At 38.7% G+C, this 129,841-nt stretch overlaps 3 protein-coding genes and 3 long non-coding RNA genes across 6 annotated transcripts; 3 read left to right on the top strand and 3 right to left on the bottom strand.

Moving 5' to 3' along the window:
- Positions 1-43,868: 43,868 nt before the first annotated feature.
- Coel1 (profilin) lies at positions 43,869-71,978 on the bottom strand (the record flags this gene model as incomplete). Its single annotated transcript, NM_214595.1, is given in 3 exon segments — positions 43,869-44,872; positions 48,021-48,204; positions 71,682-71,978. Coding segments are annotated over 3 exon segments (429 nt in total).
- A 9,244-nt stretch (positions 71,979-81,222) lies between these two features.
- LOC115918350 lies at positions 81,223-82,392 on the bottom strand. The gene is made up of 3 exons (XM_030974813.1): positions 82,248-82,392; positions 81,886-82,069; positions 81,223-81,535 (listed from the first exon to the last, which is right to left on the bottom strand). Exons 1-3 carry the CDS (start codon positions 82,314-82,316, stop codon positions 81,459-81,461), a joined length of 330 nt encoding a protein of 109 aa, XP_030830673.1. The 5' UTR covers positions 82,317-82,392; the 3' UTR covers positions 81,223-81,458.
- A 140-nt stretch (positions 82,393-82,532) lies between these two features.
- LOC115920002 lies at positions 82,533-83,047 on the bottom strand. Its single transcript, XR_004062113.1, has 2 exons — positions 83,008-83,047; positions 82,533-82,832 (listed from the first exon to the last, which is right to left on the bottom strand). It is a non-coding gene; the product is annotated as an uncharacterized LOC115920002 (long non-coding RNA).
- On the top strand, positions 82,547-84,634 carry LOC753887. Its single transcript, XM_001177344.4, has 3 exons — positions 82,547-82,708; positions 83,090-83,204; positions 84,359-84,634. Exons 1-3 carry the CDS (start codon positions 82,675-82,677, stop codon positions 84,582-84,584), a joined length of 375 nt encoding a protein of 124 aa, XP_001177344.2. The 5' UTR covers positions 82,547-82,674; the 3' UTR covers positions 84,585-84,634.
- A 9,956-nt stretch (positions 84,635-94,590) lies between these two features.
- LOC115920020 lies at positions 94,591-96,489 on the top strand. The gene is made up of 3 exons (XR_004062126.1): positions 94,591-94,667; positions 95,599-95,742; positions 96,295-96,489. It is a non-coding gene; the product is annotated as an uncharacterized LOC115920020 (long non-coding RNA).
- Positions 96,490-98,774: 2,285 nt separating this feature from the next.
- LOC115920021 lies at positions 98,775-102,147 on the top strand. The gene is made up of 3 exons (XR_004062127.1): positions 98,775-99,049; positions 101,422-101,519; positions 101,948-102,147. It is a non-coding gene; the product is annotated as an uncharacterized LOC115920021 (long non-coding RNA).
- The last annotated feature ends 27,694 nt before the right edge of the window (positions 102,148-129,841 follow it).

The following is a 129,841-nucleotide window of genomic DNA, read 5'->3' as shown; positions in this document are numbered from 1 at the left end:
CAGATTAGCATCCAGCCGTCCGCCTTTATAGGACCCGTAGGTTGGGGGGGGGGGGGGGGGGGGAGTGCCACCGGAAGTCAAGGGGTTTGGGCACTTAATTACGCTCAGATGAGCATATTTTGATACCTTATTGTGGCACAGCATGGTAGGTCAGTGTGGGGTCAATGGAGGGTTCAAGTTCAAGTTCAAGTTCAAGTTCAAGTTCAAGTTCATTTATTCAAAACCACACAAAACATGATATAATCTTTTACATGAAAAAGAGACTGGTAATAGTACATCATTAAGTGAATGGTTTTAGGACCCCTGTAGAAGCTAAGCTTGTGAGCGGGGCCCTATAGTCAACAAAATACATACATTAACGATATGGCAAGGTGAATAAAAAGAATGTAATGTTTATACAAGGGATGGAAACAAACTAAGCTACAGAATATAGAACACAAAAAAATATTCACACACACGCGCGCACCAAACACACACACACACACACACACACACACAGTCCTTAGTGGTCTATAAGCATTTGAGAATGAGAAATTATTAAGATACAAAGTAGAATTATGTCAGTTTTCCAAGTAGGTACGTTTTAGATAACCTTCTAAACCTACAAAGAGTTGTACTATATTTTATATCATCAGGCAAACTGTTCCATTCTTTGATGCAAGAGATATGGAAAGAGGTCAGAGTGATATTTGTTCTTGCAAAAGGCTGATGAATAAGACCCCTTTGACGTGTATTATAATTATGAATTTGTGAGTTTTTACGGAATAAATCTTTTAACGTACATTCATGAGGCATAAACTGAAGTTTATACATAAACAATACGCAATTGATTGACACAAGTCCACTTAGTGGTAACATTCTTAATCGAAGGAACAATGGAGAACTTGGATGTCTATAATTAGAATTAGTAATAAGCCTTATTGCCTTCTTCTGCAATACTCTTAACTTATCAAGATATGACTTAAAAGTGTTTCCCCAAGCAACATTACAATATGTCAAATAAGGAAGAATAATACTATTATATAATGTTATCAGCACTCTTTCAGGTAAAATAAATTTCAATCTAAAAATGACACCTACACATCGAGACAACTTAGTGCATACAACATCTAAATGATTCTTCCAAGATAAATGTTCATCCATAGTTAACCCTAAGAACTGAACATTTTCACTAAGCGCAACATCATGGCCTCCAACATTAAGAAAAGTAATACCATCTGGAAGCTTTTTACCCTTTGAGCGAAAAATAACACATTTGGTCTTTTGAACATTCAATAATAACTTATTACAACAATACCATGCATACAGTTTCTGAATCTCTTGATTTGCAATTAGTAATAAATCTTCAGCCTTCTTATCAACCAGCAGCAAGCTGGTATCATCAGCAAACAGGGAGTATGAGAATAATGTTGACGAGTGTATTATATCATTTATATAAATTAAAAACAACAGGGGACCAAGAACAGAACCCTGAGGTACACCATATTTAATAGAAGCAAGTTGGGAACTACTACCATCCACCACAACAAATTGAGATCTGTCAAACAAATAGCTTTGGAACCAAGACAATGCTACACCACGTATTCCATAATGCTCTAGTTTTCTGAGGAGGATACCATGGTCAATGGTATCAAACGCCTTAGATAGATCTAAGAACATCCCCAGACAATACTTGTCTCCATCAATAGCTTTTATGATATTACTTAATAAATTAAACACACCCATTTGTGTGGAGAAGTGCTTACGAAAACCGCACTGCTGAGGAATCAAGATATTCTTTTTAGATAAAAACTCATTTAAGCGTTTATAAATTATTTTCTCAAGAATTTTAGAAAAGATTGGTAACAGTGCTATTGGCCTATAATTAATAACATTTTTACGGTCAGATTTTTATATACTGGTACCACTTTAGCTACCTTGAGTTTATCTGGAACAACTCCCTGAGATAAAGACATATTAAAGATTTTACATAAGGGATCAATAAAAAGGTGAATGCACTCCTTTATAATTCTAGGTGAAATATCATCAGAACCACTAGATTTGGATGGTTTCAAAGATGACACAATATCAATGATCTCAGAGTTTGAAGTTGGTTTTAGAAACATAGATGCATTATCTTCACACTGTTTCATATAATCACGAAAAGATTGTGGTACTTGAGGGATATCTGTACTGATTTTCATGGGTAGTCCAATAAAATATTTATTAAAACTTTCAGCCTTATCCTTGGCAGATGATAGGAGTACTCCATTAAAATCCATCTCTTGAGGAAGTGAATGCCTATTTGACCGACCTAACAATTCATTGATATGAGACCAAGTTTTTCTTATATCACCTTTAACACTGTGGAACAAATCATTGTAATAATTTTGCTTGGCTATACGAAGAGTATTAACCAAGACATTCTTATAATCAACATATTTCTTTTTATTCTCAGTTGTTGGTCTCTTGACATAACTACCATAAAGTTTATGTTTGTGGTTTATTGAGTTCAACAAAACATGAGTTACCCAAGGCTTTTTACATTTACTCTTTAATTTTACCTCAACTAATGGGAAACATAAATTATATAATTTTAGAAATATTTGTAGAAAATGTTCGTATAGATCATTGACGCCTTCCAGTGAAGGCAGAGCCTTCCAATCAACTTCAGTCAAGTGTTGCTTGAACCTAGAGATTGTTTTATCATTTATTTTCCGCTTCAAAACCCGCCCATCTCTCTTAACAGAACTTACTACAGAGACCTTTTTTATACAAAATATAGGCATATGATCTGAAATATCTGAACATATTACGCCTGAGCTAAACTCATTTTGAATGCAGTTTGTGAAAATAGTGTCAATCAATGTTGCACTGATTTCAGTTATACGGGTAGGTTTAGTGACAAGAGAAAATAATCCAAATGAATACATAAAATCGACAAAATCTTTAACACTATGATCATTATTATAATTCAATAAATTGATGTTGAAGTCACCCATTAAATATATCTCCTTGTTTTCTTTACTCAATATCTGTAGCTGAAGCTCTAAATTTTCAACAAAGGATGTACTATCAACGTTAGGAGCCCTATATACACATCCAACAAAAATCTTTTTACTGAAGCTTGTTATTTCAACAAAAACAATTTCATACCCTGAGTTTGACCCAGATAAATCTACACGTAATTTAAATTCCAAATTATCTTTAATGTACAAACATACCCCAACGCCGATCTTTTCTGGTCTACATATATGAACAAAAGAATAGCCAGGTATCTGAAACATATTTATATCAGTTGTAGTTTTAAACCAAGTTTCAGAGACACCTATTACAGAAAAACATGCTTTAAGCAAGACAACAATTGTAACAAATCATCATAATTCTTACATAAACTTCTGGCATTTACATGCAAAAGATCAAAATTTCCAAGTAGATTCTGTTGAAATGCACCGCAATCAACATATGCACAATCTCTTAGCATTATGTTCACATCTTCTTCAACAATAGTATCCATTATTAATTATTTAGAAAACCAATGGCACAACAAACTCTATACACATACAAGTCTTGAAAAAGACTACTCAAGATGGACCTATCAAACACGCACACAAACAGCACACATGCATACATAACAAAGCACACACAGACATTCACACACAAAAAGACACACACACACACAATACATGAATATGAGTAGATATAACAAATATAAAAACAAAGGTAGCGGTAAAGATACACATAGTGAAAGAATATAGAAAAGTAGGATGAATAAGAAAGAATAAAAGGATGGTGAGGAAAGAATATAGAAAAGTAGGATGAATAAGAAAGAATAAAAGGATGGTGCGGAGCCCCCTGGAGCTCAGGGGTTTTAGAACTTAAATTACCGTCAGATGAGCATCCAGGTGACTGCCTTTGCCTTTGGGCCCTAGGTGAATTGTAATTATTTTTAAATAATAGCAATATAAATAATGAAACTAATTTGTCATTATTTATGAACAATGAAGATGTGATTTGTAATTATTCATACATAATAGCATAAATAAGAAAACGTACTTTGTCCATTTATTTTATAGATAATGAGAATCGGTTAATAATTATTTACAAATGAAAATGAACATTTAATACTTGCATTATATAACAAATAATTTGTCTATACATATAAAAGTTTTACAAATGGCCGCCTCATAGGGATGGTGGGGGACAAACGATTTGCCCCTCGACTCTACTTGAAGTATTGGAGGCCTCTGCCAACACCCCGCCCCTACTGCGATTCTAATAGTGTTGATTTCATTGCTTCACTCCTAACCAAATGCTTCTTTTGTTCTCTTCCATCCGTGTCCAGTGATTGCATACTGTCTTTGGACAGATAATAGGCAAATACTACTTCCTCATTCCTAAGCCGACGATGAATTTGCATTAAATCGGGGCGTGGCGTCGGCCCCCACGTTAGATCTATAGACTGGATCATGGATTGTGTAAGAACTTCATGGTCATATTAAATGCTCATGGTACACTGTATTCGTGTACGTGCATGCCAGAGCCATATGACTCTGGTGCGTGCCGTTGTCTGCTGCCCTCAACCAAAAGGTCACGCACAATGCACAACATGTCCTTGTAAGCGCCGTTGCCGATCTGGGGAGCATATCTTTTGGTAAAGAATTTATGGATTAAAAAAAAAAGTATTACCTGTATTTTACCTAACAATAAACTCAAAATTAGGCATGGGTCTTGCCTTATAGTAGAGTTGTGATTGATTACAAATAATTCGCAAATTGCGATCAATAGCATTTCCTATCTTTCATTTACTTCCAATAGTAGACCTACAAAGTTGCTATTGATATCAATTGCAAATTATTTATAATCGATCGCAACTCTTTTTTTTGGGGGGGGGGGTATTTTGTTTGGGTTTTTTTTTTTTTTTTTTTTTTTTTTTTTTTTAATCGTTACATCTCTTGGGAGTTTTCTCTTTTTAGAAGTAGTACTGTATTTTTTAATTTTTTTTTTAATTTGACAAATTTTAATATTTCATGTAGGCCCTACGAGCATTTATTTTGAAAGATAAAAATGAACTGAAATGATATAAGTATTCTATTACTATTGTTTCTTTAAACGAAGAAGGATGTATCAAAGAGTTTTTCTTGTTTATCAATTGATGTTAATTAAGAATTGTATTGTATTCTGATTATTCTGAATGTGATGTAAAGTCAGTATGAAATTGTAAATTGCGGCATGATTTTGATGTACTACCTCTAGTATTGAGGAAATAAAACACCTTATAAATAAAATTTAAAAAAATAAAGACGTAGCCCAGCCATAGAATTTGAATGTCCACTGCAACAGAAAGAATAGACTTTTTTAGATTTAACATTCTGTATCATCGACAATGATCATAATACAGAAATATTTTATTGAGCCCTGTACCCAGTAGGCTATAGGCCTACTCTCTGACATAACTTGTTTATAGTAGTGATTCATTCTTCATATTATCTCTCCCTAGCTTTCTCTCTCTCCTTTGCTCCCTTTTCTTATTTTTAAAACTGCATAATTGAAATTATCATGCCCAGGACGTCTTCTGAATTGCGAGTTCTGGAGTGTTTTTTTTTTTAAAGGAAAAGTTAGAAAATGATAATAATAACAATAATGATTTAAAATATTAAAATATAAACAAAACTTGGGACACCAGTTTCTTCTCGATTCAGCTAAATTCAATGTGTGTTTCGTCTTAGCCTATCGGATTATACGTACGTCAGAAGAAGGAAAAGTGTAATGTTATGGAGGGGCCGTATTTACGTTCAGTAGGCTATTTCCTTATAGGGTGAATGCGGATAGTTGAAGCATACTGTTTCAGGGACTATTATCTCTTGACGGACTCTAGGTAGATAGCAACAACGTAATATCTCAGTAAATTACCTTTATGAAGATGATAACCAGGTTGAGATCATATTAGGACCTTTATTTTTTTATACAATTATTATTTCAATATTAATTGGGTTTAATCATGGACCTACTATACGTAGTAGGTCCATGGTTTAAATTAGTGGTGTATCTAGAGATTGTGGCGCTTTGGGCAAATATTTTAATTGTAACAACAAACATAGTGCTGAAGGAGGCAAACGAAAAAAAGTTGTGCTCTTACGTTTATTGTTTCGGAAATAATTATAACAACATGAATATGGATACATTGTTTTAAAACTTAATGATAACAAAATAATTGTTGCAATATGATAAAATTAAAGCCGTTTTGTAGTGGTCGAGACAGTTGTGCTAGTCGTGTAGTCCCGTCCGTACTGCATAACGTGACAGGGAGTAATATAATAATATTTAGCTTTGTATCTACTTGTAGAAAAGGCGCTATACAAATGTTCATTATTATTTATTTTATATAGCGCTTATCACAAAATGTCTCTAAGCGCTTTATAAATATATTATTACCGCTGTCATTGGATTCAATGCTTGCCCGCACACACTATGTGCACAATCTTCACTCCCAGGGGAGCATTCCAGCCAGGCGTTACTTGGCGCTTAAAAACTGTTTGACCAACAATGACAGTCGGATCCTAATTTAATCAAAATAACAAGCCATTTTCGTATGTCAGGAAATTTTGCTCCATTTTCTTCCGCTTGCCTCCGGCTGTAAACGTAAGCACTATGTAGTGCTCGTATTATCAGACGAGTCGTATAGCGGAAAGTAATTATCTTTCCAAAAGCATATTTCCCTTTGAAAGTGGCCCGTTAGTTTGCAGCTAGGCAGAAATCTTTTGTCTACGTATCTGCAAGAAAGATCCAGTCAAGCACATGCCTGACATATTTTCTTGGCGGCACCGAAGATAGTACAAAGGGAACGATCTGGATATGACTCCGTCTCTTAAAACTCCTTAGTTCTACTCAGTCGCTTGTTTGACCTCGTTTGACATGAGGTACATTAATGTTGCCAGGTAGGACAAACATTATGACTTGACCTTCCTATCAATGCAGTTTGCATTATGTCTATTAAAATACTACGGGAGTAAGAGGACATTATTTTGACATTTTGCTTTGTGGGGGGGGGGGGGGATGAGGTCACCTTTTTAAGGTCAGCCATTGGCATAATTTTTTTGTTGTTGATTTAATTTAAAAAATTAAAAAATAAATAAAAATACACACATTAAGCCCCCCCCCCCTCCCCCCCCCCCCCCCCCCCCCCCCCCCCCCCCCTGCGTACGCGCCTGATTGTTCTTATCAGGTGAATGAAATAATTTGTATTGAGGCACTTTACAAAGAAATTTAGTTAGGCCTACACTACGAAAATGGCCAATTTGACAATGATTTATTCAACAATATAGATCTAGATAATAGTTTACATTCTCAGATTTTATTGCATAACACTTTGCGAGTGTCTGTTTTACGTGACTGCTAAAGCATGTGTGTGCTTCCCCCCCCCCCCCCCCCCCCCCCCCCCCCCCCCCCCCCACTCCGTGATCAGACGGACCGCATGCGTGTTCCCAAATTGTCCGGTAAAGGGGTACTTTTCACGCACCAAAGTCCGGCTCGTAGTACACAAAAATCCGGCCCGTATTGACTTAGGGGGGTGTTTTCAAAAGGAGGGAACATGCATACGCGTACCCTAATCTTCTATGCTATCAACTAGGAGACCTGACTTACTCGACTGGGCATGATTGGGCACTAATCTGACATGAAATTGTAACATCATAAAGATCTATACAAGAACAAATTCACTTTTTATTTTCGTGAGCCGGAAGTAATCGTAAAAGTGTCAATTTACAGGTTTCAGGATTGTAAAATTGTACTTTTTTCAGAAATTAAAACTGCTTTTATACAATTTAATGTAAGCACATTTCTGGCACAATTAGGATTTTGAATTCATATTTTATCATCAGTTTCTGTTCGATTTTCTTCTCGTTAGTTCAAATACAAAGTGAATTGTTAACGATATTTCTTTTTGAAACAAAATCACTACTCAAGCTTTTTATTATATTGGCGGCTTCGAACCTCGGATATCAAAGGTAACAACCATAGGCGCCGGGAGGGGGGTCGCAGGGGGGGGGGGGCACTTGCCCCCCCCAACCAAAAAAATGGGGGGGGGGGGCAAAACGCACTTTTGCCTCCCCCCCCCCCAAAAAAAAAAAAAAAAAAAAAAAAAAAAAAAACTGACGCCCCCCTCCAAAAAAAAAAAAAAAGCAATAAAGGAGTAAAGATGGTTTGTATTTTTAACCCAAAAGAACATAACAATAATTAAAACCTGAATTAAATCACATATAAAATTCCATTCAAAGAAAATGAAAGATAACAGGAATTAAATTTCCTAAACATTCCGCATGTCACCTATATTCATCAATGGAGGTTTTTCTAATCGCGATACGCGCATATTGTGGAAATATTGTGAGAGGATGGGAAAGCGTGTGTGTTTTTTTTGTTATAGGGAGGAGAAGACATGAGCCCCGAACGCTGGCGTGCTGATGGCATGATGGCTGAAATGACATGATTTACCGGTATTTTTCTCCATTTTTTTTTTGTAAGTCATACCTTTTTATGCGTATGTTGGAAAATTGTAAATTCCCAAATATTCAGTCGGGCGAAAAATATGCTTATTTCACTATGAACATGACAGACAATGACAGCGGACAAAATACAGTTCCTCAGGTAGACAAAGGAACATCCCTTCACAGCTATTATGTAAAAATGTGTAGAACAGGTGAATATGCATGTGACACCTGTTCTACACATTTTTACGAATTTTCACCTTTTACGAATAAATGTATCTCAATGTTCAAAATTCAAATTGCATACATTGGTTGTTGCTAGGTAGGACATTCATCATGGCTTGCCCTACCTATCACACCTCATCTACGCAATTTGCCTTCCGATTATCAAAATACAATTATTTGTAACAGGTGAATGAAAAAATACGTATCGGGGCACTTAGTGTGAATTTGGTTACATTACGACAAAGGCCTATTGCTCCTATCGAACGAAACGGGAGGAGCTTTACCCATCTATTCCTTCATCTTATTAGCCGATAGTCACTATGAACATGACTGACAATGAAAGCGGACAAAATACAGTTCCTCAGGACTAGACAAAGGAACATCCCTACACTGCTATTATGTAAAAAGGTGAATATGCATGTGACACCTGTTCTACACATTTTTACATAATAGCAGTGAAGGGAAGTTCCTTTGTCTACCTGAGGAACTGTATATTTTGTCCGCTTTCTTTGTCAGTCGTGTTCAGGGGTGTCGATTTGTATCCGTGGTTGGGGGGGGGGGGGGGGGGTGATAGGTGCCAACATATTTTCGGAAATGGATCAAAGCAACCGAGAGGTAGAAGCATGTGACAGGTTGCACCCCTCCCTTCCAAGTTATTAACTTTGTAAAGTCCCCGCCCCCCCCCCCCCCCCCACTCGGAGAACGGACGGACCCCATGCGTGTTGCCAAAATGTCCTTTTCGTAACAAAAGAAAAAGGTCGACCCGTATTGACTTTACACACCGGACTTTTGCTGAAAAGGGGGGGGGGGGGTGCTGAAAAAGGCTCGTATACAAAAGAAAAAGGTCGAGACGTATTGACTTTACACACCGGACTTTTGCTGAAAGGGGGGGGGGTCGGTTGGAACCATAGAGATATATACTTATTAAGTATATATCTTATTAAGAGATATATACTTATATATACTTATTAAGTATATATCTCTATGGTTGGAACACGCATATGCATACCCTAAAATAATAACACTGAGTGGGGGGGGGGGGGGCGGGGTAAAGTCACCCTCAATAAAGATGACATTTCAGAGAATGTGGGACCCACATGGGCTTGCTACCTTGGTTATTATCCTCTCAAGCGCGTAGCCAGGATTTTATTTTAGGGGGGGCGGTAGCGACCACGCGAAGCGCGCTCCCTATAAAGGGTGCTGGGTGCAGGGAGGGGGAGTTTTCCTTTCAATTATTAGAGAAAGAAGACGATTCGTTGTACCGTTCACGACTCTTAATCCTTGTTTGAATCAAGTTTCCCTTCTCCGCGCGTAGCGCGGAAGCTCTGACGTTTCATTCAATTATTAAAGAAAGAAGACGATTCGTTGTACCATTCTCGACTCTTAATTCCTGTCTAAATTCAGTTCCTCCCCCTCCCGCGCGAAGCGCGGAAGCTTTGACGTTTCGTTAAATTATTAGAGAAAGAAGACGAGTCGTTGTAGCATTCTCGACTCTTAATCCTTGTTTGAATCAAGTTCCCCTTCCTCCGCGCGTAGCGCGGAAGTTCTGACGTTTCATTCAATTATTAAAGAAAGAAGACGATTCGTTGTACCATTCTCGACTCATAATTCCTGTCTGAATTCAGTTCCCCCTCCCAGCTTTGACGTTTCGTTAAATTATTAGAGAAAGAAGACGAATCGTTGTATCGTTCTCGACTCTTAATCCTTGTTTGAATCAAGTTCCCCTTTGTCCGCGCGTAGCGCGGAAGCTCTGACGTTTCATTCAATTATTAAAAAAGAAGACGATTCGTTGTACCATTCTCGACTCTTAATCCTTGTCTAAATTCAGATTCTTTTGACATTTCATTAAATTATTAAAGAAAGAAAGAAGACGATTCGTTGTACCATTCTCGACTCTTAATCCTTGTCTGAATTCAGTCTCCTCCCCCCTTCCAACGCGAAGCACGGAAGCTTTGACGTTTCATTAAATTATTAGAAAAACAAGACGATTCGTCGTACCGTTCTCGACTCTTAATACTTTTTCCTATGTCCTCTTCCTTTCTTCTTTCTCTCTCTCTCTCTCTCTCTCTCTTTGGTCGGTGTGACCGCGCCGTTTGTCCTACCAGTTTCGTTTGTCCGTCGGACATAAATATGCGGGTTTTCTGCTCGCACGGATCGTCCGAGGGACGATCCGTGCGGATTGCTATCCGCGCAGTCTGTCCCCCCATTGTTTTACGTGTATATTTGATAAAAGGAAGAAACTCGGCAAATCAATGTATTTAGACTCATTGTAAATCATGTGGTTGGCATTTTTTCTAGAAATTACATAACGATAACTCTCTACAATTTTTTAAAGCAAATGGGCCAGTCCTTTTGAAAGTAGAAGTGAATATTTTCTTTAAAACCTTTATTCTATAAAGGCATACTCGTGATATCGGCCCCACAATTACTGTTGAAATCGATTGTACGTGGCTTCGTACTTACGGTCAGATGAGCATATTTTAATACCATATTCATGACACTGGCAGATCACTAATTGGCGTATGCTCCGAGGGGCGGAGCCCCCGGAAGCGCAGGGGTTTTAGGCATTACAATTAAGGTCAGATTAGCATCCAGGGGCCAGCCTTAGGGCCCAAGATGGGGTCCAGGGGGCAGAGCCCCCGGAATTAGCTCAGGGGTATGGGCAATTAATTACGGTTACATGAGCATACTTCCTTTTCTATTTCTTTCTATTTAATTCTCTTTAATATACTTTTTCAAAAATGTTGGGGTGGGAGGGGGGGGGGGGGGGGGGCTTGAGCCCCCAAGCCCGCCGTTCCGCGGGACCTGACATGTCGGCCTCTAAATAGTACATAAGCACATTTCTTGCCTAACTGTAAATTGTGATATATGTCATTCTCCAACAAACGCATAAAAAGTATAATTTACTAAAAAGCGAGGAAAAATCCCGGAAAATTAGGCCATTTCAGCAAGATCTGTATATCCCTGGTATCATATTAGAAAAAAAAAAAAATCACTTTTAAAGTTTATATTGGGGGGGGGGGGGGGGGGGAGGTAGGAACTGGCTGAATACTTACACCTATGGTGTCGAGGGGCTCTTTCTTCATTTTTTTGTTCGGTAATAAATAAAGTTAGTGTGTGTGGGTGTCACTCAGGCGCGGATATACGGGGGACGATGGACCCGCCCCCCCCCCTCCTCTTTGAAAAATAAGAAAGGAAAGGAAAGAAAAAAGAAAGGAAAGGAAAAAGTAAAGAAAGAAGGGCTAAAAACACGAGTTAGAAGAAGACCCATCAGGGCACTCACTTATCCGTATCAGGAGGAAAAATACACGGGGGCTCGGGGTGAATTAGCCCCCGAAAGTCATAAAAGTAACCCCCGAAATGTTTAAAGTATTTTTTCTCTGATCCGTATATAGGACAAGGCCCTGGGGCAGCTAGCAATACTCCGATATTTGGGTCGTTTTCCGATCAGAACTAGCCCTAACTATCACAGTTAGAGAGAAGGGAAACCCTCCAAAAGCAAAAGAAATAGAATATAGATTGTTGGAAAATAGAAATGAAGAGAAAAAACTTTCAATGGAAAGAGACACACTTTCAATTCATTTAAGGAAATGGGAAGCTTTGGAAAGTTTAGAATAAATGTTTTCAGTTTTTTTTTCTCAATAATCTTCCTGACCCTCCTCTCTTCTCTCTTTTTTTTTTTTTTTTCTTTTCCCTCTACTTTTGTTTGTTTGTTCGTTTTATGTTAGTGTGTGTTTTGTATACTGTTGTACTTGTTGTGTGTTTAAATGTTGTGTGGGGTGGGGGGGGGGGGTAGTAGGTGTTTTGTAGCTTTTTCTCTTTTTATATATATATAATTTGTTTGTCTCCAAAGGAAAATGAAGAGGTGTAAATTTTGTATGTAAATGTAAAAGATCATTGGTAAATTTATAAAGACCTATGTTAAATTATTTTGTTATTTTGTATCCAATGTTATAAATGTACAATTTTGCTTTGAGGATTTTTTGTTTCAGAACCTAAGACAAAGTTACCCAATCCCTTTAAGTTTCAAAAAGTATACTTTATTGAACTGTAATTAGGCTTAGGAACCGGGGGGAGGGGGATTGGGGGCACAGCCCCCCCCCCAAAAAAAATATATATTTGGGGGGGGGGGGGGCTCAGAGATCATTGAGCCCCCCCCCCCAATATTTTTGGCGGGGCTTATAGATATCATTAATTGAGCCCCTCAATCTCTTGGTTGGGCTTAGATATCATTGAGTCCTTAGGGGCTAAGATACCATTGAGCCCCCAATATTTTAAGTGGGGCTCAGATATCATTGAGCCGCCCTCCTCCCCAATGATTATATTCTAGGCATGAAACTCATGTATACCTATAATCTACAGACGTACCATTCAAATATAAACATTTTATAAATATTTATTTAGGGAGGAGGGAGGGGGGCTCAGACATCGGATCTCGCATATCATTTATATATATTTGGTGGATCTCGGATATCATTTAAACCCCCAAATATTTTGGAGGGACTCTGATATCATTGAGCCCCCCCCCATATGTTGGTGGGGCTCAGATATCATAAGCCCCCCCCCCCCCTCAAGTGTTTTTGGTGGGGCTCGGATAACATCACGGAGCCCCCCGATATTTTTGAGGGGCCCGGCTATCATTGAGCCACCCCCAAAAAATATTTCGGCCGGGCTCGGTTGTCATGAGCCCCCTCCCCAATATTTTGTTCGTGCTGATGAGTTGAGGGAAGTGTATGCCGGAGATATTGACTTTGTAGCATTAACTCGGCAGCTAACAAGCCTCCAAGACGTGTGTGACGATGAGAGTAAACCTATCAAAAATATACATTAAAACAACCCGTGAGATTTTCAACAACAGTCCAATCTATAAGAGATCATTCTCAGAGGTGCACATCCTTCTTCTCATTTACCTTACAATCCCGGTTACAACGGCAACTTGCGAGAGAACATTCTCTGTCTTGAAACGGATCAAAACTTATCTGATAAGTACAATGACCCAAAGAAAGCTCAACCAAAGCTTAATATTACACATATATAAATCTCGTAAAGATAAACTGAACTTGAAAACTATTGCCCAAACTTTGTTTCCAGGAACACAAAAAGACAAAAATTCTTTGGCACATTTGTCTGAGGATACATGAAAAGAAGAAAGTCTGAAATTTTTCGCCGCGATGACATAGACGAGGAACAAAGAATTTATTTTCAGGTGCAAATTAAAGACAAAGAAGGATCTCAGAATTATATTTTTGGGTGGTGCCACATTTCAGTCTTTAAATATGTTCGATTATAGGCATGTGTGACAATAAAAGTTTTGTTTTTCACGTTCCTGGGGTATTATTTTTTCCAAAGATGTTAAATGTGTGTTTTGTCATACTTAGTACATGTAAAATAAACTAAATATCTTATAATTCAACGATTTCTTCAAGTAGGCCTACTTTTATTAATTTCTTCAACTGCTTAAAAGTAAGGCTACAAATGCTTTGTTATTGTAGAGCTGTAGTGTAAACAGGTTGATTAGTAATTCACATTTATAGATTGGTGCACATCATTATGCTTGATCACCCTCTCCTATCTGTTTGTTTTCATTCCTCTGTTAGTCATCCTTTATTTGCTACCTATGATATTTGAATATTCATTATTTCCTTTTATTATATAAATGATCATGTAAATCCTATTATATGCAAAATAAACCCTGGAGGTTTAAAGTTGTAAAGCCCATGGCAGTTCAACACACGCAATCATGAAATAAGGGTGTCTTCATCGAAGTGTCTCTGTAAGTTTAGAACCACGCCCTGTGCCTACCCGCTCAGGCCACTCTACATTCAGGGGCGTCGCTAAAGGTGGGGGGGGGGGTGTGGGGTTGAAGTCGATGGTATTTTTTTATGTCGGTCGGCCAGCAATTTTTTCCCTTAGAACGTTTTTGAAAATTCAGACAATGATTTAGAGTCGAATCAATGCATCGTCTTCTTTTTCTAATAGTTTAATGAAACGTCGAAGCTCCCGCGCTTCGCGCGAGAGGGGGAGAAACTGAATTCAGACAATAAGGATTAAGAGTCGAGAACGGTACAACAAATCGTCTTATTTTCATAATAATTTAATGGAACGTCTAAGCTACTGCGCTTCGCGCGGGATGCCTTTCACCCATCCCCTCCCCCACCTAGGGAGCGCTTTGCGCGCTCTTTAAGTGATTCGCTTGCTCAATACCGCCCCTCCCTAAAATAAGAGCCTAGCTACGCGCCTGCATTAAAATATATAGCTATGATGCTTACTAAGTTGACGAAATAATTTGTATATTTATGTCGTCGACGAAAATGACCATTAGCGCATAACAATTTAGCCTTTGGCCCCGGGTTTATAGGGTTAAATTTGTAGATATTGGAACATTTACTTTTGTCGGTAATTATTACTGGTGGCTTGTTTTGTCGGGAATCGTTGGCCTCTATACACCCCCCCCCCCCCCCCCCCACTGAAAAAGGACTAGCGCCGCCACTGACGACACATCAGGCCTATACTTGCGTTTTGTGAGAGGCTCATGTATCCGGGCCGCGCATATTTTTTTTACACAACTTACTGTTTAGCCATTTTCGGGAAAAAATTCCTAAAAGTGCTCTGGTGAAAGAGTCTAGGTCGTCAGCGCACTGTGTGCAAGCACGTACACCCAGGGAAGGGAAGATGACAGAAAGGGGAAAACAAGGATAGTGGAGAGGATATGGAGAAGGAAAAACAATGAAATACATAAGGAAAGAGAAGAGGATAAGTCAAAGGAAGAACATAGAAATACATAATTGAAGAGCTAAGAGGATCATAGATCTACACTTAGGAAAAACAGGGAAATACATAAAGAAGGAGAAAGGGAATCTATCATAACAAAGAAATAGATGCATGACGAAGGTAAAAAGGATAGATTGAAGGAGAAACAAAGAAATACATAAAACAAAAGAGAAGAGGTTAGAATAAAAGAGAACAAAAGAAATACACAACGAATGAGAACTGGGGGATAGATTGAAGAAAAAACAAAGAAAATTAACGAAGGAGAAAAAGGATAGATTGAAGATTAAAAAAAAAGATATACATGACAAAAGAGAAGAGGATAGATTGAAGGAGAACACAAAAATACATAATGAAAGAGCAGAGAGGATAGATATAACCCGAAACAAATAATGAGTATATATGTTGTACAATTCCAGCAATCCAACAAAACTGCTAAGGGTAATGCTAGACTCTATCTCTAGTCGTTTGTACAGCATATTTGACTGAAGTGGCTAAACAGTTGTGTAAAAAAAATATGCGCATCCGGGCCAGCTATTTATAGTTGAGTAAGTTTTGAAGAAAAAACAAAAACGAGTACTCGCTCTCCAATCGTATTGGTTATTGGGGAATTTCGAATGTCATCAAATATGTTTTTTTCCTTTTAACATAATAATTGTTTTGCGACTCAATTCAGGTCTGACTAAATATAAACTTTTTCGTAAGGCAACAGACAAGTAATTTATTATACCTGATTAACATTTGAAGATTTCCTACACTAGTGCCTGGCCGTGCGTGTTCCATATTTGAACACTAAGTTGCACCTGAAATTGCAACATGTTTATTATAAGCTCCAAACGCTTTTTTTCATACAAATACACCAACAAAAAATCCCCAAAGCTTGAATGCATACTATTTCACAAGATGTAATTAAACAATATGAATTATATTAATGATACACTTACATGTACATGCAAATGCATGATCATTTTTGCGCTTCTTGCTCCCAGCAAAATAGTTTCCTCCTACATTTTAATTCTGTTGCTGTTATGAGTTTATATTCATATTTTTGTTATCAAACAGGAATAAATAAATGAATATATAAATACATTTGTACAATGATAATTGTAAAATGATGATAAAAGAACCAATGAAAATCGCAACTGATCTTCCCTTATTCCTTTTCTTTTCTTCCTCTTTGTTTTCTGTCCCTTTCTCTCCTCTTTCCATTTCACTTCCCTTACTTCTCTCTCTCTCTCTCTCTCTCTCTCTCATTTAAGTTTGCTGAGGGTGGCAGCGGCCCTTCGCCCCCTCCCCCGATCCACGCGATTTTGGTGAGATTAATCGCAACTGATCTCTGCTTCTTTTCACCTTTTTCTTTTCTTCTTCCTCTTTTGTGTTCCATTTTAGCTCTCCTCTTTCCCTTTCCCTTCTTTCTCTCTTTTTTTTTGGCGGGGAGGGGGTGGGGTGGTCGGGGAGGGGGCAGAGACAAAGGCCTTTCTCCGCGATCCACATCTTGTTTGCAGAAAAATTGCAACTGATATTCCTTCTTTTCTTTTCCTCATTTGTTTCTTTCCCTTTCCTTCCTTCTCTCTTGTTTTGCACGTGGGGGGGGGGGGGGGCAACAGCATGGGCGGCAAGGCCCTTCCGGCCCCCAATCTCCTTCTTTTCGCCTTTTTCTTTTCTTCTTCCTTTTCTCTTCTTTCCCTTTCCCTTCTTTTCCTTCCTTCTCTCTCTCTCTTTGCTGAGGGGGGGGGGGGGGGAGGGGTACTAATCGGGACAAATTGCAAATGATCTCCTCTACCTTTCTTCTTCATCTTTTTCCCCCTTTCCCTTCCCTTACTTCTCTGTCTCTCTCTCTCTCTCTCTCTCACATTTAAGTTTGCTGAGGGAGGCAGGGGCCTTTCGCCCCCTCCCCCCGATCCACACGATTTTGGTAGGATTAATCGCAACTGATCTCTGCTTCTTTTCTCCCTTTTCTTTTCTTCTTCCTCTTTTGTGTTCCATTTTAGCTCTCCTCTTTCCCTTCCCTTCTTTCTCTCTTTTGTTGGCGGGGAGGTGGTGGGGTGGTCGGGGAGGGGGGCAGAGACAAAGGCCTTTCTCCGCGATCCACATCTTGTTTGCAGAAAAATTGCAACTAATATCCGTTCTTTTCTTTTCTTCTTTTGTTTCTTACCCTTTCCTTCCTTCTCTCTTGTTTTGCGGGGGGGGGGGGGGGGGTGTGAGGCAACAGCATGGGCAGCAAGGCCCTTCCGCCCCCCGATCTCCTTCTTTTCCCCTTTTCTTTTCTTTTTCCTTGCCTCTTCTCTCTTCTTTCCCTCTCCCTTCTTTCCCTTCTCTTCCTTTCTCTCTCTTTTAAGTTTGCTGTAGAAGGGGGGGGGGGGGGAAGGGCCATTTGCCCCCATCCCCAACTTGATGGCAGGAAAACTGCAACTGATATCCCCCTTCTTTTCTTTCTTTCCCTTTATCTCCTCTTTTCCCTTGTTTCTTTACCTTCTCTTCCTTCTCTCTTTCTTTTTGTTTGGGGGGGGGGGGGGGGGGGTCCAACAGCCTGGGAGGCAAAGCCTTTCGGCGGCCCCCCGATCTCCTTCTTTCCCCTTTTCTTTTCTTCTTCCTTTCCCTTTGTCTCTTCTTTCCCTTTCCCTTATTTTTCCTGCCTTTTTTTTTCTCTCTCTCTCTCTCTCTATCTCTCTTTTGCTGAGGGGAGGGGGAGGGGGTGGCGAAGGCCTTTCACCCCGATCTCCTTCTTTTCCCCCTTTTCTTTTCTTCTTCCTCTTCTTCCTTTCCCTTACTCTCCGCTTTACCTTCTCTCTCTCTCTCTGACTCTCTCTCTATCTCTCTCTCTCTCTCTTCATTTTTTTTGGCGGTTTGGGGTCAAGACCCTCTCGCCCCGCCCCCCTCCCCCATGGACCCGCGCCGGGAAGACCTGTAGTGTGGTCCCTAGCTAGCTGGCAAAGCTGAATATGGGTTATCCAGTCGTTTCATTCATTAAGTATAATTATATACTGTTAGGGATATTTTGGTGCAGATTCTTCTAAAAGCACAAAATTTGCCCCAGAGGTAGATTATACCATACTATTACGATTTCTGCCAGACGCCAAGAAGGGCGCTCTCTGGGACTGCCATATTGGGCAAATCCAAAATGGCCGCCATCTGAGTTAAAGGTCAAGCGTAGTTCCAAAAGGAAAAGCGCTTGTATGATTATAGTTTATATATAGGGTTTTGGGGGTCAGAGAATCTGATTTTGATGTTCTTTCATTGATTTGAGGTCTCCTTGGGGCTGCCTTACTGGTCATATTGGTCAAATCCAAAATGGCCGCCATCTGAGTTACAGGTCAAGTATAGTTATGAAAGGAAATGGGATAATTATGATAAAAGTTGATGAATTCATTGGGTTTCAGGGGTCGAATAATCTGATTATGATGTTCTTTTATCCATAAGCGAGTTCGTAATTGCACACTCCGCATGCGCCAAAATAGGGAACGAACTTTTACAAAGGTCACATGAATATAAAGAGAGCTAAGAGAGGAACTGTAATTTTTGTGTGTGCTGGCCTTTCCTTTGTGAATGATCACATCTGACACAATCATTCACCGAAAATCATTTCTGAATGTCGGAATTGGTTCTTTATAGTAAACTTTACTTGAAATCTGGTCATCGGTAAAGTATTATCGGCATTATCGTGATCCAAGTCCCCAGGGACTCGACCTTTATGTCTAGACGTTGCATAATGCAATTCGTATTGGTATTTTATTCCATCTCAGAGTGTTTATAGACGCTATTTTTAAGGATAATAAAGATAAAGCTGTCTGGGTTTTTAAAGATAATGCGTCAAAACAAATCGAACAAGTTGTTTATTTCTTTATTCATGGTTTGTTTCTACTGTTTATCTATTTTCATTGGTAACCATCGAAAACGAATTTAGTATGCATTTCACAGACAAAGTTTGCATAGGGGAACTATGCTTTCTGATGGATCCGTACAATATGGCACAGCTTTAGGGGCCTAAGAGAGCCCCCACCGGGGGTTCCAGGGCGGAGCCCCAGGATACTCTCGAGTTAATTTGACTTTAAAGAGCAAGTGTCTCTAAGATATAAAGAGAGATTAATACTTCAATGAAGTGAAAGGACTCTTGAAAATAAAAAAGCCCTTTCATTTCATTTTAGAAATAAACTCTAATCCATCCCTTGTTATTTAAATTTCACTGCTCCTACTTCGTGCTTTGTTCACACTCTCCCTGATCTATAAAGGGTGCTTTCTCTATTTGATCATCAACAGAAGCAAAATGCTAGGCCACGAACTTTTCGAAGCGTGACCAGATTCAAAGTATGCTTAAATGGGGCATTGATGTATATAGAAAAAACAGGATTAAGATCCCATGCAACGCTTCGAAATTTAAAAGAAGAATAAGAAAAATAAAGTTAAGATTTCACCTTTATGTCTAGACGTTGCAAAATGCAATTCGTTTTGGTATTATCTTCCATCTGAGAGTGATTATAGAAGTTATTTTTTAAGGACAATAAAGATAAAGCTGTCCGGGTTTTTAAAGATAATGCTTCAAAACAAATCGAACAAGCTGTTTATTTCTTTATTCATGATCTGTTTCTACTGTTTATCTATTTTCATAGCCAACCCTCGAAAACGAATTTATTATGCATTTCACAGACGAAGTTTGCATAGGAGAACTCTATATAAACAAATTATTTATTGGGCTTATTTTGCTTTCTAATGGATCCGTACAATATGGCACAGCTTTAGGGGCCTGGAAGAGCCCCTACCGGGGGTTCCAGGGTGGAGCCCCAGGATGCTCTCGAGTTTATTTGACTTTCAAGAGAAAGTGTCTCTTAGATATAAAGAGAGGTTATTTCTTCAATGAAGTGAAAGGACTCATGAAATAAAATAGCTCTTTCATTTTATTATAGAAATAAACTCTAATCCATCCCTTGATATTTAAATTGCACTGCTCCTGCTTCGTGCTTTGTTCACACTCTCCCTGATCTATAAAGAATGATTCAAAGTATGCTTAAATGGGGGCATTGATGTATGTAGAAAAAAAGGATTAAGATCCCATGTAACGCTTCGAAATGTAAAGAAGAATGAGAAAACTAAAGTTGAGATTCTACCTTTATGTCTAGACGTTGCTTAATGCATTTCGTATTGGTATTATCTCCCGTCTGACAGTGATTATAGACGTTATTTATATGGATAATAAAGATAAAGCTGTCCGGGTTTTTAAAGATAATGCTTCAAAACAAATCAAACAAGCTGATTATTTCTTTATTCATGATCTGTTTCTACTGTTTATCTATTTTCATTGCCAACCCTCGAAAACGAATTTATTATGCATTTCACAGACAAAGTTTGCATAGGAGAACTCTCTCTCTCTCTATTATATACAAATAATTTATTGGGCTTATTTTGCTTTCTAATGGATCCGTACAATATGGCACAGCTTTAGGGGCCTGGAAGAGCCCCTACCGGGGGTTCCAGGGCGGAGCCCCAGGATGCTCTCGAGTTTATTTGACTTTCAAGAGAAAGTGTCTCTAAGATATGAGGAGAGGTTATTTCTTAAATGAAGTGAAAGGACTCTTGAAAATAAAATAGCCCTTTCAGTTTCATTTCATTTTAGAAATAAACTCTAATCCATCCTTTGATATTTAAACTGCACTGCTCCTACTGTGTGCTTTTTTCACACTCTCCCTGATCTATAAAGGGTGTTTTCATTATTTGATCATCAACAGAAGCAAAATGCTAGGCCACGAACTTTTCGAAACGTGACCAGATTCAAAGTATGCTTAAATGGGGGCATTAATGTATGTAGAAAAAAACAGGATTACCATCCCATGCAACGCTACGAAATTTAAAAGAAGAATAAGAAAAATAAAGTTGAGATTCAACCTTTATGTCTAGACGTTGCATAATGCAATTCGTTTTGGTATTTTATTCCATCTCAGAGTGATTATAGAAGTTATTTTTTAAGGAAAATAAAGATAAGGCTGTCCGGGTTTTTAAAGATAATGCGTCAAAACAAATCGAACAAGCTGTTTATTTCTTTATTCATGGTCTGTTTCTACTGTTTATCTATTTTCATTGCCAACCCTCGAAAACGAATTTAGTATGCATTTCACAGAGGGAAGTTTGCATAGGAGAAATATATATATATACAAATTATTGGGCTTATTTTGCTTTCTAATGGATCCGTACAATATGGCACAGCTTTAGGGGCCTGGAAGAGCCCCTACCGGGGGTTCCAGGGCGGAGCCCCAGGATGCTATCGAGTTTATTTGACTTTCAAGAGAAAGTGTCTCTTAGATATAAAGAGAGGTTATTTCTTCAATGAAGTGAAAGGACTCATGAAATAAAATAGCTCTTTCATTTCATTATAGAAATAAACTCTAATCCATCCCTTGATATTTAAATTGCACTGCTCCTGCTTCGTGCTTTGTTCACACTCTCCCTGATCTATAAAGAGTGATTCAAAGTATGCTTAAATGGGGGCATTGATGTATGTAGAAAAAAAGGATTAAGATCCCATGTAACGCTTCGAAATGTAAAGAAGAATGAGAAAACTAAAGTTGTGATTCGACCTTTATGTCTAGACGTTGCTTAATGCATTTCGTATTGGTATTATCTCCCGTCTGACAGTGATTATAGACGTTTTATATGGATAATACAGATAAAGCTGTCCGGGTCTTTGAATATAATGCTTAAAAACAAATCGAACAAGCTGTTTATTTCTTTATTCATGGTCTGTTTCTACTGTTTATCTATTTTCCTTGCCAACCCTCGAAAACGAATTTATTATGCATTTCACAGAGGAAAGTTTGCATATTGATGAAACATAATATGGGCGCAGGCCAAGATTTAAACCCACTCAAGTGTGAATTTGGCGCATTTTCCCTCATCTTCTTCAACCAGGAAATGGACTTCATTGTAGCCTTAGGACAGGATGGTGAAATAAAATTGATAAAAGAACATTATAATCAGATTATCCGACCCCGGATACCCCATGAATTAATCAACTTTTATCATACTGGTCCTTTTCCTTTTGAAACTACGCTTGACCTTTAACTCGGATGGCGGCCATTTTTTATTCGGCCAATACATGACAATACATGACAATAACATGACAGCCCCAAGGAGACCTGCCATTGATACAAGCAACATCATAATCAGATTCTCTGACCCAGAAAACCCCCTTACTATATAATTTTTTTTTTAAAATCATTTTAGCTCTTTTCCTTTTGGAACTACTATTGATGTGTAACTATCAGATGGCGGCCATTTTGGATTTGACCAATATTACCAGTATGACCCGAGGAGATCTCAAATTGATGAAAGAATATCATAATCAGATTCTCTGACCCCGAAAACCCCATAAATATATAAACTTTTGTCATACTAGCCCATTTCCTTTCGTAACTACACTTGATGTGTAACTATCAGATGGCGGCCATTTTGGATTTGACCAATATGACCAGTATGGCAGACCCTAGGAGACCTCAAATCGATGAAAGAACATCAAAATCAGATTCTCTGACCCCCCCCCCCCCAAACCCCATAAATATATAAACTATTATCATACAACCGCTTTTCCTTTTGGAACTACGCTTGACCTTTAACTCAGATGGCGGCCATTTTGGATTTGCCCAATATGGCATACCCAGAGGGTGCCCTTCTTGGCGTCCGGAAGAAATCGTAAAATTATGGTATAAAACTACCTCTGGGCCAAATTTGTGCTTTTAGAAGAATCTGCACCAAACAACCCATATTTAGCCCTAACAGCCTCCATATCACTGGCGTACTGGTGGGGGGGGGGGGGGGGGGCGCCGGCCCCCCAAATAAAATTGAACTGTGACTTATTTTCACAAGTAATTAATGTTCGTGATATCACATGATTTTCAACAAAATGCTAGTTTCTCCATTATTTCTTGCAAACTGACCCATTCCCAAATAACCAGGAGGAGCATATGTTTTTGTTATAGTCACTAAGGGCCTTATAGTGGCCACTAACAGTAAAACTAATTCATTTCCAGAAGCTACAGTGCAAAGCACTGCAGGGAGATAACATGCTACCCACCACTCGGACTGAGCATGCACATATTTGCAAACGAGCGTTCCATACTTACATCATGTAACACTGCACATATACCGTTAAGGGGCCCAGTGGGGGGGAATTGAATTCAGACAAGATTAAGAGTAGAGAACGGTACAACGAATCGTCTTCTTTCTCTAATAATTTTATGAAATGGCAAAGCTTCCGCGCTTCGCGCGGGAGGGGGGTTGGGAACTAATTTCAGACTAGGATTAAGAGTCGAGAACGCGGTACAACGGATCGTCTTAATCTTTCTCTAATAAAAAATGAAACGCGATAATCTTTCAGACAAGGATTAAGACTAATAATTAAATGAAACGACAAAGCTTCCGCGCTTCGCGTGGGGGGGGGGGGGGGGGGACTGAATTAAGACAAAGACACAATAAAACGATTCGTCTTCTAATAATTTAATGTAACTTGAAAGCTTCCGCGTTTCACGGGGGATGGGCGAAAATGAATTCAGACAAGGATTAATAGTAATAATTTATTGAAATGTCAAAGCTTTGCGCGAAAGGGGGGGGGGGGGGGCGGAATTCAGACAAGGATTAAGAGTCGAGAACGGTTCAACGGTACAATGAATCGTACCCGCCCCCCCCCCCCCCCCCCCACTCCGAGAACGGACGGACCCCATGCGTGTTACCAAAATGTCCGGTAAAGGGTTACTTTTCGTGCCCGACAATTGTAAAAAAAGGGGTGTATTAACTTTTCACCCGGAGATTTCTTTAAAAAGGGGGTGTTTTTTTCTTTTTTTGCTCTCATCTCTTTAAACTCCTGAGAAATTATTCCGAATTTAGGGGGGTATACATTGAGCATTTTTCATGATTTAGTGGGGTCTCCAAGGCAGGAAAAGCCCGCGAAAGGGGGGTTCGGAAATGTTGGCAGTCCTCAGATAGGGGGTGCTTTCAAAAAGAGGGAACAAGCATATTATATGCGTACCCTAAATAACACTGAGTGGGGGGGGGGGGGGGGGGCGGGGAATCGTCTTCTTGCTCTATAAATTTAACGAAACTTAAAAGCTTCCGCGCTTCGCGCAGGGTAGGCGAAAGTGAATTCAGACAAGGGTTAAGAGTAATTTTATTGAAACGTCAAAGCTTTCACATTTCGCGCGGGCGGGGGAGGGGGAAATTGAATTCAGACAAGATTAAGAGTCGAGACCGGTACAATGAATCGTCTTCTTTCTCTAATAATAAACGTCATCGCTTCGCGCAGGATGAGCGAAAATGAATTCAGACAAGAATTAAGAGTTGGGACCGGTACAATGAATCGTCTTCTTTCTCTAATAACTAAATGAAACGTCATAGCTTCCGCGCTTTGCGCGGGAGGGGCGAAACAAGCTTTAAGAGTCGAGAACAGTACAACGGATCGTCTTCATTCTCAAATAATTTAATGAAGTGTCAAATCTTCCGCGCTTTGCGCGGGAGGTGAAAAACTGAAAAATAACTTAGTTCCTGGCCCCGGGTTTATAGGGCTAAATTTATAGACATTTGGACATAATCGGCGGCCTCTACACCCTCCCCCCCCCCTCCCCCCACTGAAAAAGATCTAGCGACGCACCTGATAACGACACAGTTTATATACTCGAGATCATTTTTGCAAGTACTACTGGTGAAGTACCGGACCACCGTCTTGTGCATTGTGTGGCATCAAAGCATTTTATACAACGTCTCACGACATGACAGATCACTTTTTCTCTAACTTCTAACCAATCAGAAGGCTTCTTTTTTCCATGAAGTGCCGGTGGACATTAATGCGCCAAATGTGGTTCTAAAATTGCAAAAGATTCTTGGAAGGGGTAGGAGAAAGCGATTTTACGTCATAATCTCCAGGAAGTGCCTGAAAATGCGTCTAATTTGGTTCTAAAGTTGCAAATGCTTGGTCGCTCCGCTCCCTCGCCGTTAAAGCCTCGTTCTGTCGCTTCATCGTTTTACATATTTCACCCCATGCCATTTTGTGCCCCCCCGGTAAGAAATTCCTGGATCCGCCACTGATGCTTATACCCCTTGAGCTTCGGGGGCTGCGCCCCTTGAACCCCGCCGGGGTTTTGCCCCTAGACCCCACTTTGAGAAACGTTCAGCGGGGCCTGCATGTTAGAGTGGGGTGATTCAGATTTTTTTTGTCAGCCCCCCAAACGTTTTTGCTCGTTACGCCACTGTTGACTATGTATTATGACTGTGTGGACTAGAGTACGGACATTCGGTGCGGCAGGCGGACTATTGGTGCGAGACCTCTTCCGCACGGATTGTCCGTCAGACATTTGAGGCGCGCACGGAATGTCCGACACGGACATTCTGCGCGGATAAAATCCGCACCGATCGTCCGCTCTCGTTCGATCTCTAATAGTCGGACGATCGGTGCGGGTTACATTCTACGCGGTCACACCGGCATTTTTTTTGGGGGGGGGGGGGGGCGACCGCCCCCGCCCAATGGCTATACGCCTGTATCCTCTCTGTCTCTCATTATCTCTCTCTCCCACTCTCTACTTCTTTTTTGCCCTTTTGCGCTTCACGCTTAACATTTTAGCTAGTTGCTTTTTAACGCTGCGGCTTTGCATTTGGCGCATTGCATTTCAATTATGCTGTTGATTGAATAAATTGAATAAATCCATCAATTCGTGATGAAACCGTATGAGCGAGAATTCAGTTTATTCTTGTCTCATATACGGTTGTCTCATTTACTTCGTTTTCTATGTATTATGAAAATGAGATAACAAAATGTGTATATTGATGGTCATCTTGCGAGTAATAACCATTAACTACTCTCATCGGGCTCTCATCATTAATTTTTCTCTTCATTTTCTTTTTTTGTGATGGTAAATTATTGGGGGGGGGGGGGGTGATTGTACAGGCCATCCCCCCACCTGAAATATTGGGGGGGGGGGGATATATCCCCCACCCCCCCCCCCCCCCCCGGGATCGACACCCATGGTCATGTTCATAGTGAGTACAATGAAATTTACACGTTTGACCTCATCACAATATCCTGCTGGTATGCATTCAATACTTTGTTTACCAGATCTGGCACGTGCTGTTGTACATTCTTCCGCAGTCTTCGTATAGGCGAATTATGTGGTACCAACTCATCGGAGATGTATTATGTACATATAAATTTGAATTTCATTTACTTCCTATTTTGTTCTCTCTCTCTCTCTATCTCTCTCCTTTTCCTCTCTCTCTCTCCCTCTGTCTTTTTTATTTTTAATCATTTTCTCTTTCTTTTCTCATTTTTCTTCTGTCGCTCTGATAATATGAGTTAAATTTCAGAAAATTATTCTCAATATGGCGCCTGGATGACGTCACGATGACCTGGTGAACTTGAAGATGTTGCAGACACATCTTATGACAATGACCTATGACTGTGCAAAATTGACTGTACCGATCTAAGAGTATACTCTGCACATGAACGTGCGGATAAATAAATACAAATAAACTAGAAATATCGTAATCTGTAGGCCTATTGCCGCGCAATGCTAACGTATTGTGACGGACACGATTCGCCACCTTGGCTTGACACGGAATATTTGTCAGGATGCCCCGTATCTGGCCAGGCGCTCTCCGTCCGTTTGGACAAAATATATGCCCGTAGCTTAATGGCTGGAGTTATTTACTGCTCACACGTATCTCAACAATCATTCGTCCATCGACTGCAATCGGTCACCTAAAAACGCCTTGAACACATCATCAATCAAGCAGTCAATCATGCTTCGTCAATACCCTGTCACTGATTCTCATCCATTCGTCTAACTACGGTTTCACTGCTCCAAGTAATCAAACCAATCATGAGTTGTATGTTGAAATTCTTTAATGCGATCCAATCAACATTCAGAGTAAACTCAGCACAAGTACAAGTGTAGACTAGATGTAACACTCATCTTAAGGTTGGGCCAGGCCAACTATCAGGCCAACTATCAGGCCAGCCTCGGTGAGGCTGGCCTGTATCGGATACAGTGCCATGGAAAGCCCTAAATGCACAACCCTACCCTTACAAATAATTTCCCTTTAAATAACCGTATAAAAGGACAATTATGTCCTCGTTAGTAAAACAACACTTCAACCCAACATTTCTGCTAATCCCATTAAATCTTCACATATAATCTTCAGTATAACCCCTTATTCCTGATTAGATAACTACTATACAAAATAATATCCCCAAAAGAAACATGATAATTGCACCAACATGATTGTTATATGTAATTTATGCTCATTTTCCTTCAGTTTGGTAATTGCTAAATCAACGATGCGCCATATTGCTATAGCGCATGTGCGTACAACAGAAAATGCTTAACCTTCGTCCAATACTAAAACCCTGATTTGTTACAGTATATACCCCCGGCAGTGGCAGCGATTTTGTGTCATCCTCATCCTTATGTTCGAAGGAGGGGCAAAGATCCCCTCTCCCCTCCCTGAAACAAAAGGATAAAGTAGAGATCGCCACTAGTGGCTCCGACTATAATTGTCAATTTTGTTAAGGCCGCCAAAGGTGGGGGGGGGGGGGGGGGGTAGGGGTCGGCCGACTTTTGTCAAGATTAGGAGCAGCATCACCAAAACATTATGTGTGTAGATTAGAGTATAATGCATCTCTGTAGAAAATTGAAAGAAATTGTCAAGAAATTCGGCAGATAGAGCGCACAAAAGACAACCACCACAATGATATTTGACCGGTTCTAGGACAATTACCCCCTGGGCAATCACCCCCCGGAAAGTTACCCCCCGGAAAACTACCCCCAAGGACAATTACCCCCCGGAGAATTACCCCCGGAGAATTACCCCCCGAGGACAATAACCCCCTAAGGACAATTACCCCCCGGAAAATTACCCCCCGGAGAATTACCCCCCGAGGACAATTACCCCCCAAGGACAATTACCCCCCGGAAAATTACCCCCCGGAGAATTACCCCCCATTCATTACGATTTATTTCAAATTTTTCCATTTCTGTTTCTATTTTTTTTCAGCTTTCATTTAAAATGAACTCCAATGATTATGTGAATTACCCTTTAAGTAAAATCATAGTTTTGTATACCAACGGAACTGATGCAGGAAATGATTACTAGATTATAGCTTGTTATATACAGTCATGTAGTAGGACCCAATGTTACGTTTCCCCATTAAGTGTGTATCTCCATTTAGATTATGAATTCTTCTAGCTGCATTTCCCTTTCAGAAGGGAATCAAGGAGGTTATATTACATTTCCATGTGTTTGCTGAGGGGAACTCGAAAACATTTTGGGCACAGAGCGTAAACGGGAGATTAAGTTATGCCGAGATTTTGTGCCCCCCCCCCAAAAAAAAAGAAGATAATATGTGTCTATCCCCCTCCCATGTCAGAGATGAAACCCTGGTGCCACTATTGGATATAGTTTGAAACATTGTTTGTATTCTGGTTATTGGTTGTTTTACAGTCATTTTGGGAGCCTGCTATTTGCAATTATTCCCCCATGTCGTTTATTCAATTCTGTCTCCTTCTGTATATTCAAAGGATTAGGATGACGTAATCATATTTTAAATCACAATTTTGACCATTTAAGCATGTGCAATATTTAAAATGGAATCTCATCGTTTCTCATCTGCATGTAAACTATACAATGTTTTTTCGAACTAATTTCATCAGGCTATATAAAGGCTACATTTTCCCTTAATTTTTCAAAGATATACATTGATATTTACAACGAGTAGCAGGGCTCCCACTTAGCCGAGTTGGAGCCTCGAGTTGTGGCGAGCTGCCGCGATCTTATGGCAAGCAGTTTTATCATTAAAACGTATGTCTTGATATCAAGAATTCAATTCTTGATATCACGAAATCGAATTCCTGATATCACTAAATCGAATTCTTGATATCAAGAATTACCATTGCTTTACAACATAAAATTATTTCTTGATAACAAGAATTGATTTATTGATATCAAATAATAATAAAACAGCTTGCCATAAGATCGCGCCAGCTCGCCACAACTCGAAGTTTCAACTCGGCTAAGACAGTGGGAGCCCTGCTTAAGGGCGCCGTCTAGAGTAGCTAGTTCACTTTGAGAGTTCGAATTTTGTCGGATGCGTAGCTTCTAATTAATAACCTTTGTGACCTCAAATCATAATTTATATCATGGTATAGCGTGCCACAACGGATGACTGAGCAGCACCACTTGTCGGCAAGCTGTAAAATTGGTATACCTGGCAAGATTTTTTTCTGCGAAATGTACTTGTGCACTGACAGCGGCTCTGAAGCCAGTGTAGGCCTACTATAACCAACCACTTTGGAAACGTTTCGTCGTTTGATGAGTGATATGAGAAAAAAAGCTTTATTTACATTAGTGAAAGTAAACCTTGATATTCTGTTAAATTTCTTCAGTTTTGGTTTGATCTTTAAACAGGAAAAAGCTGAATACACGACTTTGATAATGGTCATGATGCAAACAAAAGTTCAGACATGAATCATGGTTAATTCTAATGTCACACAGTATTACTCTGCGACTTAAAGGAAATTATATAGCAACATCTCAATGAACCTCATTATAAATTGGCCCTGAGCTTATTTCTACTTTTCTCATTTCTTCTGGTTTCCGGGCTTATTTCTTTTGTTTACAAAATCCAATTAATAAACTTCCTAACAAGAAGTAATTGTTTAAAATGGCTCTGTCATTTATTTTACAAACTTTGCCAACACATATTCATGGCACCATGTATTTTCTCTTTCCTATTTCCGTATTTGCTGTATATAGTATACTTGACACTTAGATATTTCATAATATAATACCAAGACCATGATGCTCAATAAAATCGAAGAATACCCGGAAACTTGTAAAATTTAGAGCAACACTTCCTTAAATGTCTCTGACATAGTATGATGGCAATGCCGTTTATAAATGAAACCATAGACGACGCTTGGGTGGATGGAAATGATTGATACTTCCTTGTTCTTGGTATTACTGTTAAAAATCCAAGCACTGCTAAAGATATGGACGTTTCCTCATGGTAAAGTGTTGAAGATTTAGACTGTTTCTCCTAATACAGTAGCATCTAATTAGAGGCGTGGCTAGGTCCAGGAATTGAGTGTGGCACCTTTGCTATGTGGATAAAGGGAGGCAACTCGTCATACCAGGGAGGTGTCAGTTAGTGGATGAAATAAGAGCATAAAGGGTGGGGTGGTGTAACATTTCTCGTTGTCGCCCCCTCTTCCCCTTTTTCTCTTTCTTCTTGTCAAGTTTACTTTATTTCTGTGTTTCTATTGTTTTTTCTTTATTCAAATCATTTAGGGGATACACGTGATATACTATACAAAGCTATGCCACTGTGCCTTTATCATGTTTATGAACGTGATAATGGAATAACTATCTCGGTTATTTATCAGAAATTTCATTGACATCAGTTGGTTAGTTTGCATTCATTATTCATGACAAATTGCATCTGGGTAAAGACATTAGCCTTTTACATGTTTCGCTTTCATCCTAAAGGTCACAATGTGCTATTAGGAACTTCTAGATGTGCACGTCGACACATTGAACTGCTAGGTCTGATGTCCTTTTAAGATATTGTGACTTCATTTTAAGGCACTGCCAGTGCCTGAAAATTACGTCACTATGTCGATTTGCAAATCTAAAAGTCCCTATTATCTCTTGTCGGATACACGTTAGAGGTCGTTTTGTGTGAAAACAAGAGCCCTTCCCAAAGGACAACAGAACAAGCTCTGTTATCATATTGGGATAGAATGAGTGTCACTTGAAATAAACATTAATTCCATTTCAAAGTTTTTCTTCCTTCTCCCCCTTTTTTCTTTCTCTTTTTTTTTCTTCTTTTGTTCTTAATATTTTGTTTGTTTTATTCCTCCTTTTATTTATTTGTCAGTTTAATTTTCTACATCTTCTGTTTTTTCTCACTGTTCTTCTTATTTTACTTTACCAGACGTTTACTGCCCGCTTGTTCTAATTTGATGATGTCTTTAAAAAACCTGGAAAACAAAATGTTTGATTCAGATCTCATCAGTGAGGTTGGCTATCACTCATTCTAAAACGGGAGACGGATATTCAAGAGCCGTTTCTTTCCTTCTTAATATGGATACAAAATATTTAGCGCACAAGGAGGAAGGATTTGAAATTAATTAAGAGCACGAGGATCGGGATGGGGTCGCCATCACCATTATACATTATCATATCATAATTAAAGTCTACATATCTATTAACACAAATGAGAAAGAGATATACATTGAACAAAATACAAAAAACTGGAAAGATAAATGATAATTAAAGAGAAGGTTGAGTTCTGGGGAGAGGTGAAAAATAATTTGTGAGCGTTATCATTGTATTATGTAAGTGTGGAAGAACATCAGATAAAACATCTTCCCTGAAAAATAGCATGGCTCTTCAAATGCCTTAATATTCTACTTAATATTCTAGATATGGCATGTAACATCATACAAATCAGGACGGATTTTGTTCGCCACGTGTTCGTTTAGTCCCATATATATCTTTCTGTGTACAGTGCTTGTAACTTTACCAAGACTGGGCCAAATTTCTTAGCATTTTGATGATTCCAGAACCTTGCATTACACATAAATACTTATATGCTACATGTAGAAATGATCAATTATCTTTTCTGATCGATTCCACAACGTTTCTTTCACAATACAATCGCTTGACCAGAACTCAACCTTCTCGTTAAGTGCTATGAATTTAACTTTACAAAAATCATATTATTTTGAGCACGAGTAGGGCATGTTTTAACAGAGTCATTTGAATTGCTTATTACAGAGTCTGAGACCAGTAAAACGGATATGTTATTGAAACGAGACTGACCTCTGTTTAGGAAGATAAATGTTACTAACATACGTTATGCGGGTAATCATCATGACTATATCAAACATTAAAATAAACAGTTTTACGAACTTATTCGAGGGGGGTGTTTACAGTATATCTCTCAAAAGTGAATGAGCATACAGCCGTTTGAAAAGGAATACACATGAACATTTCTGTTGGTTTTACTATTTTGATTTGTGAAATTACAGCTGCATACAGGAGTTACACTGATTTTGAGTTTTATATGTAGGAAGAATATTTAATATGTGAAGACAGTGTCATGTATTTGGAACATAAAGAGAACGTTAAATCTTAATATATACCGATAATGACTTTAATGTTCGAACAATTTTAACTTAATGAAGACCAGATACTCGCGTGCTAAAAATATATAATTGCATTCCACTTTCACTCTCAACTACATTGTACATGCTTCCGCATCGGAAAATAAAGAGGAGAGAGAGAGAGAGAGAGAGAAAGAAAGGGCAGCTATTCAGACCGGTCGTCATGAGTCTCTCTTCCCTATCAAGAACTCCCGCGCAGCAGAAATTTGATTTATGAACCGAAATTGGTTTAGTCTGAAATAACAGGCACGCAGTATTAGGTAGTCATATCTTATCACGTATTTCAAGGAGGGAGGTACTGTCGTCGAAAGGTGAAATACAGAAATTTATTGGAAGAAGAGTATCACTTGCGATTAAAAGACAGAAACGTTTTAACCGCCAAAGGAGGAGAGTTTGTAGACAATTTTTTTTAAAATTAATTGAATTTTACCCCGGTCCCCAACTTAAAAAATTCCCCTGTACGACCATGCATTATGGCTCAAGGCATGGGCACACAGAAGATTTTTTTACGTTGGGGACCGGGGGGGATTCAATGAATTATTGAAGAAAAAAAATTGCATTTCTTTGTGTTTTTTTTTATTTGTGGGAACTGCCCCCTACCCTAGCTCCCGCTGCGTATACAGTCATGGTTCAGTGGGAAAGCAATGGCCTATCAGGGAGGTGAGACTATGCCCTGGGCCTATTAAGTGTGAGGCCACAGGACCAAAACCGTGTCGATGTGCTATATTATTGCCTTTTTGTGGGGCATTAATCCTCATTACTGTCATTTATGACTTAAGGGCGTAGGTCCCCTAGTTGATAAGCATAGTAGCATACATGCTTTAGCAGTCACGCAAAACAAACACTGGCAAATTATTATTCAATAAAATCTGAGAATGTATACTATTATCTAGATCTATTAGGAATAAATAATTCCATAAATATTGAGGTTAAAAAGAAATATCCCAACTATAATAAGCGACAGTGTAAGTAAATATAAATCATAAATACATAAAATAATCCAATTCCCATCCTCAAAAGCGTCGAACTCTCTACGCGAGAGTAGAAAACAAAAGTGGGAAGGAGATAATTTGGTAGAGATGAGTGGATTAGATGGCCAGTTAGAGAAACAGAGAAATGGGGAGGGAGATCAAGAAAAGGAGAGAGAGAGAAAGAAAGGGAGAGCTAGGTAGAAAGGAAAATTGAAATATAAGATAATGATAAGAAGAACACAAATTATAATATAATATAAAGTAAATGGAGATGCAATGGAGTGGACATGAAGATAATGGGATAGTGAGGAGGGAGAGGCAGAGTGATGGAATGTTTGATAGGTCGATTGGAAATGCTTGGAATGAAGACAAGAGGCGGGTCTAGAGTCATATTCACTTTGCTGTGAGAGGGGCGGGTGTCGAGTGTGAACTTATCGTAGGTCTCTTCGTATATTGATCGGTCGTTGGATCTGTTCCGTGCATTTGGCACATCTTCTGAATAGATTCACCTCGTTGGCATATTGCTTCCACCCCGCTCTCTTTAGTCTCCTTCGTATAGCTACCAGGATTGCATCCTTCGTCTGATTTGAGTTAACATAGTGGCCAAGTGTAGCAGCCATAACCGCATAATGATGCATAATAGTAATAGATCTCCCTTGATAGTACTTTTACAGTAATCTAAGTTTCGACGGGTACTGATTCCTAATTAAACATGCCATTCTTGTCACAATAGTGTTCTCTTGCTTCATTGTTATTTTTCCTTACAGCCCATTTCTCTCCCACCCCCCCCCCCCCCCCTCTCTCTCTCTCTCATTCGCTCACTCGATCCATTACCTCTCTCATCCACATTTCTGTATTACTGCCTCCCTTGCAGACTGGCAGGAAACCAAGCCAATAAGAATTTAAATTCCTGCTCAGCCACATTACCGGGCTCCCATTTTGAGGGCATGGCAAACGTACGCACTGCACGGAGGGCCATGCGAAGCCGGGAAATGACAAGCAACAGTGGTAATGGTAATGGTTTTATTGAAAATTCCTTTGCAGCCAGATGGCTGAATGTCAGAATATTGTACATTGCGTAAAAACATAAATATTTATACAAACATAAATAAACTACAGTAAAATTATCCAGCAAATCGTATTAAGACATATCACACAGTGAATGACTTTTAAAAATAAATCGGTGTAAACCTATATACAAATTAATAAAATAAAATAATAACAGTTGCTTAAATATGGTGGCCCTGAAGGGACATCGCGAATAGACTAAATCGTGAAAAATATGCGATAAAATTCACGATATCGTCAATTTTATCGCATATTTTTCACGAAGAAATTCACGAAATTGACGATATCGTGAACTTTATCGTGAACTTTTCACGATGAAATTGACGATATCGTGAATTTTATCGTGAAAAGTTCACGATATAAAGTTCACGATATCGTCAATTTTATCGTGTACTCTATCGTGTACTCTATCGTGTACTCTATCGTGTACTCTCCTGACGGGCGCTTCGTAAACAAAACCAGCCCTAGCTGGGGGAGACAGAGAGAAGGAAAAAAGGGAAAGGGAAAGAGAAGATAAAAGGAAAGAAAGAATAATAAGAAGAAAAGAGGGAAACGGGGGGGGGCGAAGGGCTCTTGCCTCCTCCTCACTCCCCCCGCCACCCCGCCAAAAAATAAATAAGGAGAGAGAGAAGGGAAAGGGAAAAGGGAAAGAAAATATAAAAGGAAAGAAAGAAGAGGAAGAAGGAAAGAGGGAAACGGGGGAAGGGCGAAAGGCTCTTACCTCCCCCCCCCCCCCCCCCGCCAAAAAAATAAATAAGAGAGAGAGAGAGAGAGTGAGAGAAGGGAAAGGGAAAGAAAGAAGAGGAATAAGAGGGAAACAGGGGAAGGGCGAAGGGCTCTTGCCTCCTCCCCCCCCCCCCCCGCCAAAAATAAATAAGAGAGAGAAGGGAAAGGGAAAGAAAATATAAAAGGAAAGAAAGAAGAGGAATAAGAAGGAAAGAGGGAAACGGGGGAAGGGCGAAGGGCTCTTGCCTCCTCCCTCCCCACCCCCCCCCCCCCCCCGCCAAAAAAAATAAATAAGAGATAGAGAGAGAAGGGAAAGGGAAAGGGAAAGAGAAGATAAAAGGAAAGAAAGAAGAGGAAGAAGAAGAAGAAAAGAGGGAAACGGGGGCGAAGGACTCTTGCATCCCCCCGCCCAAAAAATAAATAAGAGAGAGAGAGAGAGAAGGGAAAGGGAAAGAGAATAAAAAAGGAAAGGAAGAAGAATAAGAAGAAAAGAGGGGCTCTTGCCTCCTCCCCCCCCCTCCCGCGCCAACAAATAAATAGGAGAGAGAGAGAGAGATAGAGAGAAGGGAAAGGGAAAGGGAAAGAAAATATAAAAGGAAAGAAAGAAGAAGAAGACGGAAAGAGGGAAACGGGGGAAGGGCGAAAGGCTCTTACCTCCCCCTCCCCCTCCCGCCATAAAGGGAAAGAGAAGGGAGAGGGAAAGAAAATATAAAAGGAAAGAAAGAAGAGGAAAAAGAATAAGAAAAGAGGGAAACAGGGGCGAAGGGCTCTCTCTCTCTTTTATTTATTTTTTGGCGGGGGGGGGGGCGGGGGGACGAGGCAAAAGCCCTTTGCCCCCGTTTCCCTCTTTTCTTCTTCTTCCTCTTCTTTCTTTCCTTTTATCTTCTCTTTCCCTTTCCCTTCTCTCTCTCTCTCTCTGATTTATTTTTTGGCGGGGGGGGGGGGGGCAAGAGTCCTTCGCCCTTCCCCCGTTTTCCTCTTTTCTTCTTCTTCCTCTTCTTTCTTTCCTTTTATCTTCTCTTTCCCTTTACTTTAATTTCCCTTCTCTCTCTCTCTCTGATTTATTTTTTGGCGGGGAGGGGGGGGGGGAGTGAGGAGGAGGCAAGAGCCCTTCGCCCCCCCCCCCGTTTCCCTCTTTTCTTCTTATTATTCTTTCTTTCCTTTTATCTTCTCTTTCCCTTTCCCTTTTTTCCTTCTCTCTGTCTCCCCCAGCTAGGGCTGGTTTTGTTTACGAAGCGCCCGTCAGGAGAGTACACGATAGAGTACACGATAGAGTACACGATAGAGTACACGATAAAATTGACGATATCGTGAACTTTATATCGTGAACTTTTCACGATAAAATTCACGATATCGTCAATTTCATCGTGAAAAGTTCACGATAAAGTTCACGATATCGTCAATTTCGTGAATTTCTTCGTGAAAAATATGCGATAAAATTGACGATATCGTGAATTTTATCGCATATTTTTCACGATTTAGTCTATTCGCGATGTCCCTTCAGGGCCACCATACTTAAATCTATTCCACAATCATCACAATACATAGGAGTTCCATTAACAGTATGAGAGAGAGAAAGACCGAGGGAGAGAGAAAGAGAGATAAAGCGAGAGATAATAAGATAATGCCGAGGATTAGAGTGTATAATTATCAGACATATCGAAATAAGGTAAAAATTACAAATTCGACAGAGAGAATACTGGTTGTAGATCCATTAATTACAAGGCAATATTTTTTAGGATGGTTTGTGTGCTCTATAGGCCACATTTTTCAAGGGATTTTGTTAAATTTGTTAAAGGTACTATGTCCCTTTTGCAGCCAACCTCAAATGCTGTAGAACTTTGAAAGAATTATGGATATGTCATGAATGTCCTATCTGTGAAATTTAAACGTTAGCAGTGTCCTCATATTTAAATTATGCAAGGAAACCCGTTTACTTGCTAGACTTCACTGTCAGACACTATTGAGTGACTGACTGGCTTTTTTTCTTCTTTGGTAATAACATACATGAAAAGAGTTGTAAAGGGTACATGAGCATATTTTGTCTACATCAATAACCCACTTCTTGTGATGGCCAAGATTAAACTGATTGAATCTTTGCGCAGCATAAAACGTATGACCATTCGGTACAATTGTCTGAAAATCAAGACTATTACTTTTGGGCTATATAGCCCTAAAGTCGATTTGACTACTAATTGTCGTTATTTTCCCACTTGAAGACATTTGCAAGCCCCACCTTTTTTAGGAAAGTTCTAAATTAGTATTATCTTTCAAATGCAGTTGGAATTTAACTTTTTCATTTTTTTGGCCTGCAAATGGGACATAGTACCTTTAACAAAGGTGTATCTTGGTATAATGTACATGCATATAGATTTTGGTGATGCTGCCTCCAGTGTTCCGTCTTTTTTAGGGTCAAAGGTCATATTTTGGTGGGTGTCTAGATTGCGCTCTGCATGTCTTTCATGCGCTCTAACTGCCACATTTCTTGACGGACTTCTTTCAATTGTTGTATGGAGGTGTGTCTTAGTACAATCTACACCTTTTTAGGGTTTGGTGATGCTGTAACTTGTGTTCCGTCTGTTAAAGGGTCAAAGGTCATATTTTGGTGGCTGTCTTTTGTGCGCTCTAACTGCCACATTTCTTGACAGATTTCTTCAAATTTTCTACAGAGATGCATTATACCCTAATCTAGTACACACATATTGTTTTGGTGATGCTGCTGCTCCTAGTCTTGACAATAGTCTGAGCCACTAGTGGCGATCTCTACGTCATCCTTTTGTTTCAGGAAGGGGAGAGAGGATCTTTGTCCCTCCTCCGAACATAAGGATGACACAAAATCGCTGCCACTGCCGGGGGATACATTCGCATTGCGCGGCAATACAGATTGCGATATTTATAGTTTGTAAATTAAAAGGTAGGTATGCAATCAAAATAATAAAAGACATGAAATACGGTAATTTTGAGGTTTTTCTTGTGAAAATCATGTGGTAAGTATGTGTTCACTCATTACAAAAGTTATCCATGGTAATTTTGATTTACTTTATTATATTATCATATTCAACGATCATTTATCAGGTTGTACAACCATCTTGGTAACAAATTCACATAAAATAAAATAATTCTACAGCTCCTCTACCTCATCACTATGGGGATAAGTTTACATGTTTGTAAACAAAGTGCATGATCACTACTGTGAATTTAGCAAGTCAATTAGGTAGGGAACCGGATTGTTAACAGATCGTTTGGTTTTACATTTTAACTGTTCTCTGTTATTATTTTGATTTGCGTAGGTTTCTAATGTTATTATAAGGAGGTATAAGGTAAGATACCTTCTCGTTTGAAATCAGTTTTTCGGCAAAATTTAAACACAGTTCCTTCCTTCTGTTAGCCAAAGAGAAGAGACTCATTAGATTCAGTGCTGTCTCATTATGACTGGTAATTAGGTCCCAACATTATTTTTCAGAGTTCTTTTCTGCACCCTTTCGAGTCGATCTACTTGTTAGGCCTCCGTTCTATACCGGCGACTGGAATACTCTACGAGGGGTCTGAGGAAACCGGTGTAGATGGTGCAGAGATCTTCGATTGGCAGTCTGTGGCCTAGCTTTCAGGATCCTAATAAGGGGTATTCTTCCATTGGCACGTGTTATCATGAAATCAACATGATCACTCCACTTCAAATCACAGCAGATATTGTCCTATTTAATTCTGAGAGGTGCCTCTTTTACTTTGACAAGTGCCTCTTTTCCTTTGTAAGAAGAGCCCCTTCCCCTCTTAATAACTACCCATATTTTAACTCGGATAAGCGCACCTTATACGTTTACATGTGCCCATTTTCCTTTCTAATAAGTGCCCCTTTTCCCAATGATAAGTGCCCCATTACAAAACAGCCCCTTCTCTGGTAAATGACCCTGTTCAGGTACGAGAAATTACTCATTTTCACCTCGGATTTTAAATGCCCCTTTAAAATCTGATCGGTGCAAATTTTCTAATGCACATTTTTCTTTATTACAAGTGCCCCTTTTTCATTCACACAAGTACCCCTTTTCATATCTGGTCATTGCCCCCTTTCAGGTGCGATAAGTGCCTCTTTTAACCTCTGATGATTTCCCTTTTAACAATGATACGTGCCCCTTTTCCTTTCTAATAAGGGACCTATCCCCTTTTCATAAATGCCCTCATCATGACACACTCCCTTTAACTCCGCCATCATGACATGGTCGAAACCAATTCATAGTCACATTATTGTCATGACACTTCTCCAATATGAACAGAGTTATAGCAGGTGTTAAATTCATGTACCGGTACCGTACTCACTCCCTTTGTTAGTCATGAAGCTTAGGAACTGGAAAGTTGATATGCAGCACGCATAGGTCAGTCATTAGACCTATGTTATTTACTCTTCTTTATAATTTCATATCATTTGTCGAATAACCACACTACTTCATGTGTCACTTGCATATTGTCCCTCTGTAAATCATTCAGTGAGGCAATGGCCCAAGCTGGGTTATCCATTCCAGCAATTAGCACCGTTTAAAAATAGAGTACCATGTCACCCCTGCAGCCTGGCACAGCTGCAGCTCCCGACCGAGACGAAATAACGGGAAGTGTCAAAACTCAATGGCCTGATTAATACAGAGGGGAAGAAGAGAGACATGAAGTAGTAAGAGAGAAAAAGATAGAGAGAAGAAGATAGAGGGAAAGTGAGAGAAGAAAATAAAGGGGTGGAGTTTATGGGCTAGTTACGTACAATATCAAGTGTACACAATTCATAATTCATATTTTACATTATTAGTTTGTATATTGTAAGACATTGTGGAGTACAGATTCTTGTTTTTTTTCTAAGTATCGATTCTAAAAGTAAATTCATTTTTTTTTTTTGGTTACGTTCTCTAAACTGATTTGTACCAAAATACTTTGTTTAGCTGTTTAAGGGGTTAGGCTCGACTAGCACATGTGCTATTATCTGGCCCCTTTTACGAACCAATAGTTTCTATTCCTGTATATGTAATTATTGTATATGTAATTACTGTATAAAATGTATGAAATGTATTGCTGTTGGTAATAAATCAAATCAATCAATGTACACCCAGTGGATTGTAGTTACACTCCCTTCGCTAGCCATCAAAGAATAGAATCGGGGAAGTCGATATGTAGCACGCAAGACGCTCAAAAAAATGTATGCATGTCCATACCTCTATGTCAATCATTAGACCTACCATGGTATTTACTTCTCTTTATAATTTCATATCATTTGCCGAATAACCACACTACTTCATGTGTCACTTGCATATTTTCCCACTTCAAATCTATTCAGTGAGGCAATGGCCCAAGCAGGGTTATCCAGCAATTAGCACCGTTTAAAAATAGAGTACCATCTCACCCATGTAAAAAATTCCATACACATGTACATGGATGTATTTAAAGGGAGAGAAAACCGGTAAACAAAAATGTTGTGACAGAGTTACGAGAGAATAAGAAATTTTGCTAACACTATGAACATGACTGACAATGAGAGCGGACAAAATATACAGTTCCTCAGGTAGACAAAGGAACATCCCTTACTGCTATTATGTAAAAATGTGTAGAACAGGTGTCACATGCATATTCACCTTTTTACATAATAGCTGTGAAGGGATGTTCCTTTGTCTACCCGAGGAACTGTACATTTTGTCCGCTCTCATTGTCAGTCATGTTCATAGTGTAACAATCTTCACTGTAAGCCATTTGCATATGCGATGCGGTCTAATTGAATTATCGTACTAGGCCCATTTACACATCCCTAATACTATTGTAAATTAAACAAAATTTTAAAAAATGTATTACTGGTATGAGGAATTTTCTTATTGCTTTCAGATAACACAGAAACTTTAACATTCATATTTATGCTGCAACTGGACAATGCAATGCACTGACAATACAATGTCAGCATAAGTTATAAACGTCAATGTAAAAGAAATTATAAACTATTCATTACCATTCCAATCATGACAAGAAAAAAAGAGAAACACACAGGCCGTTTGAATTTGCCCTATCCAGTACAAGTAGTAGCTTTTTTAATCATTATTCTTAAAAAAAAACAAAAAAAACAATGATCAAAAAATACTCCATCAATTGAATGTAAATACAGAAACGTCAACAGAACAAAGTTATCTCATATTTCAAATGCTATGTAATGTATATAATCCATGTCAATTAATGTGCTGCCAATTAATAATAGTATTACGAAAATTCTATGTTCTTTTATGTTAGAACTACAAGTGCATCTCAAGCCAATCCATTTAGATATTTCAAATGGTATTTTGATGAAGTCATAATAGCTGACATAACAAAAATACATACAAACTTATGTGGTTTACAATAGAGACTACAGTGTTATTTCTGATGGCTAATAAAATACATGTTAATAATTATATATAGACAAAAGATATCTATCAAAAAAAATCTGTGAGATTAGAGCAACAAAAATAAATAAACATCATTTCCCTCAAATCCTACGTCTACATGCTTCAGTCCTTCAAACATCCTCTGTATCTTTATGTTCATAAAACAAGTTCAATTTTCATTTCAAATGGCAACTTTTTATGTGTGTTTCCAGATGTGTTCCACATACATACTGTACACCGTCACCCATACCCAATGAAGCATTTTACATGTACATGCATGATGTAATGTAATTATGTAAATATCTGTTCAGAAAATAAAAATAAAATTTAAGAATACCAGTATACAAACTCTACTTGATATTCATTTTTTAATGTATGTAGTACAGCATTTCCAACACAATTCAATTATGAAACTTAAATACTCCTCGAGGCTCATTAGTCATTACCATATCATTATTGAATAGTCATTTCAACAATAACTTTCTTCTAATCATATAAGCTTGGTGTGAGCTATACGAAAATCAGTCTTAATTTGCCTCCTACCAACATAGCCCCATACAAAATACCCTTACATTGGTCAGACCAATGTAAACAAACAAAAAGTATTGAAATACATGTTCAAAGTGCTACATACTCGAGTTTTGATTCATTTTGGTCCCTGCTTTTGTCAAAATACTAATTATTGGAATGAAAGTTGCCCAAATAGAAATTGACGATTGTAATTAAGATTTGAGTTTACCCCTCCCCCACCAAAAAAACAAAAAAAAAACAAAAAAAAAAACACCCAAACATGGTCTACATGATTTTGAACGTTTCTATGCCCATTTTTAGTTTACTCAAACCAACACCTCTCATTGACCTCTTGAAACCAAACACAACATGCTCAAACTGACACATGAAAATGCATAAATGCAGACAGTCAAAGAAGTACTTCCTTCATTACACACAAGTTTAAAGATGTGTTACCACTTTGAATCTCGAGCAAGAATATATTGGATTCAAGAAATATGGGTTAGGCACTGCCACTCGACAGCTATAAAACACACCTACATGTATTACACAGTATAACGCACAATTTTTCTAGCCAATCTTCTCACTTATTGCAAATGATCTTGAGATAGGCTGGAAGCATTATAGAAAAATGAACACCGACAGTCCAAAAGTTAAACCTTTCCAAACAACTACAATTTCTTAAAATCTTGCATCTTGCAAGCCTATTACTGTAGTTACATGCAGGATATGCAGTGTCAAGCACATCCATCTCATGGAAATTTTGAAATAAAACTTGAAATGGGGTAGGCCTACCAGTAGATGCTATTTCATCTCTGGGATATATGATAGGTGTGAGAGTTAATGACAATTAGGTAAGTTTATAGTATTAATGAAATACAGGCTCGAGTATTTAGTTTATTTTTCAACAGCATGGTACAACAAAGTTAAATTGCTTGTGATTCTTAAAATACCAAGTACCTAAATTCTTACATTTTAGCCAAGATAAAATGAATTTTCAAAATACCATCCCTGGCTTCCTGAGAGAAAAAAGCATACCCCATGATGCAACTTGGATTTTTACATTTTGTTTTCGTAGAGAGTAAATCATAAATTGCAACATTACCCCCCACGTTTGTGTACTAGGATCTAGTCATCATGGTTTCCCTTTTAACAGGGTATGATTGCTGAAAACTTATCAGGCCCCAATGCCCCAAATTTCTACATGTGAGAAAACAGTACAGAGTTTGCATTGAATTTGTATATACATGTACATTTATATATATATATATATATATATATATATTTATACATGTATACGTCTACCTAAATTTGTGGCTAGAGCAGGCGAGAAAAATAGCTACAATTTCACTATTATGAAATTAAAATGGACTATCAAGAACAAAAAAGAAAGTCCTTAATGAAAGAATAATATATATCACAGGAGAATTAAATTTTTCTTGAAATTTTACCTGAAATAAAATTATGTTATGTAAAAACAACATTCTAGCCATCTTGTTAACGGGCAAAAGCAATGTTTTAGGTATTGAGCAAAATCTATACTATTGTCTCACCAGATGATAAAAATCAAATCCAAGCTTTAATGGTTAAGATCAAGTTTATGAATTACAAAGATTTTCAAACATGAAAAATGGCATGGCATCAGAATTGTACCATAATAACTTTATAAAACAAAAATTCATAGGTTCCATAGCATTTTTATGACAAATGAAAATCTGTAGTTAACATCATGCAATTTCTATGTCTTTTAAATGCAATTAATCTATCTAATTGCCTTCATGGACAACATTGTACAACTGATGAGAAAAAAATTGAATAATATTTGTTAGAAGTGCCGCACACAATAGCCAATTGCTATTAGATGACATGCCTAAATCCATAAGCAAAAGAAAGAAAAAAATCTTCCAAATCCTTCGTTTTGAGGAAAGTTTTCAAACAGGATGTTCTTCTTTACAAAATCACTTTCATAACATTTTCTATTTTTGGTATTTAACAGTTAGAACAGCTGTTGCATGTTTTTATACAAGGTAAACCACTACCTTAGACTAAATAACAGTCATGTTTAATGGATTAGGGTTTCTTTTCTTTATAACAGCTATTGATGTTTCCAACACTTGCACATGTACTCAAGATACATATTTTGTTTCTTCAAATTAAACATAAAACAGTTTGTTTGCCCCTTTTAAGTTTTATCCCTAGAAGGGTTTTGTCACATAACTTTATACTAAATTGATCTGATCCTGTAGCTGTATAAAATGTAAGTATAGTTTTTATGAGTGAGTGTAACATCTCCAAAAAGCTGATGTGTTCAGTTAACCAGCCATTCAAACACATGAAGTCAAGGAGAAGACATGGTGTTCTTAAAATTATTCCTTGAATCTTCCGTTTTTCTTGAGCTCCTTTCCTGTCATCCAACCTCAAGCCAAATCTTCTTGCCATATACAATATCCTATGGTTGGGCATACATTACATACTCAAACTCTCCAAATATTCTGCTATTACGCCAACTGCTTTATTCAAATTCCCTTGCTGGCCTCCTTCTGGGCAATGACCGATTACAATCGCTGTAGAGTGAAAGAAGAGACATAAAAATAAATGTGTTAGAAAAGTGTTAGGCTAGAAAAGTCCGGTAATGAGACATAGTAATTTGGTACGAGGTTGCCAGACACGCCTCCCTGTAATAATCATTCCGCAGTCAATTTCCTACAATAACCTAATTCCGAACTAACTGTGGACCTTAAAGGCATCGTTTAACATTGTTAAATCTGAGATGCACAGCCCTACGTGATAGCAGTGTCTGTGATATGGTGTAATATTAAAGCCCTAATAAAAAAAAATCGCGCTTCAAAATGATCGAGAAGTGCCTCAAAAAAGTAAAAATCTTTGAGTGACCGATTTTACCATACCGGTACTCGTTTTCCCCAATAGACTGTAGTGTTATTTAACCGTTTTGCAAACAGTTTTTAAAATTTGTAATTCCAATCATAAATATCTTGATAAAATCAGACAGGCGATCGGCTTGTAAAATTTGTGGGGTTCCCGACCGACCTAAAGGTTTATTATTATCATTGCAGCATGAGCAAAATCTATGATTGTGTTTTGTAATCTGAGACAAAGTTACCGGATTCCTTTAACCCCAACTTGTCCATTGATATCCCGGCCCCTGGGTACCCAGGGATGGCCGGAACTTGCACATGAGATGCATTTTTGAAATGTTAAACCCCAATTGGCAATTTATGATCTTTTTCTGGGATTCTTTTTTTGTTTTTGTTTTTTTGATTTGAACAAAAAAAGGATAGCGGTTAAACAGAATGGGAAATATCTGTAATGTTACAACACTTGTCACTATAAACCTGCATAAGCTTTTCATGGATGGGCCTTGTCCAGATGCCCAAAAGTGTGTGTACTGTAGGCTTAGTGTACTGTGTACACTCGCATCTCGCAACAACAAATATCGTAAATTTTATGTGGTACACTTTTGAACTGGTCAAAAAATAAAAATTTGATGCCCTGGAAGGGAAATAATTTCCTTTCATTTGCATAAAGTACCATAAATAATCAATGGAGCAAAATCTCAAATTTCTGTGTAGAAGTTTAGTGTTCCAAATTTAGCTCTACCAGATAAGGCAAACCAAATCAAAATCAGTCAATAAATGAGGAAAAAGAAGCAATTTTTGTTCTTTTTGGAATAAATTTGCATAAATTACCATAATTAATGGAGAACAATTTCAAAATTCTGTGTAGAAGTTTAGTGTACCAAAGTTAGCTCTACGATATAAAGCAAAATCGGTCGAAATATGAAGGAGAAGAAGCATTTTTTTGAGATTTTTAAATTATTTTTGGAATAAATTTGCATAAATTACTATAATTAATCAATGGAGCAAAATCTCAAGATTCTGTGTAGAAGTTTAGTGTTCCAAGTTTAGCTCTACCAGATAAGGCAAACCAAATCAAAATCGGTCAAGAAATGAGGGAGAAGAAGCAATTTTTGTTATTTTTGGAATAAATTTGCATAAATTACCATAATCAATCAATGGAGAACAATTTCAAAATTCTGTGTAGAAGTTTAGTGTACCAAAGTTAGCTTTACCAGATAAAGCAAACCAAATCAAAATCGGTTGAGAAATGAAGGAGAAGAAGCATTTTTTGTGATTTCGAATAGATTTGCATAAATAATGAATTTCACGATTCTGTGTAGAAGTTTGAAATCCCCCTCCTAGCCCTATCATATGAAACCATCAGAATCAAAATTGGTTGAAAAATAACGAAGAAGCATTTTGAAAATCTTGATGTTGATGCCAAGTTTCATTGACTAAGAACTTAATCTTAGGTTAAGTTTTCGATGATGATGCAACAACATAGTCCAAGTCTGTTGACCTGAAATAACCTTTGACCTTGACTTTGTGATCTGAAATTCTACTCACATGATTGGGGATACTTGATTACCATATAGTCCAAGTTTCATTGACTAAGGACTTATACTTTGAAAATTATATCAAAAATTCATAAAACTTAACCTTAGGTTAAGTTTTTGATGTTACCGCCGTCACCGGAAAAGCGGCGCCTATGTCTCACTGTTTTGCTACGCAGGCGAGACAAAAATGATTTATTAATTCTCATATTAAGTTGTGAAAACATCATTCAAGTCTACTGACCTAAAATGACCTTTGACCTTGTGACCTGGAATCCTCTAAATATAATCACATTTTGAAGTGAATATTGACTAAGAATCAACAGAAGAATTATTTACTATTAAATGTACCACTATCAATAACTTAAAGAAATAAATGAACAAATTAATCAAAAAAATTATTAATTCTCATATTAAGTTGTGAAAACATAATCCAAGTCTACTGACCTTTGAAATTTGTGTTATATGATTTGTGATACTTGATAACCTTTGGGTACAAGTTTCATGGAATTTGAACAATCGATTTTGAAAATATGCTAAAAATTCAAAATCTTGATGTTGATGCCACAACAAAGTCTAAGTTTGTTGACCTAAAATGACCTTTGACCTTAACTTAATGACCTGAAATATTACTCACATGATTGGGGATACTTGATAACCCTATAGTCCAAGTTTCATTGACTAAGAACTTATACTTTGAAAATTATATCAAAAATTCATAAAACTTAACCTTAGGTTAAGTTTTTGATGTTACCGCCGTCACCGGAAAAGCGGCCCCTATGTCTCGCTTTTTTGCTACGCAGGCGAGACAAAAATGATTTATTAATTCTCATATTAAGTTGTGAAAACATCACTCAAGTCTACTGACCTAAAATGACCTTTGACCTTGTGACCTGGAATTTGTGTCATATGATTTGTGATACTTGATAACCTTTGAGTACAAGTTTCATGGAATTTGAACAAACAATTTTGAAAATATGCTAAATATTCAAAATCTTGATGTTGATGCCACAACAAAGTCCAAGTTTGTTGACCTTAAATGACCTTTCATCTTAACTTAGTGACCTGAAATTCTACTCACATGATTGGGGATACTTGATATCCCTATAGTCCAAGTTTCATTGACTAAGTACTTATACTTTAAAAATTATATCAAAAATTCAAAAACTTAACCTTGGGTTAAGTTTTTGATGTTGACGCCACCGTCATCGCCGCCGTCACCAGAAAAGTGGCACCTATTTCTCGCTTTTTGCTACGCAGGCGAGACAAAAACATGTAACAAAATAAAATGAAAAACAAACCTGTCTTGCTGCTTTGCAATGTGAGTGATCCTTCACCTTTCTTTTTCCCCAACACCAACTTTGAGTCTTCTTCCCTTAAGAATTGGTATTTTGTCCCGTTAACATATATTCCAGAGGACATGAAAGCTGCGAAATCCTTCGACTTGAAACATTTTGCTATATTTGCCATCTCTTCCGGGGTTAGCTGAAAAATGAAGAAAAATGAATGAGATACTTTAATTTAAGAATTAAATAATATTTAGTTTTTATAAAGAGCTTAATACAAATGTCTCTTTAAAGCACTTTAAAAATATACTATTTTAGCTGCTAAAAGATGTCTTCCTCAGACAAAATGTCTGGCGCCGGGAGATTTTTACCCAACGGTCCCGACTTTTGGCGCCCGGTAAGACAGGGAAAATGAGTACCGGGCACCGGTCATTTTTTTTGTTTGGTGCCCGGTCTAGGAGAATTAACATTTCCAATTTCAGAAATTTCCACATGTCTAGCACTAAATGTTCACAAATGTGACAAAAAACTTACTTGATACGAGTTAAATATGGACCGAGTGAAAACCTTAATTTGAAAAACGATTCTCAAAATTCAGTATGTACATGGCCTGAATAATCACAATCCAAGCTTTGATTTCACAACTCTTTTCCTGAAAACTATCAAAAATCATGGCAATCATGACGGAAATAGATCACAATTTCGAAATTTCGGGCACGAAGTCATCGTTGGCCGATCAGGGGAAATGAAATGAATAATTCTGATCGCCAATCAATGAAAATGATCGGAAAATAATTTTTTTTTTTTTTAAATTAAATATGCCGACAATTTTCAAGTTTTGGGCTATCAAATACTTTTAAAAAAATGCATAGCTGGGATAAATTTGTTATTCGGAGTTGTTGTAGACCGTGTTTGTAGATAGTTAGTGTTTTTTCATGACTTTGAAATAAATGACATTAGTCTAAGAGAAGAAGTAAAATATGCGAGCCGCCATTTTGGATTTTATAATATAGGCACGCATTTAGTCTTTTTGCCTCTTCTCCGAGACCCCGTTTACAGTGAGAAAAGGGCCAGGGCCAGGGCCGGGCTGCGGCCGAGCCAGGCCTACTCGGCCCCGCAAGTAAACAATTATTTGGCGGGCGTGCCGGGGGTCACAGTGCAGATCCGGTCACGCGCGATTTGCAGTGAATCTTTTCCCCAACTTCCTATACACGGCAAACTTTCACTTCCGGGGTAACAGTTGGCCGCGCATTTGGCCCTGCATGCGTTTACAGTGAGAAAAGGCCGGGCATTGTTTACTATTATTAGTATTATTAAATCGGCGCCTTCAACCGCAACACGAAGTAAAATAGCGTGAGTTTTCGGAGACGGACCTGGGATATTTCTACCGTTGTATTATGGGTGTGGCATTTTTTTTTTTTTGGCCACTACCATACTACTACGGTAGTAATTAGGCCCGAGTCATGTCAGGATTTTTATAAACCGGGTCCCGACGGCCTTGCACCATTCGGGACCCGTTGTCCCGAAATCAGCTCGCAGGATTTGTCACTTGCCTCTATGAAAAGTGCATATCATCAGTATGACCCTTAAAAGTGACCTTTTTATCAATCAAATAAATCAACATATGCATGTACCTCGGCTCAGATCGGTATATTCTTTCATTTGACATTATTTTCACCCATGATTTTCGATGTTTAGTGCCATAATCATGCCTCTAAAAGTTTTTAAAAAACTGGAGCAAAAAAATATAAAGACCCGATGGCAACGGTTGGGATTCGGTGTGACCGACTGTACTGTCTCAGGCATAGTAGAAATATCCCAGGTCTGTCTCTGAAAACTCATGCTTTTTTTAACTTCGTGTTGCAATTGAAGGTGCCGATCTAATAATAACAAGTCAACGCAAAGCGTAGCATCCCCTCGCAGGGTACAAATGGCCTATATACATCAGAACAAGTTACCTCCATTGGACTATACTATTATATTACTAGGCAAGGAAGTTGACCACATTTTCACATCTGTAATTACGTGTTTTTGCATATTTAATGAGCTATGACCTTTCACCTTTGACCTACATACTCAAAAATCAAACTTAGGCTGTACATGTATTTTGATATCATGTACCTTCATATCAAATTTCATTAAAATTCGTCAAAAATTACTCAAGTTATCGAATGGAAACCTGATTTGCATATTTAATGAGCTATGACCTATGACCTACATACTTCGAAATCAAACTTAGGCTGTGTTTTGATACCATGAACTTTCATATCAAATTTCATTACAATTTGTCAAACTTTACTAAGTTATCGAATGAAAACCAGATTCGCATATTTAATGCAGGTGTCAATTGTATGACCCACCGTATGGACCCCGGGGAAGGTGCGTCATGGTTGGGTCATTTACCATCAAGGTGTGACTCAGAGTACCGTCATTTTACTCCTATGGTCAGTCACAATATTGACGGTGGGGTGTGTCGATGTCAGTCACTTTACATAGGTGCGTCACTGAATAAAGTACAGTGTATTCACGGCCGCTAGCGAAGCCCGCAAGCTCGCTAGCGCGGGTGTACTTCGTGAAGTCTAGTCCAACCAAAATGCCGAGTCGGCAAACTTTGCCCCAAATATTTTGGTATTTATATTTGTTAGAATCTCGTAAGCGATTCATTATTTTGGCATTTTACTTTCAAAAAGAAAATGTCAACTTGCTCAAAGCGGGATTTTAATACACACATTAATTGCTGAAAATCAATGTGTTCTTGCAAGCAATTGCCAAATTAAAGAGCGAAATTAATGCGCTGGTCACCGTAACACGAACAATGCAAGTACTATTACTTACGATCATACTTATAATACGATCTTCAAATTGATTTGTAATTGGCACTTAAATTTGTACTACTAACTTTCAGCTCAGCACTCGACAAGCTACAGACAATTTTTTCGCATAGGAAAGCACATGTATCGCAGATCGCCATGCGGTTGGTTTTCTGTGGGTTCAATACGTAGTGATCGGACTGAAGTAAGCGGCGTTTTAAATGCGCTTTTACGTTCGCAGCATCTTACGTGCCTTGAAATGTGTATGTAAAAGCCAGACATTGCGCGCAGTGCAGCGAAACAAACTCATCCATGTGATGAGTGTGAGATCCAAGTGACGTACCGCTGTGCATCACCATCGCGCGCATTAAAAAGACTTGAAGAAATATGAAACAAATCTGACCGTATGTATTCTGTATTTTACTTTGATTTTGATAATAGATCTAGAGCGTATTAATGATAGATTTCAGAAAAGGGAATATTATATAAAAACAAGGGCATTTTATGGTAAAGCCCTGCACCACCATCCCAGTAGATCTATCATAGATGTCTACTAGAAAACAGAAAACATTGTGCCGTGCACGGTGCAGGTGGGGGAACGGTATTGCAACAACAAATGAGTGCTCGTGCCTGGAAATGAGATTAGACCCCGATCGCAAATCAGGAAAAACATGTTCTGTATCATTTCGACCATGTCGAATGTGCGTCAAAATGACAGTCAAAATCAACAACTGGTGCGTCATAATTTTGACCGAGGTACCGTCATTGGTAGCCTGAAGTTCGTCATAGTTTTGCCGCATATGTGCGTCATGGTATAGTAAAATCCGACGCACATTAGACAAGTGACGCACCATCCCCGGGGTTCATGGGGTGGGTCATACAATTGACAGGTGCATAATGAGCTATGACCTTTGACCTACATACTCTGAAATCGAACTTGGCTGTGTTTTGATACCATGAACCTTCATATCAAATTTCATTAAAATCCTTCAAACATTACTTAGGGACACTGATTTTCCGCGATCACGGAAAACGGACTGAATGCACGGAATTTACCATTTGAGACGGAAAATGCAATTTCGAATGGAAAATCGGTGAAAACCCCTTTTACCTCAAAACTTTTGATTTTTCAAGAAGAAAATCGTAAAACTTACACTATTTTTGTGACTCGTTATGCAGTGAAAAAATATTGGGCCTCAAATCATGGTTAATAATCCCGAATATTTAGCGATATTCGTCAGATTCTTAGGAGACCGGGCGCTGCCATTTTGTTTCGCAGGACCGATAGAGATCGTGACACAAAACATGGTACAAATAGCAGCGAAACGATCCTATTATGCCAGCTAGGCACTATGTGCGGCGAGATTGTACAGTTCGAAAAAAAGGGGCTGGCATGTGCGCCTAAAATCGATCGATCGCGGACATGACAGCCAAGACTGAAATGTTTTCGTCGACGTCGGTACTACTCAGCCTTTCCGTCAGAAATATGTCGTGTTCTGACACATTCCGCTGACTTTAGTCTGCTAGTCTAAGTTCGAATTTGAAGTTGGTAAATCTAAACATTTGATAATTTTTTTGTAGGTCTAGCCTAGACTCTAGGGCCCGTAGGGATCTATATTTTCACTAGTATTTTGCATCAAGTTTATCCAGTCCCGTCTGTATGTTTTCGAGTGGTTATCAGTAGCTTGTCAAAGGTGGCGGCTTTAATAGAACATTTGTACCCTAAAAGTTCATGTTTTAATGAAAATCTGTAAACGGAATTTTAGTTTTTTCATGTGTACAAAGTCTATGGCAAACGCAATTTCCGTTTTTCAGCCTATCTGAAATGGAATTCCAGATTTTCTGAAACGGAAAATCAGTGTCCCTAATTACTCAAGTTATCGATCGGAAACCAGATTCGCATATTTAATGAGCTATGACCTTTGACCTACAAACTCGGAAATTGAACTTAGGCTGTGTTTTGTACCTTCATATCAAATTTCATTAAAATCCGTCAAACATTACTAAAGTTATCGATCGGAAACCAATTTGTTACGGACGCACACACGGCAGCGTTTCCATTTCCCCTCCGACTTTGACGGCGAGGGGATAGTAATACAGTCAAACCTGCTTTAGTGACCATCTGTCTACAAAGACCACCTGTCTACAAAGGCCACATTTGTTGTTTCCCTTGAAAATGGTTTCTCAATGAATCATGTACTAAAGGAACTTGTCTACAAAGACCACCGGTCTACAAAGGCCACTTTTTGTGTTTCAGTTGGGCGGTCGCTATAGACAGGTTTGACTGTAATAGTAAACAATGCTGTTATAAAAACCAAAGATGACTTTACCTCCCGAGTACAAACAGAAATCCAGACATTTAGTCCCAGTTTCTGAGTGGTGAGTAGACAGTGATTGAGCTGGAAACATTTTTACCAACGGTACCATGCCAAAGGCCGCGCTCTCCTTGGTTTGTTTTTTGTTTTTGTCGAATATTCAAGTACGAGAAAACGTACTCGAGTAGTTGTCAACAGTGCGGGTACTCGAGCATTCGACTTCTCATCACAGCCCTAACAGGGATGCGTGCAAACATTGGGTGCGCAATCAGACAGACACCCTAGTTATACATGTAGTAGGGTGTCTGGACGATGTTTTAACTTTCAATTTGGGATCAGAGTGACAAAGGAAAACAAAACATTTAGGTTCGTCCTATTGATAAATAATTAATATTACAGTTTATTCGAAAGAAGATTTGTCACCGTTTTTTTTATATGTGAATAAAAAATGTAATCAGAATAATACATCTCAAATTTCAAGACTCACCGATGTTTCTATCAAAAGATACAGCCCCTCCAAAACTCAGCAATATTCATATCATTTTGGTCAGACTTGACGAAAAAGACGTAAATGCAGAGTTATGTTTTGCTATATTTAGCCAAACAGCTCCATTGCGCAACTTGAGCCACGTTGTCTACACAATACTTCCATCGACTATAACGTTCATTACCCAGGGGGCAAAACCCCATTTTGGGGGGTTTTGAGACATGGCATGTTGTAAAAGGTAGTTCGGTCTCAACGTGTGCGGGGGACCTCCCTGCACAATTTCTTTGTAGACTACCTTTGCAATATGCTACTGGAAAAAAATGGCGGCCATTTTTCAAAATGGCCGCCATGTATAACAACTGTTGTACAACTCTGGCGATTACTTTTTAGTAGCACCGCATTTTACCATGTGTAAGGTGTCATATGAAAGACAATTAAATCACCTACAAGATGATACCTCATTCAATAGATTTTGGGATGATTTACTTACCAATTTTGAGCCAAAAATGTGATTTTTAACCTTTTTTCAAAAATATGAATTGCGCCAAAATACACATTTTTCCATATTTATTTCATTATGATACTAAGGCCAAATAAAAAAACAAACGCGTTTAGCGTCCTGTTTTTTCGAAAAATAGGAAGGAGGCCCTTTTTATTTTTTAATTTTTATTTCAAAATGGCCGCTCGTTACATTTTCCCTGACAATCGAGGCTATTTTTTTTAAAGATGGCCGCCGACAATTTAAAAAAAAAAAAAAAATCAGAAATAGAGCCATTTTAGCAGTGTTTTTCATGTTTTTTTTTCTTTAAAAAAAAAAAAAAAAAATAGGAGGCGGCCCCCCAAAAGGAAGCGGGCGGGGACGCTTAACATGTGTATTTTTTTAAACGGCCTAACTGACTTGAAACTTGCTGAAAAACTGTTAAGCATCCTGGTTGATATATCCAAATTTCAAGTCTATCACTTTTCTAACTAAAAAGTTATAGCGCTCTAAAGTTGACACTTTTTTATGAGCCAAAATGGCAAATTTGGTTGCTAAGGGCTATCTTCTCCTTAGCAACGGTAACATATTGGCGTGAAAATAGAATATACCACGAGAAATTGCTATCACCAAGCAGATGACTACTTAGATAGGAAGTATGATGTCAAATGATGCATTTTCATCATATTTCAATAATAAATATCGCTTAGTTCCCGTTGCTATGGTAATATTATGCCTAGGAACCGATATTTAACGTGTTTTCAGAGTCAAATTAGGATATGGGTCAAATAATACGTAAAATTAGACCTGTTCCAAGTAACAGACATAATTTGCCATCTTAAACATGTTCATAGTGCATGGTGTAGTTCAGAACGTTCACCCTACCCCCTCCCTCCACTGAAATGCCCCCACCCCCTATCAAAAGTAATTTGTGGGTGGGGTAATATGTTGTTAAGGACATGATGTGTGTTCAGATATGATGCAGGCTACATGTATCTGTCAAGTAAAAATGAGTTCTGGATCCAGGTGATAGTCCTGAATTTCAGTCTGAATCATGAAGACATTGGATGGAGGGGATCAGAATGTGCACCCTTTCCCCCTCCCCACCCACCCCCCCCCCCCCCCCCTCCAAGAACAAAATTAGTGCAAGTAGTGCGAAGCTACTGTATATTAATAAAGTTGTAAACAAAACAGATTTTAAATAATCTTCACACAGCATTTGTAATCTCTTGGTGGACTATAGTGAAATTATCTGTAAGTGGTTTATACTTATTGCCACCCCGCCCCCCTCTATAATTTTCATCTCAAACCTTTGGCATAATCGAATAGCTACGAAGCCATTAGTAAAAAAAAAAAAAAAAAAAAAAGGAAAACAATTGGCGATACCAGACGGTTTGTTATATTTGTTTGGGTAGATTAAAAGACATTGATGAAAGTCATTTGAACCTGCAATTCAAATGCCACTACCGTTTCTTTGACATGCCAATCCCCCCCCCCCCCATGATTCCCTCCGATACCTATACACACTCTCAAAATTATTGAGAGCATCATTTATTTCAAAAGTGCAGTTCATTTTAAAAATAGATCATGAAGAATCAAATGATACAAGGAAAAGTTCAACATTACCCGGTCTTCCCCTATGAATTTCGAAATAAATCCAGACAAATAAGTCATGAATCAAGATCTAATCTACAGTTTTGTGACAGAAACCGATTATCAAGACAGAATGAATGAGACTTATTAGGTGGTCTGTCGATGACAGATCACCTATTGATTTCGTTAGAATTTTCTTTCTTTATTTATTTCTTTATTCTTTATTTATTTTTATTTCTTCCGTACACTTTTTTTGTGTATACGTTTACTCGAAATCGACTTGGTCAATTTCCTTCAAATTTCTGTTAGTCATTAGGCCCTATAATATCAAGTTCCCGAAACCTTTTTCAAGTTCATGGGGTCATCGTGACGTCATCCAGGCGCCATTTTGTAAAAATCAGGTCATTATCATATCTCAATAACGAGTAATCAAAAATCAACCATATTTGGTATACATCAACTTCAGGTCAAAGGTCAACTAAAAATGTCAACAAAATCCGTGCGCGCACCTCGACGCGCACGTATCAAAATTTTAAAATGCTTAAATTCGTTCCAAATTTTTTTTGCACACGTTTCAGGCCATTGTAAGCATTTTCAAAATTTTGCGCGAGAGCACTTTTGTACTGACATTTTACAACATAGAAACGCCAAATTTTCTCTATCATATCAACCACATTTTCCCAAGCATTTTGATACCTTGTTCACCTTTTTCTGACCAGTGATAACGCAATGAGCGTCCGTCAAGTTAACAGCACGCGCGGATCTGCATTATCCCTATCCACATTACATGTGCAAAAACAAGCCTATACAAAATTCATTTTAACTCTTCAGAATGGATAGATACCCCCAATTTTTTTCATATTTAGATAGATCACGAGTCGGAGATATGATTTCATGTCTCATTTGACCCTCAATTAACTCATGACGTCATCATAATGGCCTCCGAACTCAAAATTTCAATTTGCATATTAAGACGTTAGCAGATTTTTGGAAAATTGATTGTATCTCTGTAAATATTGATCAATTTTCTTTCAAATTTTGATATGTTTTAGCTGAGAATATTCTCTACAAATGCAGTCACCACGATATTTCATTTGAACGATGGCATCATGGCGTATTTTTGCGATTAAAGGAGGCATGTCAATTTTTCACATTTTGCGTGTATTCTCTATGGGACATGACTTTTTCTCAAAACTGGATTCTACATTCTTATCTTTCGCGAGCAATATCTCCGTCGTTTTATCTTCTTTTACGCTGAGCTTTGAGTATGTTGTAGCTGAGTCAATATGCTATCGTAAGGGTGCCCTTTAATTTTCGATCAGATGCCGGGATCATGCTCATATTTCACTTACAAAGTGGGATTTGATAATTCCATTTTCCGTTTACGTGTAATCTCTATGGGAAATGTTTTGGTACATCGGTAACGCACTTGACTTCCGACCTCGAGGTCCCTGGTTCGAGTCCGGGCGTCTCCAACAATTTTTTTCTTCACTTTTTTTTCTTTTTGACCTTTACTGTACCTTTTCCGTTGCTTATGCAAACACGTAGAATCAGAATGTTATAAACAACCATATTTACTTTATTATTCCCCTATTATCACTTGATCGATTACTTTCTGAGTGTAGTCCCTATGGGAGATGACTTTTTCTCAAATCTGGATTCTACATTCCTGTCTTTTGCGAGCAATATCGCCGTTATTTCCGCTTGGTTTTTGTTGATTTTGGAGTATGTTGTAGCTGAGACTATATGCTATCTAAATGTCCCCTCATTTTTTTCAATCAGATGTCATCATGGTCTGTTGATGATGATCATCAACATCATCATCATCAACATCGTCATCACCATTACTATCAAGATCATCATCATGATGATCATCATGATGATCATCATTGTTTACATGTCTATATAACTTCTCCCTTTTTCAATATAGTAAATATTATAATCTATTATAAGACTTGAAGACAGACCACCTTATTCGTCCTCGTGACGAATTAAATTCTAGTATTAAAATAATAGACAGGATTTACACTGTGAAACAATTAAATGTACACACTTGGTAATGGGGTCATAACTTGCACCTCCCCCTTTCCGTGTGGCATGCCCATCCACGCTCCCCTAGTTAAAAACAATATGTAGATAAACTATAGATATTAGTGCCCAGTACAATAAATTTTGAAAAATCAGTGTTATTCAATTATGCCTAGATTGTTAAGGGCAAGCATATATGCATGTATGCCAACACCATATCCTTCTTGCTTCCTTTCCCTCTTTCTCAAAAGTTTGACAAAAATCAATTTCTATAAGTATTTATCTTTTTTTGTCATGATTGATTTGTTGAGGGACAAGAAACCAGTTAAAGTCATTAGTCAAATAACATGAGATTTGGATTCATATGACAGACAGGGCCTAAACGACTTAACAGGTTTGTAATAATCAGTGGCTTAGAAGGGGAAAGGGGCCAATGTGCAAGTTATGCACACATAAACAAGTATTTAAAAACCAAATGAGGAAATAGCGAGGAGGCTTAGCAGAGACGTCATTTAGTTTCAACAAATTTGGTGAAGTTACAAGTTGGTATGTAATGATATAACATAACATAACATAACATAACATATACATCCTTTACTAATAACTTAAAGTCCTTGATTGCTCCTTTTGATTTGTTGAAATTGAACCTTTATGATCATTTATAATGATGTTGCAACTAAAGAGCCTAAAACTCCTTGTCCAAACCTACCTTATCTTGAATATCTTGATATCAATTCACAGCTCTGTATGAACAGTGGCGCCTAGAGCAATCAATGTAACTGCCCCCCCCCATAATTGCCCAAACTTATCTACGTACAGTTTTTTGTAACTGCACAAGCAAGTAAGGCGACCAGATTAGGAACTTTGCAAGGGAGCAAAGCGATAGAGTTGTAGGTCTATGTATAGTTTTGTATTTTAATCATAGTTGTTTTCTATTCATTTCTACTTAAATGAACAAAATTAACGAACATGACGGTAAAGGAATATAGCAAGGTATCCCCAAAATAAGATTTGTTTTTTTTTTCTTCAAAGGTGGAAGATGATTTTCTTTTGAGAAAATTGAATCCTATTGTACAAATCTAGTTATTAAGGGTGTAATATCTCACAAGAAGCTGGTGAAACTTACGAAAGTCGGCAAAACAAGAGGAATTACAATTCCGTGTCAAATTTGGAGCCATTTAAAAAATGCTAATTATTAACTATATCTTTATTTGTGTGCAAAATTAGGAGATCCCGTGCAACCTACTAATGCAAGCCGCGACCTAGCTTTTACAAAGTTAAATGCATTAAGCCTCACATCTTGGGGCGAATTTATTCAATATAGGATCAAAAGTGTTCTTCTTTTCTCCCCATTCATTTTTATCTCTTTTACGTTTTGTGTGCCAAATAGATAGACATCTATAGGTTTGTGATTGGTTGGAGCCTTTTGATCAAACTGCATAAATCATAACTCTTGATGATGACAATTTACTGGACTCATGTATTTTCACTAATAACATATATTGGTTTCTCGCAGAAGGCAAATCTGATTTGGGCCAAACTCTATAAGGAGAATGGAGGGACTCAGAGACACACAAAAAGAGTTGGGCATTGGAATTTATATTCCCTGTTAAAGATTTAAATAATTTGACAAAACTCCTTTTCCCATTGTGATGTAATTCACAATTGCAAACAGGCAGGGGGAGGCGGGGAGGGGGGACATTGGCAAACTTTCCATGCAGTTTTAACCTTTATATTTTAATTGCATTGTGAAGATTCCTTGGAGAAAAACAAAATGGACCAATTTTGTTATTGCATTGTACTTTATGCATACAGCTTTGGACAAATCGCTCTAATTTTGTTCTAGAAGAGGGGGGGGGGGGGGGGGGAGGAGGGTCACAAAAAGGGGAAAGGGTGCACATTCTGAACCCCTCCATCCAATGTCTTCATGATTCAGACTGAAATTCAGGACTATCACTTGGATCAAGAACTCATTTTTACTTGACAGATACATGTAGCCTGCATCATTTCTGAACACACATGTCCAGAACAACATACTGCCCCCATCCAAAAATTACTGATGGGGGGGGGGGGGGGGGGCATTTCAGTGGAGGGAGGGGGTAGGGTGAACGTTCTGAACTACACCATGCACTATGAACATGTTTAAGATGGCAAATTATGTCTGTCACTTTGAACAGGTCTGATTTTATGTTTTATTTGACCCATATCCTAATTTGATTCTGAAAACACATTATATATCGGTTGCTAGGCATATTATTACCATAGCAACGGGAACTAAGCGATATTTATCATTAAATTATGATGAAAATGCATCATTTGACATCATACTTCCTATCAAAGTAGTCCTCTGCTTGGTGATAGCAATTTCTTGTAATATATTCTTTTTTTCACGCCAATAGGTTACCGTTGCTAGGGAGAAGATAGCCCTTAGCAACCAAATTTGCCATCTTGGCTCATAACAAAGTGTCAACTTTAGAGCGCTATAACTTTTCAGGTAGATGAGCAATAAACTTGGAATTTGCATATGATATCAACCATTATTCTGCACAGTTTTTCAACAAGTTTAAAGTCAGTTAGCATCATAGTCGATTAAATATGGAGAAATATGTATTTTGGTGCAATTCATATTTTTGAAAAATATGGTTAAAAATCACATTTTTGGCTCAAAATTTTTATGCAAATCATCCCCAAACCTATTAAATGAGGTATCATCTTGTAGGTGATTTAATTGTCTTTCATATGACACCTTACAAATGGTAAAATGAGGTACTGTCAAAAAGTATTTGCCAGAGTTGTACAACAGTAGTTATACATGGCGGCCATTTTGAAAAATGGCCATTTTTTTTCCAGTAGCATATTGCAAAGGTAGTCCACCTAGAAATTGTGCAGGGAGGTCCCCCGAACACGTTAAAACCCAACAACCTTTTACAATATTCCATGTCTGAAGAACCTGCTGTGCCCCCTGGGTACATTCACTTCCGGGTATGAGAGCGCGATTTGCAAGCCATACCTCTATTCACTATAATGTGTATTGACTTCCGGGTTTCATTCGTACGCGGTCCGAATGCATATTTATGTGCAGATGTTACATGATGCAACCATGGTTTGGACTGAGCGGAGCGCACGCCTCTCTAATTAGCTGATCTAACAAATAGGGGGGAAGGGTATTTTTAAACTGTTGGGGCAGGTGATCTCTTGGGGCTAGCGAAAAAATAAGTGCATAGATATTTTCCTTACGTCTAGCCGGACATAAGCCCGGGGGGGGGGGGGGGGGGGGGGGGGGGGGGGTGGACGCGCTTCAGGAGAGTGGCAAATTTTGGAGCTAGGATGCAAACATTTCAATGGCTGTTTTGACCAAGATATTTTTAAAATTTCGGGGGTGCACCCCCTTGGGGAATATGGAGAAAAACCTGCTCTTTCATACGACACCTCATTTATTGATTTCCACCTTCAGGATCACAAGGAATAAAGGTGTGAATTTCAATTTGTTCATATAATCATCAACCAATTTTGCATGGTCGTGCAGTGCACGTAGACTGCAAAGGGATGCATGCAATTTCTATGGGAAGGATTTTAGCACACAACATCGGGTGCGCGATCAGACACCCTAGGTCTAGTTATACTATAGTCGATGGAGGTAGATATCCCCGATTGCGCTCAAACAAGGAAGTGGACACACGTTGTAGACAACGTGCTCATGTTGCGCATTCAGCTAAGCAACATGCGTACGCTATGCTCACGCTTGCATATTACGCGATGGAGCTGTTTAGCTTAATTTAGCAAAACAACATAACTCTGCATGTACCAAAAATGGTGAAAAACGATCCCAAATTGAAAAATCGTTCAGACACCCTACTACTTACAGTGTTTTTGGGTGACACGACATTTGCTCCTGCGACAATTGCTCCGGGCTTTATTTCGTCTAAGATGTAGGGTTAGGGTTAGGGTTTCAATAGGGTTTTATGTTAGGTTTAGGGTTAAGTTTAGGGTAGGGTATAGTGTTGAATCCAGGGTTGAAGTTAGCCATTCGATTAGTGTATGAAATTTACAGCGGAGCAATTGTCGCCGGAGCAAATGTCATGGAATCCCTCTGGGCATGTCGCACCACACTTGAAATCATAATTTGAAGAAGTCTTCAAAGGGGTGATTCCTCGTCCTAAACCGAGCCATCTATGTTGTATAGTCAACATGGTGAAGAAAAAGTACGCATGTGCCATAGCAGCACAGCACATATGAATAGATCTAGACTAGAGTAGAGTCTTCGGTGAGTGGCCAGGGGAATAGATTGAAGAAAAAAATACATGCAAATCAATAATATACGATTGAAACCTACCCTGGATTCCCCGGTAAGTTCTGCTTTGCCGAAAACGTCCGTAGCATAAATAATTAATAAATTTTGAAGTGAAATGTGATGTTGTTGTGGGAGTATGATGGCTGTGGTCCATTTCCTATTGCAGACATTTTGATTGTGCCCCAGCAGGGCTAGTTGCATGGGGTGGCCGCTTACCGATGTCGTAATTGCATGCCTACCCCGTGCGCGGCCTGGGGTGTCAATGCACATATTACATGCATGTGGGTTTGTGTATAACGGTATGTGAACTGAGATGTGTACCCACTATGACCTGCTACATGTAGTTTCTAGTAGTACGTACCCCCGCTCCCCCTGTTATGCATTCTAGTTGGGATGATCCATTCGAGGAAAAGGTGAAATTGTTTAAAGCTTGACAAATTTACCGCAACACATAAACATGAGAATTTGGGTTATGTGTAGTAATTTGGTGCATGCTTTGATTGCGACGTTGCGCATAAAGCTTTATGACGTAACGTGTGCCGGCCGTGCCGCCCACTGGGTAATGCATGGCCACACACAGGGGAACTTGAAGCATTTTGAAACGTGGACAATGCTGACCACCCTGTGGGTTAGTTAGGTTATTTGTGCCTTCTATTTAATAAGTACGTACGGTACATGTATACTGTACATTGAGGGTATTGAAGTATTCTGTGACAGTATTTGCATAAAAATAGAATTGGCAGTTCCTGCGGATTGGCCGCACACCGGAGCCACTACTCTAGATCTATTCATGCTATTGAGCGCCTATTGTTCGAAAATGCTGAATTATGAATATGCATGAGGTTATGAAGGACCGACAGACCTTTAAGTCGTGCATATTCAGCATTTTTGAATGGTGCTCTAGATCTAGACTATAGCATGAATATTCAAATCTGCTACGCCGCTACCTCGCATGCGTACTTTCTCTTCACCATGTTGACGGTACTACAACATGGATGGCTTGGTTGGCGCTTGTTCAGAAACCTATCCAAAATTTGAGATACCCTACTTGTACTAAAACATACCCAAGATGAAGTAAATATTCATTAAATGTCGAAATAAAGGATCGTGAGTTAAAATTATTTACTGTTTATTACTTTATTTATTACCCGTTTCGGGTCAATTTTCTTGTTACTTATGGAGTATTTTTCGGGAAAACAAGTGCATACCCGATGGTGGGTTGCGGGCAGCGGGCGCCCGTCTGTGTGAAGTTATCTACCGTAATGAGGATCTGAGACATTAAGGTAGATAACTTCACACAAGCGCCTGCCCGCCCGCAACCCACAATCTGTATGCACTTGTATTGTGCAGCAGTTTGCCGTGAAACCTGTGAAAAAGTGTAGGGTAGCGCGCCCAGTATTCGGCCACTTAACCACTTGACTGCGGGCCGCGTTCATGTAGGTGGTCTAGGTCTTGCACTTTCAAGACCGTAGCACTGCATACTGCCTAGCCCTACTGTGTACTCGAAAAATGTGGAGAAGGGTATTTTCAAACTTATCAGTTGTGATCCCTGGGGGCTAGCGAAAAAATAAGCGCATAGAGTAAGACCGCCAAACTTCAGACACTTAAGACAAAACGGGGGAAAACATTAAATTCTTTTTAATTATTGAAAGATCAAATATACTATTATTGTGCAAATACTATTTATGTATGTCATGAAAAGAAAATTAGTAAAGGAAATGGAAAACTAGAATTATTTACTCACCCGCCAAACCTTTTTTCATGCCAAGCTTCGGACGTTCATGTGTAGCGCACGTATAACGCACGTATAGCGCATAGCGCACGTACAGCGCACATATAGCGCGCGCTAAAGTGCACATTCATCGGAGGTTTGGAAACCGGATCAAAAATCGTTCGACGGGGGTAAGTTTGACTGCGTTGATTTCATGAAAAAAATATTATTTTCTCGTTTTGGGTAGATTTATTTTAGGTAAAACTATCAGAAAGGTGTTTTTCACAACACTCACACAATATTTTGGTGCTAAAATCTTACGAAAGCGCTATTTTTTCGTAGTCAAAATGACACTCAATGTTGCCTGTCCGAAGTTTGGAAGAGCGCCATCTTCTGGTAGGGGTACCTGTATAGTACCCCCTAGGTCCGTGGTAACGGCCGCCATTAGAAAACTTTCGCGATAGAGTGAAAAAGTATCTCATAAGCTCCCATAATTTTGGCAGAAACCACGTGAAATATGCCAAGGATTTGTTTGTAGACTAATCGATATATTGAAGGCTCTATACGTTAACTCCCCTGTTATTGTTAAGGGACTGTAAAAATCCAGGTAACCTGAAATCTGTCTCTGAATTCGATGTTTTTTGTGAGTTTTGCAGACGGCAACCTGCCCTAACTTTCTGTACTAACGATGTAGGTTAGTAGTAGGCCTAGTATCAAATGCATGCAAGTTACCCGCCTGAGCTAGGCTCATATTTTGCGTTCGAGCCGTTGAAGTAATATTTGTCCGAAGTTTGGCGGTTTTACTCTAACCTGAAATCTGTCTCTGAATTCGATGTTTTTTGTGAGTTTTGCAGACGGCAACCTGCCCTAACTTTCTGTACTTACGATGTAGGTTAGTAGTAGTATCAAATGCATGCAAGTTACCCGCCTGACCTTGCGTTCGAGCCGTTGAAGTAATTTTTGTCCGAAGTTTGGCGGTTTTACTCTAGGGTCCAGAACTAGACTACCCTAAACTTTCCCATAGGCTCAACATAGTCTAGACCACGCACCTCTGACCTAGAGTCTAGATTAGACTAGAATCTAGACTTTAACTCCAATCTGTGCCGCAGAAAAAAATAACGCCGCCCGGGCATTGGCCTCCCAGTAGTCCTAGACTAGGCCTAGACAGCAATAACCATCTGATTTGGGTCATTTCTTTAATAAAACTGACATTTGTTGTCATTCCCCAATACAGATGGCAACCCAGAGATCTCGTACCGTGGGGCAGGCTATGTACATATTTTCGCATGACATTTTCTCCCCCATTTTCTTTATTTAGATCTAATTTCCTGATTTCTAAATCATATGTAAATTAGGTCGGTATGTCATTTGTCCTAATTACAGTTATCAAAATTTGATAACTCAATATTAAATGGATAATTTACGGACTTACTTATATGAATTATCCAATTTGTATCTCCGAACGTTCATGCACTCGGAACATAGGGCTATATGACCCGGCGGCCAAAATATTTCCGGGTCAACCTACCAAAACATAGCCAAATGGCCAATCAGAGCACTCGTTTCGTGGGAGTTCGTTGGTCAAGCTGGGCTTACTCGTACGTAGCTACGGTAGCTATTGGACGTTCGAAAAGAAAAAATGAATATTCATCAACTAACACCAAGACGGATAATGTTGACTACGAGACTTTCTCGGATTAATCATTAATTTAGGATCTAAATGAGCAAGCTATCGTAAGTCAAATAAGCTATATAGGGTAGCGCGCCCAGTATTCGGTCAATTCCCAGTATAACCGGAGGTCTAGTGGAGCCAGACGTAGTCTCAGTGGAACAACCGACGATTATAGAGACTGAAGCTTTCGGTCTACACCTGGCTTAGCTTCAGTTAATAACATAACACACATCACTCATCAGGCGATAAAAAATTTCCCCTGACCATGCTCAAGAAATATTTGATTTTCTTTTAATCTAATAGAAAAAAAATCTTGTGACATGTGCATATCTAAAAACAACATTCTAAAGAAACATAATCTAAAAATGTCATGATAAAATTCAATTCGAGCGATTTTTAATATTTTTTTAAACTTGTGTTTATGCTTCCAAAAGTGCGCAAGACACATTTATCTGCATGTGGGATTGTTCACACAACGGTAGGGTGGCGTTACACTACCCTGACCGAAGCGGGCTACACGTGTTCGCGTACACGCTAAATATATAAATCAGCTGCTTTTGTTGTATTTTCAAACTCAGTTTAGTATTTGTTTCACGTTATAAATCTGCAAAACTAGGTAATTAAATCATCAGAAATATCATAATAAATTGTATGATAACTATCAATTCTCGTATCTTGCTCCATATTCAATAATGTACTACGATTTCGGGTGAAAGGTGTGAAATTAGGAGAAATTGGAAAAAATTACCTTATCTTTGAGGACTCGTAGCTTAAAATCTGCCCAACGAGACTTGTAAAACCAAATGATCAATTTGAGGAGAAAATGATGAGCAATCAAAATATATACATGAGATCATTAAAAAAAATTGTATTTTATTGCCATGACAACTTAAAAAAAAACCTTGAATTTTAAGTGTCGTAAAGTGACAAATAAGGTCATTTTCAGATCGCATTTAGAATATTTTGGCAAAAACAAATATGGACAAATAATATAGATTTGGACATGCTTGAGGTACAATCAAAAATCCTGGTTATCGATTCGACAGTTGTTCAGGGGGGAATGAATATGCATGAGATGAGAAGAGAAAAAGAACGTATTCACGCACAGAAATGTGAAATTTAGTGCGCAAAATGTCAGCGCCCTGGTAATGTCGAGACGCGCGTGCATACGGCGAGCCGTGCTGATACGTGGTGTGCTGTCGCAATGAATTTAGTATGTGTGTGAAGAGAAACACTTCCGTGTTCACTCCATCGCAGTGAATTTGCAAATGACGCATTTGCCGATGTGCGAGAGGTATTTATACGATACCCTTGCCATGCAGTATCGCTCGGCCAGTATTCGGTCAACGCATTGACATTCAGTGCTTTATCGCGCAATTGTGTGAAAATAGTGCGCAAATACGCTTCGCTCTTTGGCAACGGAGATACCACGCACTAATCGCGTGACCGAATTCTAATCGGCGCGACCGAATTCTGGGCAGAAAAATGCTCCTTCTTCTTTCGGAAGTATTTTGTATATCATTATTCTATATTTTAAGTGACTATAAAATCCTGTTAGAGGAATAGAGTAGTGGCTCCGGTCTGCGGCTGATCGGCGGGAACTGCCGATTCTATTTTTATTGGAATACTCACAGAATACTTCAATACCCTCAATAAAGAGTCCATATACTTACTTATTAAATAGAAGTCACAAATAACCTAACTGACCCACAGCGTGGTCAGCATTGACCACGTTTCGAAATGCTTCGAGTTCCCCGGTTTGCGGCACGCGTACGTCACAAAGCTTTATGGGGTACGTCACGATGAAAGCATGTACCAAATTACTACGGGTAACCCAAATTCTCATGTTTATCTGTTGCTACGGTAAATTTGTCAAGTTTTAAACAACTTCACCTTTTCCTCGAATGGATCATCCCATCCGGGGGTAAGTACTACTAGAAACTATCGGGTCATAGCGGGTACACACATCAGCACACATACCATCATACACGATCCCGCATGTTATGTGTGTATTAACACCCCCCGCCGCAAACCAGAAAAAACACGTAATTACGTGTAGCCTTAAGGGCTCTCTCGAAATGTTTTTTTAATGATATTATTCGAGAGAGCCTTAAACGGCTCCCATACCCCTGCACGGAGAGGCATGTAAACAAAACTCAAAAGTGGTCCAAAATCACACTTTCGCGCACCCGACCAATATTGGACAGTGGCTTTGATAAATTTTGTCGTAGTTTTGGTCTTAATTAGCGCTTTAATTTCAAAATCGGATCTAAAAATAACAAAATAAGAGCAATTTTCTTACCAGACCGATACAGCTCAGCTCCCTTTTCACGTGTACCGTGTGAATTCACGATGTCTACACAATGGTGATGACCTCTGACTTGCACTTCGTAAATGTGCTGCTTCCGTATAATGCGCTGAATAACACTCATACAGCGCATTATACGGAAGCAGCACAATTTACCCACAATTACGGAAGTGCCAGTCAGAGGTCATCACCATTGTGTAGACATCGTGAATTCACACGGTACACGTGAAAAGGGAGCTGAGCTGTATCGGTCTGGTAAGAAAATTGCTCTTATTTTGTTATTTTTAGATCCGATTTTGAAATTAAAGCGCTAATTAAGACCAAAACTACGACAAAATTTATCAAAGCCACTGTCCAATATTGGTCGGGTGCGCGAAAGTGTGATTTTGGACCACTTTTGAGTTTTGTTTACATGCCTCTCCGTGCAGGGGTATGGGAGCCGTTTAAGGCTCTCTCGAATAATATCATTAAAAAAACATTTCGAGAGAGCCCTTAAGGCTAATTACGTGCCGGTTTGCGGCCACCCCATGCAACTGGCCATGCGGTGGCACAATCAAATTATCTGCGATAGGAGACAGACCACAGCCATCATACTTCCACAAAAACATCAAATTTCACCTCCAATCGGACAAATATCGGACAAATAGAGCTACAATATTGATCCAGTCATGCCTCGATCTCTTAACTTAAAAGTTAGCACCTGCTGGAATTTTCATTGGCGACTGGTGCCGTAGATTTCCGACATCGCTGATGGATACTCCGTACCGACAGGAGCACCTGCTACGGACGTTTTCGGCAAAGCAGAACTTACCGTGGAATCCACGGTAGGTTTCAATGATTATTATCGAGTCATATTCATTTTATTTTTAAAACAAATACCCCTGGCCGCAAACCGGGCGATGCCGCAAACCGGAGACTCTACTCTAGATCCTCTAGATCTAAATTTCTTTTCTTTTGATGGGTAGATTGCCAAATAAAAGAGGTAAGAATTCAAAATATTAGTGACTTCCCCTTAAGTGACCGAATACTGGGCACTCTACCCTAGAGGTCTAGCCTATATGTTATTTTTAATTTGTGTTATTGCAGCAGTTATGAGGATGTAAAGAGTGAAAATCTCGTTGTATATCTCATTCATCGCGGTCCGGTCGAACCGAACCATTTGTTCCGTACAGTGCCTCACAGAAAGAGGTCCCCAGACTTCAGTCTCTATAATCGGAGGTCTAGTACTAGTAGTGGAGCCAGACGTAGATCTAGTCTCAGTGGAACAACCGACGATTAGAGAGACTGAAGCTTTCGGTCTAGACTAGGCCCTAGAGTAGAGTCTCCGGTTTGCGGCATAGCCCGGTTTGCGGCCAGGGGTATCACTTTTCAAAATAAAATCAAAATGACTCGATAATAATAGGGTGTCTGATCGCGCACCCAATGTTGTGTGCTAAAACCCTTCCCATAGAGATTGTACGCTTCCCTATGTGGTCTACGTGCATTGCGCGACCATCCAAAATTGGTCAATGATTTTATGAAAAAATTTGAAATTCAAACCTTTATAACAAATGATCCTGAAGGTGAAACTCAATAAATGAGGTGTCATATGAAAGAGCAGGTTTTTCTCCATATTCCCCATCGGGGCCACCCCCAGAATTCTAAAAATATCTTGGTCAAAACAGCGATTGAAATGTTGTTTGCATCCTAGCTCCAAAATTTGCCACTTTCCTGAGCTGCCGCCCCGCGGCTTAAAGGGGGTGGATCGCCAGTTTCCATGTGCAGAAGACCATAATTCGCTGACACCAGACTTGGTGGAAATACCATTAATGGGGGTACAAATTTGCACACAGCAAACCCATAGTCCAGTCAAGAATTACCCCCTAATCTCTCGGAGAGCTCGAGAGTCTTCGGGCAATTCAAAGCATTACATAAGGTCCAATGGTCATAAAACTCGAGGCTAACCCTGGTGATTGACAACACCTGTTATTGGGTAAACACCCGAACGGTGTCGAATTCCCCATGAGAGCCGACTACTCAGTGACTTTAAGCAGGGCTAGACGTAAGGATAATATCCAGATGCTTTTTTTTTTTCGCTAGCCCCAAGGGATCATTTGTTATAACAGTTTGAAAATACCCTTCCCACATTTTTGGAATCAGCTAATTAGGGAGGCGTGAGCTCCGCTCAGTCCAAACCATGGTTACATCGCGTAACATGTGCGCTTATAGTGAATGAAAGTATGGGTGGCCGTTCCCGCCATAGAACCCGGAAGTGAATACACGTTATAGTCAATGGCAATATCGCGGAGACATCTCCGCGATATTGCCATTGACTATAACGTGCATTCACTTCCGGGTTTTTTGTGCGACGAACGCCAACCATACTAGTCAATGGCACATGTCGCGGAGACAGCGTAGCTCAAGCTGCAAGTCGCGGATTGGCTTAGCAGCATGCGTACGATATGCATACGCTTGCATATCGCGCGATACAGCTGTTTTGGCTAAATTTAGCAAAACAACATCACTCTGCGTGGACGTCTTTTTCGTCGATTTAGACCAAAATGATATGAATATACCAGCGTTTTGGAGGGGCTGTTACTTTTGATAGAAACATCGGTGAGACTTGAAATTTGAAATGTATTATTCTGATATCATTTTTTATTCAAATATCAAACAAAAATGGTGAAAAACGATCCCAAATTGAAAATTGAAAAATCGTTCAGACACCCTAATAATAATCATTGAAACCTACCGTGGATTCCCCGGTAAGTTCTGCGCTGCCGAAAACGTCCGTAGCAGATGCTCTTGTCGGTACGGAGTATCCGTCAGCGATGTCGGAAATCTACGGCACCAGTCGGCGATGAAAATTCCAGCAGGTGCTTACTTTTAAGTTAAGAGATCGAGGCATGACTAGATCAATATTGTAGCTCTATTTGTCCGATATTTGTCCGATTGGAGGTGAAATTTGATGTTTTTGTGGAAGTATGATGACTGTGGTCTGTCTCCTATCGCAGATATTTTGATTGTGCCACCGCATGGCCAGTTGCATGGGGTGGCCGCAAACCGGTACGTAATTACGTGATTTTCTGGTTTGCGGCGGGGGGTGTTAATACACACATAACATGCGGGATCGTGTATGATGGTATGTGTGCTGATGTGTGTACCCGCTGTGACCCGATAGTTTTCTAGTAGTACGTACCCCCGTATGGGATGATCCATTCAGTAAAAAAGAGAAATTGTTTAAAACTTGTAAAATTTACCGTAGCAACAGATAAACATGAGAATTTGGGTTACCCGTAGTAATTTGGTATATGCTTTGATCGTGACGTAGCGCATAAAGCTTTGTGACGTACGCGTGCCGCAAACCGGGTTACGCACGGCCGCAAACCGGGCAACTTTTACGTCTTCTAAAGTGGACAGTACTGACCACGCTGTGGGTCAGTTACGTTATTTGTGCCTTCTATTTAATAACTAAATATATGAACTCTCTATTGACGGTATTGAAGTATTCTGTGAGTAATTGCATCAAAAATAAAATCGGCAATTCCCACTGGACGGCCGCACACCGAGCCGCTACTCTAGGCCTACTATAAACTATGATCTAGATTGATTTTATGATCATCTAGATTGATTTTATGATCTAGATTTGATTTTTTTGACTAGTCTAGTTCTAGTCTAGATCTAGTCTAGATAGATATAGACTAGTCTAGAGGTCTAGATCTAGAGTCTACTACCGTTAGGCCTAGATCTAGACCTCTACACATTTTGGGGAAAATGTCGCCACAACCGCTGTTTGATTTTTGTTTCAGAATCAGATGTCGCACTGAAGCTCCGACGCCTTCGGCGTCGGGGTCGGAGCTTCTTGAAGTTAGCACTGATCCAACCCGCGGTTTGAATCGTTTTCAAAATCTGGCTCTGGAGCTCCGACACCTTCAGCATCGGAGCTCCCTGGAGTTAGCTTAGCCTTAGGCCTAGATCTAGACTATGTTCTTCAGCTTCCTTACCTTTAAATTGTTACTGGTATCGGATGTCGGCATCGTGGTCCAAGCAGATCCATCTTTACCGATTATACAGGCCTTGTCGCAATGGGTGGTACCTGACGCATCTTTGGACTGAGCTATAAGATTGTCGACGTATGAATCCCAAGACATGTTTACGAAAGTTAATACAAGAAAACAGCGTCGAATTCGGGTAAATCGCCGACGTCGAGTATAGTACGGTACAAATGTGTAAACGCTGGTAGGCCTAGTGGTAGTGGTACGGGTTTCACACACAGTCTAAGCCTAGATCTACATCAATCTCGCATGCATGCTACCAAAAACCATTAACCTGATGGCCGTGCGTTAGATAGATCGTACATGCGTGTGTAACACATGCAAGTACCTGCTTGCGCGCGCGCGCATGCAGGTTTTGACGGGATATGAATGCATATGTCTCTACATGAAAAGGGAAGTTATACGTGACGTAAGGGACGAGCATTTAACATTTTGTCACTTGGCTCTGAGATTTTGAATCAGAGCCTCAAAAATTGAAGCAGATTCGTTCTTAAGTTTTGCACATATTGTTACCATTATTATATAATCACAACGCCAAGAGTTTATAAACGTAAATATGCTTTGGAAGGCCTAAATTGGCAATATATTAACAATTGCAAAACCCTCATTATTCGTTCAAAATTTGCAATTTTTTTCATTTTTTCGACCAAACTATTACCCAAGTTTATTGCTTTAAGAGACATTTTACAATGTATTACTATAAAATTTAGCATTAACGCTTATATATATATATTATTGTTGCCAATTTGAAGAACAATATATGATCAATTTAGCCCTGAAAAAAATAAAGCCTGTCGCGAAAGGTTAACACCACTGGTTAAAAAATAATAGCACTAGTTCGCGTACTACTAGAGTTCAGTGAATCTGTTCTGCATACTTTTTACTGGCAAACTGGCTACACTCGACTCTTACAAACGTAACCGCCCTTGCGCGCGCCGGTGGCTTGTTAGGGTGTAGCCAGCATTAACCAGAGGGCGCGCGTTCTGTTGCACGAAATTTGTGTTTTTTCCTATTGGTCATAACGCATGCGTTCATTATTCAAAGATGGAAGCTTAAGCCTGGGATGTTCAACCAGAGCCTGGAAAAGGGGGGGGGGGGGGGCTATTGGTCCAAAGCCATTTTAGGATCCAAAACACCACATAGATCATCTCATTTGGTCTCTATCCTACCGAGGGCTTATTTCCGCCAATTTATTTTTTATTTTTACGGCGTTATAACGCCCTAAATTACGGTGTTATAACGTCCTATCCTTTACTTTGGTGTGTTTTATTATGTGTGGTTCACCTCTTCATGCATTTATAATATATATATATATATATATATATATATATATATATATATATATATATATATATATATCTATAGGGTGAGCGGGGAGTGTTCGCCCTATTTTTTATATCACTCTTCTGAGAGCCGTCATTTCATATACGCAGGACTACCATGATTTTTCATGTACCAATTCATAGGTAATGTCTATAGCTAATATCCCACTCTCACTGCATGGGGTCAGGCACACAGTTTTCACAAAAACGAACTCATAAAGTCAATTACGACAAAAGGGCGAAACTGCCCCACTTACGACAAAAGGGCGAAACTGCCCCACCGCCTGGGGCTGGTTCGTCCGTTTGACGGGGTAGGTACGCCCTGTTAGGAAAAATAAATACACGAAACAAATATGGTGTTTTAAAACTTCAAAACATTTATTTAAAAGGAACCGACAGCCAACGAAATAATCCCTGACGAAGGATGGGAACAAATAAGCTGAACCAAGGTGTATTGGGCGTAGAACAGCTGGTGATAACACTAGGCGGACTCTGAAAAAGGAAAACAAAACTTATGTCAAAATAAATAAATATTATAATCATAGAATCAGATCAAGTTGGATAAACACAGTCGTCACTAAACTTTACTGAAGTTGCCAGGTAAGGGCGTGTATTTTCACTTTCATTAAAATCTAATAATTTTGAAGAGCCCCAAAGGTACATTGCTGAATGGGGTAAGTTCGCCCCTCAATGCGGGGCAAGTCCGCCCCCGGGTGAACATGACCCGCCAAAAACGGGCGAACTAGCCCCATGGGGCTGTTATCGTCGTTTACCTCGTTCTAGGCAAAATGTACAACTGATGTTGACTTGTTCCAACATTTTTTAATAGACACATACAGGGGCGTACGCAGGGGGGAGGGGGTTTTGGGGGTTCAAACCCCCCCCCTTTGGTTTTTTTTTATGTGTGTAAACCCCCCTAAAAAAAACAAAAAACCCCTCCCCCCCCCCTTTGGATTTATTTTTTAAAATTATTATTATTAAAAAAAATTAAAAAAAAAAAATGCCCACGTCTAACCTAAAAAAGGTGACCTTACCCCCCCCCCCCCCCCAACGAAGAAAAATGTCAAATTTTCAAATTTCGAGACCAAAAAAAAAAAAAAAGGGGGCAGTTTCCATCAATAAAAAAACACACAGAAAATGCAATAAATTTTCAATAATTAATTGCATTTTACCCCGGTCCCCAACATAAAAAATCTTCTGGACGGCCATGCATTATGGCTCAAGGCATGGGCACACAGAATAATTGCATGTTCTGTGTTTTTTTTAATATTTATGGAAACTGCCCCCTACCCTAGCCCCCGCTGTGTACAGTCATGGTTCAGTGACAAAGCAATGGCCTCGTAACTGTGAGGCCCCAGGATCAAAACCGTGTCGATGTGCTATATTAGTGCCCTTTTGTGGGGCATTAATCCTCATTACTGTCATTTATAACTTAAGGGCATAGGTCCCCTATTTGATAAGCATAGTAGCATACACATGCTTTAGCAGTCACGCAAAACACACATTGGCAAATTATTATTCAATAAAATCTGAGAATGTATACTATTATATAGATTTATTATTTTTAAATAATTTTTAAAATAATTCCATAAATTGGGATTAAAACAAAATATTCCACCTTTTTGAGCGACAGTTTACATGGCCTTGAAATGGAAATTTTAGCATACTTTTGTATATCAAAAAGCCATTGAATTGTATGTTGTACGGTGTGGCTAGTTTGTCATTACATCACCGGCGAAAGCTTTATCCAATCACCGCAAGGTATAGATTCGAGAGGTGGGCGGATTTGCCCCCAGGCCGGACTAACCCCGCTCTCCCCTACTTTGTGTCATAGGCCGTGCCCCCCCCCCCCGCCCCCGCTAAAAAAAGAGAGAAGGAAGGAAAAGGGAGAGAGGAGAGCTAAAAGGGAACAAGGAAGAAAAAAAAGAGAAGGGTGAAAAGAAGGAACATCAGTTGCGGTTAATCCCGCCAACAACGTATATAGCGGGGTAGGGCAGAAAGCCCTTGCTTCCCCCCAGCAAACTTAAAAGAGAGAAAAGGAAGGGAAGGGAAAGGAAAAGAGGAGAGAAGGGAAAGAAAAAAAAAAAGAGAAAGAAGAAAGGTAGGGGAGATCAGTTGCGATTTTCCCCGCCAACTAGGTGTAATTGGGGGGGGGGGGGGTGGGGGTGGCACTGGCACTGGCGTACTGATAGGGGGGGGGGGGCATGGGGGATATAAATTCAAACATGGTTTATATTTCTAATTCCATAACGGTGGTTAACAAATAATGCTTAATTAAATGACATAATTTTCCAAGAATTTTCCTCACTTTTCAGTAAATTGTACTTTTTTATGCTTTTTGAGATGCCTACAAAATTGTCAGGGCCCACGGAACGGCGGGAAGTTTATTAAAGAGAAAGAAAGAATAGTTAACTACCAGTGTCACAAAATAAGGAGGTACCAAGATATGCTCACCTGACTTTGATTAATTAAATGCCTTATAAACCCCTAAGCTTCCGAGGGCTCTGCCCCCTCAAGTGGATTCTACCTAGGGCCCTAAAGCGGGCCCTTAGATGCTCATCTGACGGTAATTGAGTGCCTTAAACCCCTGAGCTTCCTTGGGCGGACAAGGTATCAGAATAATTATGTCCATCTGACCGCAGGCGTGTAGCCAGGGAGGGGGAGGGGGCGGTTAGGACGGTCCCCCCCCCCCCCCAAAAAAAAAAAAAAAAAACGCGGCCGGCCAAAAAATAAACACAAACAAACAAGAGAGGAGAGAAAAGGAAGAGGACGTAGGAAGAAATAGGATTAGACAAAGAACATTTTTTGAAATTCAGACAAGGGTTAAGGGTCCAGAACGGTACAGCGAAATCGTCTTCTTTCTCTACTAATTTTAATTAAACGTCAAAGCTTCCGCGCTTCGAGAGGGGGGGGGGGGTAAACTGAATTCAGACAAGGATTAAGAGTCGAGAACGGTACAACAAATCGTCTTCTTTCTCTAATGATTTAATGAAACGTCAAAGCTTCCGCGCTTCGCGGAGGATGGAGGGGTTATAAGCACATTCTCATAACGGAAGACGAAAAGACCGTTGATAAGTAACATAAAATATATCATCTATAGATGCGTGCGAGCGTAGCTTTAGGGGAAACTGCTCCTAGTCGTTTGAAACTAGGGGCGCGTTTAAAAATGAGTGGAAAAGGGGACACTTATCAGAAAAGAAAAGGAGCATAATAATGTCAAAGTACAAAGACTAATTATCAGAGGTGAAAATGGGGTGCTTCATACACCCTCAAAAAGAGGCACTCACCAGGGATGAAAAAGTCAGTCATGAGCAGGCGCGTACGCAGGGGGGGGGGGGGGTGTTTGGGGGGTTAAACCCCCCCCTTTGGTATTTTTATGTGTGTAAACCCCCCTAAAAAAAACCTAAACCCCCCCCTTTAAATTTTTTTTTTTTTAATTATTAAAAAAAAAATTAAAATTGTTATCCCCATGGCTGACCTAAGAAAGGTGACCTTACCCCCCCCCCCCCAACGGAGCAAAATGTCAAATTTTCAAATTTCGAGACCAAAAAAAAAAAAAAAAAGTGTCCTCTTACCCCCCCCCCCCCCCCCCCCCCCCCCCCCCCCCCCCCCCCCCCCCCCCACTGAGCGACTTTTCGGCTGGCTGAGTCGTTGCGATTTTTTTTTGGACTTCCTAAAAAAAAAAAAAGTGTCCGCTTACCCCCCCCCCCCCCCCCCCCCCCCCCCCCCCCACTGAGAGCGACTTTTTGACCGGCGCGATTTTCAAATTTTCCAAATTTTTCAAATTTTGGACCCGATTTTAAAACCCCCCCCCCTTCAAAAAATCCTGCGTACGCCACTGGTCATGAGAATAGGAAATGTGCATTTGTTGGTGGAGATGAGGCCCCCATCAGATTTTCATAGGGGCATTTATAATAGGTGAAAAGGGCATTTATGAAAAGGGGATAGGTGAAAAGATGCATTGAAAGAAAATGGGCACCGATCAAATTTTAAAGGGGCATTATTTTATCATTAGGAAAAGTGGCACTTATTAGAAAGAAAAAGGGGCACATGGGAAAATAGAAGGTGCTTTTACTGAGTTAAAATGAGGGTAGTTATTAAAAAGGGAAGGGGCACTTTTTACAAAGGAAAAGGGGCACTTGTCAAAGTGAAAAGAGGCACTTCTCCTACCTGAAAAGGAGCACTTTATTAGATATTAAAAAGGGCACTTATGAGAATTGAAAATGGACACTTATTGCAATGGAAAAATGGGAACTTGTCGAAGTAAAAGGGTCACGTGTCCAAATAAAAGGGGCACTTATATCAGAGTCGAAAAGGGGCACTTAATTGTCAAAGTAAAAGAGGCACTATTCCTATATAAAAAGGGGCACTTCTTACAAAGTTAAAGGGGCACTTTCCTATCAAAGAGGGGCACTTTTGGGTGCTTGAAAAAATGGGGGCACTTCCTCTCCCCCCCCCCCCCTGCCCCCCCGGGTGGGCCATACTTTGTGTAATACGGCCGTACACCTTGGTGCGCACGCAGGGGTTTTAAAGTGACACACTGGTTATTGAGACTAAAGACCTACTTGTTCAATACCCTGCCTTCAAAAGGGAATAATTTTTATAGGAGTACATTACAATACTTCGTTGTAACTTTTAAGGGGTTTTACTAATTATGAACATTGGGCAAGATTGTTTGAGTGTGATGAGAAGGTTTTGGACTTGGTGATGGTAAGGGGCTAGTGGGGGGTGGTCGGTAAAGGGGATATACAGGAGTATACATTACCTACTTGCTTTAGTTAAAGGGTTCTTATAAATTATGAACAGTGGGTAGGATTGTTTTGGAATAATAAGAAGAGGCAAGGCATATTCATGTAGCCTGGATGGTAAGGGACTAGCGGGGGGGGGGGGGGGGGGTGGGGGGTTTGTTAATAGGATATAAAGGGGGCAACCGTGAAGGCCACCGTTTACGCCTAAAAACGTCAAAGGGGTTACCATTGACGTTTTTCTTTTTCTTTTTTAACAAAATCAAAAAAAGTTCTTTGATTTCGTTGAAGTGTGCATACATTTATTTACCTGACCTGCTATTCCCTAATCCCTAACGCTCAAAGGGATAGTTGAGTTCAAAGTGCATGGTTATTGCTTTTATTCTTATTAATGACATTGCTAGTGCCCTTTTAAAACCTAAAATTGCTATGAAAGTAGTTTTATACCCCAAAATGTGTGAATTTAGATTGAATACGATCATACCAATTCAGCTCCACTTTTAAAAAAATACGGTGACCTTTAAGAGTCGTACTGGTTTTCAACTGGTAAATCAACTGGTAATTATCTACTGGTTTTCAACTGGTAAATCAACTGGTAATCTTACTGGTTTTCAACTGGTAAATCAGCTGGTAATCATCTATTGGTTTTCAACTGGTACTCATCTACTGGTTTTCAACTGGTAATCATCTACTGGTTTTCAACTCGAATCAACTGGTAATCATCTACTGGTTTTCAACTGGTAAATCAACTGGTGATCATCTACTGGTTTTCAACTGGTAAATCAACTGGTAACCATACTGGTTTTTTAAATGGTAAATCATGCAACTGGTAATCATCTACTGGTTTCAACTGGTAAATCAACTGGTAATATCAACTGGTCTCAGATGTCAACTGGTATTTCTACTGGTTTCCAAATTGTATCAACTGGTACCAGCAGTTGAGACCAGTTCAAACCAGTAGATATCAGTTGAAAATCCTTACTGGTTTCAACTGGTATCAACTGGAATTTCGACCTGGATATTCACGTATGAATTTTTTTTTCCCAAAACCCCTTACTTTAGACGTCAGCCAATCAAAATCAGTGACTCAAAACAAAATATGAATATGCATAGTCATACCTCAAAGATTTATAAAAATGTAAAACCTACTTACATAAATATAATTTAATTTTTCCTTTAGGTATTTTTCTATACCCTTAGAAATGCATAATTATTACAAAATTACGGTTAAATATAAGGTTTTTAGTTTGATTGTCAAAATAAATAAAAATGAGTTTTTTAAGCTTAGCTGTGAACGAGGATTTGCTAAATCGAAAAATTTGTTTACATTTCTACTTTCATTTTTTCTGTCATCGTGACTCAACCCCCAAAATGCGGAATTTTTCATGTGATTATTTTTTAAAAGCAAAATGTCACGGTTATGTTGTTAATATTAGTCTTAATGTATCTGTGAATTCAATTGTTGTCAAAACCATTGTCTGTACTACAGTGCTAGATCTTCTGTAGTAGGATCTACATCAACATTTAAACAAATGAACTTCAAATTTAATGGTGCTTTTTTTTTACTTCTTTTTTTGTTTTTTTTTTTTTTTTTTTGGTGAATGATGATTATATTAATTGATCTAATCATAATGAAATTTTAGATTGATAAAAAGGAATGAACTGCCTAATAATAGTATGACTATTAATTAGAATAGTCATAGGGGGTCTACTATTATTATTAGGCAAATAAGGCAATTCAGTCCTTTTTATGACCTGCGTAATACTAGTATGACTAATAGTCATACTATTATTAGGCAGTTTATTCCTTTTTATCATTCTGAAATTTCATTATGATTAGATCCCAATTAAATCATCATTCACCAAAAAAAAAAAAAAAAAAAAAGTAAAAAAAGAGCACCAGAAAATTTGATGACAAATATGGGGGCTCAGCCTCAGGGAAAAAACTGCTCCCCCCCCCCTCACCTCTCAATATCTCTTCTTTGTCTTTCTCTCCTTCCATAGTCCATACCCACATCTATACAGCTAGTCTATATGTTATAAATTCATATGTTGAAAATTTCTCAAAGAAAAGCAGACACTACATGGTTTATTGTTCAGTCTTCAGTTCTTTATTCCATGGAAAATGTCCTGTATACATATTGTTCATTGTCTGTTGTCTGAGTACATATATTTTTAAAAAGCAGATGTGATGTTTCAGACCATAAGGTCTAAATTTTTTACTTCCTGTTTTATTGCACAAGGATAATATAATTGATTAGTGTCTACAAACTTGTCTGAGTTGTCACCGCAATGCATAACCAGCTGGGAGTAGACTAGTTCTTCGCCAAAGCCTGGACCTGACAGTGGGCCGACAGACCACGGGAACAAGAATAGAACGAAATAAGTCATAAAGCTTTAAACCAGAGGAGAATAATGAGCTAATGAAATAGCCTCTCTCAACAGCTTATTGTTGCTATTAAGTCATTAATAATTCAATTGTAGGCCTACAGTCAGTAGTGGTTACTATATACAACAGGTAGCCTTAACTGCATGTGCATGATGTGCCAATTAGGTCAGTGCACTCAATTCACAGTAGGCAAAATATTTAAAATTCTGCCAAGAAACTACTGCCTGTAAATAGCTGTAGCTGGCTAAAAAGATGTGCCTACCTTTTGTGATTTTTACATACATATACTTCTTAAAATTGTTTACATTGATAATGCATATACCGTATGTACTTGCTTGGAAGCGCAAGCAAAGCCATGCATGTGCAAGAAGTTCAGGCAGACCTTTAGCTTTGATCCTATACTATTCACAATAGCATTTTTCATGTACATGAATTAACTATTACTGATACCCCTTATCTTGCAGTGTATTCAGACAGAAATGGACCAACAAGGGCAACCTGTATCACATAGTGGCAGGATTGGACCAAGCCAAGTGGGTGCGTATGAAGCCTGTGACGTGTACACAAATTTTTGTGTATTCGTTCTTTAAAAAACTACACATGAACCATTTTTAGTGTCCGTTTGCATGCAGTCTAGAATGGGTGTAAAAAGTTGTTGCTAAACTAAATGATATTCCCCAAAATCTACATTCAATAACTTTTATTCAAGATCATGCTAAAATAGGTGAAATAGCTTAGGTCTATATCCAAGGTCTACGTCTATGCATCACGCACAAAGTTGATATCGTGTTTATATTTTCTGTCAAATATCTCGTATGCACTTATTGCACGGAACACGGAAGTGGCATGCACACTCAAAACTCACTGGGTCCATAGCAACCCTCGTTGTACCGTTGTACTGTTGTACAAGAATCATTTTGAAGCCTAATCTCGGCCTTACGCAATTCAGCTTAATTCGGAATGTGTAATTAAATCAGAAAAAACATATACAATGCGGTCACATATGCGGTCACATATGCGGCCATGAACAAGTGTGTTATCATATACAAGAAGAACTAACTCTTGTTCTCTTCTTTCCCATAACAACGAGGGTTGCTGTGGACCCAGTGAGTTTTGACAGTATGAAGGAGTATGTCTAGGGAATTATTAAATCCTCTAAGATCGGATTCAATTGTATTGAGATGAGAGTGTAGACTCTCAATTCCCTGCTCTCCCATCAACCCAAATGGTGCTCTCCACCTCCTCAGCCATGGTATTATATGGTCTTCAGTCAAATGAAGTTTAGGGGGTTTGTTTCAGTTGGCCATTTCTCCCGGAAAAAGATGAGGTATGCTTTGATGTCATGGTCTGAAATGATAATTTTAGAAGGCAATTATAGCATAGCAGATAGTTTAAGAATTGTTGATATATATTTTATTTCATTTTTTTAAAGTAATTATAATTTTATGTTATGCCTATACGTTCTGAGTTCAAAGTGCCCTTGAATGACTTTATCTTTTTTTTCTTTTTTTTTCTAAAAGGATCTACAAACTCAAGTGGAACACATATTATGACAGGTTGGCCAACATCATTGTAGCATGAAGGTTTGAATCAAGTCTGCCACAAATAAAGATAAGTTCTGTGACAGTGTGTTTTTTGCAGTAGGCATATTTATTGAGGCAAAAATTAAAGTAGCAAAAACATGTATAGAAACTCACCAAGTTGGGAGATGTCTTCGTCAGTCATGAAATGCTTCAAATTAAAGGCCCTGTGGCACCTGCCATAAAGATTCAGCAGAGTCCTGTAGGATGCAGCAACTTCTTCTGCTTCCTCTTTAAGGGACGGGCAGAGTTTGGTTGTTGTTTCCACGATTGCTGTTGTAATAATGGCAATGTTCTCCTCCTGTTTGGGATAGAAATAGATTTTAACAAACGTATAAGCCTGAAATGGAGAACAAATATACTGGCACTTCAATTGTAACTTTGACTTCATTTGAAGTGTGTTATTTAATTTAATTCTTCAATTTAAGGTTTGCATTTTCGTACATGATTGTTATTGAGAGTAAAAAGTGAAAATATACCTTCAAGCATTTGTGGACATGGTTCCCGACAAAGGACTTGCCAAGGTACGCCTGCCTCTTAACTTGCATCCCCTGCAGGGCCCTGTCTAGTGATGCAGCAACGGGTCCACTGCCTTGAGGGACCTTTGGTAGCTTTTTGACTTCTTTTTCCTGTAAAAAAAAGGAGAAAATGTATTGTTGGTAGAAGATAAGAATGATATCATGATAAGTATAATATGTGGGGGGGGGGGGGGGGGTTTCGTATGGTTGACAGAAGAATAGTTACCAATTGTTTCTTTTCCTTTCCTTATCTGCTGCAGCTTCTTGCAACATCTTCACTGGCTGACTCTCATCAGGATAAAGAGTGACGAAGCAGGAGAGCTGTTCCAGCAAATCTTTCTCCTCGGATTCTGCTTCAGTGATTTTTCTGTGTAGAGATTGGTGCTGGATGAGGCATGCAAGTCCTTGCAGGTTCACTTCAGGTATTGTTGCTGCATGCGACAGCTGCTCAGCAATCTTGACATCCAGTTCATGGCACTGTCTCTCCATGCTTATGACATGCTTGTAGAAGAGGCCCAGACTAATATGGAGCCCTGGGGGACATACCTGTAAAATTGACCCATATCAATTCAGATTAGGACACTCAAAAATATAACATTCATGTTTACTTTTAATAAGTTTAGTTTAGAAAGCTCACAGCTGTGAGTATACAATGCTATAGGTTGACTTTATTATGAAGAGTTTTGTTCAGCATATTGTTAATTGAAATTTAATTTCTTACCTGATCTATAGGAATTCTGAAGAGGCTCCCTCACTACATTGAAGTGTAGCTTAGCCACTTCGTCTGTCTTAAATTCCTCTAGGTTCTTCTGCAGACTTGACAAAGTTCTGGATGGACTGGGTCCCCGGACATGTTGAGGAACCACCATCTGAGCCTTGGCGATTTCACAATATAGACAGCAGTTCCGTCCTAAGGATGTAAGTTATAAATACAATTAATGCCTTGATATATATGTAGGGAATTGTTAACTAACATACATATACAGATTGAGAGTATGTTTAGTCCAATTGACAATGTACACATATGGAAGATATGTGTTATTTTTATTACAACCAAATCATATTATTTACTCATACCATTTGGCCCTGTCAGGAACTCGTAGTCCCCACACAGAAACAGACGGAGTGTCTTTCCTCTGAAAAATAAGAGAAAATTAAAAATCATGAGACAATTTGTATTTATTTTGTATTGTATTATATTATAATCACACACTTTCATTGAGAAAGATTGTGACAAATATTTTTTTTTTTAGAAATAGTTGTTCTAGTATGAGTCAGTTTTTGTATAGGGAAAAGATTAGGGAGAGATAAAATATCCTGGGAAAAATTATTAAATTTCTTCACTTCATGTTCATATCTCCACGTGGTTGCCATGAGCATATCCACCTGCTGTGAAAACTCCTGAAGGGCAAGGGAGAGGTTGAAGGTGTTGTCCCCAGCTTTGAACACAGCAACAATGACTGTGTTCCTCAAACTGTTCGGGTTGGTTAAGTTGGCCACTTCAATAGCCAGTTTAAAAGAACTCCCGCCTTTATCACCTCCAAGTTTGAGCCAAATCTCGTTGTTAGGAATTCCATGGCTCCAGGTTAGGAGATTCAGCCTGCAAATAAGGAGTCGTCATTAATTGAATTAAAAGGCCAGTACGGAAAGACAAGCATTAAAATTATGAAGCTAAAATATGGTGCTAGCATTGTGAAATGAATTTATTTCATAAATAAAATAGTGATTTGGACTGAAATAGATTGTTATGTATACATACTTGTCGTAGTCTTCTAGAAGCTGTAGCACTTTGTGCTGAAGACCGAAACAATTACCATAGGGGCTCTCAAATACTCGATGCAATGGAGGTCATCATTGTGGAACTGAAAGGGCAGCCACTTGCCAACCAGATTATCCCCAATTATTTCTGCTTGCTGAGCTCTACTGGCCTTTTCTTCCTCCGAAAGGACTTTCCGCTCTTTCAACCATCTGGAATGAATAGATAGGTAATGGTGTTTTTCAATAATGTAATTCAGCCTCAAGTTAACATAATGGCTGCTATTAGTTCATGATGTCTGTGTTTACCTTTTCAGCTTTCTGTGTCTTGTCCAGCTGAGACCAAGTCCAACCTTCAAGTCCAGCATTTCACCATCTGGAATCCGAATGGATGTGCCAGTCATTAGTGAGTCCAGATCTGATGCTAGTTTCCGGAACTTTACCTCATGGGTTAGTTGGGCTAATGTTGCTCCTCCACTCGTTAAGTCACGAGCCTGCAGTAACGTCTCTGAGCGATGTCTTAATGTTGATGGAGCACATTGATCTGAAGAAACTTGGGCTTTGTGCATAAGCACTGTTACTAGTGGCTTGTTAAAAAAGACAGATCAGATATGCCATTAGTTTATTTTTGGCTGAAAAAGGGGGATGTTGAATACTTGTCCGTCAAATTATATCATATTTTAGTAACAGTGTGGCCAAATTAGGCGTGGGGGGGGGGGTGGTGGTTGCTACAGAATATTTTAAATACATTCCTGCATATAAGGAAGAACACCCACTGCTATATATTTCTTATTTTTCTTTTTCTGGGCTGCCAAGGGGGGGGGGGGGGGAGAGGGCATATGCATAACAAAAGGGAGGCTTGATTTTTAATCTTTTTATTACTTGATTGAGATATTTTGGATGTGTGTTGCAACTTAATAAATTTTAACATACACATATTGTATTGTACACATTTTTAAAATTACAGTCCACTTCAATTATTAGGAGGATTTCAGGACCAAGCCAATTTATAAACAAAATTTTGTTTTTTCTGAACACATAGACACATGTGCGCAGGTTTGAATTCGGAATTGGGAAAACTGCCTCGTTTTAATGAAATCTTGTTGTATCAGCGCTCATTATAATTGAAGTAGACTGTATATACTTCTCTTGAGAACCTATCATGATCGTATGAATAAAATATAAAGTGAAAATCCATTTTAAGTTAGTTATGAAACACATTTTATTATAAAAAATATAATTGCTCAGAAAAATTTTATCCTCGAACATGTAATGTAGATAATTAATACATATATAAGAGATCTGATGTAAGGAAATACATGATATAAAAGCTAATTTCTCTGGTCAAAATGAAATCAATTTGCTTTGTTTTTGTATTGACTACTGATATAACAAGATACCTGGTACATGTAAAACAAGCAAACTTTGTCCAGTTCCAAGGACCTCATTTTGGGGATTTTCCACTGAAGGCTTATATTAATTTAGTGAATACGCAGATCTTGTATGAATCATGCATTATAATAAAATTAGAATCATATTAATTTTATGAATACATATATTATTTTATGTTTACCTTGCCCTTTGTGTGAAAAGTTGCTGTGCCATCGTTAGATTCTTTTAACTTCTCTTTAAAAATGGCCGTACCCAACAAGTATTTTTCGATGCGGGAGAGATTTGTTGGTGTGACATGTGTGTGTTTTGCGTATGTGTGATCATGTGTGTCATGTATACAAGTGTGTATTTTAGCGTTGATGTATGGTAGGTTTGTATTGCAGACTGTGCATATGATGTTGTGGAGTGTATTGTGTCGAGGTGAAACTGTGGTATTAGTGTGACTGATGTGTAGTGAATTGGTGTTTGACAGGTACAACATGGAACACTGACACGACTTGCACTGACAAAGGACTTATGTACACAACTCAAACAAAATACATGCTCACATGAACCCACACATGGATTAACCAACACATTATTATACAGTTTACACAACATGAAATGATCTGACGAGATAATTTGGACATAGAATACGCAAGACAATTGTTAAAAGTGCTGAAAAATGGGCTGACATTGAAATGGCTGGATTTGGGGTCTGCCAGTTGACTTGGTTTTGGGGGGCCTCGATCCCACCCTTAGCTGGTATCATTAGGTTACATGTAGTGCAGGCCTCCTCCGTTCGTTTGTGTTTTGTCCAATCATTTTTCGGTTTCCAGTCATTGATTTTGTTGCGCCTATTGGAATTACTTAGCTTGCAATAGCATTTATGACAGAAAGATTTGGGGTGAATTACATGATCATTACAAAATTAAAATCAGAATTGTCCCACAAATGTTGGTAGACCTCTAATTACAAACAAAATAAGAATATCCAGAGCTGATATTATATAGCCTACCCCCACAAAACCTACACAATTTGCTGAGAGCAAGCTTATGGGCGTCCTACCCACTCATCTTCCCCACACGCACACGTACGTAAACAAAAAGTGACCCTACTTTGACGGCAAATTCTGATGAAAAAAAATGAAAAAAGCTATAATCTAAGTTTATAAACTATTAACTCAGTATTAAAAAAAACTTAATACACCAATAGATAGTACAGAAAAACTCAAATAAGAATATAGCTGAGGTTTGAAATGAAATGAATAAATGAAATGATAATTTATGTACTTAAATGACTCTTGTAACTCTCCCCTCGTACGTGAACTGAAGGTCCGACGTACGAAGGGATTACTTAATTTTTATATCATTCGCCTGGCCCTGAATTTCCCGGGGCCCCTTGGGAACCTCTTACTCATGCATATTCATCGTTTGTTCTGACCTCTTAGCCAATCATTTCTCTTTTATCCATGCCTTCTCTAAAGCTGGAACCTCCTCACGTCGTCCCTAGCAACCTCAAAAATTTAAATGCCTCGCCAAATGAAGTGCGCCTCGCACGCTAAAAGCAGAGACAATGTAAACAATACACCAGTTTACAGTTGTGTGCGCCATTTTAAACAAAGCCAATGACCTAGAGGTCATGTATTTATGCGTAATTAAGATTGCGCCCATGCAAATTTATGATAATATCACTGCCTGCGCGCTGCGTTGTGCGCGCATATCATCATTTGCATGGGCGCAATCTTAATTTACGCATAAATACCAGAGGTCGACTTATTGGCCCCGGAACAGGGCCAATACACCAGTTTACAGTTGTATCAGTGCGCATGAGCAGACATGTTGACCTCGGGTAATTGGCCCCGGAACAGGGCCAAATTGGCCCTGTTCCGGGGCCAATGACCTCTGACCTCTGGTATTTATGCGTAAATTAAGATTGCGCCCATGCAAATGATGATATGCGCGCACAACGCAGCGCGCAGGCAGTGATATCATCATAATTTGCATGGGCGCAATCTTAATTTACGCATAAATACATGACCTCTAGGTCATTGGCCTTGTTTAAAATGGCGTACACAACTGTAAACTGGTGTATTTGGCCCTGTTCCGGGCCAATGACCCGAGGTCAACTGTCTGCTCGATCATGCGCACTGATACAACTGTAAACTGGTGTATGGAGCGCTGCACCACTGATCTCTACGGAAAATAGAGATCAGTGGCTGCACTAAGCTGACGTACGTCTATGGCGCGCGCACGCACACGTATACGTGTGTACGTGTATGCATCAAAGACGTTTAAACAAAGACGTTTAAATATAATTACCAGACGGAAAGCAGCACGCGCGGAAACCATGCAGACGAATGGGATTAGGCTCGCTCCGCCTCTTTTGGATCATTTGAAGACAAAATAAGCACCCGAGGCGGCTTTTTGATTGGATAAGAGCCTCATGAATATGTATTTTATCGATAGTATCGTTTAAGAAACCGGATAATATTTGACCTCATTGCGTCACTTTAATTATGCAGATTTATCGCTACTACACTCGCACAAACTGAGAAGATTTAGTTCATTGAGAATGGGTGAGTAATTGATTGAAATATATAGTTTAAGTGAATTTAGTCATCAATTTTGAAAAAGCTACAATATTCTTCGTGATCTACGGTAATTTCGTTTCATAATTGAGACAGTTCTCAACAGATTGTTTGGGAAAACACTAGGAAAATATTGCTCTTGAAATTGCACTTCGATTTTTATCGTCATGAAGTAGTTTGACTGCGGTTTGCCGTCATTTCACCCTAGTACTCCAGTTAGGGACCCGGGGTTTCGGTGCTCATTTGCATCAAGATCAAACTTTCAAATCAAGTTTTATTTCAGATTTGATCGTAATCATGAATCTAATTCACCAATCATCGATTGAGTTTAAATCTAGATTTAACGTTACACCTTAAAATAATCTATGAAGCATGATTTTTTGATAATCCAAGTGGATTAATTCTTGTTAAAATCTTTAGTAGATGTGGACCCTGATTGCTTTATGAAGGGGTGACCAAAGTTCGCGGACATTTTAGAACATATTACAAAATGTGATATTCGATCTATGATTTCTCACATTCTACACAACTTTATTTATTTCAATTATTACCAAATGGACGGCAAAGTTTTTTTTACTACAGATTGGTTCAACTAGAAAAATTTACCGTCGAAGGATTTCGGAGATATCGCGATCTAAAAATTCGATGTCCGATCGTGCGCGCGCGCTGCATCTAAAAAAGTCATAAAAACAATGAGACCTATAACTTCACGCACGGTGGTTTACAGTTGATTTATCAAAAAACGCGATCCATCAAAAATAAGGTAATATCATAATTTGCAAGGCAAGATATCGTACAATCAGTTCGTACCACTCTTTACTTACAATTTTCAGGATTTCTGATCTCAAATGAAGATTTCCAGACCCTTATCGGTAAGTTGATAATTTTTTCGGAACGGACGCAAATAACTGCAAAATTTGCCGATCTTTTGTCAATATTTTCACAATTTCGCAACCAATTCTAAAGAAAATTTCGTTTCTGGGTAATTTTAAGACCCTCTTTCCATTGGTGATATCAGATTTTCGAAATCTTACCGATTTTTTTGAGAAAGCGAACTTTGGTCACGCCGGCGAACTTTGGTCACACCGCCATACTTATCATCAGTGCCATCCGTTCGCTCATAGTATAGTTGCACCATCGGTACGCGGTTAGCCTATAATCTAGGCGGAGCGCCGAGCTTTTTTCTTTGCTGCTAGACTAACCCTAAGCAGAACGTCTGATACGGCCAGGCGCGTAGCCAGGGGGGGGGGGGGGGCGGTGGGGGCGGTCGCCCCCCCCCAAAAAAAACGCCGGCCAAAAAAAAAAAGAGAGAGAAAGAGAAAAAAAAAGAAAGAGGACGTAGGAAGAAAAAGGGAAAAGGAGTCGAGAACGGTACAATGAATCGTCAAAGCTTCCGCGCTTCGCGCGGGAAGGGGAAACTGAAATATAAGTCGGGAAAGGTACAACGAATCGTCTTCTTTCTCTAATAATTTAATGAAACGTCAAAGCTTCGCGCGAGAGGGGGGGGGGGGAACAGAATTCAGACAAGGATTAAGAGTCGAGAAAGGTACAACGAATCGTCTTCTTTCTCTAATAATTTAATGAAACGTCAAAGCTTCGCGTGAGAGAGGGGAGGGACTGAATACAGATAAGGATTAAGAGTCGAGAGAGGTACAACGAATCGTCTTCTTTCTCTAATAATTTAATGAAACGTCAAAGCTTCGCCCAAGGAGGGGAGGGACTGAATTCAGACAAGGATTATGAGTCGAGAAAGGTACAACGAATCGTCTTCTTTCAAAGCTTCCGCGCTTCGCGCGGGAGGGGGGAAACTCCCCCCTTCCTGCACCCACCCCCCTAGGGAGCGCGCTTTGCGCGCTCTTTAAGTGATTCGCACGCTTCGCGTGCTCACTACCGCCCCCCCCCTAAAATGAAATCCTGGCTACGCGCTTGGATACGGCGAGACTACGAACCGTGAGTCGCTAAGCGGCTCACCGCCTATAATCACTGGTCTAGCTTTAGTCGTTGTTTTTTTTTATTATCGACCATGATCCGTGGCAGTTTTTTCGTACGAAAAAACCTCATGAATACGAAATGAACTCACCAATCAGAAACACGTATGGAGAAGAGTCTATGCATATGCATATTATAAATCACGTGACATTACGTCATTTTCTTCATCCAAGATGGCGGGTAGTTCATGCGACGACGATCTTCTGCGAGAAAGTTTATCATATGCGGCCCAACAAACTAGGCATTCCTAATGAAAATTCAGAGAACTGCAGGAATCCGCTATTCGTAGCGTTATTGAAGCCGGCAGGGATATTTTTGTTGCATTACCTACTGGTTTTGGAAAGAGTGCAATATACCAAGCAATCCCCTTGTGCTGTGATTTTCTATGCGACCACGGATTCTATGATCATGATGACTCGAGACTATTTAGCGGTCCATTCAAAGCAAGGGGGAACCACTAATTTGTAAATTTGATACGATAATTGTTTTACCATACAAAGATATATGTTTTATTGTTCACATAAAACTACAATTTTTTAATTTTTTGATATTTCACAGTAGTAAAATGATCATTTTAAAGATTTTTTTTGGTTTCATCTCCCCTTCTTCCTTTTTATTACCCCTATTTAGTAATGGACGAGCGCAATCTTTTTTCGTTGCGGTTTCTTATATCTGATTGGTCGAACGTAACATAGGTGTACCTTATTTGGTAGGGCTGTTGAATGATTCATAGATCCGCCATTTTGAATATATATGAATATTGATTAGCTAGACCAGTGATTATAGGCGGTGAGCCGCTTCGCGACTCACGGTTCGTAGTCTCGCCGTATCAGACGTTCTGCTTAGGGTTATAGTCTAGCAGCAGGGAAAAAGCTCGGCACTCCGCCTAGATTATAGGCTAATACGCGGTGCGTGTCAACTTTATTTAGGGTCTAGGCCTATATTAAGGCCTACCCATAGGAAAGAAATGAGCCTGCCGCATACTCCTGCGGCAGACTTGCCGCAGATCTGCAGCAGCAGCAACCTGCCGCAGACAGTCATCTTTTTCACATGCAAATTAGTTTTGCCGCAGACTTGCCGCAGACTTTGCCGCATACTCTTTCAGTAATGATGAAGAGGCAGGTCTGCCGCAGCAGACTTGCTGCATGCAGACCCGCCGCAGACTCTTCGTCATGAATATTCATATCTCATATAGACCTGCTGCAGACCTGCCGCATACTCTTTCATATCCAGTACATGGCAATAAAGTATGCATGTAGAAGAACCAGTGATAAACTGATTGATACTTCATAATCTCCGTTTTATTACAAATATACCAAATAAAAAGTCCAAAGACTAACAATAATTGGCTTACAATGTATCATATAAAAATGCATTAAAAACAGTAGATTTAAAAATTCAGTAATAAGTTGAATTACATTGCTCACATTGTATCATATCAAAATGCATTAAAAACAGCTGAATTAAAAATTCAGTAATAACTTAAAGTATGAAGGAAAAAAAAAAAAAAGATTGTACGTTATAAAATTGTGATAATCAGTTTGTCAGTGAATTGAGAAGAGAGAAGAAATGAAGAGTGAAAAGTGGAAGAGAGGGAGAGGGAAAGGATAACGAGAGAAAAAAGTTCAATTCATGACAAAAAAATGTAAGCAAATGAACGAGAATTGAGTTGATTCAGCTTGAAGCATTGTAAAAGTAAAATGCACATAATACGGAAATGTCAAATGATACATTAATACGAATGCCATTATGGAATTGTTATTATACTGTTTAAAATTGGTGAATGTCAACGACCTATACATATTGGTGAACATTATTAATGAGTAATTATCACATTGTCAGAAAATTGAGAAGAGGAAATACAAGACAGAAATAGAGAAACAGTGGGAGAGGGAGAGAGGGAAAGGAGAAGAGAGAAGAAAGAAGAAATAAAGAGTGAAAAGTGGAAGAGAGGGAGAGGGAAAGGATAACGAGAAAAAGAGAGTTCAATTCATGACAAAAACAAAATGTAAGCAATTGAACGAGAATTGAGTTGATTCAGCTTAATGAAGCATTGTAAAAGTAAAATGCACATAATACGGAAATGTCAAATGCTACATGACTAAGAATGCCATTATGGAATTGTTATTATACTGTTTAAAATTGGTGAATGTCAATGACCTATACATGTTGGTGAACATTATTAATGAGTAATTATCACATTGTCAGAAAATTGAGAAGAGGAAATACAAGACAGAAACAGAGAAACAGTGGGAGAGGGGAGGAGGGAAAGGAGAGGAGAGAGAAAGAGCTAGAGAAAGGGAGGAAGAGAGAGAGAGAGAGAGAGAGGAGACGGAGAGAGGGAGAGAGTTCAAAATGACAATACATAAAACAGATCTAACAAGATTTCAGTTGATCGAATTTAGCAAACGAACAAGAGAGGGAACTGCCGATTGTTTGTAACGCTGGGTTCTGCAACGTGGAAGGGACAAATGATCGGAGTATCTTAAACTGCGGCAAGTATTCACATGGCGCGGTTGTGGCAGGAGATGGCGGTGTCTTTGAGAACCCAGAAGTGATTTCGCAAATCGCGTGAGGATCTCAACACGTCGGCTATCAAGAGATGAAATGTCAAATTGGTGAAGAAGGTCATCATAGTGAGAGTCAGTCGGGTAACAAATCATGCGAAGAGCTCTCTTCTGTACTCGTTCAATTTCAGCAGACTGGCGCAGGGTTAAACTTGTTCCCCAAACAGGTACTGCATACTCTAGTATTGGTCGTATGTACACAGAGTATTATGAACACGAGATCCTCCGGTTTGACACCAAACTTCTTGAGTTTACATAGAATGAAGAGGCAATATCGATATTACCAATTAGGTAATACCAATATATATATATATATATATTACCAATTAGGTATATTCTATTCTCAATTGTATTAACTTCATCACATTGATCATTTGAAGTGTATTCAAGAGTAACATTTAAAGTGACACAGGCTCGTACACATATATATACTAAATATGTATATTGTTTCTTGGTTAGTATTCATAGTTTCTTGGTTAGTAATCAATATATCTATTGCTTAAACGTGAATGTAATTGTAACATGATCAGACAAAATAATCTATTGGTTAATAATGGCAAAAGGAAGATAGAAATCACAAAATGATGTGCATTGTCTTAATTTGCTTAACAAATCATGATAAATGTATTTTTCTGTCACACGTGTAAAGTAATAATGAATATGCATGAGATGATTGGTTTCAATTGGCCCTATTAGACTTTAATGGGATTTCCTGTGGCAGACCTGCCCGCAGACTGTTCCTGTGGCGTACTGGTATGCGGCAAGTCTGGAGCAAAGTTTCGCCCTGCCGCAGATCTGCCGCAGACTGTTCCTGTGGCATACTAGTATGCGGCAAGTCTGGAGCAAAGTTTCATCCTGCCGCAGATCTGCTGCCGCAACTGTTCCTGTGGCATACTAGTATGCGGCAAGTCTGCAGCAAAATTTCATCCTGCCGCAGATCTGCCGCAGACTGTTCCTGTGGCATACTAGTATGCGACAAGTCTGGAGCAAAGTTTCATCCTGCCGCAGATCTGCCGCAGACTGTTCCTGTGGCATACTAGTATGCGGCAAGTCTGCAGCAAAATTTCATCCTGCCGCAGATCTGCCGCAGACTGTTCCTGTGGCATACTAGTATGCGGCAAGTCTGCAGCAAAATTTCATCCTGCCGCAGATCTGCCGCAGACTGTTCCTGTGGCATACTAGTATGCGGCAAGTCTGCAGCAAAATTTCATCCTGCCGCAGATCTGCCGCAGACTGTTTCCTGTGGCATACTGGTATGCGGCAAGTCTGCAGCAAAATTTCTTTCTGCCGCATACTTCGGCATACTCTTTGCCGCAGACTAAAAGTCTGCGGCAGGTCTGCGGCATACTTTTCACTTTCCTATGGGTAGACTCTAGACTCTAGACCAAAATTATCTGTGACCATTGATAATCAAACAACTCCAAATCCTATTTCATTTAGATGTAAAACCACTTATTAATAAAAATATTTTTTTTAAAAACAACACTAGGTCTAGAGTCTAGGATTTGTTTATTTAATAGTGGGTCCAGTGTGCTTGTCAAGTTGTCATTAGAATTAGACTGAGAGGTCTGTAATAACTAATATAGATCTATAGACTAGAGTCGAGACGAATCTAGACCCCTATTAATTTTTAGAGATTTTTTTTCTTCTCCAAATTGTGCAGTTCATGTTGATAAATATTTCTTTTTTGTGTGTGTAAGAGAAGAACCCTAGTCCACAATTATGTTTACTTATGTAGACTTCTAGTCCACCTTTTCTTCTTGTTTTAATAAACCAATTCTACTTGAAACTATTTTATATTCATAGGCCATATAGGCCTAGGCCTAAAGCACTTGTTGAGACACAAGTTACATCTTCCATTTAGTTTTACTTTGTACTGTGGTCCATTAAATAGGAATGTTGATTTCCACACCATATTAACATTAAGGCCAACCATGACATCAAAAATAGCTGTAGTTAAGGAAAAAGGGACGCCTTGATTTTCATACTGATTTGTTTTTCTTCTTGTTCCAACAGATTGAAACTGAAGAAGGCTGGAAGGAGTTAGCTGATGAGTAGACATTACAACATTTTTTATAGTTGCAAGATGACGCAGAAAGTCCCATCCAGGTAAAAAAAAAAATCAGGATATTTAGCACACAAACATAAAACGACCACCTAGTAATTCACTAAACAGGAAATGTTACTAAGTTTATGTTGCAAGCGTATACAGGGGCAGGGGTGGGTCCAGGAATTTCTTGCCGGGAAGGGGGGGGGGGCCGGGGCACACGGTGGGAAAGAGAACATATATATATATATTTTTTAAGTCCCCCCCAAAAAACGACTCAGCCAGCCGCTGAATAAGCGGGGGGGGGGGGGGGGGGGTAAGAGGACACTTTTTTTTTTTTTGGTTACAAATTTTTTTAATTTGACATTTTGCTTCGTTGGGGGAGGGGGGAGGGGTAAGGTCACCTTTTCAGGTAAGCTTGGCATATTTTTTTTCTTTCTTTTTTAATAATTTTTTTTTTGTTCGGGGGGGGGGGGGGGGGGGGTACGCCCCCTGTTTTTCAGTACATTCTGGGCGAATTTAGGGCTGATTTTAACATGTTTTTTGGGGTCGGAGGGGGGGGGGGTGCCCAAAAAACATGTTAAAATCCCTCCGACACCAAAAAACATGTTAAAATCAGCCCTAAATTCGCCCAAAATGCACGTGCCCCCTGTGCCCCCCCCCCCTGGATCCGCCACTGAGGGGAGGGTATATTTTATTCAGTTCTGCACTTAGCACACAAATATTGATGTCTTTCCTTTCTTTGTTTACAAAGGAAATTTGTCCTTATTTACAGGAGGTCCTGTGTGTAGAAGAACCATATCTAATGCACATTCAAAGCACTACATGATCATACATGTAGGGTATACACAGGACCCCTCATTACTTTTTTGCAAGTGCTTTCACTTCTTGAGCAATGAAGATGAAGAAGAACACAAAATAAGATCAATGAAATTATGTAGCCATTAATATCAATTTGTAATTGAAGTACCTACATTGTTTTCTCTCATGTAGGATGATGCTTCGCTACAGTGGATGATGAAGCCATGCTGGTTTACAAACTCAGGAGAGGAACAAAGAACAGATATTGACGGGATCATATCTAGAGATGCAGGCCTACTACACTTCATACGAGCAAGTGTGCTATTAAATATACATGTAGGTACCCCAATAAACTATTGTGGAACACATATCGTGCAGAAAGTTATAGATCTGACAAACATATTTTTCATTGTCCGTTGACTTGTAAAAGAATACTTGACTGAATATCACAATTGTGATTTAGATTAAAAATAAAATGTCAATATAGATGAACTATAAGTCTACATTACGTATGTTTCAGTAGCATTATTTCCAGCACATTCTCTGGTCTAACTTGTTTGGTAAATTTATGTCCCATACTTAACCGAGTATTATTCAATTATGAGCATGAGTTTACAGTACAAGTACATTGTACATGTATTACTTATTTCATACCTTGCCTGATCCAAGCTCCAGCAGGCCTATTGTCTTAATGGGATCATCTGAAATAATCTAAGATGTGGTCAGTATCTATAGTCTTGTAGGAAATATAGTTTAGGTTTGCCCACTAGAACCCCAAGTAGTTTTGGTCCTTCCTCATTTTGTCAGAGCAGGTATCAGGGTGTATGTTATTAGTTATTGTTGATTTTCTTATAACACTGTATCCTATTTCATTTTTCTATTCAACAGACTTGGGTTATCATTACAGCCCTTTCTTCTGAAAACTAGGCTACAACTTTATTGATGGATGCAGAAAACATCTACATGGGACTACGTCTTAAAGATGCCACCCTCATATAAGGAAAGAGGACAGTAGAGATGGGTTCAAACTTGAATATTTACATACTATTTATTTATTATTTGTATCATATGTTTGTAGAATACCACATTTAAAAAAAGCTAATGAATTTATCATCTTATCAACTTTCAAATAATTAAAGATAACTAATCATCAATGAATAAACATTAGCATTTTAACAATGTTAACTACCATCTTATGGGAGGACTGCCTGGGCAGAAAGATACTCCTTGAAATTTGAGTGATAAAGATCTACCAGTCTATATCATAGATTGAATTAATCAATGATATTTTAGTTATAATTATACATGTTGAAATTTATGGACTTCTGTATTTGAAGTTTTGTAGATTATTACATTATTGCTGCTTCAAGTATTGTGTGTAAGAGGGTTTGAAAGACAACCCTCTAACAGTGGCGGATCCAGGGGGGCCCAGGGGGGCCCGTGCCCCCCCCCCCCCTTGAGAAAAAAATCATGTAAAATCACGTGATTTTTACCTTTTTGGGGGTTGGGCCCTCCCCCTGCGCTCAAAGGGGGGGGGGGGGGTCAAATTGAAATTTTTTTTGAGGATCCAAAAAAAAAGAGAAAAAAATGTGCTCACTACCCCCCCCCCCCCCCCCCCCCCCCCCCCCCCCCCTCAGCGAATTTTTGGCCGCGCGCGTTTTTCAAATTTTCGGGAGCAAAAAAAAAAAAATTGTGCTCTGTACCCCCCCCCCCCCCCCCCCCCCCCCCCCCCCCCCCCCCCCCCCCCCCCCCCCCCACCCCCCCCACTGAGCGACTTTTCGGCCGGCGCGATTTTCAAATTTTCGGGAGCAAAAAAAAAAAAGTTGGGCTCCCTCCCCTAAGAAATCCTGGATCCGCGCCTGCCCTCTAAATGCACTAAATATGGAAACTGCTAATCATCATTTTGCCTTTTGTATCCAAACTGCTAATTTTAATAGAATCATGTTTTGATACTTCCTAGCTTAAGGAAACAGGGGGGGGGGGGGGGCTTGTTATCCTCTTACATGGACCATGTAACAGGTTGCAAAAGTGTAAACAATATTATATGTTTATATTAAATGGATTTAGAAAATGAAAACTTTTGAATTATAGAATTACTGTTGCTAGAAGTAATGGCAGTATTGATGTGTAAGGGAAGGGGTAGTTTTCCAAGTGAAATTAACGGTATACCAATGTCAAATTAATAAAAAAAAAAGTGAAAAATATTCTTAAAAATAAGATTATAAAGGACATGGGCCTCCTAACTAACTCTGGTACTGGACCACTTCTGTTTTTTTTTTTTTTTTTTTGGGGGGGGGGTGGAGGGGAAACCCAATTCAAAATTTCCAGTGTTAAATTCCGTTGTCTTTAAACAAAAATTATGTCAAGATGTTGAAAAACAATGTTTCACTTTCCGTTTTCAAGTTAGAAAATTTGAATAAATGATTAACATATTTTCCGATTTCTCTGGTCTATACATTAAAAATGTTCAAAGCTCCTGCAAAGGCTGCAAAAAGGAAAAGTGAAGATAATCCAAGAGAAATGTGGACAGTAATGAAGTGAATATGGAATGGTTGATCGTAGTTGATAACGAGTAAATGTAAATGAGTGGTAATAACAACTACGACTGAAAGTGAGACAGAAAGGAACTGCAACAGGTTGTTCAGTCAAGACAACAAACCGTAATAGTTGCAGAAGATGATTTACGAAAGAGAGAGAAGAGAGAGAAAGGGAACCATTAAGGTATGATGAGAGTGGGTGGAGAAAAACCATCCACTTTGCCACATAAATTGTTTGTCTAAAATAAGGAAACTTTATACATTAGCATATTTAAAATGTATAATCATAGCCAGAGAATGAGTTGTTATATGGCTTATAGCATGTTTGATTTAATAAAACAAAAACAGACCCAGTTATTGATAGACTAAAAAGGGAATAATCATTATTTCTTATTCAATGCCAGTTAAGGCCACTCCCCCATATTAAAAAACAACAACAACACAACAACGAGAGGAACTTTAGGTCCACTTCCCGATGCATCCTGGGTACACCAGCTGTTATACTGGTGATCGATAATGCAAGTTCGAGTGCGTATTTCACCTAACGGTGATCGCATCAGAATAATTCCACGCTGATTCGCTGAATCACTTGCGTTGCGAGCGCGTAGCGTGATGAATATTACCCATAATTCCGTACAGTAGATTATTTGACCTCTCTAATTACGCTGATACGCGTATTGTCTTTTACCATGTAGTGAACATAATTCCAGTACACTTTTCGTGGGGAGCATCCTACAGAATGCATAATAAGGCTCATGAATTATGCAAGGGCTTATTTTGGCTTCTAATGGATCCGGACAAAATGGCGGAGCTTGGGGGGCCTGCGTTTAAATATAATTACTAGACGGAAAGCAGCACGCGCGGAAACCATGCAGACGAATGGGATTAGGCTCCGCCTCTTTTAATTGGATCATTTGAAGACAAAATAAGCACCCGAGGCGGCTTTTTGATTGGATAAGTGCCTCATGAATATGTATTTTATCGATAGTATCGTTTAAGAAACCGGATAATATATTTTACCTCATTGCGTCACTTTAATTATGCAGATTTATGCACGACGCTACTACACTCGCACAAACTGAGAAGAGTTAGTTCATTGAGAATGGGTGAGTAATTGATTGAAATATGAGTAGATTAAGTGAATTTAGTCATCAATTTTGAAAAAGCTGCATTAGTCTTCGTGACATTTGGAGACAGTTCTCAACAGATTTTTTGGGAAAAGACTAGTAAAATATTGCTCTTGAAATTGTACTTTGATTTTCATCGTCATGAAGTAGTTAGACTGCGGTTTGCCGTCATTTCACCCTAAGTTAGTACTCCAGTTAGGCCCACCCCGGCCGGGAATTTCGGTGCTCATTTGCATCAAGATCAAACTTTCTAATCAAGTTTTATTTGAGATTTGATCGTCATCATGAATTTAATTCACCAATCACCGATTTAATGGCAATATCGTGAAATAGGCCCCGCAAATTACCCGTCTTGTAATCGATTACAAATCATCTTGGACTTCTAACTTCAGTCTTCAGCCAACTTTTCATGACGGACAGCAATAAAAGGGAGATAAAAGTGAGTTAAAAAGGGGGTTGAAAGGGACTTATTTTTTAAATAAAAATTATGAGGAGGGGGGGGGGGGGGGAGGCACGTAGCCACGGGGGGGGGGGGGGGTGGGGGCGGCCCCCCCCCCCAAAAAAAAAAAATGGAAAAATATTTAACTAAAAGATAAATTTAAAGAGAGGGGGGGGGGGTGGGGGCCCCCCCCCCAAAAAAAAAAAAAATAATAAATAAAAGATAAATTCAAAGAGAGGGGGCCACAATATTTAAAAAAAGGAAAATATTAAAAAAAGGAAAAATATTAAAAAAGGAAAAATATCAAAAAAGGAATAATAAATGTTTAAGAAGGTAAAATATTAAAAAAGGAAAATATTAAAATAGGGTCTAAAAGATAAATTTAATCATTAAATGTAACCCTTTTAATCATTAGCTAGCTCTAGATCTATTTATTAAACCTCAAAACACGCCCTAAATTATACTTCGGTGAAAGAAGCCCCACTACCGTGCTGTCCGTCTTGAAAATGCATAGGATGGGGCCTTGTTCACGAGTATATAGTCGTGATACAGGCCCCATGTCCGTGTTGTAGAACATGCAACGCCGTTGCGCGGGGCCTATATCACGAATAGACTCGCTAATATATCGTGATACAGGCCCGCTGCTGTGTTGAATTGTGCGCGATGCCGTAGCGCGGGGCCTATATAACGAGTATATAAGTATAGTCGTGATACAGGCCCGCTGCTGTGTTGAAGTGCGCGCGATGCCGTTTCGCGGGGCTTAGATCACGAGTATATATATATAGTGAGTTGGCTGAAGTTAGAAGCCTAGTATAAAATTATAATCGATTCAAAACAGTTGCGGGGGCCTATATCACGAGTAATTTAATTTAAATCTAGATTTAACGTTACACCTTAAAATAATCTACGAAGCATGATTTTTTTGATAATCCAAGTGGATTAATTCTTGTTAAAAGAGTCTAGATGTGGACTCTGATGGCTTTACTTATCAATATCGGTGCCATCCGTTCGCTCAGTTGCATACGCGGCCGCGGTGCGTGTCAACTTTATTTAGATCTAGTCTAGACCTCTAGACCAAAATTATCTAGGATTTGTTTATTTAATATTTAGATTTCGTGTGGGTCCAGCGTGCTTGTCAAGTTGTCATTATACTAGAGTCTAGACCAAGGCCTACTAGATCTAGATCTAGACCCTAGCTATCACTGGCGTACGCAGGATTTTTTCAAGAAGGGGGGGGGGGGGGTGGTTTAACATTTTGAAATCGGGCCAAAAACTTCGCAACGACTCAGCCAGCCGCTGAATAAGCGGGGGGGGGGGGGGGGGTAAGAGGACTTTTTTTGGGGGGGAGTCATCTTTTTTAGGTCATCCATTAGGATTTTTTAAATAAGTTTTATTTGAAGAAAAAAAATCAACACTCAAAAAGGGGGGGGGGGGGGGTTTCCAGAAAAACATACACATACAAAAAAAGGTCAAGAGGGGGGGTTAACCCCCCCCCCCTGCGTACGCGCCTGACCCCTATTAGACTAACTCTTTTAATATATTAGAGTTTTTTTTTCTTCTCCAAATTGTGCAGTTCATGTTGATAAATCTATTTGTGTAAGAGAAGACCCCTAGTCCTCAATTATGTTTACTCATGTAGTCCACTTCTTCTTGTCTTAATAAACCAATTATACTTAAGACTACTTTATATGTATAGGCCATATAAAGCACTTTTGAAGCACCAGTTAAATCTTCCATTTAATTTAATTTGTACTGTGGTCCATTAAATGGAATGTAGATTTCCACACCATATTAAAATTAAGGCCAACCATGACATGTAAAAAAACTTTTATGCTAGATCTATTTTTATTTTGTTAAGGAGAAGGGACGTCTTGATTGTCATATTGATTTTGTTTTCTTTTTGTTCCAACAGATTGAAACTGATGAAGATCGAGCTGGAAGGAGTTAACTGATGAGTAGACATTACAACATTTCTTATATTTGCAAGATGAAGCTGAAAGTCCCATGGAGGTAAATTTTCAGGATATTTAGCACACAAATATTAAACGACCACCTATTAATTCACTCAAAAGAAAATGGAACTAAGTGTATGTTGCAGGTGTATATAGCGGAGGGGATATTTTATTCTAGTTCTTCCCTTCTTTGTTTACAAAGGTATTTGTCCTTATTTACAGGAGGTTCCGTGTGTAGAAGAACGATGTCTAATGCACATTAAAAGCACTACATAATAACAATAATGATCATACATGTAGGGTATACACAGGACCCCTCATTACTTTTTTTTTTGTAAGTGGTCCTTTCACTTCTTGAGCAATGAAGATGAAGAAGAACACAACATAAGATTAATGAAAGTCTGTTTATAGGATGTATTATTGTTGATTTGTATCTATTATTATCACTTTTTAATTGAAGTACCTACATTGTTTTCTCTTATTTAGGATGATGCTTCTCTACAGTGGGTGATGAAGGCATGCTGATTACAAACCAGGAGAGGAACAGCAAAGAACAGATATTGACGGGATCATATCTAGAGATGCGGGCCTACTACACTTCATACGAGCAAGTGTGCTAATATACAATGTAGGTACCCCCAATAAACTATTGTAGAACACATATCATGCAAAAAGTTATAGATCTGACAAACATATTTTCATTGTCCGTTACTTGTAAAAGAATACTTGACTGAATATCACAATTCTGATTTAGATTAAAAATAAAATGTTGATATAGATGAAATATAAGTCTACATTACGTATGTTTTAATATCATTATTTCCAGTACATTCTCTGGTCTAAGTTGTTTGGTCATTTTATGTCCCATACTTAACCGAGTATTATTCAATTTTGAGCACAAGTTCACAATACAAGTACATTGTACACATATTACTTATTTCATACCTTGTCTGATCCAAGCTCCATCAGGCCTATTGTCTTAATGGGATCATCAGAAATAATCTAACATGTGGTCAGTAACTAGTCTTGTAGGAAAAATAGTTTAGGTTTGCCCACTAGAATCCCAAGAGAATATTTACATACTATTTATTTATTATTTGTATCATATGTTTGTAGAATACCACATTTAAAAAAAGCTAATGAATTTATCATCTTATCAACTTTCAAATAATTAAAGATAACTAATCATCAATGAATAAACATTAACATTTTAACAATGTTAACTACCATCTTATGGGAGGACTGCCTGGGCAGAAAGATACTCCTTGAAATTTGAGTGATAAAGATCTACCAGTCTATATCATAGATTGAATTAATTCAATGATATTTTAATGATATTATACATGTTGAAATTCATTTACCTCTATGGACTTCTGTATTTTAGAAAATTTGTAGATTATTGCAGTATAATGCTGCTTCAAGTATTGTATGTAAGAAGGTTTGAAAGTCAACCCTCTAAATGCATTAAATATATAAAGACATAGACAGACTGCCATTTCATCATTACCTTTCGTATCCAAACTACTAATTTAATAGAATCATGTTTTGATACTTACTAACTTAAGAAAACAGGGGGGGGGGGGGGGCTTGCAATCCTCTTCCTGGTGCTGTTTCTACATGGACCATGTAACTGGTTGCAAAAGTGTAAACAACATTATGTTTAACATATGATTATATTAGAAGGATTTAGAAAGTGAAAACGTTTTGAATTTGCTAGAAGTAATAATATAAGTATAATTGCAGTGTTTATTGTTAAGAGAAAGGGATGGTTTCCCAGTGAAATTAACAGTATACCAATGTAAAATTAATAAAAAAGAGAAATTATTCTTAAAATAAAAAAAATATACAGGACATGGGCCTCCTAACTAAAACCTTGGTACCACTCCTGGGTTGTTGTTTTTTCTTTGGGGCTGGGGGGGGGGGGGGGGTGGCAGGCAACCCGGCCAATTCAAAATTTCCAGTGTTAAATTAAATTGTCTTTAAAAAAAGAAATCATTTATGTCAAGATGAAATTAAACAATGTTTCACTTTCCTTTTTTCAAGTTGGAACATTTGAATAAAATGATTAACATACTTTCCGGTCTCTCTGGTCTCTACATTAAATATGTTCAAAGCTCCTGCAAAGGCTGCAGAAAAGGAAAAGTGAAGAGAATCCAAGTGAAATGTGGAGGGTAATGAAGTGAATATAGAATGGTTGATCGTAGTTGATAGCGAGTGCATGCAAATGAGTGGTAATAACAAGTACGACTGAAAGTGAGACAGAAAGGAATTGCAACAGGTTGTGAAGAGAACAAAAAAAAAAGAGTCAATTAGAGAACAAAATTTGCAGAAGATATTTTTCGAAAGACGGAGAAAGAGAGAGAAAGGGAATTGTTAAGGTCACGATGAGAGTGGATGGGGAAAATCCATCCACTGTGCCGCATAATTTGTTTGTCTAAAATAAGGAAACTTAATACATCAGCATATTTAAAATGTATAATCATAGCCAGAGAATGTGTTGAAAATGGATGGTTATCATTTTTTGGTCAATAAAGAGATTTTCAGAAAAATCTAATGCTGGAATATTAATAAGTAGAGGTGTAATGATGTTTAAGTTAGTTGGCGTAAATATTCATAAATGAATGATACATGCCATTAAAACTCAAAACAACACAACGAGTGGAACTTTAAAGTCCACTTCCCAATTGCATCCTGGGTACACCAGCTGTTATACTGGTGATCGATAATACAAGTTCGAGCGCGTATTTCACCTAACGGTGATCGCATCAGAATAATCCACGCTGATTCGCTGAATCACTTGCGTTGCTAGCGCGCAGCATGATGAATAAATTACCCATAATTCCGTACAGTAGATTATTTGATCTCTCTAATTACGCTGATACGCGTATTGTCTTGTACCGTGTAGTGAACATCATTCCAGTACACTTTTCGCGGGGAGCATCCTACAGAATGCATAATTCATAAGGCTCATGAATTATGCAAGGTGGCTTATTTTGGCTTCTAATGGATCCGGACAAAATGGCGGAGCTTGCATGGGGGGCCTGGTATGCATACATGTACGTAATGCTATGCATACACATATAACTGAACAAGCATAAGTACAGTACATGTACTCACGCAGCGCAGCGCGTACGAGCGCACTGCACATTTCATTGGGTCAGTACCATTATGAAAATAGGGGAACAATGAGTGGGATGGGTTTTAGTGCCGTAACAATAAACTTGCGCATTACACGCGTACGTATAATTAGAGCAATTTATGCACCCCCAAGAAATAATGAATACGGCCCGACCTCTCTACACACAGAACTGCATAGATACCGCACAGTCCGGTCAAGGCGGTACGCGTAGCGTTAAACTGCCAAATTTACAGAAATTGTGAGGAGCGCTTTTGCTATGAAAGGAATTGATATGAATTAACAATATACAGGCCAGCTGATTATGCGTATTATAACCAACACGAAAAAGCCAACAAAAAAACATTATCGGCATTGGTTAGGGTAAAATGTATATGGCTCTATCATGATTTTTAACGGCTGGCTCAAAATTACCGAATATTTGTTGGGCACCACGATTATTAGAAATGGTTATGTAAGGATATTTCAGCCGTCTCTGAACCGATTTTGATTTTACCATCCAAACTACATTAGTACGCCAACCCCATTCTTATCACCCTCAAACAATCCTGCCCAATGTTCATAATCAATAAAACCCCTTAAAACCATGTAGGTTATATTATACTCCTTAACCATGCACCCCTCCCTCCACTAGTCCCTATTACCATTCAGGCTATACATCACCAAGCCCAACTCATCTCATCAACCTCAAACAATCTTGCCCAATGTTAATAATCAATAACCCCCCCCCCTTAAAACAAAGAAGGTAATACTCATACATATTATATCTCCTTTTGAAAGCAGGCCATTGAGCGAGTGATTTTGTAGATCCAATTACCAGTATGTCACTTTAAAGTGTTGACTGAAGTTAGGAGCCAAAAATAATAAAGCACACTAAAGTAAAGGATAGGGCGTTATAACATTGTAATTTAGGGCGTTACATCGCCGTAATTAAGGACGTTATAACGCCGTAATTTAGGGCGTTATAACGCCGTATTAGAGCGTTATAACGCCGTAATTTAGGACGTTATATCGCCGTACTTTAGGGCGTTATAACGCCGTATTTTAGGGGTATTATCGCCGTAATTTAGGGCGTTATAACGCCGTATTAGGGCGTTATAATGCCATATTTTTAGGGCGTTATATCGCCGTAATTTAGGGCGTTATAACGCCCTATAAATTACGGCGATATAACGCCGTAATAAAAAAAAAAAAAAAATTGGCGGAAATCAGCCACCGTACTACCCAGTTTGTCCACTACAATAATATTATAAGGTGCATGGTCCAACATTTCGTCATAAGTCATCATATGCGGATTAATAATAACCAATTTGGCCAATCAATGAGTGATTTCAAGTACGTGTTCGGTGTTGGTGCCAGAGCTTGGAAAGGCTGCTGAACCGAGCTCCAACACCGACGGTCAGTTTAGAAGGACGATACCGAGGCGAAAAGTGTTCAGGCGAAAAGTGTTGCGATAGCCTGCAATGAGTACGGACGTGCATTAGCTTTCTGCTCTTCCGGTTTTTTTTTTTTATTTGACCACCGCCTGTTCTAAAATGTGATTTATTTCAACGCGAACTATTCCGACCTGGTTTCCTTATGCGCTGACATTATTTAAAAGGGGAAATTAATTGTTGTTCTACCGATTATACCACTTAAACTGATCCTACTTCACACGAATTCAAAATGGCTACTGGTGTAGCTGGAGCTACCACCCGGCCGCGGACACGTAACCGAGATACCACCCAACCGCCAGACAGACAACTCGGGCAAGGCATTACCCGCTTTGCCCCAGCCCCAGTCTCAGCACCCAACGAACAGTGACATTCAAAAGTCAATTCAAGATCTCGCAACTATGATGTGTGGCAAAATCGATACGCTAACACGAGAAGTGAGTGGACTTAGTGACAAACTAACGAATTTGGAACAAAGTGTTGAATTCAACTCTAACAAACTGCACGATATTGAAACGACCGAGCTGCCTATTCTGAAAGCAAAAATGAAGGAAGAGATACAAAAAATGGAGGACAAAATGTTGTCACTAGAGATTTACAACAGAAAGCAAAACCTTCTCATATATGGAGTACACGAGACCGAGCAGAGCGAGGACATCGTTCGTAAAGCATTTAAAGAGCTCGGAATGGAGAATGCCAGAGCAGAAACTATCCCGCTAATCAACGCCCACCGATTGCCCCGCCGTCTACCACAGGGTCAGAACAACCAGCCCCGATCACCGACCCCCATCATTGCCCGATTTGCCGTCATGGCCGACCGCGATCACGTCCTATCACTCTTCCAGCGCCAACTACGCAGCCGCACCCTAGGAGCCGGACCAGGAGGTAACCAGCCAACGCCCACCCCACCTGCCCAAGCGAGCCGTATCACTGTCAGGACGGACCTACCGCCTGTCCTGAAACAACGACGCGGCATCTTAGCTAACGAGGCCTACAAGCTCCGAAAGGAACGAGGTCTATCCACCAGGATAATTGTTCAAGGCACCTCTGTGATCTTACAATGGAAAAACAAAGGCACCAACACATGGAATAATCACCAGGAATGATACCTATCAAAACAACAAAAGATGTAAGCATGAACTACGTATTTATTCTACGATAAAATACGTTTTTTTTTTTTTTTTTTCTTCTTTGCTTGCTGTATTATTTCTCTCTGTTCAACATTACAGACTCTAATTTACGCCGAAAGAGAAAAAAAAAATTGAAAAAATACTATGTGAGAAACAATGACTTTACATACAAAGAATGAACAATGATCAAATTATACATTTGATTGAACATTTATTTTAGACTCTTGTATGTTCGCCCATTAAAACCTCTACATAACATTTTAAGGAAATATGTAATGGACATGCTTAAACCGAAATAGAACTCTGTATGGACACACCGACTTTCAACTTCGGTTATTTATGTCTCGCCCTTGCATATGATATGAATTATACGCTTTAAAAATCAAACGTATATACATAATGCATGTTAAAGTATTTATGTACTTACGCATATAATTAAGTACATGTATATTTTGTTTTTCTTGACGCAAAAATGTCAAGATATTTTTGTATTTTTTTTCATATCATATATATATAGATTTTTTTTCTTCCTCTTTTATTTATAATTGTTTGTTGTCACTTCCGCAATATTTTCAATCATGGAATTTAAAAAAAAATTTGTGACCACTATACAGACTTGAAAGACTAGTAGAAATTGAAAATGTTGTACTGTGGCACATTTACTTGTTTTATTTCATGGATATTTTGTACCCGCCATGATGTTTTTGTATTTTTGTCATATTATATATATATATATATAGATTTTTTTTCTTCCTCTTTGTATTTATAATCGTTTGTTGTCACTTCCGCAATATTTTCAATCATGGAAATTTTGTTTGTTTGTAATTATGTGACCACTATACAGACTCGAAAGACTAGTTGAAACCAAAAATGTTGCACTGTGATACATTATACTTGTTATATTTCATGGATTTGTACTAGCCATAATGTTATGCATGTATTTTCCTCATGTTATCGACATTGAAATGAATTCTACCAGTTGCAATTTTTTTTTTTTCAGTATTGGTATTATGATAACTTTAAAAATACTATCCTTTCAAATACTATAGAAATTTTTCCTATCGCAGAGTGATTTTTTTTTTTTTTTTTTTCTTCTTTTTTTCTTTTTAAAATTTTGTTTGAAATAAATATTTGCTATGCTAATTAACGACATTCTCTTCGAGGACCTGCCCGCGGCTTGGTATGCATGGCTGGAGCTCGTGCTCTATACGATTTGTAAAGCGTATCGGTTCCTTTTGTCGTGCTGCTCCCGGGTCGTGTGTGCGTTTTCGGGGTGAGTGCCCTTTACCCACAACAGAAAACATGCTTTCTAAATGTTAACACTGTAGAATTCCGTTTTTTTTTTTTTTTTTATTTTTTTTAATTCTATTCCCTACGTCTGTTATGTTATATAATATAAACACATTTATATTGGAAGGATTGATCTTAAACAACTTTATCTTGATTGTTAACAATTCCCTTTTTACAGATTAAGACTCCAGATTGCGATCTGTTCCTCTTTCTTTATATTGTCTTTGTTATTATTTGTTTAAGAACTGCCCACAATTGTATTGAGGTTAACTGCGTGGTAATTCGCAGGTGTAACAGTCTTATTGTTAAATAAAGTCGAATAAAAATACATTGTTAACTGTGTCGATACGATTCATTGTAATATAAATTCCTTGCTGTTTACCATCAATACTGTTGTAGCATATGAATGGCAGACCCTGATCCATTTCTTTGGAGCCTCGTAACCTATACACTCTTGCGCATTTAAATGATCTATTCTAACCTGCATTCCTCTTACCTGTCCCTGTATATACCCACACATATTTGCCTTTAATACTGTACGTTCTCTCATGTTTAATTATTTCTCCCCCTTTTCTTTCTTTTTTTTTTTTTTTTCCTTTTTTTTTCCTGAACTGGCGGTGGTCAGTACTCAACCGGAACCGCCACCAATGGCTGCAATTCGCTGTTCCTCATTCACTCACCATTCTTTATATTATTTTAGCACTTGCACAAGTCATTGCACATGCACCCACGGTGAAACGACTGTTTATATTGAGACTAGTACGAAGTGAAACATTTTACATACTTAACGTTACATATCAAACAGACTTTATTATTCTACATCATATTCAAATCATTACATGGGCCCATTTCTTAATTATTTTATTTGATAATTGTAGGCCTATATTGAATTTAGTCATATGAATTTTGATTTAGAAATTAACCGAGATGTAACAGAAAATGAGTCAACATATTTTACTACTGACGATTTCAACGCTGCTTTTAATTTGAATAATGATGGCCATAATCAACAGTCCCTTAGTTTGTTGCATATTAATGCTAGAAGCATGAATAAAAACTTCGATTCTATGGATTTATATTTTTCTTCTATACAACATTTTCCGTTTTCCATAATAGGGATAACGGAAACATGGTTGAATAATAAATCACCTCCTTTATTTAATATTGAAAATTATAAACTAATTAGGGCTGATCGTAATTATGGACGAGGGGGTGGAGTAGCCTTGTACATTCATGATTCCTTAACATTTAAAGAGAGACCTGACTTAAGTGTAGATGGCTCCGAATATATTTTTATTGAAATTATAAATAAACAAGCTAAAAATATACTTGTTGGAGTAATGTATAGACCTCCTCATAGTAATATTGATATGTTTGTAGATAGATTAGAAGAAAGTCTTTCTTTAATATCGCGTGAAAATAAAATCATATATCTTATGGGGGATTATAATATTAATCTTCTACCATCTGCATTGAATAATATTGGACTTAGGTTACTAACTACACTCTCTTCTTATTCCCTCCATCCACATATTAACAAAGCTACCCGAATAACTAGTATAACTGAAACTTTAATAGACAATATATTTTCGAATATTTTTAATGAAAACAGTCAGAATGGAATATTGTATTGTGATATTTCTGATCACCTCCCCATATTTGTTATTTCCCTACAATTCAGTTATTTAAACATGAGTCCATGAAGTATATATACGTTCGGAAAGAAACGGATGCTAATATTCAGAGCTTTCGGGCGGACTTAGCATCAGAATCTTGGGTTGATGTATTTAATTTAGTAGTTGCAAATGATGCTTACGATATATTTTTGAATAAATTAATGTATTATTACAACAAAAATATACCTTGGTTCGAATTAAGTTAAATAAAAAAAAGGCTAAGAAAACCATGGACAACGAGGGGCATTTTACGATCGATTGCGACTCGCAATCGATTATATAAGAAAGCGTTAAGAAGTAAAGATCATATTGATTTAGATAAATATAAAAAATATAGAAATAAGTTAACATCTATTATTCGGCTATCCCGCAAATTATATTACTCAAATAAAATTGCTAGTACTCAAAATAATAATTCTCTTTGGAATATTATCAAAGATCTTACGGGTAAGAAAAAACATATTAATACAACCATTAATGTTAATGGACAAGACATTAATAATTTGAATGAATGTGCTAATTATTTTAATGAGTACTTTGTTAATGTAGGTCCCACATTAGCCTCTAAGATAGATGCTGGCAACAATCATTTTTCTCAATATCTTTTAGAACCCTCTGAAAATTCATTATTCTTTACTCCCACAACAATTCATGAGGTAGTTAGTATAGTTCAATCACTGAAATCAAGCAAGTCATCAGGACCAGATGGGTTAAGTATGAATCTCATTAAGCAAATAATACACTTTATTGTTTCTCCATTGGTTCATATATGTAACATTTCTCTTTCTACTGGTTCCTGTCCTAACTTATTAAAAATTGCTAAGGTTATACCGATTCATAAAAAAGATGACCCATCTAAACTTCAAAATTATCGTCCCATATCATTATTATCAAGTATTTCAAAGGTTTTTGAGAAATTGGTATATAAAAGATTGATTTCTTTTTTGAATGAGCACGATATTTTGATTCCTAACCAGTTTGGATTTAGGAAAAATCATTCAACTGATTTTGCTTTAATTAAACTTTGTGATAAAATAATTGAATCTCTCGCAAATAAGAAGCATGTTATAGGTGTTTTTATGGATCTGAGTAAGGCCTTTGATACCATTGATCATACAATCTTACTTCATAAACTAGAACACTATGGTATCAGAGGCCTTGCTCTATCCTGGTTTGAGGACTATCTTAAAAATAGAACACAGTATGTTTATTATCATTCTAATAGTTCCTCAAAATTGAACCTCACATGTGGAGTTCCTCAAGGCTCCATCTTAGGCCCGCTCTTATTTTTGATTTATGTAAATGATATAATAAAATCATCAAATATTCTAACTTACATTCTTTTTGCCGACGATACAAATATACTTTACTCACACAAAAATATTGATACACTTGTTGATACTGTAAATCATGATTTGTGTAATATTTCAATATGGTTTAAATGTAATAAATTATCCTTAAATATAAGTAAAACTAATTTTATCCGTTTTAGAACTATTAACTCCCAAGACCAACCACAATGTAATTTGTTTATAGATGGTTTATCCCTGGTAGAAAAACAATCAACGAAATTTTTAGGAGTTATTATTGACTCAAATTTGTCTTGGAACGAACACATTCATAACATAAATTTTTGATATCCCGGAATATTGGTATTTTGTATAAAATGAAATGTTTGATAAATGATAGATCTTTGTTTATTCTTTATAATACTTTAATTTTACCATATATAACATATTGTAATATTATATGGGCAAACTGTAGTAAAACTAAAATAAACTCAATATTTCTTTTGCAGAAGAGAGCAATTCGTATTTGTACACACTCTAACTATCTTGCAAATTCGAACCCGTTATTTAGTCAATTAAAAACATTAAAGGTTTATGATATACATACGCTCCAAACTGCCATTTTTATGTATAAGTACACTTCCAAAACTCTTCCAGCATCTTTCTTAAACTTTTATTTATTAAATGTAAACGTACACTCATATTTAACTCGACATGCTCATGATTACCATCTTAATAATCCCAAACTTAGTTTAGCCCTACGATCAATTAGACACCATGGACCAGATATTTGGAATAACTTACCGAACCATATTAAAACTAGGACCTCCCTTTATTCTTTTAAAGCTTATATGAAAGCATATTTGTTAACTCAGTATAGTTTACTAGATCTTACATAGAAATTTAAAAATTATCTAATTTGTTATGTCTTGAATTGTTCTGTCTTTGTCAACAGAAATGGACCCTGCATACATTTTAATATTATCACCCGTAATTGAAACCAACACACAATTAAATATCACGGTATTAGTCTCTTTTTTGTTCCACCAAGCTAAATTTTTTGCACCTTGCACAAATGCACTTCTCAACACGAAATATTTCACTAAATTTGTTTTGTTATTTTCACTCAAAATTAAATCAGCCATGCTCACTTTTAATCACTTCACTTATATCTTATTTAACATTGAATACAATGCAGTTGCATGGGTTGTTCTTTTATTTTGTTAACTCGGCAGAGGCCACGGTCATGTTCAAGCATTTACGCTTACGACATGTGGTCTCCTGCTTTTTCCTTTTGTAACAGTATGAAACTTTTATTTAAACTAGAAACAAACTTTGTCAAACTTACATGTTATTCATTATATTCATTTGTATGTTTCTTTGTATTGATATGAAAAAGTGGAAATAAAACAAACAAACAAACAAACAAACAAATAAAAGCATAATCCATTCAGAAATTCCAATAAATAAGACCATGTCGAATATCAAATGTAAAGTCATATTAAAAAATCAATAGATAAAATATATTTTCTCTTGAAATACATATGTAGCTCCAAGGATTTAAAGCTGTTTTGACTGTACAATTGAATTATACCTTGGCATGATCGTGAGATTCAGGCCAGATGTCCGCATATAGTTACCTGCGGTATACAGGCGCGGATCCAGGATTTTCCAATAGGGGGGGGGGCGGAAATTTGAAAATTGCGCAGCAAGGTCATACTAGAAGCCCAATAGCGGTACAATTTTTGACATTTCCATCAGGGGGGGGGCTATAGCCTCTTGCCCGTAAAAGTTATTTTCTGGTTTCACAACTCGGCTAGTGAGCGAAGCGAGCGAGCAACAATTTGAGCATGATATTGTGAAAGTGTTATCACCAAAATAAACGAGAAAAGATATCAAAAACTCATATTCGGGCAGCTCGCTGCCACCCCCCCCCCCCTCATTACGCGCGAAGCTTTGACCTTTTATAGTTTAAATTGAAATCAGTAGAGAAAGATGATTCGTTGTACCGTTCTAGACTCCTAATCCTTGTCTGAATTCAGTTTTTGCCCTCCGCGCGAAACGCGGAAGCTTTGACGTTTCATTACATTATTAGAGAAAGAAGACGATTCGTTGTAACATTCTCGACACTTAATCCTTGTTTAAATGCAGTTCCCTCCCTCCCCCCCTCCCGCGCGAAGCGTGGAAGCTTTAACCTTTCATTAAATTATTAGAGAAAGAAGACTATTCATTGTACCGTTCTAGATTCTTAATCCTTGTCTGAATTCATTTTCCCCCCTCCCGCGCGAAACGCGGAAGCTTTGACGTTTCATTAAATTATTATAGAAAGAAGACGATTTGTTGTACCATTTTCGACTCGTATTCCTTGTCTGCATTTAGTTTTCCCCCTCCCGCGCAAAGCGCGGAAGCTTTGACCTTTATAGTTTAAATTAAAATTAGTAGAGAAAGATGATTCGTTGTACCGTTCTAGACTCCTAATCCTTGTCTGAATTCAGTTTCCCTCTCCCGCGCGAAGCGCGAAAGCTTTGGCGTTTCATTAAATTATTAGAGAAAGAAGACTATTCGTTGTACCGTTCTAGACTCTTAATCCTTGTCTGAATTCAGTTTTTGCCCTCCGCGCGAAACGCGGAAGCTTTGACGTTTCATTAAATTATTAGAGAAAGAAGACGATTCGTTGTAACATTCTCTACACTTAATCCTTGTTTAAATGCAGTTCCCTCCCCCCCCCCCTCCCGCGCGAAGCGTGGAAGCTTTAACCTTTCATTAAATTATTAGAGAAAGAAGACTATTCATTGTACCGTTCTAGATTCTTAATCCTTGTCTGAATTCATTTTCCCCCCCTCCCGCGCGAAACGCAGAAGCTTTGACGTTTCATTAAATTATTAGAGAAAGAGATGATTCGTTGTACCGTTCTAGACTCTTGTCTGAATTCAGTTTTCCTCCTTCCCCCCCCCCCTCTCCCACGCGAAGCGTGGAAGCTTTGACGTTTCATTAAATTATTAGAGAAAGAAGACGATTCGTTGTACCGTTCTAGATTCTTAATCCTTGTCTGAATTCATTTTCCCCCCCCTCCCGCGCGAAACGCGGAAGCTTTGACGTTTCATTAAATTATTAGAGAAAGAATTAGACGGTTCGTTGTACCATTCTCGACTCTTAATCCTTGTCTGAATTCAGTTTCCTCCCGCCCGCGCAAAACGCGGAAGCTTTGACCTTTCATTAATTATTAGAGAAAGAAGATGATTCGTTGTTTCATTCTCGACTCTTAACGTTCCCGCCAGTGTAGTTATCGCTGCTCTAGTCATCGCCATCTCTGTTCCGAAGATCGACTTCTAATTTGCATACAGCTGTCAATCAGAGTACGCGCGGCCTGGCCTGCCTTCGCCAAGCCAGCTGATCGCTGACGATCGCGACGTCACGAAAGTGGGCGGAAACAGCAGCCGAATCTTAGAGCCGAACTGCGATTGGCATTACTTCGGCACATGTATGCGATAATCGGTATTGTCCGGGCATTCGGAACATGCCATCTGCGTAAGAGCCGTATTCTGTTGGTGTCAATAGGCAGCTAGCACCGTCCGCCAGCGAGTACGTATTTTGAACGCCCTCTGGAATACGGGGAACATATGCCTCTTTAATCCTTGTCTGAATTGAGTTCCCGCCCCCCCCCCCTCCCGCGCGAAGCGTGGAAGCTTTAACCTTTCATTAAATTATTAGAGAAAGAAGACTATTCATTGTACCGTTCTAGATTCTTAATCCTTGTCTGAATCCATTTTCCCCCCTCCCGCGCGAAACGCGGAAGCTTTGACGTTTCATTAAATTATTAGAGAAAGAGATGATTCGTTGTACCGTTCTAGACTCTTAATTGTCTGAATTCATTCTTCCTCCTCCCCCCCCCCCTCTCCCACGCGAAGCGTGGAAGCTTTGACGTTTCATTAAATTATTAGAGAAAGAAGACGATTCGTTGTAACATTCTCGACTCTTAATCCTTGTTTAAATGCAGTTTCCTCCCCGCCCCCCCTCTCCCACGCGAAGCGTGGAAGCTTTAACCTTTCACCAAATTATTAGAGAAAGAAGATGATTCGTTATTCATTCTCGACTCTTAATCCTTGTCTGAATTGAGTTCCCGCCCCCCCCCCTCCCGCGCAAAGCGCGGAAGCTTTTACGTTTCATTAAATTTTAAAGGAAAGGAGACGATTCTTTGTACCATTCTCGACTCCTTGTCTAAATTCAGTTTTCCCCTGCCCGTTTATTGTACCGTTCTAGATTCTTAATCCTTGTCTGAATTCATTTCCCCCCCCCCCCTCCCGCGCGAAACGCGGAAGCTTTGACGTTTCATTAAATTATTAGAGAAAGAATTAGACGATTCGTTGTACCATTCTCGACTCTTAATCCTTGTCTGAATTCAGTTTCCTCCCGCCCGCGCAAAACGCGGAAGCTTTGACCTTTCATTAATTATTAGAGAAAGAAGATGATTCGTTGTTTCATTCTCGACTCTTAATACTTGTCTGAATTGAGTTCCCGCCCCCCCCCCCCCTCCCGCGCAAAGCGCGGAAGCTTTTACGTTTCATTAAATTTTAAAGGAAAGGAGGCGATTCTTTGTACCATTCTCGACTCCTTGTCTAAATTCAGTTTTCCCCTGCTCGCGCGTAGCGCGAAAGCTCAGTTGACGGTTCATTAAATTATTAAAGGGAAAAGACGAATCGTTGTACCCTTCTCGTCTCTTAATCCTTGTTTGAATTCAGTTTTCCCCCTCCCGCGCGAAACGCGGAAACTTTGACGTTTCATTAAATTATTAGAGAAAGAAGATGATTCGTTGTTCCATTCTCGCCTCTAAATCCTTGTCTGAATTCAGTTTTTCCTAGCCCGCGCGTAGCGCGAAAACTTCTGTGTTATCGGGCGAGGGCCGGGGCGTAGCGACCAAGCGAGATTTTGCAATGTTGAATGCTGAAATTATGCATTTTAGAAAATCCCTGAGCCCAATATGTACGTTCTTTCCGCTATATTTCTTTCTAGCTATATTTCTAAATTTCCTGGGGGACGTGTCCATGACCTGTCCATGATTACTACCATGAGTTCAAATACAAGCACAAGCGAGTTGGTATGAGCTGAATCCAAATGAAGAGCAAAATAAGAGTTGTGAAGCGGCCCTACCGTTAATTTAAAATTTGACTGTTGAGTATATAACTTCCATTTAAAAGACACCCAAAATATTGTGCCCTTTTCAAATTTCTCACTAAAGAGTGATGACCTTTGTAGCGCAGGGGCTGTTCTTAACGTTTAACTTTGAATCCGCGGCTCGAGATTTTATGCGGCCGGCCCGGCCCCCCTCTATTCAATAATTTCGTTATCTTTTCTCTTCTCTTTTCTTTTCTCTTCTTTTTTCCTTTCTCTTCTCCTTTCTTTTCGCTTCTCCTTTTTTTTCTCCTCTTCTCCTTTCTTTTTTTCTCTTCTTTTCTTCCTCTTTTTCCCCCCTTTTTTTAATCCTTGTTTGAATTCATTTTTCCCCCTCCCGCGCGAAGCGCGGAAGCTTTGACCTTTCATTAATTATTAGAGAAAGAAGATTTGTTGTACCATTTTCGACTCTTATAACTTGACTGAATTCAGCCACCCCCCTCCCCCGCGCGAAGCACGGAAGCTTTGGCCTTTCATAGTTTAATGAAATTATTGGAGAAGAAAGAACATGATTCGTTGTTTCATTCTCGACTCTTAATCCTTGTCTGAATTCAGTTTCCCCCTCCTACGCTTTGCGCGGAAGCTTAACGTTTCATTAAATTATTAGAGAAAGAAGACGATTCGTTGTACCATTCTCGTCTCTAAATCTCTTCTTTTTTCCTTTCTCTTCTCCTTCTTTTCTCTTTTTTTTTTTTCTCCTCTTCTCCTTTTTTTTCCCTCTTCTTTTCTTCCTCCCCCCCCTTTTTTGCGCCGCCAATAGGGGGGGGGGCCGCGGCCGTTTCGGCCCCCCCCCCCTGGATCCGCTACTGGGTATACTGCAACATCAACACCAACACCGAACTTAAAATCATGAATTTCCCAATCCATAGGGGCTGGTGTTGGTGTATGGGAAAATAACACGTAAATCGTCAACACCAACCGCGATACTCGGTTCAGCAGACGACATTCAACACCCCCCCCCCCCCCCTCAGTGATTTCAAGTTCGGTGTTGAAAGCTGGTGTTGGTGTTGTAAGAACACCAACACCAGCCACAACACCGAACTTGAAATCAGGCTGGTGTTGGGATTGACCTCGGGAAATTGACGTATTTCCGGTAGTCTGTGTTGAGGGCTGGTGTTGAATGTCGTCTGCTAAACCGAGTATCGCGGTTACTTAGTGTTGACGATTTACGTGTAATTTTCCCATTCACCAACACCAGCCCCTATAGGATTGGGAAATTCATGATTTCAAGTTCGGTGTTGGTGTTGGTATTGAAGTATACCGCAGGTAACTATGCGGACATCTGGCACGAATCTTACGATCATGCCAAGGTAAAATCCATTTTTAAGTCAAAACCGAAGTAAATCATGGGAGATATATGTTTTTCAACAGAAATATATTTTATCTATTGACTTTACATTTGATATTCGATATGATGTAATTTAGTGGATTTGCTGAATGGATTATGCTTTTATCGCAAGACCATTTGTGTATAGAGTAGGACGTCACTCAGTGTACAGGCTTTTTTTTTGTAGCATTAGTTTTATTGTATTCATTCAGTACAAAATATATAACAAACAAACATACAGCTTCATTGATTTACATATCATATCAAAATATAAAGAAAATTGTACATCTCTCAAAAAATACATAAGATAGTTTAATACACAGTACATAATGTTTTCAAATTAATTATACTGAACGAATATTATAAATCAAAGAGTTACCTACAGACAGACAGACACACCACACGCTCACATACTCAGACACACATACAAACTTACATATCCCCTCCCCCCTTCATTCCAAAGCTCAACAAATCCCCCCTCCCTTCCCGAGCATTCACATCTACATATTTGTTGGAAATCCTGTCTCTTCCTTTTCCTTAAGACCAAATTATATATTTAAAAAAATGTCTGAGACTGAGAAAGAAGTATTTGCCTCGCCGTCCTTAACTGTGGAAGTTGTCCCATTTTCTGAAGTGAAGTGTTAAAGTGCCTCTCTCCCCCGCTAATTCCTTTTCTTTTTGCCTATTTTCTATAATTCTTTTTTTAATTTCTTGAGAAATTGGGGGTCTATTTTTAGTTGAACTCAGGCGCGTACGCAGGGTTAAACCCCCCTTAGGTATTTTTATGTGTATGAACCCCCCTAAAAAAAAAAAAAAAAAACCCCCCCCTTTGTTTTTGGGGGGGTTTTGGGTTGTTTTTTTTAATAATTAAAAAAATAAAAAATAAAATAAATAAATATTCCCATGGCTGACCTAAAAAAGGTGACCTTACCCCCCCCCCCCCCCCCCCAACGGAGCGAAATGTCAAATTTTCAGATTTCGAGACCAAAAAAAAAAAAGTGTCCTCTTGAAATATCCAGGTGATACGTGTTCATTGAAAACACAACTTTGCCTTATTATAAATTATTTTCACCCATTTACAAAATATCGGTCCAAAACCACTAAGACCTTTTGTAAAAACATGTGTGAAACCGAGTCAAACGCTTTTTCAAAATCTATCGCTAACAAATAAGCAGGTATTTTATTTTGAGTTGTATGAAAGATCATGTCGTCAATAAAATATTAACCGAATAGCTTCACCTATATTTCTTCCCTTTAAATATCCCACCTGATCAATCCAAATAACTTCTGGTAATACTTTTTTAATTCTTGTTGAAAGAACTTTGGTTAAAATCTTGTAGTCCACATTAAGTAAGGAAATGGGTCTGTAGTTTTTAATTTATAACGGATCTTTGCCTTCTTTATGATTACTGCCTGTTTTTGTGAGTGGGAGAGTTCTCCCTCACAAAAGGATTCATTCAAAGCATCGACCACTACGTCTCCTATTACCGGCCAAAATAATGAATAAAATTCAACACTTAAACCATCGTTACCTGGTGTTTTGTTAAATTTTATTTCTTTCAAAACTGCCATACATTCCCTTTCTGTAACTTTCCCTTCTCAAATACAACGGTGTCGATTTGTATCTGTGGTTGGGGGGATGAAAGGTGCCAAAATATTTTCGGCAATGGATCAAAGCAACCAATAGGTAGAAGCGTGTGGCAGGTTGCACCCCCTCCCTTACAAGTTATTAACTTTTTTCAAGTCACCCTCAATAAAGATAACATTTCAGAGAATATGGGACCCATGTGGGTCCCACATGGGCTTGGAACTTGGGTTATTATCCTCTCAAGCGCGTAACAAGGATTTTAGTTTAGGGGGGCGGTAGTGAGCTTTGATGTTTTATCAAATTATTAGAGAAAGAAGACGATTCGTTATACCATTCTCGACTCTTAATCCTTGTCGGAATTCAGTTCCCCCCCCCCCTCCCGCGCAAAGCGCGGAAGCTTTGACGTTTCATTAAATTATTAGGGAAAGAAGACGATTCGTTGTACCGTTCTCGACTCTTAATCCTTGTCTAAATTCAGTTTCTTTTGACGTTACATTCAATTATTAGAGAAAGAAGACGATTCGTCTTACCGTTCTCGACTCTTAATCCTTGTTTGAATCATGTTCCCCTTCCTCCGCGCTTAGCGCGGAAGCTCTGACATTTCATTAAATTATTAAAGAAAGAAGACGATTCGTTGTACCATTCTCGACTCTTAATCCTTGTCTGAATTCAGTTTCCCCCTCCCTCCCGCGCGAAGCGCGGAAGCTTTGACGTTTCATTAAATTATTAGGGAAAGAAGACGATTCGTTGTACCGTTCTCGACTCTTAATCCTTGCCTAAATTCAGTTTCTTTTGACGTTACATTCAATTATTAGAGAAAGAAGACGATTCGTCTTACCGTTCTCGACTCTTAATCCTTGTTTGAATCATGTTCCCCTTCCTCTGCGCTTAGCGCGGAAGCTCTGAAATTTCATTAAATTATTAAAGAAAGAAGACGATTCGTTGTACCATTCTCGACTCTTAATCCTTGTCTGAATTCAGTTTCCCCCTCCCTCCCGCGCGAAGCGCGGAAGCTTTGACGTTTCATTAAATTATTAGGGAAAGAAGACGATTCGTTGTACCATTCTCGACTCTTAATCCTTGCCTAAATTCAGTTTCTTTTGACGTTTCATTAAATTATTAGAGAAAAAGACGATTCGTCTTACCGTACTCGACTCTTAATCCTTGTTTGAATTAAGTTCCCCTTCCTCCGCGCTTAGCGCGGAAGCTCTGACATTTCATTAAATTATTAAAGAAAGAAGACGATTCGTTGTACCATTCTCGACTCTTAATCCTTGTCTTAATTCAGGTCCCCCCCCCTTCCTGCGCGAAGCGCGGAAATTCTGACATTTCATTAGATTATTAAAGAAAGAAGACGATTCGTTGTACCGTTCTCGCCTCTTAATCTTTATTCTTCCTACGTCCTCTTTCTTTCTCTCTCTCTCTCTCTCTCTTTTTGGCCGGCGTTTTTTTTTTTTTTTTTGGGGGGGGGGGGGGACCGCCCCCACCGCCCCCACCTGGCTACGCGCCTGTGTCCTCTCTGTCTCTCATTATCTCTCTCTCTCCCACTCTCTACTTCTTTTTTGCACTTTTGCGCTTCGCGCTTAACATTTACCTCGTTCATATTGCTCCGATTGTCTCATTTTCGCTCGCGTGAACATTGCCAACACAAACCACTGACCTGATCTACCTCCTGAACGGATCATCGCACATTCCCATTCACTATACGTATGTTACGTACTAAAAGGCTTTATTGTCTGACCGTTCATGAATATTCATGTTTTTGCTAAACTCGGCAAAATGTTTGCTTTTACTAAATGGAAAAATTACGGTGGGGGGAAGGATGAAATGGACATAATGAAATAGGCAGAAGTGATCTATGATAATTCATGCTTTTTATGTTTCGTGTGCTCGACCTATAATCTTCAAATCGCTTGGTAAACTGAGTCCAAAGTTAGACTTGTTTCACATTGTGTAGGGTCTAGACCTATTAGGCAATGACGATCTAATTGCAACCTATTTTGAAAAATTACGGTGGGTGAACTTTCAAAAGTCAATGAGACATGAGGGCTCCAATGAAAGAGCTAGTGATAACGTACGTCGGGGTGGATGTGCTTTTCGTTTAAACAAAAAATGAATTTTTAACGATTTAAAAAAAAAACATCCATAGGCTAACCCAATAAACAAAATCACGTGAAAATCACGTCAATATCAAGGTATCGACTTGAGGAGAGTTACGTTCTTCAAACACCTGACATTTACGTAAATGTGTTAATACGTTTATTGCACTAGGTAACTTAAAACACACGTACACTAAATCACGCAATTGTCACTGCAATTTCACCATTATAATAATGTGATTATCCCTACCTTGGAGACCATGGTTTGTAAACCTAATACTCCCGTGTTTGTTTGGTTATGAACTAACATCTTCATAAACGAAACTATCGCGTCACAGAAACACGTGAAGCGTTAGTCATAGTTTTAGTCAAAATATCTGCGTGAAATTTACGTGAATATTACGAGGCTGACTTGAGATGAATCATGTTCTTCATTCACGTGAAATTTACGTCGAAGAGGAACTATAACCCGCATTCAACCCAATAATTACGCAAATGTTACACAATAAATGGACCAAAATAATGTCGTTCTCATCCCGTTTCTGAACATCGTGTCTTGGATCTTCCATAATAGACCAGTTCACGGTTAGCACATCTCTGCAATGACCCCGAATATCCACAGATCTTCGAAACATGAAGAGGTCCCACTTTGTACATTTTGAAATAATCACTCCTACAGCGATGCAGGTGCTACATAAATAGCCTTTGTTTCCCCTTTTCAAAGAATATTTGCACCTGTAATTCTGCCTGTGTATCATGGAATGCACTGCTTGTTCATTAATGAATAATGATTACATAACTTTCATGAGCACGTATCCAGTATTTCGTCTCAGTGTATTATACAATTTGTTCTGCAATGACCTTTATCTGCTCATGCTCAGACTGCAACCGTGAACTGGCTTATTACGTCCAGGCGCGCCGGAAGCAGTTTGGGATAAGAGGGGGTGGGGGTGTAAACACCCCAGAAGAGAAAGCTAGTTGCAACTGGTCCAGTTGATGAACCAGTTAATGCCAACTGGTAACCCTGGAAATTGAAATAGGCTAAATGATCCAGTTGATCCAGGCCAGTTAGAATTCAACTGGTCTAGCTGAGCCATTTGAACCATTTGGTAAAACTTCCAACCAGTTGAACAGCAACAACCTTCAATACTGGTACGTCTGTATTTCCAATGCAAAGGCATTGGTAATAAGTAGACTTACATAATTTAATTAATCGAAATTTTTTCATATACTTGTATTTAATTGAAGTTATTTTAGTTCATAGTTAATGTTTCCCTTATGCATGTTTAACTAAATGTAATTTATACGAAGTAGCGAAATGTCCTAATAACTATATATTTGTAGTATTTTCGAAATGAATTGCATATAACTAAATTATCAGTAATTAAGAAATATGCTGTAAATTCAGATGAATTGTTTAAAAAACATAGATCTGCACGCACCCCATATTCAATATGCAAATTAATTGGTGTCAGCTGGTTCAACTGGGAATATGCCAACAGTCAGTCATCAACTGGTACAACTGGAAATATGCACACTCCAGTTATCAACAGGTGCAATGAAAATATGCCAACAGTCAGTTATCAACTGGTGAACATAGAAATATGCCAACAGTCATGGGATTATCACCACAGAACTTAAATGGCAACTGTGAAACCAACAAGACACCCAAGAATAACTCATTTTCACACCCGGAAAACACGGAATACCCAGCTTATATTAATAATCCGTTTGAGTCACGAGATCATCACCGCGGAACTGCTGGCAATTTTGACTACCATTTAAAAAGGTATTTTAAGACACCTAATAATGACCAATTTTTCACACCTAAAAGTCACGTATGCCCAGCTTAGATTAATAATCCGTTTGAGTCACGAGATCATCACCGCGGAACTGCTGGCAACTTTGACTACTAATTAAATAGGGGTTTTGAGACACCTAATAATTACTATTTTTTCACACCTAAATATCACGGATTCACAGCTTAGATTAGTAATCAGTTTTAACTACGTGATAATCACCAAGAAAGTTATGGTAACTTTGAAACCATTTAAAAAGGTGTTTTAAGACACCTAATAATTACTAATTTTTCACACCTAAAAGTCACGTATGCCCAGCTTAGATTAATAATCCGTTTGAGTCACGAGATCATCACCGCGGAACTTAAGCAACTTTGACTACCATTTAAAAAGGTGTTTTAAGACACCTAATAATTACTAATTTTTCACACCTAAATATCACGTATTCACAGCTAAGATTAGTAATCAGCTTGAGCCACGTGATCATAACCAAGAAATTTATGGTAACTTTGAAACTATTTAAAGAGGTGTGTAAGACACCTCAGAATTACTAATTTACTATAACCAGAGATTCACGGACAGAACAATAAGACGATTAGCCGGTGTAAGTAACGTGATTATTACCATCAACCTTGGATAACCTGTGAAACCCATCGATAAAGGTGCTTACAAGACCAAATAATTACGTATTTATCACCACCATCGGTTAACGGACAAAAAACTTGTTGCTTTGTCAAGTGGTTATTTGGTCATAAACACTTGATTTACAGAGGTAAGTGGAATCACGTTACTCCAGTCGCGTGATATATTGGTGGTTTTTAGGTTAGATGAAAACGTGAACAGGAGTACCTTTTTTTGTTTAAATGAAGGCACGTGTCGATAACGTTTAAATATAGTTCAAAAGGCACTATACTTTAAAGTCACTTAAAATACACTTCCAAAAGAGGTTACTTTTTAGTGTTCTGTTTATTGGGAACATGTTAGGCTGCTGAATCTGACCATGCTCTGACGATAGGGGGCGTCGTGAAATGAGACTAAACGGAGCCATATGGATATGCAATCATGTTCGTGAGGAAGTAAGACGTGCTTTCTCGAGCCTCTCCCATCATGACTTCTCAAAGAGGAAAGGCCACATCGAAACGGGCTAGGGCGGCAACGCCGCCCAGCCCCGACGTGATACCATCCATACGTTTACTCCTTAATGACCAGTGGGATAGAATAGAGAGCAGATTAGACCTTCTGGAATAAATTTTTGGACAGAGGATGAGAAATTTAGAAGTAACGATAAATGGATTAAAGGAAGCTGCTGAATTTCAAAGCAAAGAAGTACAGGAAGCGAAGGGAAAAGTGGACCGCGTAGAGAAGGAGCTAAGTTTAAAGGATAAATTACTTCAAGATGAGATTGATAAGTTAAGTGCTTATGTAGCCAGGGAGAACTTGATTTATACTGGAATTCCAGAGGTGCAGAATGAGAATGTTAAGCAGGTCCTTCGGGATCTGCATGTTGAACAGCTTCAGATTCCCGTCGAACTTGCCGACAAGATAGAATACCAGCGAGTACATCGCCTTTTCGGGAATGCTGGGGCGAGAGGGAGACCAAGAGCCATCAAAGCCCGTTTCGTGAGGTACGCGGATAGAGTGTTAGTGCAGCAACATGCTAAAAACTTAAAAGGAACAACCATGTATATTATCCGAAGATATGCCAAAGAGAGTACGAGAGGCGCGGCAACCTCAAATTGCTGCTATGAAAGCCGCGAGACGAGTCGGGAAGTTAGCCTTTTTCTCGCGGGCTGATCCCGCAAAACTTTTTATCGACAAAGTGTATATGCCTCCAAATCAGCAAGAAGCCTTTGTCCGGGAGATGCAAGGGAATTTCGAGCGCCAGCAAGGGAACCTCGAACGCCAGCAAGAAGGAAGCTACCGTTAACGAAGATCCCGACATTGAGTGCTATGGCGGGAGCTACAGCGGGAGTCACCGTGTCAGCCATAGCGAGTTTCACTGAGGGAGCTACAGCGGGAGCCTTAAAGGGAGATACAGAGGTGGCGGGAGAGACCGGTGCCATGGAGTTATAATTATTTTGATGATTTAATGGAATTGTGAATAACGACAAAATCATAAAGGATCATCATGAAAGTGCAGCGTTAATGTTACGACACCATTCAAGCCGAAAACATTCAGAGAAAGTAGGTCTTTCATGGAATCAATAATTTGTTATTGCTGCGTTTGATAGTATACAAAACCATGGAAAGTGCGGATTTTAATTTGTCTGGTTTGTTAGGTATCCAGTTTTCCCAGATCATCGTATACAACTGATGAGTGAACGAGTGGAAAAACGAGCTATTCAAGCTCTGCTTTAATTTCGTGGGAAATCATAAGGTGAAGCTCTATAAAGTGTGCTTGAATTTGTAAACATAGGAGCCATGTGTATGATTTTCATCCAGTCCTGTGATTGGGACAAGGTGAGGCAAACATCATGAGCGGTAATCTTTAAAGAAGGGACATAACTCCAGCTGTTGAGGACTGTATGGTTCGTCAATAACCAAGAGGAGAAGCAGGGAACAGATACTACAAACGATAAGAGTAACACCGCTGGATGAGAAACGATGGAGGTAAATGTATACCAGAAAGAAAAAAAAAAAAAAAGAATAAGCATGATAAAGAACTGTAAGAAAATAAAACTTAAAAGAGACAAGTGACTAAGAAAACACGATGAGGTATTGCTATGACTTTAACATGTTTAAAGGAAGTGTTTTTTTGTTTTATTCAAGCTATGCTTTAATTTCATGGGAAATCACAAGGAAAAATGAGCTATTCAATTAGCTGTGCTTTAATTTCATGGGAAATCATAAGGTGAAGCTTTATAAAGTAGGGTGGAATTTGCAAACATAGGAGCCGAGTGAAGGAAAATGAAAGAAAAGAGGGAGAGGAAATCCTTCTTTCCTTTTTTTTGCCAAATATGTTATTTTGTTTACATGTAAGGTATTGACCCTTCCTCTGCACTCAGTATGTTTTTACTGGGTAAACTGATACTAGCATGTTTCTGAGTCTTTTTTTTTTTTTTTTTTTTTTTATCTTGGAAATTCTTGTGTCAATTGTCCGTCTGGGGTAAAAGGAAGAAATGAAAAGCAAGTTTTTTTAATTTTTAATTTTTTTATTTTTTATATCTGCCGGTATATAATTTGTTTGGTAATTTCAATTTGAGGGAATGTCAACTTCCCATAAAAATCTATTATATTCCTTATTTCTTTTCATATAAAAATACGCATTCACATTTGAAAACGATGAAAATATTGTGGTACCATTATTTACTGGGGCTAAGATTGGGAAGGAAAATTCACTTTGCTATTGAGAAAGGGGCGTTGACATTCCCTTGATGTTGTGAGAAGTGTGTTTATTAAACGTTGAAAGAAAATGGTAATTATAATGGATTATGTAACAGATAATGAAAATGAGAATTTGAACACACCTGTGAACCTAAGATGAAAATGTCTCTTTTGAACTGCGTATACAATTTAAAGATATGGGTGAGTAGGAATGCCTCATCAACAAATGAGCTATAGGGATCTGAGAATGAAGTCAGGGTAAAGTAAGAGGTCATTACTTCCCCTTAGTCTACATCACTGAGTGGAAATCATATGCAACATGGGGGTGTTTAGAGATGTATTTAACTCCTGCTGGAAGTATGCAGTACAAAAACTGTAATTATATTTAAAGTACCATCCCTGAACATGTTTATTTTGGAAAAGAACTGTTGTGAGAACTTTTGTTTTGCATAAATACATTTTCCAAACGGTAAAATATTCAGGAATGTAAAGTGAAAACATTTCCCGCCATATTGTATTTGTATGTATAGATTTTACGAATCAAGAATTTAAGCCTTCATTGTGACATTCCATGAGATGTAATCTGGTTGAAAGTACATGTACCGTAATTTAAAGCACCAGTCACATAAATGAATAACATATAGTGACGTCAGGGGCAGCATTTTGAGGGACAAAAGGCCGTGCCTAACAGTTCATGCAATTTGAGGGATTATCAACTCCTTACGAAGATGGATTGTACTCCTTATTTCTTGATATATAAAAATACGCATTCATATTATTGTGGTGCCTTTAACTTACTGGGGCTACGTTTGGGAAGGAAAATTCACTTTGATATTGAGAAAGGGGCGTTGACATTCCCTTGATGTTGTGAGAAGTGTGTTCATTGAACGTTGAAAGAAAATGGTAATTATAATGGTTATGTAACAGATAATGAAAAGAAGATCTGAACACACTTTGTGAACCTAAGATGAAAATGTCTCTTTTGAACTGCGTATACATTTTAAAGCTATGGGGGAGTAGGAACGCCTCATCAACAATTGAGGTATGGATCTGAGAATGTAGTCAGTTAACGGAAGGAAGAGGTTATTACTCCCTAGGCCTATAGTCTCCATCATTGAGTGGAAATCTATGCAACCTTGGTGGGTTTAGAGATGTATTTTACTCCAGCTGGAAATATACTTACAAAAACTGTAATTATATTATATTAAAGTTCAATCCCTGGATATGTGTATTTTGGAAAAGAAATGTTGTGAGAACTTTTGTTTTTGCATTAACGAATTCTCCAAACGTCGAAAATTCAGGAATGTAAAGTGAAGAAAAAAAATTCCCCGCCATATCGTACTTGGAGGTATAGATTTTAAGACTCAAGAATGTAAGCCTTGCGACATTCCATGAGATGTAATCTGGTTGGAAGTACCATGCAATTTAAAGCACCAGTCAAAACTCATGAATGTAAAGAGAAAATAGTACCCGACAATTTGTACTAATATAGGCATAGGTTTGCCTTATTGCATTCCATGAGATGTCTAGCTTGTTACTTAATCTTTAAAATGTGTTATTAGAGGAATGTGAACACTGTACAACGCAAATTATAGAACAGGTTCCTTTTAAAGATATTTACAAATGGAGAGGGGGAGTGGTGTGGTGTGCATGTGTGTGTGTGTGGATAACTTACATACATACCTGTACATCGCATTTGTCTTTCCTTTCCATTTGGTAAGCAAAGTAATTAATCCAACTATTCAATAGCCATGAACACGTGAGAGGCTTCCTCAGCTATGATTGGTCAGCGAGAGCTGGAGGGCGAAAGTGTTTCTTTTGTTCTTTTCGTCACCGGCTTCTCGTGGTCACCAACGCCGGACATGCTGATTGGCTGAATGGTCTTTGCGGCGGCAGGAGGGCGGGACGTGTTTTGAGACAAGTCTCGTCCCCAGCTGGTCCTAGACACTTCAGTTGATCGAGACAAATGGCACCTGAAATATACAACATAATCTTCGATTTGTTTCTGCTCTCCCCCCCCCCCCCCCTTTAATAGTAAATATCCATGTAATCTTACAATATTAGCAGGAGGATTAACGTTAATGCCTGGTGAAGCACAGCTGATGAATAGAAATATTTTTGGAAAGCATAAATGATTTGGACGAGATACTTTTTCATCTATGATTGACCTGCGAGAGCTGGAGGACGAGAGTGGCTCTTTAGATCTCGTCACCGGCTGCTTGTGGCCACTGTCTATGACGGCAGGTGGGTGGGACGTTGTTCTTTTATTTAGAAAAGTCTCGTCCCCAGCCGGTCTTAGACACCAGCGAGGTCTTTAAATTAACTATACATTTTATATCTAGACTCTGCTTTGAGAGAAATTAAAAGGGGAAAATAAATAATGCCCTTTTACGATTACCTTAAGCCGGTTGTTAACAGTAAAAAAAGAAAGAAAAAAAGAAGAGGAATAGTTCAGAAGTTAATTAATTCGTTTTCTTAAAATAAAAATAGAATAAAAAGATGGGAGGGGAAGAATCTCCTTATATACTGTAAAGTTTATAATGGTATCAAAAGCCATTTGGTGGGGTACAAGCTGTTGAAGCTTAAAGTATGCACGGGGTTTATTTATTACGTTCGTTTATTACGTTTTTTTATTTTAAAATATTATATATAGCCGTTTGAGCCTGGGGCGAAAGTATCATTAGTTACACATTATCTGAATCCGTTAATTATGAGGTCAAGTTATATCGTCTGGAGTTATGATAAATTGCTCTGTTTTATTTTCGGTGTTGGTTTTTTTTTTGTCACAGTAATAAGAAGACTGTATTAATACTTTGTTTAAAAGGCTGCCACGCCATGATTTAGAATAAGTGATGGGAGGGGTTTCGAACATGACAGCATATATTATGCTTATGTGTATGAATGTGGTTGATAGTGTTGAAGGGTTGGGTGATGGTATGTGTGGTATGTTTTCCGGTTCCGATGTCTGCCTGTACTTGTTTAATTTGCAATCTAACTTGAAAGTGTTTGTTTTTCCTAGAGTTGGAAATGCATCAAGCTTCCCATCTACTGTGAAACTGTCACCACTATGTACATTTCTAAAGGTTCTTTGTTACTGGTATAGATTCATAGTTCTCGATG

Source organism: Strongylocentrotus purpuratus, unplaced genomic scaffold, assembly GCF_000002235.5.
Source record: "Strongylocentrotus purpuratus isolate Spur 01 unplaced genomic scaffold, Spur_5.0 spur5_scaffold_7, whole genome shotgun sequence".
NCBI lineage: Eukaryota > Metazoa > Echinodermata > Echinoidea > Camarodonta > Strongylocentrotidae > Strongylocentrotus > Strongylocentrotus purpuratus.
The sequence above is the reverse complement of the archived record's forward strand: the minus strand, read 5'-3'. Positions and strand labels throughout refer to the sequence as shown.

What these genes read in the sequence shown, in the direction of transcription:
- LOC115918350 (XM_030974813.1), bottom strand. Translation starts at nt 82,316, where the DNA reads ATGCAAGTTAAGAGGCAGGCGTACCTTGGCAAGTCCTTTGTCGGGAAC. An exon ending in ATGTCCACAAATGCTTGAAG is followed by an intron (nt 82,070 to 82,247) that starts GTATATTTTCAC and finishes TATCCCAAACAG; the next exon opens with GAGGAGAACATTGCCATTAT. An exon ending in CGAAGACATCTCCCAACTTG is followed by an intron (nt 81,536 to 81,885) that starts GTGAGTTTCTAT and finishes TTATCATTTCAG; the next exon opens with ACCATGACATCAAAGCATAC.
- LOC753887 (XM_001177344.4), top strand. Translation starts at nt 82,675, where the DNA reads ATGAGGCATGCAAGTCCTTGCAGGTTCACTTCAG. An exon ending in TCCTTGCAGGTTCACTTCAG is followed by an intron (nt 82,709 to 83,089) that starts GTATTGTTGCTG and finishes AAATTCCTCTAG; the next exon opens with GTTCTTCTGCAGACTTGACA. An exon ending in AGCAGTTCCGTCCTAAGGAT is followed by an intron (nt 83,205 to 84,358) that starts GTAAGTTATAAA and finishes TTACCTTTTCAG; the next exon opens with CTTTCTGTGTCTTGTCCAGC.